This window comes from Bufo bufo, chromosome 1 (assembly GCF_905171765.1).
Source record: "Bufo bufo chromosome 1, aBufBuf1.1, whole genome shotgun sequence".
NCBI classification, from domain to species: Eukaryota; Metazoa; Chordata; class Amphibia; order Anura; family Bufonidae; genus Bufo; species Bufo bufo.
Window position 1 is genome coordinate 826,398,830 of NC_053389.1, and position 102,440 is coordinate 826,501,269.

The 102,440-nt window shown below is 45.0% G+C and overlaps 1 protein-coding gene across 1 annotated transcript; it reads right to left on the reverse strand.

The window, feature by feature from the left end:
• Positions 1–28,108: 28,108 nt before the first annotated feature.
• LOC120989771 (olfactory receptor 11A1-like) lies at positions 28,109–92,388 on the reverse strand. Its single transcript, XM_040418086.1, has 4 exons — positions 92,352–92,388; positions 92,193–92,285; positions 91,424–91,704; positions 28,109–29,029 (listed from the first exon to the last, which is right to left on the reverse strand). The coding sequence occupies exons 1-4, from the start codon at positions 92,386–92,388 to the stop codon at positions 28,109–28,111; spliced, it is 1,332 nt and encodes a 443-aa protein (XP_040274020.1).
• Positions 92,389–102,440: the final 10,052 nt, after the last annotated feature.

Below are 102,440 nucleotides of genomic sequence, written 5' to 3' on the forward strand. Positions count from 1 at the left end.
GTGTGTCATCTACAGATCTTTCATAAAAGTGTGTCATCTACAGATCTTTCATAACAGTGTGTCATCCACAGATCCCCCATAAAAATGTCATCCACAGATCCCCCATAACAGTGTCATCCACAGATCCCCGATAACAGTGTGTCATCCACAGATCCCCCATAACAGTGTGTCATCCACAGATCCCCCATAACATTGTCATCCACAGATATCTCATAACAGTGTCCTCCACAGATCTCCCATAACAGTGTCATCCACAGATCCTCCATAACAGTGTCATCCACAGATACCCCATAACAGTGTCATCCACAGATCCCCCATAACAGTGTCATCCACAGATCCCCCATACCAGTGTCATCCACAGATCCCCCATAACAGTGTGTCATCCACAGATCCCCCATATCAGTGTCATCCACAGATATCCCATAACAGTGTCATCCACAGATCCCCCATAACAGTGTGTCATCCACAGATCTCCCCATAACAGTGTGCATGCGTAGCATTATCTCCATTCACTGCTATGGAATTTGTATCGATTAGCTATTTTAGGAACACATAGTATAATGGAGGATGGCCATGCATACAAACTGTGCTCTCCCTTCACTTCAGGGGCCCGGATGGGACAACCCTTTTTTTTTTCAGGTGGTGGTTTTTATAAAATGCACCAAGGTAAAATAGAGTGCCCTGGCCATTCTTGATGCGGGTTCCAAGTCCAGAATTCCCTTTGAAAATGTGCAGGATTGCGGATTCTGCATTAGCTTTTTTTGAATACAGAAAATACTCTGTGTGAACATACCCAAAGAGACTGCAGGATCAGCAACTTACAGTGGAAAGGCTAAAGAGATATAATGTGGCATTCTACAATCAGCTGCTGTAAAAAAGAAAACCAATCAAAATACGAGCTAGATGGCAACCTCAATGAGGGCCCAAATTCGCAACTCAGAATGAAACACCGGTGCTGTATTAACCAACAACTTCTAAATTGGACACCCAAGCACCAGTAACCAAGAATAACCATGAGGATAAATCAAAACATATCTTTATTTTATTGTTAAGACCACAGTATAAAATACATATAAAGATTGGCAAAGACAAACACATACACAAGAGTATGCCAAATCAGAAGGGCCAAAAGTAGTACATACAGTACATAAGGGAATGATATGTGCATGCAGGAAGGTAGTACAAAAAAATCAAACCATATGGCTCACCGTCATCCACAGAAGAACGCTAGCAAAGTAACATGAATAAGCACAGACCCCATTGATGGCACCTCCAAAATCCCCGACACGTGTTTTGCGTCAGATTCCTCAGCTTGACTGTTAATGGTGCAGGGTACTGAGAAGGTCACAGTTAAGGGGTCGTAATGATGTCAAGATCACAGTTAAGGGGTGGGGAGCTGTGAAGATCAGAGTTAAGGAGGCGGGGTGCTGTGGAGGTCACTGTTAAGGGGGGCCGGGTACTCTGGAGGTCACTGTTAAGGAGATGGGAAAATGAGGAGGTCACAGCTAGGGGGGCAGGATGTTGTGAAAGTCACTGTTAAGGGAGTGGGTGCGCTGAGGAAGTCAAAGCTAAGGGGGCGGGGAGCTGTGAAAGTCAATGCTCAGGGGGCTAAGTACTGTGGAGGTCCATGTTAAGGGGAATAAAGGTCACTGTTAACGGTGCAGGGTGCTGTGGAGGTCATTGTTAAGGAGGCAGAGTACTGTGGAGGTCACTGTCAAGTGGGCGGGGAGCTGTGAAATTCATAGTTAAGTGGGTGGGGTGCTGTGGAGGTCATTGATAAGGGGGCAGGCACTTTGAAGGTCAGTGTTAAGGGGGTGGGACACTGTGGAGATCACTGTTAAGGGGGCAGGGCACTGTGGATGTCACAGTTAAGGGGGTGTGGTGCTGTGGAGATCACTGTTAATAGGGCATAGTGCTGTGGAGGTCACTTTTAATGGGTAGGGCACTGTGGAGGTCACTGTTAAGGGGGTGGGGTGCTGTGGAGGTCACTGTGAAAGGGGTGGGGTGGTTTAGAGGTAACTGCTAAGGGGCAGGAAGCTATGAAGGTCACAGTTTTGGGGGCGTGTGCTGTGGAGGTCACTTTTAAGGGGATGTGTGCTGTGGAGGGGATTGTTAAGGGGTGGTGCACTGTGGAGGTCACTGTTAAGGGGGCAGGGTGCTATGGAGGTCACTGTTAAGAGAGTGCGGTACTGTAGAGGTTGATGTTAAAGAGACAGGGTGCTGTGGAGTTAACTATTAAAGGGGAGGGGTGCTGTGGAGCATACTGTTATGGAAGGAGGGACACTGTGGAGATCACAGATAAATAGGCGGGGTGACGTGGAGGTCACTGTTATGGGCGACAGTTAATAAAATAAACAGTGTGTAGCTGTCAAGGTATATAGGGCCACCAGCAAGGGCTTGGATTGGCCTCCTGGGCACCCATGGGACAAATTCAATAAACACACAAGCAGAACAGCTCTTCATACTTGGGCAGTGTAATTTTGATACAGTCCCTTTAAGTACTTACTTGTACTTGGTCTGTACAACATTTATTTAGGTGGTTTGAGTAGCCAGGACCTCAGATTTCATTTTGCCCTCACCTGCTTACCTTCTACCCCTGGTGCCAACTCTTTCCAAGGTAGGTGATGCATATGTAATTCATCAGATCAGACAACCTTCTTCCATTTCTTCAGGGCTCATTTATGATGCTCATGTTCCAATTCTGTGCTCTTTTGGCAGTGGACAGGGCTTAGTATTGGCACTCGGTCTACAGCTATGTAAACTTAAGGAACTACTTACATGCCCCCACTGCTCACCTTATATGTTTTCCAATCCTTATTTTTAATAAAACTGTCCTCAGATCCATTCTACAGAAACCACACTTTGAAAAAGCTACTGGCTTGACCAAAATGCATAAAGTGGAGCCACTCAAGCATCTCCTTGCATTCTCCTGGTCATGGAATCACCATCACAAGCCTGGCCCTCCAGTTCTGACATCCAGTTAGATCATGTCCATATCATTATTATTATTATTTTTATTATTATTTATTAACAAAGCGCCATTCATTCCATAGCGCTGTACACATGAGAAGAAGTATACATACATAATACAGACAATTGCACTAATCATAAACAAGACGAGTTACAAACTGGTACAGAAGGAGAGAGAGCCCTGCCCGTTAGGGCTTAAAATCTACAAGGTATGGGAGAAGGACACAGTAGGTGCGGGTGAAGCTGGTCATGGCGGTATAGAGGCAGCAGGGTCACTGGTTGTAGGCTTGTCTGAAGAGGTTTCTTTTGAAGGATTCCACTGTAGGTGAGAGTCTGATATGTTGGGGTAGCGAGTTCCAGAGTGTGGGGGATGCACGGGAGAAATCTTGGAGGCGATTGTGGGAAGAGGTGATAAGAGGAGAGAAGATAGCGTGTGGAGATGTATCAGGAAAGTAGCTCAGAGATGTAGGGAGGGGACAGGTTATAGACGGCCTTGTATGTATTTGTTAGCACTTTGAAGTGAATTTGCTGGGGAATGGGGAGCCAGTGAAGGGATTGGCAGAGGCAGAGGAGTAACGGGTGAGAGGTGTATTAGTCGGGCAGCAGAGTTGAGGATAGATTGGAGGGGTGTGAGAGTGCTAGATGGAAGACCACAGAGGAGAGTGTTGCAGTAGTCTAGGTGGGAGATAATGAGGGCATGTACAAGCCTTTTCGCAGATTCAAAGTTAAGGAAAGCGCAGATGCGGGAGATGTTTTTGAGTTGGAGGTGGCAGGTGGTGGAAAGGGCTTGGATGTACGGTCGGAAGGAGAGGGCAGAATCCAAGGTCACTCCAAGGCAGCAGACTTGGTTGACCGGGGAGAGTGTGCAGCCATTTATCGTGATAGATAGGTCTGTTGGGGGGGTTGAGCAAGATGGGGGAAACGATTATGAATTCTGTTTTATCCATTTTAAGTTTTAGAAAGCGAGAGGAGAAGAAGGAGGATATAGAAGATAGACATTGTGGGATTCTGGATAATAAGGTGGTGATGTCTGGACCAGAGAGGTAGATTTGTGTTTCGTCAGCATAAGAGTGATACTGAAAGCCATAGGACTCTATGAGATGTCCCAGGCCAAATCATCAGTGCCACTGAAATATTGCATTAGTGGTAGATCTTAATTTCCCTTGCTTGTCCTAACATGCACAGTGAGATGAGGTGTATACACCTTGGTTTCAGAAACTCCCTGTGCATGCACCAGAACAAGCAGGAAGTCTCTCCAAATAGTTGACAGAGAAGCATTCCAGACAACAGAACAGATTCCACATCTTCATTTGGGTTTCGAGCAGGGTGCCTGTCAGGACAAACAAGGGGAATTAAGAGCTACAGCGCATGTTCACATTTTTTGAGATGCCAGATGAGGACCATTTTATTAAAAAAAGAATTTAGAACGTATTAAGAGAGCAGTAGGGCTGTGTTATTAGTTACACAGGTTCTTTTCAAAAAGTTATTACTAGAAGATTATTTTGTTGCCCTTATTAAGAGCAGTAAGAATGTTTTAAACTGGCTAAGGCTACTTTCACACTAGCGTTTTTGTTTTCCGGCATTGAGTTCCGTCACAGGGGCTCAATACCGAAAAAAAAAAACTGATCAGTTTTATCCTAATGCATTCTGAATGCATTCTGAATGGAGAGCATTCCGTTCAGTATGCATCAGGATGCATCAGTTCAGTCCCTCTTAAGTTTTTTGGCCGGAGAAAATACCGCAGCATGCTGCAGTTTTCTCTCCGGCCAAAAATCCTGAACACTTGCCGGAATGCCGGAAATGCATTAATGCCGAATCCGGCCCCAAGTGTTTCAGCAAAACGGATGCGTTCTTCCGATCCTCGCATGCACAGACCTTTAAATCTGTTAAAAAATAAATACTGGATCGGTTTTTCCAGATGACACCGGAGAGACAGATCCAGTATTTCAATGTACTGTATTTGTCAGACAGATCTGGATCCGTCTGACAAATGCCATCCGTTTGCGTCCGGATTTCAAACAAACTTTTTGTCCTTTCTCTGTGTGGTCCTCGTTTTCTTGAGTCCTTAGTCCTACCCACTGACATAAAGGACAAAATAAGGGAAATGAAGACTATTGCTCACATTATAGATGCAAGTGATAATTAGAGATGTCCCGAACTATTCGCCGGCGAACAGTTCCCGGCGAACATAGCTTGCTCGCGTTCGCCGCGGCGGGCGAACATATGCAATGTTCGGTCCGCCCCCTATACATCATCATTAAGCAAACTTTGACCCTGTACCTCACAGTCAGCAGACACATTCCAGCCAATCAGCAGCAGACCATCCCTCCCAGACCCTCCCACCTCCTGGACAGCATCCATCTTAGATTCATTCTGAAGCTGCAGTGTCACAAATTTGACTAAGTTGTAATCGCAATGTGATTAATACAGGTTATATTAATCGCATTGCGAATACAACTTAGAGCTGGGTTCCTAATGGTTGTATTGCTAGAATATAACGAAGATTGAGAATATAGTGCTTTATTCGTTATATTCGTCAATTCTAGCAATACAACCATTAGGAACTCAGATCTAAGTTGAAAGAAGCATATGTGAAAAAAAGTGACTTGTTAAAAATACCTTTAATAAATAATCAAGTGGGTATAGGTATAAATATACCAACTGTCAAAAAGCTACGTTGGCCGAGATAACTCAGTAAGGGAGTAGCGGTCCCTTGGACAAAAAAACAAACATAATGACACCGTAAGCACAAAAGGTATAAAAATAGGTAAACAGAGAATAAAGGATAAATAATTACTTATAGCCCGGAGATGCGGAGCTAAAAATAAGCACTAGCTACCCCTAGAGTCCTTAGAGGTCTGCTGTGCCCAGGGCGACCCCCTGAAGGTGGAGGTTCCCTGTCCCCGTACCTAGTGCTAAACGGTCCCTGGAAATCCCTAGTTACAAAAGTTCCAGGAAAAAATATCTTTTGAATAAAATGACGAATAAATGGTGCTCTATATAGATGTGTGTCACCGTTATTCTCAGGTGAACATAATCCGTTGGTCACTAATTTGTTCCCAACAAAAAGGTGGTCACCAGTAGACCCTGACGCGTTTCACCTAATGCAGATTAGGCTCATCAGGGGGTACAATGAAGTATGGTACTTAGCTTTGCAACCGAATGTTTAAGACCAAGATACTTTATTCCGCTGCTGGTCCCCAAGAGGAGGAAAAATGACCCTCTTTCCGCTCAAAGGTGCCTAGAAACGAGTAAATAAAAGTGTAACTAATAAGATAGCCTAACAATGGTACGTCACTAAAGCAGATCACACGGCCATGCACGTGATGCCCACACAGGACTCACAGCTGGCCATCAGCCAGAAGAAGGCCACATAGTTACATATATTATAACATTACAAAGGTAAATAAAACAGGGGAAAGACTATGTAAAATTCCCAGTATTCCTGATCCAGGCCCATAGAGCAGAGGGATAGGGCCCAGTGAAACTTACAGGCGGTAGAGATGAGGATTCATCCAGGCAGAGGTCGAGCTTTAAGGGTCCAAAGCTGACCCCTGCTGCGGTGGAGTCAATTATTTAAAGACTCGCGCCGGTACAACAGCGCTTCCGGACGCTCAGACACGAGTTCCGGTCTTTGAAACGCATACTGGAACGCAGGTGATTGCGCGTCACTTCCGGGATCGTGGAACGCAAGGTGGAACGCATGACGAAACCGGAAGTGACATCGCATCAGTCGCCAGAGCCTGGTGGAACGCATCAGTGGAGCGCAAATGCTCCACCGAGGTCCACAAGTGCTGCTGGAGCCCTATTAGGAGACCCCTCAGGTGGGGACCACTCAAGAAACAGCAGCTATTAGGGGGGAACAAAATAAAGTCTCCCTATCCTTGGACAAAGGTCAAAAAAAGGGGCTAAGGGACCTTATGGAAGTTTTTATTGCACAAAATGATATAAATAAATATAGGCCTAAATTTAATAATACTCCGTGTGGTCTCCTAATCATTGGAACTGAGACCGCACAGAATTTAATAAGGATGAGGGGATCAGATAATAGGATCACCTATATAGTAAGATGCTTTACGCATCGATTAGGACAGTCAAGAGGGCAATATACCTAATTAATAAATACGAACTAGACACCGACTGAAAATACATATTAAGGACAGGGAATAACTAGATGAAACATGTAAAATTTTATCTTTCGTTAAGGCCCCGAGGGGATTGGGACTGGAACCGGTAGATCCACGAAGCCTCTTTCTTCAGAATCTTTTTGTCCCAGTCCCCTTTTCTTTCCGGTAGTGGGAGTACCTCTAGTACGGAAAAACGAGCACAAGCCACATCCCCCCTGTGGACGTTGTTGAAATGATGGGCCACTGGGGTATCTTTTTGTTTCCTAATGTCGTTTAAGTGCTCACAGATCCTTCTCCTGAACTCTCTTTTGGTTTTACCAATGTAGTCAAGAGGACAACTACACTGACAGATGTACACGACTCCTTTGGTTCTGCAGTTAACAAAGTCCCAGACGGTAAAGGGACGTTGTGTCACGGAGCAGATAATTGTTTTTGAGGTATTGATGGAGCTACAGGCTTTACACGATCCACACCTGAAGACGCCCAAGGGCTTTCGATCCAGCCAGGTGCCTTCTTTTTTGGGGCCCTCATAATGACTCTGGACCAGGCGGTCCCGCAGGCTTCTCCCTTTACGGTAGGTCACCTGGGGGTATGCCCTGATTGCCTGCGTTAAATCTGGGTCCATTGTGAGTACTGGCCAATGTTTTTTCAAGATGGATATTATTTCTTTATTGCTGGAATCAAAGGTGGAAATCAGACGAATCTGACCCTCACCCAGGGTTTCTTTTTGTCTAGGTAGTAGTAGATCCTCCCTTTTTATTGATTCCGCATGATGAAAAGATTCTTTTAGTAGTGGCAAAGGGTAGCCTCTCTGCAGTAATGTGTTTTTCAGCTTATTTGATTCAAAGTAAAAATTACTTCCTGAGGAGCAGTTTCTGCGAACCCGCAAATATTGGCCCCTGGGAATACCCCTCTTGACAGCCAAGGGGTGATGACTCTCCCAGTGCAAGATGCTGTTGGTTGCCGTTGGTTTACGGAATACTGAGGTGATCAAAGTCCCCTCAGACTTCGTCACTACTACATCAAGGAAAGTAATCTGTTCCATCTGCGTCTCAAAGGTAAAGCTTAAACCGATATCATTTTGGTTGAGGGTATTTATAAATTTATGAAACGCAGGTATGCTGCCCTCCCAGATCAGAAATACATCGTCGATGAAGCGAGTCCAAAACGTAATGTTCTCGCCCCACCAACGATGCTGATCTGGGAAGACATAATGGTCCTCCTACCAACCCAGGAGGAGGTTGGCATAGGTGGGGGCACATGAGTTCCCCATTGCCGTCCCACTGAGTTGGTGGTAAAAGGAACCATTGAACAGAAAAAAATTACGTGTCAAGGTGTAATCAAGGAGCCTCAGAATGAAATCATTATGCTGATTAAACTGAGTGCCCCTGGTAGACACAAACGAAGAAACAGCCTCTAATCCTCGATCATGTGGAATGGATGTATAGAGAGACTCTACGTCTATGCTTGCCAAAATACTATTAGGGTTGATGGATAACGTCTCGATTTTTCGAAGGAAATCCATCGAATCCCTAGTATAGGACGGTAAAGTTGTTACGAAATCGCGGAGTACTTTATCAAGGTAGATACCAGTATGATGAGTTAGGGAATCGATACCTGAGACGATAGGTCGTCCCCTCAGGGGCTGTAACCCCTTATGTATCTTTGGCAAGCAATAGAACGTAGCAGTCTGGGGAGCCTTGGGAAGCAGAAAGTCAAATTCAGTTTTATTCACAAGGCCTTGTTGTAGACCCTGGGCCAGAATTCTGGTAAGATCAGCCAGAAAGACTTCTGTCGGATCAGACAACATTTTTTTATAGCTTTTTTTGTCATTCAAAAGTGTAAGACACATTTTTTGATACTTTACATGATCCAATAGTACCAGGTTGCCACCTTTGTCCGACTGTTTTATGATTACATTTTTGTTCTCTTCCAAATTACGTAGTCCCTTAAATTCAAGCCCAGATAAATTGGAATGAGACGGAACAGTCATTTTTAGCTGCTCAATCTCAGAGGTCACTAACCGCAGGAAGATGTCAATGTGCTCGGTACTGACTAAAGGTGGCAACCTAGTGCTCCGAGACCGTAACTCCGTGAAGGGGCCTTTACCCGGTATTCTTATGCCCTCCTCACAGAGTTCCATTAAATTTTGGAAATCAGTAAAGTCTTCTGGATTGATCCCAAGGTCCATACAAATGATAAACCCTTTTGTAAGAGGGTCATCTCAGTGGGAGTCAGATTATGGTCAGATAAATTTATTACCTGAAGCTTGTCACTTAGTTGTTCCTGTTGCGGTCCCTTAGTTGATAGGAGGCCGCACCTTTGGCTAAAAATGAAGACGAAGAGGAGGAAGGAGAGGAAGGTGTTGGCAGTGAATTTGACATAGATAAAGCGATAGGGTTGACTACATTTTGTTGTGAGGTTTGTTGGGGCATGGTATCTGTTCGAGGGCGACTCTGAGGCCCTGAGTTCGGCGGAGGGCCTGAATGGCCATCCCCCCACTCCCCCCTATAGCCTCTCTGTTTCTTTTGACCCCGCCATCTCTGACCACCTCTACGCCCCCTCGAGTAGCGACCCCCCCTAATCGTCCCTCTGAAATTTGGAACGAAACCTCCCTCAGAGTCAGAATAATCAGGTTCAGAGGAAGATACCTCTGAATCAGAAGGTAAGTTATTACTTTTGACAAAGGTATAGGCCCTGTTTTCCCTGAATTCTCCTAGATCTTTCACAAATTGTCGATGTTTCCTCTCCTTGATGAGGTTCTGGAATCTATCCACCGCTGTTTGGAGTGACGATTCTCTTTTATCAAAATCTGGGTCGGATTTGATTTTTAGGGCAGAGTCTATAAGTGTTTTCAGTTTCTCTGAGGTACTTTTAAAGGTTACTTTTTCCTCATCAAGGAGAAGTGACATTAGTCTTAGGGAACTACAGGTAATTTCTTGGTCCCACTTAACTAGGAGTTCAGGGGAAGTAATCCGCTCTGCTGGTCTCAGAGGGATACGTAAACCTCTGGGGACTATTTTGTGTTCAAGATAATTTTCAAAAGATTTTACCTCCCACCAGGACTTAATGTTGTCTTTATAGCCCTGGTAGAGGTCCTTAAAGACTGTTTTACAGTTAATTGAGGAAATTAATCCCGGGACTTCCCTGTCCGAAAAAATGTCTTTAACTTCCTGGATTAGGTCGTCGGTGAATAGAGTGCCCGTTAGAAAACTGGCCATAGTTTAAATCAACAAATTTACAGCATTAGAGATTTTATAATAAGATAAATTGTCACAAAATTTTTGTAGAAAGAAGCATATGTGAAAAAAAGTGACTTGTTAAAAATACCTTTAATAAATAATCAAGTGGGTATAGGTATAAATATACCAACTGTGAAAAAGCTACGTTGGCCGAGATAACTCAGTAGCAAACATCATGACACCGTAAGCACAAAAGGTATAAAAATAGGTAAACAGAGAATAAAGGATAAATAATTACTTATAGCCCGGAGATGCGGAGCTAAAAATAAGCACTAGCTACCCCTAGAGTCCCTAGAGGTCTGCTGTGCCCAGGGCAACCCCCTAAAGGTGGAGGTTCCCTGTCCCCGTACCTAGTGCTAAACGGTCACTGGAAATCCCTAGTTACAAAAGTTCCAGGAAAAAATATCTTTTGAATAAAATGACGAATAAATAGACCGACGCGTTTCACCTAATGCTAATTAGGCTCATCAGGGGGTACAATGAAGTATGGTACTTAGCTTTGCAACCGGATGTTTAAGACCAAGATACTTTATTCCGCTGCTGGTCCCCAAGAGGAGGAAAAATGACCCTCTTTCCGCTCAAAGGTGCCTAGAAACGAGTAAATAAAAGTGTAACTAATAAGATAGCCTAACAATGGTACGTCACTAAAGCAGATCACACGGCCATGCACGTGATGCCCACACAGGACTCACAGCTGGCCATCAGCCAGAAGAAGGCCACATAGTTACATATATTATAACATTACAAAGGTAAATAAAACAGGGGAAAGACTATGTAAAATTCCCAGTATTCCTGATCCAGGCCCATAGAGCAGAGGGATAGGGCCCAGTGAAACTTACAGGCGGTAGAGATGAGGATTCATCCAGGCAGAGGTCGAGCTTTAAGGGTCCAAAGCTGACCCCTGCTGCGGTGGAGTCAATTATTTAAAGACTCGCGCCGGTACAACAGCGCTTCCGGACACTCAGACACGAGTTCCAGTCTTTGGAACGCATACTGTAATCGCAATGTGATTAATACAGGTTATATTAATCGCATTGCGAATTCAACTTACCACACTCTGCGTCAACTACGTAATTTTCCATGGGAGGTTTGCCATGGATCCCCCTCCGGCATGCCACGGTCCAGGTGTTAGTCCCCTTGAAACAACTTTTCCATCACTATTGTGGCCAGAAAGCGTCCCTGTGGGTTTTAAAATTCGCCTGTCTATTGAAGTCTATGGCTGTTCGCCCGGTTCGCCAGTTCGCGAACATTCGCAGAAGTTTGCGTTCGCCGTTTGCGAACGGAAAATTTTATGTTCGCGACATCTCTAGTGATAATGAATTTATGTCTCTAGTGATTTGATGTTTTGTCAAATAATAACATAATAACACAAAGGCAACATGGCAAAATCCAATTATCAAAATGTGTGAAAAGGTAGGGACTGCAATGGCATTACAAAAGAACCAATACTCACCTGTTGGAACCCCCGACTCTCCCAGAGCTTATTCTCCTCTGCCTCCCTCTGGTTTTTGGTTACCTTTAGAGTTGAGCGGACACCTGAATGCTCGGGTTCGAACTTCAGAATAAAATTTCGACCTGAACTTGACCCCGAACCCCATTTAAATCAATGGGGGGGGGGACCTGAACTTTTGAGCACTAAAATGGCTGTAAAAATGTTATGGAAAGGGCTAGAGGGCTGTAAATGGCATCAAAATGTGGTTAAGAGCACGGCAAGTGCTCTGCAAACAAATGTGGATAGGGAAATGACTTTAAATAATATAAAATACATAAAAATAAAAAAAAATCTTGATCTAGGAGGACGAGGTCCATATGGAGTAGGAGGTTAAGGAGGCGGTGGATGTGGCGGTGTAGGTGGAAGCGGCGGTGGAGGAGGAGGAGGTAGCCTACACTGCTTTTTGGTTTTAAATTTATTTTTATTTTTTTCAATTAGGGTACACCCCAAAACATTGGGAAATATAACCTGTAATAACCCCCTCCAGTCGTGCTAAACACACATTCAGACAATACACTGGCTGCAGGCCAGCACCTCTAAGGGGTAAAGGGCAAGCTCAGGCCATGTGCCCAATTTGGAGACCCAGAAGTTGCAGGGGCTGACCCCTGTCAGTCAGTTCGTGTAGGCGTGTGCATACTTACTGCCCCACAATGTTGCACGCCCCCGTGATGTTCACAATCCAATTTGATATCTGCTCTATCAACTTTCGATGTTCTTTTCTGAGCCTACCATGGTGATCACGGGTGGCGGGGAATCAGGGTTCCAGGCCAGAGAGGGAGCCTGAAAAAAGGATACCACATGCAAGGGAGGTCAATGGATGAAATTTAATTGTGATCGAGTGGAAATGTGGGAGAAGCTATTAAAACTGAAGAATTTTGAGGAAATTTGAGGGCTCACGGCAATTACCCACTCCCGACTCGCGGAGGTAGTGATGATAAATAACAATACAGGACTCTTAAGATGCCCTGTTATTGGAATGATTAATAAAAAATTATAGGGAATGTCACTGTGGTATTTTTGATTTGGAACGTTAGCCAGGAGAGGCCCTGCTGCCGCTTTGTTGACTCTAGATAACTTCCACCTGATCGCACGTCCCTGTGACGACCACCATCCATTTGGATATCTTCTCTATCAACTTTCGATGTTCTTTTCTGAGCCTACCATGTTGATCACGGTTATCGGCGAATCAGGGTTCCACGCCAGAGAGGGAGCATGAGAAAGAGAGACGACATCCAAGGGAGGTCTAATTGTTTAAAATTAAAAATGATAGAGCGGAAATATGGGACAAAGTATTAAAGCGTAAAAGTTGGACAACTTTTTAAAGTTTAAGCATTGAATGAAAGGATGTGGCGCGCATCAATTAATAAAGAATTTCTAAAATTTTATTCCCTGTCAACTATGCAGAGCAGGGGTTTCTATCCGGCAAAATTTGTAAAATGTCACCTGACAATGTAACAGACGATTTTTTAAAATTGATGTTCCTGTCACCTATGTAGAGGTGCCCCAGTGACATCCACCATCCATTTCGATATCTTCTCTATCAACTTTCGATGTTCTTTTCTGAGCCTACCATGTTGATCACGGTTATCGGCGAATCAGGGTTCCACGCCGGAGAGGGAGTGTGAGAAAGAGAGCCCACATCCAAGGGAGGTTAATTGTTTCAAATTAAATATGATAGAGTGGAAATGTGGGAAAAACGATTGAAGCGCAAATGTGGGACAAATTATTAAAGCGCAAATGTGGGACAAATTATTGAAGCGCAAATGTGGGACACCTTGTTAAAGTTTAAGCATTGAATGAAAGGAGGTGGTGTGCATCAATTAAAGAAGAATTTCTTAAATTGTATTCCCTGTCACCTATGCAGAGCAGGGGTTTCTATCTGGCAAAATTTGTAAAATGTCACCTGAGAATGGAACAGACGATTTTTTGAAATGTATGTTCCTGTCACGTATGCAGAGGTGCCCCTGTGACATCCACCATCCATTTGGATATCTTCTCTATCAACTTTCGATGTTCTTTTCTGAGCCTACCATGTTGAAAATGGTTATCGGTGAATCAGGGTTCCACGCCGGAGAGGGAGCATGAGAAAGAGAGACCTCATCCAAGGGAGGTCAATGGCTGCAATGGTATGAAGATGAAATGAGGGAGAAGCTATTGAGGCGCAAATGTGGGACAAATTACTGAAGCGCAAATGTGGGAAAAGTTATTGAAGCGCAAATGTGGGACAACTTGTTAAAGTTTAAAGGGAGTCTGTCACCACATTTGGGCATATTAGACTCATCAAATTGCGTTATATGTGCCACCCAGAACTTAAAAACAGTACCTTTGTAGTATCTAATGGAGTTTTCTTTCAGCCAAAAATGAACTTTTAAGATTCTGTAAATGCGCCCTCTCAAGTGCCCAGGGCGGCGTCTCAATCGTCCGAGCCCCAGGCAGCACCTCCTCAACGGCTCATAACCCCGCCCTCCGTGTGCCTCTGCCCGCCCGTTTACTCTCCTCCTCTCTCCTTTTCCACTGCGGCTGCGCGGTCTAATTCGTACCGCAGTGGAAAAGGAGAGAGGAGGAGAGTAAACGGGCGGGCAGAGGCACACGGAGGGCGGGGTTATAAAATAAAATACGTACAAATAAAAATAAAAAATTGATTTATCAGGTGGAGTTCCATATGGAGTAGGAGTTTGAGGAGGCGGTAGATGTAGCGGTGTAGGTGGAAGCAGCGGTGGAGGAGGACGAGGTAGCCAACACTGTTTTTTGGTTTTAATTATATATTTTTTTTAATTAGGGTACACTCCAAAATACAACATTGAGCAATTGCTCTGCAGTATAACAATGGCTGGTTAGTGCCGGTATACATGTCTATTCTGCACAAGGTACAGACAAGTCCTGAGGGATCCATGCCTGGTTCATTTTAATGAACGTGAGCTTGTCCACATTGGCTGTGGACAGGCGGCTGCGCTTGTCTGTGATGACGCCCCCTGTTCAGACAATACACTAGCTGCAGGGCAGGCCAGGACCTCCAAGGCGTAAAGGGCAAGCTCAGGCCATGTGCCCAATTTGGAAACCCAGAAGTTGAAGGGGGCAGACCCGTCATTCAGTGCGTGTAGTCGTGTGCACACATACTGCTCCACCATGTTGGTGAAATGCTGCCTCCTGCTAAAATGTTCCATATCAGCTGGCGGTGCTGGTTGTTGTGGCGTGCTGACAAAGCTTTTCCACATTTTGGCCATGCTAACCCTGCCTTCTGAGGTGCTGGCGGTGCCCCAGCTGCGTTGGCGACCTCTTCCTCCTCCTCTGCCTTCGCCTTGTGCTTCCACTGTGCCCCCGCTGTCAGGTGGGAATGCCACCAGCAGCGCGTTTACCAGCGTGCGCTTGTACTCGCGCATCTTACGATAACGCTCAAGTGAGGGAATTAAGGATGGTACGTTGTCCTTGTAACGGGGATCCAGCAGCGTGGCCACCCAGTAATCAGCACAAGTTAGAATGTGGGCAATTCGGTGGTCGTTGCGGAGACACTGCAGCATGTAATCGCTCATGTGTGCCAGGCTGCCCAGAGGCAACGAAAAGCTGTCCTCTGTGGGAGGTGTAAAGCCTGTGTCCTCTGTATCCCCCCAGCCACGCACCAGTGATGGCCATGAGCTGGTCTGGGGGCCACCCTGCTGTGAACATGGTTTCTCCTCCTCCATCTCATCCTTCTCATCCTCCACATCGTCATCCTCCAGAACTATGCCCTGGCTGAACAATTGTGGATCAGAGCCACTTGGGAATGACTGGCCGGAAACCCTATGAAATGATCCCTCTTCCTCCTCCTCCTCCTCCTCCTGTGCCACATCCTCTTCCATCATCGCCAGGAGCGTTTTTTCAAAGAGGCATAGAAGTGGGATAGTAACGTTGAGAACGGCGTTATCGGCACTGGCCATGTTGGTGGAGTACTCGAAACAGTGCAACAAGGAACACAGGACTCGCATGGCGGCCCAGTCATTGGTGGTGAAGTGGTGCTGTTCCGCCGAGCGACTTACCCGTGCGTGCTGCAGCAGAAACTCCACTATCTCGTGGTGCTGCTCGCACAGTCTGGCCAGCATGTGCAAGGTGGAGTTCCACCTTGTAGGCACGTCGCATATGAGGCGGTGAGCGGAAAGTCCAAAGTTACGTTGCAGCGCTGACAGACGAGCAGCAGCAGGGTGAGAACACCGAAAGCGCGCACAGACGGCCCGCACTTTATGCAGCAGCTCTGACATGTCGGGGTAATTTTTTAAGGAATCTCTGCACTACCAAATTCAGCACATGCGCCAGGCAAGGGATGTGTGTCAAACCGGCTAGTCCCAGAGCTGCTACGAGATTTAGCCCATTATCGCACACCACCAGGCCGGGCTTGAGGCTGACTGGCACAAACCACTCATCGGTCTGTTGTTCATAGCCCGTCCACAGCTCCTGCGCGGTGTGGGGTTTGTCCTCCAAACAGATATGTTTTAAAACTGCCTGCTGTCATTTACCCCTGACTGTGTTGAAATTGGTGTTGAAGGTGTTACGCTGACTGGATGAGGAGCCGGTAGAGGATGAGGAAGCAGAGTAGGAGGAGGAAGCAACAGGAGGCAAACTGAAGCGCCCTGCAATCCACGGTGGTGGAAGGACATGTGCCAAACTGCTATCCGCCTCAGACCCAGCCGCCACTGCAGTTACCCAGTGTGCTGTTATGGAGATATAACGGCCCTGACCGTGCTTACTGGTCCACGTATCTGTAGTCAGGTGCACCTTGCCACAGACGGCGTTGCGCAGTGCACACCTGATTTTGTCCCCCACTTGGTTGTGCAGAGAAGGGATGGCTCACCTTAAAAAGTAGTGGCGGCTGGGCACGACGTACTGTGGGACAGCCACCGCCATAAGGCCTTTAAAACTATCCGTCTCCACCAGACTGAATGACAGCATTTCAAAGGCCAGTAATTTAGAAATGCTGGCATTCAGGGCCAGGGATCGCGGGTGGGTAGGGGGGTACTTCTTCTTCCTCTCCAGCGTTTGGGATCTGGAGAGCTGAACGCTTCCGTGGGACATTGTGGAGATGCTTGGTGACCCAGGTGTTGGTGTTGCTGGCAGATCCTCTGTTTGTGGGGTGCCAGATGGCACTGTCACTCCAGAGGTGGATGAAGAGGCCGCGACTGCAGCAGAAGAGGAAGCAGGAGGAGCCAGAGACCTTTCTTGGTTTTGAGGTGTCTACTCCACTGCAGCTCGTGCTTTGCACTTAAATGCCTGGTCATGCAGGTTGTGCTCAGGTTGAGAACGTTTATGCCTCGCTTCAGGCTCTGATTGCACAGCGTGCAAACCACTCGTGTTTTGTCGTCAGCACATTGTCTGAAGAACTGCCACGCCAGGGAACTTGGAGCTGGCTTTGGTGTGCTCAGTCCCTTGCTGTGGTGGGCAGTAGGAGGCGTACTGTCTAGAGGACAGCCGCTCCGCTTTTGCACCCTGCTCCCTCTTCTGCTGTGCTGGTGGCTCTGTGCAACCACCGCCTCTTCCTCCGAACTACATAGGTCACTCGCATGACCTTGATTACATGTGGGGTCGAGGACCTCATCGTCCTCCACATCATCTTCCACCCTGTCTTCTAATCAAGATGTTGTAGATTGCCAAAAATGTGTTTTTTTGGTAACAGAATATGAAAGCTGTATATATTAAACTTGAATTTACCACTTGCAGATCTGGAAAATACAGTTTTTTGAAAAAAAAAAGTGTGTTTTTCAAACCACAGAAAATGATGGGTGTATTTCTAGCAAATTGCGGGTCCGCAACACACCAGCCAGTCACCCCCATAGAAATGCCTATTCTTGTCCGCAAGCTGCGGACAAGAATAGGACATGCTCTATCTTTTTGCGGAGCTGCGGACACAAAATCGGGGCCGCGCTCCGCAATTGCGGCTGCAGACAGCACACTGTGTGCTGTCCGCATTCATTCCGTCCCCATAGAGAATGAATGGGTCCGCACCCATTCCGCAAAATTGCGGAAAGGATGCGGACCCATTTTGTGGACGTGTGAATGGAGCCTAATCCAGATGTTGTAGTTTGCAAAAAAAATTGTGATTTGCAATGTCCCAAAAGCTCAGATGCAGTGCTGGTGCACTGAGCTTGCATAAAATGGCTGCCGCCACCCACCTAACTAATTTTTGGTCAATGAGCTCAGGGCAGGGTAAAACGATAGTGCCCTGCACCCACACAACTATTTCTCTGTAGATCGCTTAGTTAGATTCTCTCCTATTCTCTCCCTGAAATCACAAGTCCAGCTGCATCCTCTCCCTACGCTTGTATCAGCAGAGTGACGTGCAGCGTTACGTGACTCCAGCTTATATAGAGCCTGGGTCACATGCTGCTCTGGCCAATCACAGCCATGCCATTAGTAGGCATGGCTGTGATGGCTTCTAAGGTCAGACAGTTAACCGCTTGTTGATTGGCTGCTGTGCAGCCTTTCAAAAAGAGCCAAGAAAGCGCCAAACACCGAACCCGAACTTTTATGGAAAAGTTCGGCTTCGGGTCCGGGGTCTAAAAATCCAAAAGTTTGGTACGAACCCGAACTTTACAGTTCGGGTTCTCTCAACCCTACATATGAGAAGTTGTCACGGAAAAGAGATCTACATATAGTCGGTGTACTGACAACAGATGTACCTACAGTATAAGTTGGTAAGGTTAATATAAATAAAAAGAGTAACTAAAAAGTATGGTTTTTAAGGTAAGGCTTGCAAGGAATATATAGGTGATTCGAGGTGACTCTCTAGGGGTTATTTTTAATTAGAAAAGTGCCTATGCCGTGCCCAGGGATTCCAGATCGAATTAAACAGGAAGTGTGTTCTGGTCTCCCAGCTAATTCCTCTCAACCTGCGGCCCTCCAGCTGTTGTAAAACTACAACTCCCACAATGCCCTGTTGTAGGATGATAGCTGCAGGCTGTTCAGGCATGCTGGTAGTCGTAGTTTTGCAACAGCTGGAGGGCCGCAGGTTGAGCATGCCTGCTCTAGGCGGTATAGGGAGTCAACCTTCTCCGTTCATTGTGTAAGTGACGGTGGTGAACATGATTTCCACAGTGTGGGGATTAAAATTCTAGCAACGGCAAGAAGTTGTCTAGCAAACCTAAGCGTATTTTTGGGAATCTTGTCATGAAATAAGTGTAATAGGCAGACTTCTGGAAGTAGAGGAAGGTTTAGACCGGTGATTCGGTTAACTTGGGTCATACAGATGGACCAGTATGGTTTTATAAGTGGGCAGGTCCAGAGCAAGTGGAAGTATGTTCCCAAATGTTGACCACATCTCCAGCAGCAGAGATCATAGCTAGGATTTATTTATTTAACAACACTGGTATAAGGTGCCACCTGGTTAGTATCTTGCAACCACTTTCCTGCATTCTCACACACTTGGAGGACTGTTTAAGCAAGAAAGATCCTCTGAAGTTCTTCAGACGTGAATTTCCGAGCAAGGTCGGATTCCCATGCCTTTATGAAGGTGTGTGTATGTGTGTAGTATCATCTTATCATCTGATGGGGATAGTAGTAGTTTACTGAGGGTTGATATCACCTTTCTAGGGGTTTTCTGTTGAGCGAGTGATTTGAACGTTGTCATTGACCTGTTAAGGTTTTTTATGTGTAAAAGCTGTTTAAAGAAAAGCTTGAATTTATTAAATAGTAACAATGATAAAGATGGGCAGAGCAGTGGTCCAGATAGCGTCTCATAAGAAGGGAGTGTGCCGAGAGATAGTACGGAGTCAACAGTGGTGTTGTTGAGTTTAATCTCATTTGGTATAGTGCTATTATGGGTGGCATCTGAGCTATAGAAAATATCTCTGACTTGCAATACTAGGGATGGAAAGGGAGAACATTTCAGGCGAACTTCTCTCAAATTTCCAATCTGCCAGGTTTCTGATGTAAATATATTGCAAGTTTTGGAAGAAAGTGGGCTATTTTGTTTAGAGAAGACAATCTGTCTCAGCAGAAACTTCAAAATGTCTTCTTCTATGGGTACCCGTAGTTTATGAGGGGGTCATTGGATCGAGTCAACTATTTTCTTAAGGTGAATAGCTTGTGTATATACTTGTGGGGCAGGAAGATCATCGCCTCCGAATTGTTGTGGGAGTTGAAGCTTTGAGTATTTAATTTGTGGTTTCTGGGAGTTCCAAATATATTTGGAGAAGATTCTGTTTACCGTTATGTAGAAGGAGTTAGGGAAATGTATAGGTAGCACTTGCAATAAGTATGTGATTTTTGGCCATGAGACATTTTGCTACGTTTTTGCAACCAAACCATGATATATATAGGGGTTAGCCAGGATGATAGTATTTTAGAAATCTCACGCAGTAAAGGTGGGAAGATATTTTAGCATAATTGGTTAGGGTCAGAGGAGATTTGTATACCTAGGAATTTAATGTTGCGCTGTGACCAAGTTCAAAAGGGGATGTAGCGCTGTATCGCTATCAGAGTCCTCTCCAGTGTTAACTTGACCTATAGTCTTTGTGCGATGCACAACAATAGCCATGGGTCCCTTAAAGCAAATGTTTTTCGTGATGCCAGTTGCAGTGAAGCAACAAGGGCACAGGGCCCCTTTTAGTGATGTAGTAGATCATACCCAGGTGTATGAATGCCAGAGTGGTGTAGGGTGGCATAAATGTCCCTTAATGTTGGTTCACGTGTCACCGTGCTCCTATCTGGATACGCTGGAACCGAGGCGTTGTCATCCGAAGCAGAGCAAATAGGGGGAAAAATCGAGGGATTTGAAGAAATACATTGATTCCAGACCTTGTGATGAAGTTCAATAACATCTTAACTTGAATTAACAGTTTCAGGCTTTGTCTTGGTTCCCAGCAGGCGTTAGCATTAACTCTGGCAGGCAAACAAACTCAACTCTGCTACATCTGTTGCTCTCTGGCTATGCTGTGCTGACAAGCTTACTGTATAGCTTTGCTTCTTTCTTTAGGCTGCACCTTCTCTATGTAGTCCGTCTCTAGATTAATACCAGGGAATCTATACCTCCTGGCTTCAGAGGCTTCAGGCTTTGGCCTCTGTGTCCAGCTGAGCTGAAGGTGCTCTAGCTGGCTTAGGCATGACACGTCCAGCAGGGACATGGACCTGCTTCCTTCCCCAAGCAGGGGGTACTCTCCACTGACCTCTAACTAACTAAACTCCTCCTTAGAGGGAAAGAAGAGAATGGATAGAAGGTTCCATCCTCTGCAAATGTAGCTCTACCATGCTTGCTGCCACCTTCTGGTGAACCAGGTACATCACATGAATAATAATAGTTGCATAGAAATAGCAATGCACATTGTAGTGGGCTGAAATAAATGCATAAGATGACACTAAGTTAGCCCATAGAAGACCGTAGCGGGATGGGGAGTGGTAATGGCACTCCAGGACATTACATTTGGATGGTGTGATCGTTTTTTGAGTAGCAGAATTGGAGTTTTTCCTTTTCATATATTTATCCATTTCTCCACGTGGAGCATTGAGTTTTTGAGAATTGCTGGTGTCTTTAGAGGCAGCGTGCCCGATTTTCACCATGGTGACTGAAGTGGATCAGCAGATGGGTCTCAGTAAAGCCGTGTTAGCAGATTTTACATCTGCAGCATTAGTTATATAATCAGATGATGTGAGTAGTAGTGATTGGTATTAGAACAATCACCTATAAAAATTGGGGCAAAGGTTGATCTTAAAGTATCACCAGCTTATGAAAAATAAAAGTAGATAGACCATGGTGGCAGTCCAGAAAATTTTGAGCAATACTCTCAGGAAGTCAGGAGGGAAGTGGGACAGAGCAGGTTATGTGGTCTGGTACCTCCAGTAAAGATTGTGCAGCTGTCTCCTAAGAAGTTCTGAGTGCAGGATCCAGCCAGTAGTTCGGAGAGCAAGTTTTGCAGGGCCTGCAGGACAGCTAGTTTCCGTGGACCTGAAACTTCCGGTCGGATCCGCCTTGACTTCAGGCTGCGGCTGTGGCCCAGTGTGGGGTAGATGTCCGTCTCACCACGCCGGATCGGTCAGTAAGGTGTTTTGGTGCCATATCAGGGCCTCTTGCCGACAATGCAGAGATGGTCTTACGAGTCACAGGTAGAAGGTTGGCAGGCCGGAAGGCGGCACAGGCCACGTAAGCCTCTGACCAGAGAAGATCAAATCTTCAGACAATTGTAGGATCTGAAGGGTCAGAAATGGTGCTGCAGGATGTCCGGATCAGTACTAGGTATTCCAGCTGGTTCTGGACCCGGTTAATCCGCTGATCGCCAAGGATTACACAAATAGAGCTTAGGAGTTATGTTTTTAAACATTAGTATTCTCCTCAGTCTAGCATGATACTGTGAAGTGAACTGCAGCCATATCACATCTGAATGGGGGTTCCTTATCCCCATATGAATGAAGTGCCAGGTCACCATGTATGCTGCTGCTCCGTTCATTCAGTGGAGGAATGCTGTAAAGAGCTGAGTATTGCACTCAGTTATCTCATGCAGTCCATAGAAAATGAATGGAACAGCAGCAGATATGCCTTAATGCATACATTCATATGGAGGCACAGGACCCTTGTTCTGATGATTGATTGTGGTGCAATAAAGCACTTTTGGGTAGTGGAAGTCTACAACCCTTAAAATAAAAATGTTGATATGTCACCACCCACAGAATAATCAATTTACTGTATATTTTGGCATAAATTGAAATCATGGTGGATCCTAAGGCCATCCCATGTCTTTGTACGTAGAACTTTCTTTGGAGTTGGACCACAAACAAAACTAATAGTGTTGAGCGAACCCGAACTGCAAAGTTTGGGTCCGTACCGAACTTTGCAGCAAAAGTTTGGGTTCAAGTTCAGTGTTCGGGCATTTAAAAAAGCTTTTGAAAGGCTGCCGGGCAGCCAATCAAAAAGCTTTTAATCTGTGGGGACTTAGAAGCCATCACAGCCATGTATAGTAATGGCATGGCTGTGATTGGCCGGTGCATTATGTGACCTAGCCCCTATATAAGCTGGATCACGTGTAGCACCGCCCATCAGGTCTGAGTAGTGCAAAGAACGGGAAGCAGGCAGCTGAAGTGAAGGAGAGGGTTTGGAATCTCATCTGGCTATTTATTCTGTGGGTGACCTATAGTGACTGTGGGTGCTATACACCAGCTTTGCACCCCTGACACGGAAATATAATAATTAATCTGGCTTTTTGGTGTGAAGTACACCTGCACTGCATACATAGATAGTTAATCTTTCTGTTTGTTCAGTGGGTGACCTCAAAGAATGAGGAGAGCGTCAAATAAGGGACGTGGCCCCGGTCGTGGTGCTCCTGTTGCAGGGAGAGGACGTGGTTGATCTGTGCCAGCTACAAGCCCAAATGAAACACCTTCCTTAAGTGCACGTAGGCAACAGGACGTTGAGCGTCATTTTGTAGGCCCAAATACTAGTGTACGAATGGTGAGGCCAGAACAAGTAGAGGCGGAAGTAGATCGGGTGGCTGACAGTGCCTCCAATTCCTTCACATTGTCTCCCACCTGGTCCTCTGCTGAAAGCGCAGAGTTGGCACCTGCAGCCCATGGGCATCTGTCTTTCACCTAACCCCCGTGCAAATCAGGCAAGCAGTCTGATGACTGCTGGCAGGGTTTCCGTGGGCCATCCACCTAGCCCTCCCAGAAGTGGAAGAGATTGAGAGCACTGATGCCCAACCACTTATGTTTCAGGATGTGGACATGGGAGGACCACCGCAGCACGTCTATGATGAGGATGACAAAAAAAACACAGGTGCCAACTGCTGCGGGTTTCTGAAAGGAGGGCAGGGGTGAAGAGTGGGTGGAAGATGATGTGGAGGATGATCAGGTCCTAGAACCCATATGGAATCAAGATCATGCTAGTGACGTGTGTAGTTCAGAGGAAAAGGTGATGGGTCACATATCGCCAGCCGCCCAGCAGAAGAAGGAGCAGGGTGCAAAAGCAGAGTAGCCTTTCCCTAGCCAGTATGCCTGCTACTTCCCACCACACCCAGGGACTGAGCACACCAAAGCCAGCTCCAAGGAATTCCCTGGCATGGCAGTTCTTCAGACAATGTGCTGACAACAAGACGCATATGGTTTGCTTGCTGTGCAATCGGAGCCTGAAGTGAGGCATACATGTTCTAAATCTGAGAACCACCTACATGACCAGGCATCTAAATTCAAAGCACGAGCTGCAGTGGAGTAGACACCTCCAAAACCATGAAAGATCTCAGGCTCCTCCTGCTTCCTCTTCTGCTGCAGTCTCGGCCTCTTCCTCCCCCTCTAGAGTAACAGTTGCACATGCCACCCCGCAAACAGAGGATGTGGTAGCAATACCCCCACCTCCACCACCGTCACCATCACTAAGCATCCCCACACTGTCCCATGTAAGCGTTCAGCTCTCCATTCCCCAAAGATTGGAGAGAAAGAGGAAGTACCCCCCTACCCACCCGCGATCCCTGGCCCTGAATATCGGCATTTCAAAATTCCTGGCCTTTGAAATGCTGTCATTTCGTCTGGTGGAGACAGAGAGTTTTAGAAGCCTTATGGCGGTGGCTGTCTCACAGTACGTCGTGCCCAGCCGCCACTACTTTTCCAGGCGTGCCATCCCTTCCCTGCACAACCAAGTGGGGGACAAAATCAGGTGTGCACTGCGCAACACCATCTGAGGCAAGGTCCACCTAACTACGGATACGTGGACCAGTAAGCACGGTCAGGGCCGTTATCTCTCCCTAACAGCACACTGGGTAAATGCAGTGGCCATCCCTGCCTTGCACAACCAAGTGGCGGACAAAATCAGGTGTGCACTGCGCAATGCCATCTGTGGCAAGGTCCACATACCCACCCATACGTGGACCAGTAAGCAGGAGCAGGGACATTATATCTCCCGAACTGCACACTGGGTAAATGCAGTAGCGGCTGGGCCTGAGGCAGATAGCAGTTTGGCACATATCCTTCCACCACCGAGGATTGCAGGATGTTTCTCGTTGCCTCCTCCTCCCACTCCACTTCCTCCTCTACTGCCTCCTCATCCAGTCACCTGCACCACCAACTTTAGTACAGCCAGGGGGAAATGACAGCAGGCTGTTTCGAAACTCATCTGTTTGGGGGAAAATCCCCACACCGCGCAGGAGCTGTGGATGGGCATGGAACAACAGACCGATGAGTGGTTGGTGCCAATGAACCTCAAGCCCGGTCTGGTGGTGTGCGATAGTGGGCATAATCTCGTAGCAGCTCTGGGCCTAGCTGGTCTTGAATGCTGCATGTGCTGAATTTGGTGATGCAGAGGTTCCTGAAAAATGACCCCGATATGTCAGAGCTGCTGCAGAAAGTGCAGGCCATCTGTACGCGCTTTCGGCATTCTCACCCTGCTGCTGATCGCCTGTCAGCACTGCAGTGTAACTTCGGCCTTCCCGCTCACCACCTTATATGCAATGTACCCACAAGGTGGAACTCCACCTTGCACATGCTGGAGAGACTGTGCGAGTAGCAGCAAGGAATAGTGGAGTTTCAGCTGCAGCACGCACAGGTGAGTTGCTCTGTGGAACAGCACCACTTCACCCACAAATGGGCCTCCATACGGGACGTGTGTGCCATGTTGCGCTGTTTCGAGTACTCTACCAACTCTACTATTCCACTTCTATGTCTCCTTGAAAAAACGCTTCGGGCGATGATGGAAGAGGATGTTGCATAGGAGGAAGAGGAGGAGGTAGAGGGATCATTTCCACGGTTATTAGGCCAGTCATTCACAAGTGGCTCGGAGGGTGGGTTCCTGCACCAACAGAGGCCAGGTACTCAACTGTCCAGCCAGGACACAATTCTGGAGGATGAGGAGGAGGAAATGTGTTCACAGCAGGATGGCACCCAAAGCAGCTCACGGCACTGGAGGATGGTTGGGGGGATACAGAGGACACAGACGATACACCTCCCACAGAGGACAGTTTGTCGTTGCCTCTGGGCAGCCTGGCACACATGAGTGACTACATGTTTTAGTGCCTGCGCAACGTCTGCCGAGTTACCCATATTCTAACCAGTGCTGATTACTGGGTGGCCACCCTGCTGGATCCCTGCTACAAGGACAACGTGCCGTCTTTAATTCTGTCACTGAAAGGTGATTGGAAGATGCGCGAGTACTAGCGCACGCTGGTAGACGCACTGCTGATGGCATTCCTACCTGACAGCGGAGGCACAGTGGAAGCACAAGGCAGAGGAGGAGGAAGAAGTCGTCAATGCAGCTGGGGCACCGCCAGAACCTCAGAAGGCAGGGTTAGCATGGCCAAAATGTGGAAAAGCTTTGTCAGCACGCCACAACAACCAGCACCACCAGCTGATATGGAAGGTCTTAGCAGGAGGCAGCATTTCAGCAACATGGTGGAGCAGTATGTGTGCACACACCTACACATACTGGGTCTGCCCCCTTCAACTTCTGGGTATTCAAATTGGGCACATGGCCTGAGCTTGCCCTTTACCCCTTGGGGGTGCTAGACTGCCCTGAGGCCGATGTATTGTCCAAACATGTGCTTAGCACGGCAGGGAGGGGGGTGATCACAGACAAGCGCAGCCGCCTGTCCACAGCCAATGTGGACAAGCTCACATTCATTAAAATGAACCAGGCATGGATCCCACAGGACAAGTATACCGGCCGCACCCAAACATTGTCATACTCCAGCGCACTTTCTCTTTGCGTTCTCTTTTCCATTTCCCAATGTTTGGGGCCTTCCCAAATTTATAAAAAATGAATAAATAAAGGGGAAAAAAAACTGTGTTAGCTACCTCCTCCTCCTACACTGCCGCTTCCACCAACACCGCCACGTCCACCGCCTCCTCAACCCCCTACTCCACTTTGACCTCCTCCTCCTAGTTCCAGATTATTATTTTGTAATTTTTTTTATATTCTATGTTTTTTTAAGTCATTTCCCTATCCACAATTGTTTGCAGGGCAATTGTCCTGCTTATTCCCCTATTATACATCCTTTTGCAGCCCTCTAGCCCTTACTATGATTATTTTACAGCCATTTTAGTGCACCAAAATTCGGGTCCCCATTGATTTCAATGGGGTTCGTGTTTGGGTTCGAGTTCGGATCAAGTTCGGGTGCTGAACCCGAACTTTGACCCGAAGTTCGTCCAAACCCGGAAAACCCGAACATCCACGGGTCCGCTCATCCCTAAACACTAACATTGCATGTTCAGGGATATCTAGTGTAGTTTCAGCCAAAAATTACAGATCACTGGTAATTTTAACATAAGAAGTCAAACTTAGCACAAGACAGTAGACAGTGCGATCTCAAGACTTTGCACCACACTAGTGGAATCATGTTGGAGGTATAAATGCTACAAACTAAGATACACATGCAATATGGAAAACCTGAGGTAAAGGGTCTATTCACACATCCGTGTGTGTTTTGGGGATCCACGAATCCGCAAAACACGGACACCGACAATGTGCATTCCGCATTTTGCGGACAGCATATCGCCGGCACTATAATTGAATATGCCTAATATGGTCCACAATTGTCCACATAGGGTTGTGCTGACTGAATCCCCCACATTTTTTCTTTGTAGTTTATATTGGAGGCCTGGCGATCTCCATGAAGTCATGCACACCTGACCAGTTAGTCTGCCCTGCAGGCTGGTTTTAAAGTCAGTATAAAACTGAGTTTACTTCTACAGGGCCTACCAGTAGCCATTTGGCTCCAGGAGAAGTATATAGTGGGCTCAGCATGCATGTTTGTACTTGCATCCCTGGATCCGATGAAAGCTGTAATGGCACCGGACGGGGTTAAAAGCAGAGTGTGCCTGGCGTTCATGCTGTACCTGCGCTCCCTGGACTTTGTGTGGCTGTCATGGCCCATAAACAGGTAGGAACTAGTGTTAGGGACCACTCATAGAGGCGACCTTGACGTGGTGAGTGGCTTATTACGCTTTGGCCAAAATGTACACCAATGCCTCATTCAACATCCAGCATGGAGGCAGGGCGGAGTGCTGGTTGCAGAGTGCTATTGCATTTGTGTTTTTTTCTTTGAATATGTATTTCGCCATGGCGATGTGCACCTGCATATAGGGTTGTGCTGACTGAATCCCCCACATTTTTTCTTTGAAGAATAGGACATGTTCTATTTTTTTCTGGAATGAAATTGAAATGAATGGGTCCGCAATTCCGTTCCACAAAATGCGGAACGGAATTGCGGACGTGTGAATGGACCCTTAAGTTTGTACATTATTGATATTTAATTTTGACTTTGAGAAAAATTCAACCAGTTTCCGACATCCTGATGCTCCAAAATCTCTAAAAGACATGTGATGAGGGAATTCTCATGTTTAAGTTAAACAATACACTTAAGTTTCCGAAAAGCTTTTTTAAAGTCATTGTTCCTCAGGGTGTATATAATAGGATTAAGCAGTGGGGTCACCACAGTATAAATCAGAGACAAGACCTTACTCAAGATCAGTGATTGTCCTCTGGTTGGAAACATATAGACGATGATTATTGCCCCATAAAATAAGGAAACCACTGTGAGGTGGGAACTACAGGTGGAGAAGGCCTTTTGTCTTCCGGTATTGGATGGGATTTTCAGAATGGTGATGGCAATGTAAACATAGGACACCACAATTATAATAAAAGGTCCAATTGCAACTAAAAATCCCTTAATAAGGATCCATTTATGAAGCATGGAAGTATCTGAGCAGGAAAGCTGCATTAGGGGCTCAAAGTCACAGTAGAAATGGTCAATGACACTTGGTCTACAGAAATTCAGGTTATTAATGGAGATTACTTCAACCATTGTTAACATGGCACATGTTCCCCAAATCACATTTACTGTTGTGACACAAAACTTATGGTTCATGACAGATTGATAATGAAGGGGGTTACAGATGGCCAGATAACGATCATAAGACATCAAGGACAAAAAAAGACATTCCGAGGTGTCCGATATGACAAAGAAATAAAACTGGATGAAGCAGCCAATGAAAGACACTGTGAATTGTCCATACAGTACAGTATGAAGAAGGGTGGGCACAATATTGGTAGTGAGCAGAAGGTCACACAATGATAGCTGTGTAATGAAGAAGTACATGGGAGACTGAAGGGTTTTACTCACCAAATACAAGATTATTATAAGCAGGTTTCCTGAAATAATTCCATGATATATGATAATCAATAGGCAGAAGAAGAGAAATGTGAAGTTGGGAAGATCTGGAAATCCCAGAAGGGTGATGAAGGTGACGTTATTTCTCAATATCCCCTAAAAAATGTTTGACCATTATAAAATTTAAAGCTCCATTCATTCAAACCAACTGCATCCTAACAATCTAAGGCTTCTTTTACACTAGCGCTAAAAGAACAGCCTGCCGTAGTGCATCGTATCTGCCATAGACAGATACAACCTTTCCCCATCGGAGCCCATTGACTATAATGGGACCCAGCTAGGATCTGGCCTGTTTCCGACATTAATGCAGCATTTTTTGTCCAACTGAATCCCAGAACTAATGCTGTAAACAAGCCGAATCCCCATCGTGTCCCATTATAGTCAAAGATAGTATTCTGTTGTGAAACTAGCCTTGGTAAAAGATCTTATTATCAAGAAGCCTTCCTTGTATTAGTGGCTAAAGCACATTCCTTCCATACATGGACATCTCCGGTCCAATATGCTGTTTTTGGAAGTAAAAGTTTCTTTGGTAAACCATTGTATTCATCTTGTACAGATGTAAATTAAGAGGAAAAAACATATTATGAGGTTCACATGCCATTTATTGTACTAGGATTGTCTAACTCGAATTCATCTATTTCCTTCCATGTAGACTAGAGAAAAAAGAATCTTTAGAATTTACAGTAAATTCAACTCAAATTTTTTCAAAAATTTGGATTCATTAGAATCACGAATTCTTGAGATTTGATTCAATATATTTTTTTGAGAAAGAGAGAGCAAGAGAATTTCAAGGCCTTTAAAGCACTTGATTCTGCTTGAATTGATTTGTAACCAAATCTAATTTCTTTGCAAATTCAGACAAATTGGACCCAAACAAATTTTGGAAAATTTGCTCATCTCTTTGTAGACTCTAGGTGGTTATCAATGTTCACTTTTGATAGTGGAGACCAAAACTGTAATCCAGTGAATAACAAAGAAACAATATTACAGCATATGTAGAACATGCCTTATCTCTCATTAGCACTTTAGAAATGGATTTGCTTTGGCAGCTGCTGAAATAATTAACAATCACGCAGAAATTTTAGCATTTAACAAATATATTTGCAAACGCCATTAAAGAAAAGTTACAAAATCAAATGTTGCCCTTTGACTAAGCCAGTGACCACCCATTTGCAGGCATAGAGCTCTGGTCCCAGTGTGTACCATCTCTGTACTAGGCCATAGGAACCATATAAAACATTTCTTAACAAATGGAAAGTAGAGAAGAGAGAATGGATTCTACAAACAAATTTGTTAGGAAATTCCAAAAGTTTTTTTTTAAATTGAATTCCCACAGTATAACAACCTAAGCCTGCCCCAAAAAAGGGATCATTTTTCGACAGCTTTTGTGAAAAGCCATTGCTTCATCACGTTCCAGTAACATCAGGCACTCTAGATACGCAAAATAGAAGTGTTAATCGTTTATTTCTTATTAATTTACAAAATGCATAGTGAATGAAGAAAAGAGAAATCTAAGTCCAATTAATATTCGCTGTGACCGCCCTTTGCCTCCAGCATTAGTTATTCTCTTTATACTTGCACACAGTTTTTGAAGGAACTCTGCACAGAGGTTGTTCCAGAGACCTTGGAGAACTAAGCACAGATCTTCTGTGGATGTAGGCTTGCTCAAATCCTTTTATCTATTCATGTAATCCCAGACAGACTGGATGATGATGAGACCAGGACTCTATGGGGGCAATATCATCACTTCCATTGGCTGCATGTTGAGAGTCATTGTCCTGCTGAAGAAAACCTTTGGATTCGATCAGATGCCTCCCTGATGGTATTGCATCTGCCATCTGTCTTTATTTGTGAGCATTGAGGACACCAGTAGTCCTGACCAAATTCCCAATTCCATTTCCAAGATGTTTGGAACAATCTCCCTACTGAGTTCCTTCAAATATTTTGTTCAAGTGTACTTAAAAGACCTGATGCTGAAGACAAAGGGCGGTCTTACCAAATATTGATTGATCGATTGATTCTCATGTTCATTCACTTTATTAATTGATCATTTTTGGACACCTAGTTAAAGAAATACCATAGCTGCTTCCAATACTACTGTGTGTGCAGAAACATCGGCAGACATCTCAACTCAAAACGTTTTGAATGTTTTTAGAGCATAATAATTCTGAAAGTGCAGTGTGTTATTAATCAGACTGCTGGTTACCACCAGCTACTATCTGTTCACCCATAGCCATAAACGTCTTGGTGTTAAAGGGGTTTTATAGTTGTTCAAAGTTATCAAATCGGTGAGGGTCCTACTGCTGGGACTCCCACCGGTCACGAGAACGGTGGATCTATATCCCCTGCAGCCCTTCTGAAATGATCAAAGCAACCAGTCGCACATGTACATGGCCGCTCCATTCATATCTATGGAAGTTTCAGAGCAAGTGAGCCAGTTTTCCTTTACATCAGTTTTGATAAATCTCCCCCTATGAGTTAAAAAGTAGACTTAGTGTGGTTTTGTCACCTGGAAGGTTCGTGTCCTTTATATTTCATCATTCCCTTGTTAAATGAATGGACAATGTCCCTGATAATGGCAGAAACCTCCCTCTACAATTCCCTTCTTTATAGCAACAGAGGCTGGACATTTCAATGAGACAGAAAATCCTGCTGCATCTCCTGGGCTCCGTAGTTCGTTGGTGCAGTCACCTAAATTATCGGTTGTGGGTGGAAGACTGTGGAGTCTAAATCATTTCTGCTGCTCGCAATGATTCTGCCTATGGTCTAGAGATGGCTCCTCCTCATACTTTGTAGGAGATGGCTACATGTAAATGCAGAGGTCTCCTCCACTGACAAGCAGGCGCTTAATTCCCAACTATTGTCTCTTCCTTCGAGCAGTGTAAGAGCCACATTATTGTCCTTACTGCTAGATAATGATGACCTCCCTCACTGTCTAATTTCGCTGTCTAGGTAGAGCGTGTTGCAAATATTGCCATGCTTGTTGTGACATGACAAAGAGACAACTGATGAGTCTCTGCACCATAAAATACTCAGAAGGTGCATCATCTGAAATGTAAAACAGTAAGTTTGAATAAGTGGAAAAAACTTATAGGACCTAAATAGTGTAACACCCAGCAACATGTACAGCATGGTATCTGGCAGATCCTTCAGTACTGGCTGCTGTGCCGGATACAGAAGCCTTGCACAGTCTTATGCACAGTGGTACAAAGCCCATGTCATGGACCAAGGACAATCCATGCTGCTATTCAGAAGCAGAATCTGAACTACAATTTATTGAGTCAATTTATGTGCTCCTGCTTTATATAACTGGAGGTCACTATAGTATCTCTTGTCAAGTGAAATCATTGAGAAACCTTTTATTAGAAATCTATTACCTTTGACCCTGACATGGACTTATTGTAACGTTTATGCCCTCAATGAGACACTACAAACTGTGTGTGTGATGAAACTCGTAGGACAAATGCAGGGCTTGTAGATGTCAGACTGGTCTATGAGATGTCTTCTCTCGTGTTGTTGGCCTCTATCATCTATCCTATGAAGAAAGCAGTGGAGGATGCTAAAGATCTTCATGTGCTCTAGCTCAGTGTGTCACAAGTGTCTACCAGCGACAAGTGAATCGAGGCATCTCACATAGCTTCCAGCTCATTCATTTTAACAATTGTTCCAATCAAACCACATGGTAAATGCAGACAGTAAAGCCCCATAGTCTTAACAGTGAAGCCCCATAGTCTCATAGTGATCAGTGATACAATCAGCTGTGACTTTCTGCACTAGTCAATGGATGATGATAACATTTACCAGTAATGGCATCTGCCTCATCCAACTTGGCTTTATACATAGGAGCTCACCTCAGCAATACCTCCAGTGTGTGCAACGTCCATATGTGTTGATAATATAATATGATATACTATGTCGATATTTCTGCTATAATGCAAAGCCTATCACACATAGAGTCCATCCAGTCTGATCATAGAAGGATCATTACATGGCAATTTTATATGTTTTTGGTAGAAAGCTCAATATCCAGAGGGCTCTGCACAAGGCTCCCCTGTGTGCACCCAGAATACATGCAAGAACTCTAATTATCCGATGGGGACAAAATCTATTAGGAATATTTATTTTGCTATTGCTGGTCATAATTGCCTTAATGTAAGAAATAAAATGATGTAAAAAAAGTATATCTCTATAAATCCAGGAAATATAAAGTTACCAAATACCATGTACAAAGATCTGATCTGATCATTCATAATACATTATGTTCTGTCCATATTCTGCTGCATCATGAAAGCCAGAGACGGTATTATGGAGAAACTCAGTGGACAGTACTGGTAGGCAGGGGTGTAACAAGGACCTATGGGGCCCCATAGCAAAACCTAGGATGAGGCCCCATGCCACCATGTCCACCTCAAGTAGCATGAATACGAGAAGCTTTTGATTGTGTGGGTTTTCCTAAAGCACAGGAATAATGCACACGGTGATGTCACAACTATGGATAACTTACACGGGAAGGATACAGCACAGGCATGTGAATCACATTCACAATGATGTCACAGTATAGCAATAAGGCCCACAGTGATATCACAATAGTATGATAATGCACATCATGATGTGCAGGAATGAATCAGTGATGTCACAACACAGAAATAATGCAATCTTCCATTATCCATATACTTCACACTCTGCACATTTCTCTGAGTGGAGGTGGGCCCCCTTAGTTATTTGGGGCCCCTCAGCAGCTGCTATGCCTGCTACACTGGTAGTTACACCCATGCTGATAGGCTGCAACTGATCTACTAACCAGTACTGGATACCCAAAGCCTTCTCTTACTCCGAACCCCCATTTTCTTCCATTACATTTATACACTGACTATCACTGTGGTCTGATTGTATTACGTTACATATACAGAGATGAAAGGACAGAAAAGTCTGGTTTAAAATTTCAGCTTTCTCTAATCTGAAGCTGTAGTTCCCCAGAGGGGGCGCTACCATTCTTGCACCTACCAACTGTCTCTAATGTCTAGAAAATAATGTAATCTGTGTATTTAATTCCAGATCATCCTTATATACTGTGCCTTAATAATATCGTTGCACAACAGTCATTACATATAATGTGCCAGGTTGTGCAGCAGGTGGCAGTGTATCTGGCAGAGAGTACCTTTAGATAGAATGGAACTTACCATTCCAGTCTACCCCTTTTGGGCAGATGTGGGCTAGTCCTGCTTCCTACCAAGGGAGGGGTTGTATGAAGATATATCTGCTTCTTCTCCTGCTCAGACTCCTTCCTCTTCCTTATTGTCCTCCACTCCATCATAAGACATCCATAACGGAATGTGTGGCCATGTGGCCTATTATTGACCAGCAATAAGCTTGTCTATAAGCTGAATTATTTTCTGGCCAAGTTGCTGGTGTACCACTTAACTGTGGTAATGATGGTGCTGCACTTCACCAAAATTTCATTCTGCTCTATGATATTCATACTTCTGCCCAGCCGTTTATTTTTTTTTTTTTCAAAACAATTGTTTAAAATTACAGTTCTCACTGTGTAGCAAGGTAAAGGACCAGCTGTTATGGGCAGGGACAGTACATGCCTTTTGTGGCCCTTTGGGTCAATGTTTTTTGCCACAGCAGCAAGGTAGCACTCCAGCAAGAAAGCCAGGTCCTATTGATACCTCCACATTTGTTTCCCACCCCAGGTGCTTATCCACCTTCTCCTCCATGGACATCCTCCTGTCCCTAACAGCAGCAGGGCAAGTTGCAAGGAACAACTCAAATGGAGGATAAGGATAAGAAGGATGAGAAGCTGCAACTGGAAGAGGAGTCTGAGGTGGGAAAACAGGAGGATGATGACTTCGACTAATTGTCTAAAAGGGGGGTGGGGCCAGAAAGAAGTGACTCATTGGCCATGCTGGCCAGAATGGCGAGCTGTATGCTTTCTTGCTTATGCACTGACAGGCGTATCATTCACAGCAGTCTGGTGATTACTGGATAGACATGCTTTTAGTCCCTCGCTATTAAAGCAAAATGTGAAAATGTTTTCCTCCTGTTGAAAGGGAGGCCACATTAATTTATAACCAGCAAATGCCTACCAAAAGCGAGTCTGAATGGGAGACCCCTCTATGCCCCCTCGGGGTCAACCACCTCCCTTCTTTTCAGATGCAACAAGCAGCAGAAACCAGATCAATCTCCTAAACATGATGGAACAGTTTTTTCAGATGCCACTTCAGCCTGAGGCAAATCAGCAGGCCAAGACTTCCCGTCTTTGTGCCCAGGTTCAGTTCTACCTAAACACTGTCCTGTCTGCAGTACATACCCTGTCCCTGCACCCATGAACTTCTCATCAGGCAGACTGGAACAGTGGACCAAACTGTCCCATTATGCTCTCTGGCTTCTTTATTTCCCAGACTCCAGGTTTTCCGAGCCAAAGGAGGCATGGTGACACCCAAACTGACCAAGTTATCCTCTGCCAGTGTCCAAAACATCACTTTTGTCAAAATGAACCAGACATGGATCTGGGAGGATTTTCACACTCCTCCGCCTGAGGCCTATGAATTGATCTGGCCCTGCTGACAGTGCCCCATCTTGCCACTGTTGCTGTCTGCCTACCTGCCTACTATCATGTTGCCTGCCTATCATCATGTTCCATACTGCTGCCTTCATGCCACTGCCACCGTCATGCCACTGCTGCTGTAGTCCCCTACTGTTACCACTATTAATGCTACACATCTGCCACTATTAATACTACTGCTACTACTACTACTACTACTATTCCTATTACTACTACTACTACTACTACCCATAAACAGTCTTTTATGGTCCACGCTATGCTACTTCTGCTGCTACTAATGTTGTGGCCAAATGCCACTATAACCTAACTTTTCCATTCTGTACTGCTGCTGCTCTCAAATAAAACGAGCTACTTTTTCTTCTGACAAGTAACACTTGTACATGGGCAGGCATTTTACCTACATGAAGGCATAATAAAGCCACTTTTTACCCCCCATAACCCATATGTTTAAACACCGTTAAGGGACAATTTTTGGAAGCTGTGGAATAAGAAAAAGCATAATGCATGCAACGGTGGGCTGTGTTTTTAAACACGCTCTTAGTCAATGCCGCCAAACATGCCTTTCCCCATAGCTATATATGTTTGTGTTAACCATAGAAAGCAGCTTTTCATGTTTTGTTCATATTTTGCTAAATGTTAGGCCTAAAGCACATGACAGTTGTTTTTCTCGACCTCCGTTACATTTTTTTTTTTTGGCAGATAGGATGGGGACCCATTCATTTCAATGGGTCAGCAAAAAAATGCTGATAGTTCATTCGTTTGTGTTCCGCGTCCGTTGTCCGTGTTTCCCTTCAGCAAAAAAAATAGTGCATGTCCTACTTTTGTCACATTTGCGGACAAGGATAGGCATTTATTACAAGGGATCTGTGGAAAAAAACAGATCCTCCAAAAAAAAACAGATGCCGCATCCGGTTTTTTGGGCGGACGCACAATTTGCGGACGCAAAAAACAACTGTCGTGTGCATGTAGCCTTATGGGTTTTCTTTCTTTTTCCCTTTTCAATCCTGTTTATGTGTTGTAGGGATGACATTTGTCAAATACATATTCTTTCCGGTCGGTCAACTAAAGTACAACTAAAACATCGTCAAGGTAATATTACATGATTATTAGGTTAAAAAAAAAACTGTTAAAATGAATGAAAAGTATATTTGTTTACTATTTTTTCAGTTAATAAAATTAAAAAAGTCTTAAAACAAAAAATAACAAAAAACATAAAAATTATGTAAGAAAAATGAATTAGTACCCAAAAGAAGGTCTTAGGTTAGAATTGGATGGCATTTTCTCTGTGTGAATATAATGCTGATATTTGTAAATGACGACAATGTTACAGTCAAAGTAGAAGTTTATTGGGGAAAACTGTGCAATTTAAAGGAGGTTCTACAGTAGTATCCTGCTTGTCTGCCTCTATCCTGGATACTAGATAAGATACGGCCTCGAACCTGGATACAGGATGAGATACGGCATCTGGCAGGGATTCCCGGGCTTTTTTCACTTTGTAACATGTGCAGCAGCCATTATAGGCAAAATGCAATTAGTTGCCACGAAGAGCGAGGAAATTTGACTTTGGTACGAAATGAATTTTTTCTTAAATTCAGATCGGGTTCAACTTCGCCAACTTCAATTTGCTCATCTTTACTCTCAAATTGTCCAGGAAGATGGACATTTTTTATTTTTTTTTACGCAAGGCCATTTCTCTAACTTGCCCAAAACATAATTAAACATCAAATCCCAGCCAGTCCCCTAAATGTCCCCACATAGTAATTATTTCTGCCACTGCACAGTATTTATGCCAACATTGTGCCCCTTCACAGGTTATGTCCAGATATGTGTCCCCTCACAGTAGTTATGACAGATATGTGTCCCCTCACAGTAGTATGCCCAGCTGTGCATCCTTTACAGGATTATGCCCAGCATTCTGCCCCCTTCACAGGTTATGTCCAGCTGTGTCCCCCCCACATAATTATGTTCAGCTGTGCCCCCTCACAGTAATATGCCCAGCTGTGCCTCCTTTACAGGATTATGCCCAGCATTGTGCCCCCTTCACAGGATATGTCCAGCTGTGCCCCCCCACACAATTATGCCCTTCTTTGCCCCCTCACAGACCTGCAGTGAGGAGCGCCGACATGGGGGAGGAATGATGAAGAAGGGAGCCGACCGCTCTTTGCTTCATCTTTAGAGGCAACTGTCTCTTCTTCCTCTGCAATCCGGGACTGTCCCGCCGGATCCAGGACGGCTGGGAGGTATGTGTCAGTGTCACTCAGACATCATTTATTATAGCTGTCATTGTGCTCAAGAGCTTAGGCAGGGGGAAGGGAAAAGAGAAAAAAGCAAAAATAATCATAAAAAATAATGAAAAGATACATATTTTCCTAAACATTCTGAGTCCCAGGAGGCTAGAGGGTGTTATATACCAATTTCCACTTGATGTGGGAAGTTCGCACATCTTTTCAATAGACAGTGTGCACTCGTACAAGTGCTGCGGTCTCTTCAAACATCTGATGGGCGAGGATGCTGATCTGATATTGTTGACCTATACTGAGAATACATTATCAATATGTGAAACTAGAAAACTCTGGTAATATATTTACTAATTACCTTGTAGAGGGATTTCAGAGGATAACGCACTGCGTCAGGCAGTTAACAAAAATACTGTATGTTGCTACAGATGTATTTCTGGAGTGTAAAAATCCTGGAATTTATTGTGATCAATTTGGAGTCAGTTCTTCTCCAAATTGGCCCATTTAAGTAACATCAAAGGTAACAACTGAGGTAGAAGCTGAGAATCTGGTCAGCAGCAGGACCTTGTGTGCCTCACTGCCCACTTCAGGACCTTGTGTGCCTCACTGCCCACTTCAGGACCTTGTGTGCCTCACTGCCCACTTCAGGACCTTGTGTGCCTCACTGCCCACTTCAGGACCTTGTGTGCCTCACTGCCCATTTCAGGACCTTGTGCACGATTCTCCTCTGCCTACAGAGCATTCTGTCCTCACCTCAGCTCACCAACAGTGCTTTGGTGAAAGACAGATCAAGCAAATTTACCATACACACCAGACACAGAGAAATCCCTTTAACAAGAAAGATCTTTCTTTGGAATTAGCAGTAGGACATGAGATTATTAATGGGACATATTTTGCGAAGTTACAGTGAGCAAAGGCTCTGTACTTTGTCCTTTTACATTCCAATAAATTATTTGGTGTGGATAAGGCTCTATATTACGTTTTATTTTTCAGAATGTTTTGCCATTTATTTGAAGGGAATCAGACGGTCAGAAAAGTCAAAAGCTATTAGTCAACTAATGGTTTCTTTAATGGCTTTCATAATGTCCTTATTTCTCATACTGTATATTATGGGGTTTATGGAAGGAGTCACCACGGTGTATATCAGAGATAGGACTTTACTGATGGTTGATGATTGTCCACTTGTTGGGACAACATAGACACTGAACAGAGTGCAATAAAATATGGAGACCACAATGAGGTGGGAGCTACAGGTGGAGAAGGCTTTTCGTCTACTGATATTGGATGGAATCTTATATATTGTGACAATAATATTACTATATGAAACTATTATTATTATGAGCAGGATACAAAGTACAGGAGGTCCCAGTGCAGAAACTTCTAAATCTGCGAACTGAGTACCCGAACAGGCAATTTCTAGCAATGGAACAATATCACAGAAAAAATGGTCAATAACATTTTTTCTACAAAACTTTAGCATTAATAATGTTACAGTGTCCATAGCTGCTATGAAAAAAACAGCCAACCAACAGGATATAAGTAGTTTTATGCAATATTCACTTGTCATGATAGAGGAGTAACGGAGGGGATTACAGATGGCCACATATCTGTCATAAGACATCACTGTAAGGAGTAGACATTCAAATGCTTCCAAACTACAGAAAAAATAAAATTGAATGATACAGTCAGTAAAACCAATGATCCCCCCATTGTTCAGTAGAATGTGGAGCATAAAGGGGACAATAACTGTTGTCAATAACATGTCATTGATAGACAGTTGTGAGATGAAGAAGTACATTGGAGTGTGGAGGTTCTTGCTGGTGGACACCAGAGTGATGATCAGGAAGTTTCCACATAGTGTGCCACAGTTAACCCAGAGTAGTAGGCAAAAAAGCAAAATTCTTAAATCTTGGCTGGCTTGAAATCCCAAGAGGAAAAATTCTGTGATGGCAGTAACATTGTTCTCCTACAAGAAGATCAAAAAGTATTGAAAACTGAGCTGATACCAAATTAAATTCTTATACATTAAAGTTGTTGTCCGGTCTCAAAAACCTCTTCACAGCTGACTTCTGATTTCGCACTGTGGCCTCCATCTCTGTGTGGTAAGAATCGACAATATGTCATACTTCCCCCAACCCTTTTCCTGTATTGCATCAGAGGTCACATTTGGGGGGGGGGGGGGGGGGGGATCTGAGACAACAATGTGCAATCAGAAGCCATAGCATTTTCTGCCTCGGAAAGGGGAAAACAAAATCTCAATCATGAGCTCAGTTACTAAACAGACACACTGGGGGAGAAGGAATGGGTGGTGGAGTAGCAGAAGGCTGATGATGATGATGATGACACCGATCATCATGAACAGTCATTTTAGTGGAAGGCAGAGCTGGAAAGAACTAGGTCCTTGGGCACATTGGCCCGATTAGCAAGCTGTTTGCTTGCTTGCTTACGTAATGACCGCTGTGTCCTTACCATCAAGCAATCTGATAAATACCAAATAGCATGCTTTTAGACTCTCGCCATAAAAGCAAAATAGGGGGATGTTTGCATGTTGCCAAAACGGAGGCTAAATACATTTTTATAATACATTTATTACCAGGAAACACTGTGTACATAGCTTGCCTCCACTTTTGGTAAGCAGATTCCTGCCACCTGCCATCTCCGCTTATTGAATTGGTATATCAACATTACTGATTAATAATTATGCATAATTATTTTCTCATCACATTGAAGCGATAATTTCTACTAGGGTTGTGTGTGTATATATATATATACACTGTACAGACCAAAAGTTTTGACACACCTTCTCATTCAAAGAGTTTTCTTTATTTTCATGACTATGAAGGCATCAAAACTATGAATTAACACATGTGGAATTATATACATAACAAACAAGTGTGAAACAACTGAAAATATGTCATATTCTAGGTTCTTCAAAGTAGCCACCTTTTGCTTTGATTACTGCTTTGCACACTCTTGGCATTCTCTTGATGAGCTTCAAGAGGTAGTCCCCTGAAATGGTCTTCCAACAGTCTTGAAGGAGTTCCCAGATATGCTTAGCACTTGTTGGCCCTTTTGCCTTCACTCTGCGGTCCAGCTCACCCCAAACCATCTCGATTGGGTTCAGGTCCGGTGACTGTGGAGGCCAGGTCACCTGGCGCAGCACCCCATCACTCTCCTTCATGGTCAAATAGTTTTTCTTTACTTAGCTGCTTTTTTCTTGCCATAATACAAATTCTAACAGTCTATTCAGTAGGACTATCAGCTGTGTATCCACCTGACTTCTCCTCAACGCAACTGATGGTCCCAACCCCATTTATAAGGCAAGAAATCCCACTTATTAAACCTGACAGGGCACACCTGTGAAGTGAAAACTATTTCAGGGGACTACCTCTTGAAGCTCATCAAGAGAATGCCAAGAGTGTGCAAAGCAGTAATCAAAGCAAAAGGTGGCTACTTTGAAGAACCTAGAATATGACATATTTTCAGTTGTTTCACACTTGTTTGTTATGTATATAATTCCACATGTGTTAATTCATAGTTTTGATGCCTTCATAGTCATGAAAATAAAGAAAACTCCAAACTTTTGGTGTGTACTGTATATATATCTATTTTATCAATAATTTTATATTTGTTTGATGGTGATTTAATAAATGAATGGAGGTAGATGCAAAACTAGTAAGAGGCATGCCTACCATATTTTGTTTGATCTTTAACCCTTAGCATACTGGGACTGGGTGACCCAGTAGGTAGTGAACCCCCTGTGTCCATCATTATATAGTGTGAGCCTCACAATATTAATTAATCTATATATAAAAATGATTAATCATTATAAATCTTAAATCTCCATTTATTCAAACCAACTGCATCCTAACAATCTAAGGCTTTTTTTACACTAGCACTAAAGAAACAACCTTTCCCGGTCGAAGTCCATTGACTCTAATGGGACTCGGCTAGGATCCGGCCTGTTTCCAACATTAATGCAGCATTTTTTTGTCCACTCGAATCCCAGAACTAATGCTGTAAACAAGCCGGATCCCCATCGTGTCCCATTATAGTCAAAGATAGTATTCTGTTATGAAACTAGCCTTGGTAAAAGATTTTATTATCAAGAAGCCTTCCTTGTATTAGTGGCAGAAGCACATTCCTTCCATACACGGACATCTCCTGTCCAATATGCTGTTCTTGGAAGTAAAAGTTTATTTGGAAAATCTTTGTATACATCTTGTACAGATGTACATACTGTAGATTAAGAGGAAAAAACATATTCTAAGGTTCATATGCCATTTATTGTAGCAGGAATGTCTCAATCATATTAATCTATTTCCTTCCATATAGACTAGAGAAAAAAGAATCTTTAGAATTTAGAATAATTTCAACTCAAATTTTTGCAAAAAAATTGGATTCATTAGAATCACAATTTCTTGAGATTTGATTCAGTAGAATTTTTTGAGCAAGAGACTTTAAAGGCATTTAAAGCCCTTGATTCTGGTTGAATTGATTTGTAACCAAATCTAATTTCTTTGCAAATTCAGACAAATTGGAACCAAACATCTCTTTGTAGACTCTAGGTGGTTATCAATGTTCACTTTTGATAGCAGAGAGCAAAACTGTAATCCAGTGAATGACAAAGAAACAATAGTACAGCATATGTAGCCCATGCCTTATCTCTCATTAGCACTTTAGAAATGTATTTGCTTTGGCAGCTGCTGCTTGGCATTGGGTGATAACGCTAAACTTACTGTTCAAGAGCATTCCATTGCATATATCTCTTGGTACTGTACTGTATGTTTCCTGTATTTTATTTCATATATGTGTATAGGCATCTAGACTTACATGGCCTGTGGCAATATTCGTAACTATTGTAGGGGAGTATCTGGAGTGATAGTGGACGAAAGATACGTGCCACCGGGGGTCGTGGCCGCGGTGGAGTAAGAGCAGGGTTTTTTGTGCTTTGTCAGCAGTGAGTGCTGTTCACACAGCGGTCCGGGCAGGCTCTTACTGGGAACAGGCAAAGAGCAGGGTGGGTGTCTGTTCCAGGTTGGTTTCTCTGGCCCTAGTCGGCTAGTGAAGGGCTGAGCTCTGTAGTCCGTTCCGTCTAACAAAGACTGCACAACTGATGCAGGTGCAGAGAAGGACCAAAAGAAGGGATCCTGTGGCTGGAGCCAATCCCTTGCCCAGGCCGACACATGACCTGTCTACCTTGCATGAACTTGGATGAACCTGCCCCACAACAAGGTGTAGTACCGATCACTGGTGGGAGAGACTGTGTGAACAGGCACCGAGACACCTGCAGCGTTTGGGGCTCCGTTGTGGGAGGTGGGGTTTCTGAACATTGCTATTGTGTAAACTGCACAGTTTTTGATATGACGCACTGGAGTGAATAAAAGAGCACGGTTCGGACACAAAGCCTGTCTCCTCAGCCTATGTACTGCCACCGCTACTGCCCGCCTAGCAGAGCAAAACCCCCACACTATCAAAATTGTTTTTCATTGGAGCTTTACATAATCCCATGTCAATTTGTAACTTTTTTTTTCTGAAATAATTTACAATCACACAGAAATTTTTACATTTTACAATTATATTTGCAAATGTCATTAAAGAAAAGATACAAAATCTAATTTTGCACTTTGACTTGATTTGCAGGTATAGAGCTCTGGTCCTAGTGTGTAACATCTCTATACTAGGTATGGGGATTCACTCTGGTAGTTGGGATAAGTGGGTGCAGCACAGAGGCAAAGTACAAGTTTGTAATTCAAATGTCCGTGTTTATTCATGCATAAGGTCAAACAAAAATCACTCTTTGCAGGGTTGGTGTTTGTTCACACCGAGTATAAAGTTTGTGCATAGCAAAAAAAATCATCACCTTGTCGGCAGTTCTGCCTCCAGCAGTCCAAATGCAGGCTTTAGGTGGTCTGCTCTACCAACACACAGGTCTCAGCTTTTCAGCCCAGCACAAGGCTTATTTCCCACACTAGCACTTTCCAGAGCTCCTCTGTCAGAGAGAGGTAATCATTCCCAGCTGACACTGCCAGCTGGGTTTTTATAGGCCAGTCAAGACCCAGCCTGGAACATGGAAAGTAGTCACCCACGTCATCACTTTGACTACTCCCAGTAAGAGCTGTCCCGAATCAGCTATACAGCCATACTAAAATAGCAAAGTGTCAATCAGCATTAGCTGCGGCTGACACCTGAAAATACCGGCTCTTACTTCACCAAGGCCAGGTAACCTCAGTGACACATACCTTCCGTCAATGACGGACCCTTGCACCTTTCTACATAGGCCATAGGAACCATATAAAACGTTTCTTAACAAATGGAAATTAGAGATGATAGAATTGATTCAACAGTAATAAAATTTGTTAGGAAATTCCCCCAAAAATTTTTAATTGAATTCCCACGGTATAAAAACCTAAACCTGCTCCAAAAAAAGGGATAATTTTTCGACAGCTTTTGTGAAAAGCCTTTGCTTCATCACGTTCCAGTAACATCAGGCACACTGTCACATGTAGTTGTGGCCATGAAAGTGGTGGAGCATAAATCTATTTATCTATTGTGGGGACTCGCTCTAGTAGACAGGATTAGCGGACGCAATATAGAGGCAACAACAAGTTCTTTGGATCAAACAGTTCAGTGTTTTATTCACACTTTAGGCAAGTGACCAAACAAGCAGTTATAATCAAACAAAAAGTCATCTTGCGGTGTTGGTGGTAATTCACACCATGCAGCAATTCTGCCTCAAAGAGTCCTTGCTAATAGCAGCACCAACCTGTTTTCACGCCAAACAGGTAACAAGCCTTCATTCAGACACAAGGCTCCCAGATCCCTACACAGAGACATGGCTTCTGAGCCCAGCTGCCTATATAAGGACAACCAGAAGCACATGCTGGGAGGAAAATACCTGTTTTCCCAGACCAAACCTCTCACTGTGTCGCATACCCCCCCTATTTCAACCCTGAGGGGGTGAACACACGCCAGACAGTGTACATGGGACAGAGCATCCGTGTTTCCCTGTAACCAGCCTGCCCTGTGTTCCACCGAAAACGTAATGTTTTGTAGGGAGAGAAACCATCAGGTGAACCGGGCATTTCTGTACTTGGCCTGGCTCATCCATTTGAGAGGGGAATGGTCAGTGACCAGGCGGTATTTTCTCCCCAATAAATAATAGCGGAGAGATTCTAGTGCCCACTTGATAGCCAGGCACTCTCTCTCCACTATAATATACAGGGTCTCTGCTGGGGTGAGCTTACGGCTGATGAAGACAACGGGATGCTCCTCCCCGTTGACTTCCTGAAACAGTACAGCACTGAGGCCTACTTTGGAGGCATCCGTCTGTACTATAAACTCCCTTTTGAAGTCGGGCGTCACCAAAACCAGGGACCCGCACAGGGCTGACTTCAAGGCGGAAAGAGCCTCTTCCGCCCGATCGTCCCAGCGAACCATCATTGACTTGAGTCCCTTGTAGAGTCCTGTCAAGTAGCAAAGTGGGGAACAAACCTCATGTAATAGCCCAGCATTCCCAGGAATGACTTTATTTGCCGCATCTAATTTGCTCACTTGGGGTTTTATGACTCAGCGCCCAATGACATACCCCAGGTACTTAGTCTCTTCTAATCCTTTAACACATTTCTTTGGGTTAGCGGTTAGGCCAGCTTTCCGAAGGGACTCGACTACAGCCTGCACTTTGGGTATGTGACTTTCCCAGTCGGTACTGTGGATGACAATATCGTTCAGGTAAGCCAAAGAGTACAGCCGATGTGGACAAAGTACAATGTCCATTAGTCGTTGAAAAGACCAAAGGGTAAGACCTTATATTGATACAGCCCCTCAGGCAGTTTTCTCTTTGGCAGCCACCGTTAAGGGCACCTGACAGTACCCTTTTGTGAGGTCCAAAACAGAAAAATACCGGGCTTGTCCTAACCTCTCAATGAGCTCATCCACCCGGGGCATGCGATACGCATTGAATTTGGAAACCTCGATAAGTTTTCGAAAGTCGTTACAAAACCGCAACGTCCCATCCAGCTTGGGTATCAATACTATAGGACTGGCCCACTCACTTTTTGACTCCTCAATGACGTCTAGCTGCAACATTAGCTGTACCTCCTCCAATATGGCTTTTCACCGAGCCTCAAGCACCCGGTATGGTTTTAATCGGACTGAGGCTCAGTGACAATGTCATGCTGGATGAAAGTGCGTCCGAGAACACATCCATGTTCCAACTAACGAACTCCCTGGCATCCTGAGTCTGTTTAGAGGAGATGCTGTAAGCAATTTTTACTGTGGCAGCTGCCTCTTTTCCATCAGACAGAGGGGCTGGTACCTCTTCTCCTAGAAAACCCGGTCGCGGGCTGTCTTCTGTGCAGGTTTCCCTATCTTTCCACTGTTTGAGTAAATTCCCATGGTAAACCTGCTTCAGCTTTCACCACCCTGGCTGGTGTACCTTGTAGTTTACATCTTCAATTTTCTCGAGTACCTTGTAGGGCCCCTGCCACCTAACCAGGAACTTACTTTCCACGGTACCAGAACCAAAACCACATCATCCGGGTTAAAGATCCAGACCTGAGCCTGCCGAGTAGTCTAGAATGACTAAGATGTGTTGATGCCCTCTGGCAGACTTCGGTACTGGGCCTATGAGGTCCATAGCTATTCGGTCAAATGGTACTTTGATAATCGGGAGAGGTACTAGGGGACTACGTAAATGTGGCTGGGGGCTAGTTATCTGGCAGGTCGGGCAAGACTTACAAAACTCTTCCACTTCTTTGAATATGCTGGGCCAGTATATCCGCTATAGAATACGATCCTGAGTTTTCTGCATCCCCAGGTGACCCCCGAGAACGCGTTGGTGGGCTAGATCTAACACAAGCTTGCGATAAGCCTTGCGGACCACCCACTGTTCAATAGGCTCACCCCGTAGTTGGTTTACCCGATACAACATATCTTGATGAACCACAAAACGGGGAAACACTGAATCTGCCCCAGGTTTTTGTGGTTCACATCTACTATTAACATATTTTCCCAGGCGCGGGATAGGGTTGGGTCCCGACGTTGGGCGGTAACAAAATTATCCCCGGAGACATTAAGGTCTGCCAATTCAGGACCCGGCGGCAAGTCCTCCACGTCTCTCCCACCATCACACTTAGCAGGGTTGTCTCCCCCACTTCCACCGAAGTGGTGATCACCCCTACCACTGGCCCTTTGGTATCAGGTTTCCAGGGTTCTGCTCTCCCCCTGAATCAGGCCACTCTGCTAGGGTTACCCCTGCCTCATGGGTATCAGTCACTCTCATAGCAGGCCACAGTGCCGGGAAGCCTGGGAAGTCTCTCCCTATTATGAGTTTATAATGTAGATTTGTGGCGACAGCCACCTTGTGGGTCCATCTACCGGCCACCGTGGTTAGAGACACCAGTGCAGTGGGGTAGTCTTTTAAGTCTCCGTGGATACACATCACCCCGACTTTCCGTCCAGTATACTCAGTGGACCGCACCAGGGTAGCCCTTACTAGGGTCACCAGACTCCCTGAGTCCAGCTGAGCCTCCGCAGGAGTGTCTCCCACTTCCACCTGGCACAAGTGATCTAGAGACTCTGGGGTACCTGTTGCACACAGCCTCCTGGCATATAGCGACTGACGGTAGCCATAGTTAGTATCCATGAGCTCAACCGGATGGGGACAGTCAGCCCTTACATGGCCAGGCTCTTGACACCGCCAGAAGACTATTGGAGCCAGGTCCACCGTGGTTACATCCCGAATGGGTTTAATCGGCTCAAATCTCCGGGCCTGGGGTGGAGATTTCCGGGGTTTGCCGACCCCGCTCCCGACAGAACGCTCCTTTAGATTCCTGGTGGCTTCATAGCGTTCCACCAGGTCGACCATCTCAAGGACATTTCCAGGAGACACCTCCCTACTGAGTTCCTTTAAATATTTTGTGAAAGTGCACTTAGAAGACCTGATGCTGAAGACAAAGGGCGGTCTCACCAATTATCGATTGATTCTCATGTTCATTCACTTTTTTAATTGATACATTTTGGACACCTAGTTAAAGAAATACCATAGTTGCTTCCAATACTACTGTGTGTGCATAAGCATTAGCAGACATCTCACCTCAAAACAGATAATTTTTTTTAATGTTTTTAGAGCATAAAAATTATGCAGTGTGTTATTAATCAGACTGCTGGTTACCACCAGCTACCATCTGTTCACCCATAGCCATAAATGTCTTGGTGTTAAAGGGGTATTATAGTTGTTCAAAGTTATCAGATTTGTGAGGGTCCTACTGCTGGGACCCCCACCGGTCACGAGAACGGTGGCTCTGTATCCCCTGCAGCCGCCCTAAAATGAAAGGAGCAACCAGTCGCTCATGTGCGTGGCGGCTCCATTCATTTCTATGGGAGTTCTGGAGTAACTAAGCCAGTTTTCCTTTACACCATTTTTGATAAATCTTCCCCTATACGTTTAAAAGTAATGGTGTTTTGCCAACTGGAAGGTTCTTGCCCTTTATCTTTCATCATTTTCTTGTTAAATTAATGTACAATGGCCCTGATAATGGCAGTAACCTCCTTCTATAATTCCCTTCTTTATAACAACAGAGGCTGGACATTTCAATGAGACAGAAAATCCTGCTGCGTCTCGTGGGCTCCGTAGTTCGTTGGAGCAGTCACCTAAATTATCGGTTGTGGGTGGAAGACTTCTGCTGCTCACAATGATTCTGCTTAGGGTCGAGTGATGGCTCCTCCTCATACTTTGGAGGAGATGGCTACATGTAAATGCAGAGGTCTCCTCCACTGACAAGCAGGCACTTAATTCCCAACTATCGTCTCTTCCTTCGAGCAGTGTAAGAGCCACATTATTGTCCTTACTGTTAGATAATGATGACCTCCATCACTGTCTAATTTCTCTGTCGAGGTAGAGCGTGTTGCAAATATTGCCATGCTTGTGGTGACATGACAAAGAGACAACTGATGAGTCTCTGCACCATAAGAAATACACAGAAGGTGCATCATCTGAGATGTAAAACAGTAAGTTTGAATAAGTGGAAAAAACTTATAAGACCTAAATAGTGTAACACCCAGCAACATGTACAGCATGGTATCTGGCAGATCCTTCAGTACTGGCTGCTGTGCTGGATACAGAAGCCTTGCACAGTCTTATGCACAGTGGTACAAAGCCCATGTCATGGACCAAGGACAATCCATGCTGCTATTCAGAATCAAAAGCAGAATCTGAACTACAATTTATTGAGTCAATTTATGTGCTCCTGCTTTATATAACTGGAGGTCACTATAGTATCTCTTGTCAAGTGAAATCATTTAGAAACCTTTTATTAGAAATCTATTACCTGTAACCAGGACCGTCTTTAATATTGATTGGACCCTGGGCAAAAATGTACTTGGGCCCCCTGGATCCCGCCTTCCCACACCCTAGCATGCAATCACGCCCTCCACCACAACACACACACACAAAATCCACACACCTGGTAGAGTACAATGAATGACTGTAAATACTTCTAGTTCTGAAGACTCCAGCGGCTCAGTATCAGTGCTCTGGACAGCTGGGCTCAGGGCTGGAAGTGGGCAACGCTCTGCAGGAAGGAAGGAGACCGGGGCTCGGCTCACCCTGGGGTTACAGTGTACCACAGCACCCCACAGTATGCAATATAGCACCCTATAGTATACAGCACCCCACAGGATCCAGTATAGCACCCTATAGTATACAGCACCCCACAGTATGCAGTATAGCACCAAATAGTATACAGCACCCCACAGTATGCAGTAAAGCACCCTATAGTATACAGCACCCCACTGTATGCAGTATAGCACTTTATAGTATACAGCACCCCACAGTATAGCACCCTATAGTATACAGCACCCCACAGTATGCAGTATAGCACCCTATAGTATACAGCACCCCACAGTATGCAGTATAGCACCCTATAGTATACAGCACCCCACAGTATGCAGTATAGCACCCTATAGTATACAGCACCACATAGTATGCAGTATAGCACCCTATAGTATACAGCACCCCACAGGATGCAGTATAGCACCTCACACTATACAGTATACAGCACCCCACAGTATACAGCAGAGCAGTATAGCAATCCACAGTATACAGCACCCCACACTCTATAGCACCCCACAGTATGCAGCACCCCACAGTATACAGCACCCCAAAATATACAGCCCCCCACAGTATACAGCATCCCACAGTATACAGCATCCCATAGTATACAGTAGAGCAGTATAGCACCCCACAGTATACAGTAGAGCAGTATAGCACCCCACAGTATTCAGCACCCCACAGTGTACAGTACCCCACATTAGGCCTGCACGATATATATCACCAAAGCAATCGTATCGCGATAATCGCCAATTTAGATATGGCGATTTGGCCGACCCAAAAATGCTGCAATTAATTTTCGCTTTATAAGACACACTGTGCGTCTCATAAAGCAATGGATGACTTTTTACGTGGCTGATACTGATGTATCGCCGGCTGCTATGCTGCACAGCGCTGCCGGCGATACATCAGTTACAGTGCGGGGAGGTGCTGGAGGCAAGACGCGGCGGGCCCAGCGCACATAACTGTCTTTGTATGCAAAGTCTTTCTTTACTGCTGAAACAATCTCTCTCCTATTGATAAACTCCTATTGATAAAATCAGCAGCCTTCAGTCAGTCGCGCTCCTGCTTCATTAATGAAGTGGAAGGAGCGTGACTGAGCCGGCCCGCTCGCTGCTGTGCATTCATAGTGAGTACAGAGGCTGGTGATTTTATCAATAGGAGTTTCAATAGGGGAGCGCTTGTTTCAGCAGTAAAGAAAGACTTTGCATACAAAGACAGTTATGTGCGCGGTTTAGGACACATGAGGGGACATTAATAAAGTAATGCTGTGACACATAGGGCCATAAGGGGGACCAGCATAATATGCTATATGTGTGTCATTCACACATATAGCATCTTATGCTGGCCCCACTCATGGCCCTATGTGTCATAGCACACATCCCCCATAACAGCGCATAATCCACAGATCCCCCCCATAACAGTGCGTCATCTATCGGTCCCCTATAACAGTGCCATCCAAAGAATCCCTCATAACAGTGCCAAACACAGATTCCCATAACAGTGCCAACCACAGATCCCCATAACCGTGCAAACCACAGATGCCCATAACCGTGCCAACCACAGATCCCCATAACAGTGCCATCCAAAGAATCCCTCATAACAGTGCCAACCACAGATCCCCATAACAGTGTCATCCACAGATCCCCCATAACAGTGCCATCCACAGATCCCCCATAACAGTGCTATCCACAGATCCCCCATAACAGTGCCATCCACAGATCCTCTACATAACAGTGTCATCCACAGATCCCCCCCATAGCAGTGTCATCCACAGATCCCCCATAACAGTGCCATCCACAGATCCCCCCATAACAGTGCCATCCACAGATCCCCTCCATAACAGTGCCATCCACAGATCACCCCATAACAGTGCAAATAGACCTCTAGCACAATTTCCTTTAAAATATTGCATCACATATCGTTATCTCAACTTTTAGGGCCCTAATCGCAATAGCACATAATTTCCATATTGTGCAGCCCTACCCCACAATATTCAGCACCCCACACTATACAGTAGCTTACAGTATATTAGCATTACAACCCCTGTCACCTTTTCCTGATGTAATCTTCACAAAAAAAGCTCCACAATACTGGCAAACTTCTCCTGCAGCAACACTCCTGGTAGAAAGGACCTTTGATTACCTCATAGCCATGTGACTAGTAATATTGCTAGGTTACTGGTCACATGGTGATGATGTCATCTAAGGTCCTTTCTCCTAAGAGAATCACATCTCTTACAGTTCGCTGCCTGGAGTGCCATGGCATGGCAGCACCCCCGTGTAGCTGACAGCCTGACACCTGGGCACAGTGGCTAGCAGGGCTCAAGAGGCAGCTGCCCCTTTTGCCCCGTGTTAAAGACGGCCCTGCCTGTAACCCTGACATGGTCCTATTGTAACGTTTCTGCCCTCATTGCGACCCTACAAACCGTGTGTGTGATGAAACTGGTAGGACAAATGCAGGGCTTGTAGATGTCAGACTGGTCTATGAGATGTCTTCTCTCGTGTTGTTGGCCTCTATCATCTATCCTATGAAGAAAGCAGTGGAGGATGCTAAAGATCTTCATGTGCTCTAGTTCACTGTGTCACAAGTGTCTACCAGCAACAAGTGAATCGAGGCATCTCACATAGCTTCCAGCTCATTCATTTTAACAACTGTTCCAATAAAACCACATGGTAAATGCAGACAGTAAAGCCCCATAGTCTTAACAGTGAAGCCCCATAGTCTCATAGTGATCAGTGATACAATCAGCCGTGACTTTCTGCACTAGTCATTGGATGATGATAACATTTACCAGTAATGGCATCTGCCTCATCCAACTTGGCTTTATACATAGGAGCTCACCTCAGCGTTACCTCCAGTGTGGGCAGCGTCCATATGTGTTGATAATATAATATGATATACTATGTCGATAGTAGTGGAAACGTCTTAGAGATATTTGTGCTATAATGCAAAGCCTATCACACAGCCCATCATAGAGTCCATCCAGTCTGATCATAGAAGGATCATTACATGGTCATTTTATATGTTTTTGGTAAAAAGCTCAATATCCAGAGGGCTCTGCACAAGGCTCCCTTGTGTGCACCAAGAATACATGCAAGAACTCTAATTATCCGATGGGGACCAAATCTATCAGGAATATTTATTTTGTTATTGCTGGTCATAATTGCTTCAATGTAAGAAGCTTGTTTGATCGTGTTCTTTGTACAGATCTGTGCGTAAAAGCGCGCTGGTTTGCATATCATTCATTCATTCTCTATCTATCATGTCTGGTTTTCTTCTCTTTCCATATTTTACAAAATGTATATTTCATTTTGCAATTAGGTATTCATGTGCACTGTCACATCCACTGTTCTTTTCCTCCCCCCCCCCCTTCCTAGGCACATCACTTTCTTATTGCTTCTATTTGTTGCAATTCTATTCATTTATTTTTTAATAGTTACCACATGAACTGTAGCTACCTTTACATTATTGGTAGACGTTCTTATCATTCATTCATCACTTATTTTTCACTTCTCATTTTTATGTTTTTCTGGTTCTGCGTCACCATGCAGACACCTATTTCTTCTGGGTATATTTTTTACACACCCTCTTATTGCATATTTTGCACTTCATAGATCCCCGTAAACATGGTATACTTCATGCACCATTCTAATGCACATTTGCACTTTACCCATTATTGTCCCCCATTACATAGCTTCCCAAGTACTTGTATGTTATGTTCATACATATAATAATTGCTCAGATACTATTGTGACTATATATGTACGTTCACACAATATCACGGTTATTGCTACTTTTTGTATTCATTATTATTTACTGTGAAACTTGTATCAACTTTGTACTTTGTATTTCTATTTGTTTTGGCATATTACTCCTGCCCCATATATGTATTACGCAAAAACTGGATTGTCCAGCCCTGTTATGGTTTCAATGGAGATGTGTTTTATGCTCTATTTATGTATGATGCACTTTTAGGGAGAGAGACAGGTCTTATGATAAGTTGTATGTTGTCATGGTGGTGCCCTGTTTCTCCTCCCCTTCTGTGGTGTGTGCGCTCGTTGCCTAGCACCGCCTCCGGCGCCTCGTGCCTGTGCGTCCCCACGCCGTCATCGTCCGGTCATGCAACTTCGTCATGTGATGTGGGCGTTTCGGCGGGACGCCGGCCACGAGGAAGCTGGACGCGGTTTGACTGGAGCCTCGCGCGCCACCGTACACTCACAGCTAAGGACGAGTAAGTATAATCAACTTCCTATTGTTCGTGAGAGTCTGTAAATACATGATTCACAGTGATGGGTTACCCCCAGACGAAGGCACGCCAAAACGCGCGTTGCGGTAGCGCCATCCTGGGTGACATAGCACACGGTCTTTTTTTTTTTCAGGTGAGTCTCTGTTCTTCTTTTACCTATACGGCATTTGACCCAGGCAATACACCATACCGGGTCCTACTGGGGTTTTTTACTCTTCACATTGCACTTGCAATACAAACCCTGTCTTTTGCCGTACAGGTCAATTTTTGACTGTTTACTCACCTATGTATTAAGGTTATCACACTGTTCTTTGGTCATTGGTTGATCATTGTACCACGTATTTTTTATCAATCCATACCTACTTGCTTTACAATTGACCCGTGTGCTACCCCAGGGTGGCGCTCTTTTTCTGCTCCCATTCACTTTTTAATGGCATATCATTTACTTGCATCTTTATCTATATATACATTTTTTTATATGTTACAATAAAGTATATTTTTTACTTTTGGTATAATGAGCTTCTTTTTCTTGTTTTTTCCCTGCTCTACCTAGTAGACAGGTAAATAAATTTCACTAATTTGTCTGCTACATTGTCGGGTGAAATTCACCAATTTTTGGCTGTGATATACCCCTGCTCTACCTAGTAGACAGGGAAATACATTTCACTAATTTGTTTGTTACATATTCGGGTGAAATTCACAAAATTTTGGCTGTGATATACCCCTGCTCTACCTAGTGGACAGGAAATACATTTCACTAATTTGTCTGTTACATTTCTGTGCGAAATTCACACATTTTTGGCTGTGATATACCCCTTCTCTAACTAGTAGACAGGGAAAAAAATACATTTTAATAATTTGTCTGCTACATTGTCGGGTGAAATTTACCAATTGTTGGCTGTGATATACCCCTGCTCTTCCTAGTAGACAGGGAAATACATTTCACTAATTTGTCTGTTACATTGTCGGGTGAAAATCCCAAATTTTGGGCTGTGATATACCCCTGCTCTACCTTGTGTGCAATGAAATACATATCTACCTATATTTTCCCTTATGGTGTCAGAATACGCTGTTTTAACTATTTAAATCTAGACTACTGATGTCCCTTGGACCAAATTACACCTTTTCATTCTGCACCTCATCCTAAAACTTAGCCTTTAATCAGTTTCATATCTAATAATTAACTAAGGATGCTTTTAAAATTGCCAGTCCGTCTCTGCAATTGTGGGTAGTGGTTATCTTTCCCTGTTGATATCTCCCAACACGGAATATACATTGTTGCCTTCCTAGCTGCGCGCTGCCAGTATTGCTGGAGGTACAATGTAGCTAATGTCTCCTACTTATATTTTGCTAGAGACTGTGCTGTATTAAAACATGAGATCCACGCTGTATATTCCGTGTTAGGAGATACCAACAGGGAAAGATAACCACTACCCACAATTGCAGAGACGGACTGGCAATTTTAAAAGCATCCTTAGTTAATTATTAGATATGAAACTGATAAAAGGCTAAGTTTTAGGATAAGGAGGTGCAGAATGAAAAGGTGTAATTTGGTCCAAGGGGCATCAGTAGTTTAGATTTAAACAAGGAAATACATTTCACTAATTCGTCTGTTACATTGTTGGGTGACAAATGCTCATCTTTTGCGCTAGAAAGTACATTTGCGGGGGCGGAGCTAGCGCCTGAACTGACTGGTCACATGCAGCAGTAGCTCTGTCGAATACATCGCCCATACAGCTTGGTTTTTCAGCTTGTTTGATCCAGAATGGTGAAGATAGGAGGCTCTAAAGGTGGCGATTCCTCCAGCCATCACAGATCCTCGAACAACGAAGGGGAGATGGACAAGTTTATTAAAAAAGCGGCCTCTGCCTACGCCGCAAGGGAAACCAAGATGGCGCCGACCTCGCCGCGCACCTCAGGACACAAATAGACGGACACTTCTGACACCGCTCACGGAGGTGAGGACGATGCAGACACCCTGCCTATCTCCCGTACGTACCTCAGAGAAACCCTTACTTCTCTGGCAGCGGCTTTGGAGCCCCTGAGCTCCGACCTCATGGCAATAAAACAGGACGTCCGACCTATAGGGCGCAGGGTAGAATCGCTGGAGGAGTCACAATCTGCTATGATCCAGCACCAAATTGCTGTAAAGCATAACCTCCACACGGTTCAAGCCAACATTAACTCTCTATACAATGCCATAGAGGACCAGGAAAATAGAGGAAGGTGCAATAACCTGCGTTTCAGGGGTATTCCGGAATCAGTTGCCCCAGGGGACATACCCAATACCATCGTCCAGATATGCCTCTCCCTCCTGGGTCCAGACTCAGCTCATGAAGTGCTCCTGGAAAGAGCCCATAGGGCCCTGAAGCCTAAACCAGTATCCACAGCCCCTCCCAGGGACATAATCTGCAAGTTCCTTCACTTTCCAGTTAAAGAGGCTGTTATTTCCAAGATTAGGGAGGCAAAATCGGTCAAATAGGATGGCCAGGACATTTTTATATTCCAAGACCTTGCCCAATCAACCCTGAAGAAGAGACAGACTTTAAAGCCTTTAACACAGGCATGCTCAACATGCGGCCCTCCAGCTGTTGCAAAACTACAACTCCCAGCATGCCCGAACAGCCTACAGCTATAAGCCTACAGCAGGGCATTGTGGGAGTTGTAGTTTTACAACAGCTTAAGGGCCACAGGTTGATCATGCCTGCTTTAACAGATTGGCTCAAATCAAAGAGTGTCCCATACAGATGGTCCTTGCCCTTTGGACTCTCGTTTATGCATGAGGGACATAGAATGAACATCTCCTCATTCCAGGACTTAGACCAAGCATTCGAGCATCTGGGGATTGAACCCCTGGACATACAGAACTGGGACCCTGTCCAGGACTTTACTGAATTACCGAACATCCCACCTCTTGAGCTCTGGGAAAAGCAGCAAACCCCTAAACCCCAAAGGGGCAGAAGAGGAAACTCCAAATCCGCTTCACACTTCATCCGCTCCACACTCCGGCGGCGTTGGTTTCGGTTTGCAGCATCTCCGGGATCTCGTCCCAGTTCTCGTGAGAGTTCATTTGTATCTTACTTTCGTGAGTAGAGAGATTATGTACTTCTTTAACAGTATACTTTAGTATACTCACAATGGGAAAATGAGATGAAGACTCACAATGGGAGAATGAGATGAACTTATTCAGCTAGCTGCATAAGGATCCTCCTCTTAGGGTCACACCGCCGTTAATTCAATTGCGGCCTCCTTGCATACCTCTTGCTATCAATCTTCCTCCCTTTAGATTTCTTTAATACTCCTTTTCTGATCCTTTCCTGAATCCCAATTTCTAATAAGGACGATACAACATGTCACTTAGTAACCTCCTCCTCTTTCTCCCCCCTTCTTACCTCTTGGTCTCTCTCTTCTTCAACTACCTCACTTCTAAAATACATCACAGTAATGTTTTGTATAACTCCTACCTTCTCAAACAAACTCCCCTGGGAGTTATGCTCCTTACCACTTAATAACCTGCATACATTCTTGCATATATTGTTATGGTTTACTGTTCCTCTTCATTTTGTTTTGGTTCTTAAACATGGGCGATCTGGTAACAGGCTACTACACCACTCTCCCAGATGGTTGCTGGGGGCCCCCTCCTCTCGGGGTGGCACTCTCCCTCTCCTCGCACTAGCTGTTTATATCTATGAGGTCAGAATATCCTTTGCTCCCCCTATCCTCACCTCCACACTCCAACATGAATGACTTTAGATTAGTATCTTATAATGTTAAAGGAATGAGATCACCTTCAAAGAGATGCCACATTTTTTCACACTTGAATAGGGAGAGATGCTCTATAGTTTTCCTCCAGGAAACTCATTTTAAGCATGGTAACTATCCGAACCTATCCTTCTCCAAATTCCCTAACTGGTATCATTGTGGAGCCGGGGGTGCCGCCTCGAGAGGCGTTAGTATTGGTTTCCATAAAGGGTTAGCTTTCCAGTACAAGTCCCATACCCAAGACCCCGAGGGTAGATATCTCATACTAAAGGGTTAAAAAGTTGAACCGGCACTCAGAACAATTAGAGATCACGTGGAATAATAAAAATGGATTTATTAATGTCATAAAATATATGTCTCTACATAAAACATGTATACATTAAATAAAAAATTGCAACAGAGATTATAAAAATATACAAATATAAAAAAGAGAGTATGGAATATACCCAGGACCTTGATTTTGCAATAGTATGAGATCGTTGCGTCAAAAGTTCACTGTATCAAAAAGCTGCATCCATTTCCTACTTGTAAGGATGATTTTCGTGGATTACAGATGATATGGTAGAGTGAAATCTCAACTTAAATATCATATACACCGGTGTATTTTAAGGTTGCAATACTTATTACACTAACAGATGATATGAATTTAATACGGTCAAGTTGAAATTGTGTAGAATAAGTCCTTCACATAACTCTGAAGTATCAGGATAATAGCAGATAATTGCTGCAAAAAAGTGTCACACATGTGGTATCGCCGTACTCAGGAGAAGTAGGGCTATGTGTTTTTGGGTGTCTTTTTACACATGCCCATGCTGGGTGAGAAAAATATCTCTGTCAAATGACAACTTTGTATAAAAAAATGGGAAAATTTGTCTTTTAGAGAGATATTGTAATGACCGACGACACGCACAGGGAGGAAAACAGGGAAAGCCTTGCCCAAGGGAGAGGGAAAGGTGGTGACCCCTAACTCACCTTGCGGCTGGCACCTGACTGCCCTGACGTCCCTAGACGGGTTCCTCACCCGTGCGGCGATCGCGTGCCTAAACCCTGGCTTTCCCTAATATGAGCCCTGGATAGTGAACAGGCCGGTGGGATCGCTAGTCCACACCACTATCACTAAGAGGGAAACACCAGGGAGAGGACAGACAAAACATACAAACACATACACCCAGGTGGGCGACCACAATAAACCAAAAAGGTCCAACAGGGATCCGGAGGGTAGCGTACTGGACCAACCACCAGCGAACGCAGCAACACAGCTCCAGAAGGTCAGAATAGATGTCCAGGCAGGAAGCTCTATCTCTGGCAACCAGAGAAGTGTGAGAGAGAAATATAAGGAGGTCTGGGAGTGCTGGACAAGGAACAGCTGAGGAGAAGGAGCTACGGATCCCTGAGTGAGCCAAAAGGGTTTGCTAAGCAAACCCAGAAAGCTACCATAAGGAAAACAGCCCTATCTTAAATAGAGCGTGCAGCCAACCGCTGCGACTTCCTGACCCCGGGTATAACGGAGTCAGGCGTGGTCCTCGACACCCTCGTGACAGATATTTCTCTAACCCAGCATGGGTATATGTAAAAAGACACCCCAAAACACATTGCCCAACTTTTCCTGAGTACAGCGATACCACATGTGTGACACTTTTTTGCAGCCTAGGTGGGCAAAGGGGCCCACATTCCAAAGAGCACCTTTAGGATTTCACAGGGCATTTTTAACACATTTGGATTTCAAACTACTTCTCACGCATTAGGGCCCCTAAAATGCCAGGGCAGTATAACTACCCCACAAGTGACCCCATTTTGGAAAGAAGACACCCCAAGGTATTTCGTAATGGGCATAGTGAGTTCATGGAAGTTTTTATTTTTTGTCACAAGTTAGTGGAATATGAGACTTTGTAAGAAAAAAAAAAAATCATCATTTTCCGCTAACTTGTGCCAAAAAAAAAATAATTCTAGGAACTCGCCATGCCCCTCACGGAATACCTTTGGGTGTCTTCTTTCCAAAATAGGGTCACTTGTGGGGTAGTTATACTGCCCTGGCATTTTAGGGGCCCTAATGCGTGAGAAGTAGTTTGAAATCAAAATGTGTAAAAAATGCCATGTGAAATCCTAAAGGTGCTCTTTAGAATTTGGGCCCCTTTGCCCACCTAGGCTGCAAAAAAAGTGTCACACATGTGGTATCGCCGTACTCTGGAGAAGTTGGGCAATGTGTTTTAGGGTGTCTTTTTACATATACCCATGCTGGGTGAGAAAAATATCTGTGTCAAATGCCAACTTTGTATAAAAAAATGGGAAAAGTTGTCTTTTAGAGAGATATTTCTCTCACCCAGCATGGGTATATGTCAAAAGACACCCCAAAACACATTTCCCAACTTCTCCTGAGTATGGCGATACCACATGTGTGACACTTTTTTTGCAGCCTAGGTGGGCAAAGGGGCCCAAATTCTAAAGTGCACCTTTAGGATTTCACAGGACATTTTTTACACATTTGAATTTCAAACTACTTCTCACGCATTAGGGCCCCTAAAATGCCAGGGCAGTATAACTACCCCACAAGTGACCCCATTTTGGAAAGAAGACACCCCAAGGTATTCCGTGAGGGGCATGGCAAGTTCCTAGAATTTTTTTTTTTTTGTCACAAGTTAGCGGAATATGATGATTTTTTATTTATTTTCTTCTTACAAAGTCTCATATTCCACTTTTGACAAAAAATAAAAACTTCCATGAACTCACTATGCCCATCACGAAATGGTCTTCTTTCCAAAATGGGGTCACTTGTGGGGTAGTTATACTGCCCTGGCATTTTAGGGGCCCTAATTCGTGAGAAGTAGTTTGAAATCCAAATGTGTTAAAAATGCCCTGTGAAATCCTAAAGGTGCTCTTTAGAATATGGGCCCCTTTGCCCACCTAGGCTGCAAAAAAGTGTCACACATATGGTATCTCCGTACTCAGAAGAAGTAGGGCAATGTGTTTTGGGGTGTCTTTTCACATATACCCATGCTGGGTGACAGAAATATCTCTAAATATCAACTTTTCCCATTTTTTTATACAAAGTTGTCATTTGACAGAGATATTTATCTCACCCAGCATGGGTATATGTAAAAAGACACCCCAAAACACATTGTCCAACTTCTCTTGAGTACGGCGATACCACATGTGTGACACTTTTTTGCAGCCTAGATGCGCAAAGGGGCCCAAATTCCTTTTAGGAGGGCATTTTTAGACATTTGGATTCCAGACTTCTTCTCAAGCTTTAGGGCCCCTAAAATTCCAGGGCAGTATAAATACCCCACATGTGACCCAATTTTGGAAAGAAGACACCGTATTCCGTGAGGGGCATGGCGAGTTCATAGAAGATTTTTTTTTTTGGCACAAGTTAGAGGAAATTGATTTTTTTTTATTTATTTTTTCTTACAAAGTCTCCCTTTCCGCTAACTTGGGACAAACATTTCAATCTTTCATGGACTCAATATGCCCCTCAGCGAATACCTTGGGGTGTCTTCTTTCCAAAATGGGGTCATTTGTGGGGTGTTTGTACTGCCCTGGCATTTGAGGGTCTCCACAATCATTACATCTATGGCCAGCATTTGGAGTTTCTGCTATTCTCCTTATATTGAGCATACCGGTGATGAGATTTTTTTTTTTCCGTTCAGCCTCTGGGCTGAAAGAAAAAATGAACGGCATAGATTTCTTCATTCGCATCGATCAATGTGGATGAAAAAATCTCTGCCCAAAAAAAAAACCTGGCAAACCTGATTTCTCCATTTACATCAATCGATGTGGATGAAAAAATCATTGCCGGGATTTTTATTTTTATTTTTTTTATATACAAAGTGTTTGCCAAAATATAAGAACACCGCCCCTCAGCTCATATGCCTCGGCAAACGTATCTTTTTTACTGCAGAGGAGAGATCTCGTCTTGCAGCGCCGCATACACCGACTTTTGTGTAATCTGACAGCAGCGCAATGCTTCTGTCTGAATGCACATCAGTGCTGCAGGTCGTTTATCGGTTGGTCCACCTAGAAGGTAAAAAAAAAAAAAAAGAAAAAACCAGGCCGCAACGCAATAAATTTATTAACATTAACTTTATATAACATTTGAACGGAACATTAACTTTTATAAACTTTATTTAACTTTTTGAACAGAACATTACCTTTTTTGCTTACCGGTGATTTTTTTTATTTTTTTTTTATTTTTTACCTTTATAGGACAAACCTCTCCTTCCCCATGGGACAATGTGCAAAGCGCAAATCGCCCAGAGATGTGTCGAAATACATTATGCACTTTGTCCCAGGTGAAAGGAGAGGTTTGCAGCAGCTGTGAGTGAAAGGGCCCTAATAGCTCTGTGTGCCTGTCCTGTGAGATGCAATCCCTATGCTAAGTGTACCTGTGTGTGGTACTTCCGGCAGGGTGGTTAGGGCAGTCAGGACAGAAATAGCGGGTGTCACGCCTTATTCCACTCCTGCTACAGACACAACATCTTTTTCGTGGTGACGCTTGGGTTGAGGTACCAGCAACGACACTGGGGAAATGTCGCTCGTGTAGACAGCTCACTACACTGGTGGATGGGGCCACGCAACCTCCTGGATACAGGAGGTTCTCGATGATCTCTTCCTGAAATTTGAGGAAGGATCGTGTTCTTCCAGCCTTACTGTAGAGAACAAAACTATTATATACAGCCAATTGAATTAAATATACAGACACCTTCTTATACCAGCGTCTGGTGCGGCGGGACACTAAATAAGGAGCCAACATCTGGTCATTGAAGTCCACCCCTCCCATGAGCAAATTATAGTCGTGGACAGAGAGGGGCTTTTCAATGATACTGGTTGCTCGTTCTATTTGTATTGTCGTGTCTGCGTGAATGGAGGAGAGCATGTAAACGTCACGCTTGTCTCTCCATTTCACCGCAAGCAGTTCTTCGTTACACAAGGCAGCCCTCTCCCCCCTTGCAAGACGGGTGGTAACGAGCCATTGGGGGAAGCCCCGGCGACTATGTCGCGCGGTGCCACAGCAGCCAATCTGTTCTAGGAACAAATGCCTGAAGAGGGGCACACTTGTGTAAAAATTGTCCACATAAAGATGGTACCCCTTGCCAAATAAGGGTGACACCAAGTCCCAGACTGTCTTCCCACTGCTCCCCAGGTAGTCAGGGCAACCGACCGGCTCCAGGGTCTGATCTTTACCCTCATAGATCCGAAATTTGTGGGTATAGCCTGTGGCCCTTTCACAGAGCTTATACAATTTGACCCCATACCGGGCACGCTTGCTTGGGATGTATTGTTTGAAGCCAAGGCGCCTGGTAAAATGTATAAGAGACTCGTCTATGCAGATGTTTTTCTCAGGGGTATACAAATCTGCAAATTTAGTGTTAAGGTGGTCTATGAGGGGCCGAATTTTGTGGAGCCGGTCAAAAGCTGGGTGGCCTCTGGGACGAGAGGTGCTGTTGTCGCTAAAGTGCAGGAAACGCAGGATGGCCTCAAATCGTGCCATGGACATGGCAGCAGAGAACATGGGCAAGGCATGTGATGAATTGGGTTCGTGGACCAATATGACCGCAATTCATGCTTTTTGGTTAGGCCCATTTTGAGGAGAAGGCCCAGAAAAATTGAGTGGCATACAGATTTGGTGCGGCTGAGGTTGGGGGCTGCCAATCAGGGTTTGCCAGCACCTCAGGGACTCTAGGGGCTCTACGGGCCTGTCTGTGCGGTGGCTGCGACGGGGGAACTACTGCACGTGCCACCGTACCAGCTTCAACTGCCCTTCTGGTGCTCGCCACCTCACCATGTTGTACGCCAGTGCTGGTACTAGGTCCAGGATGGGCTGCGCTGCTGGTGTATGCCTCACCACGTGATCCGGCAGCGACAGCCCCACTCTGATGCCCTTGAAGCAGATCCTGCGCAACCTGTGGTCTAGCAACACGGGGCCGGGTACGCCTGGTGATATCAGGGACCTCAACCTCCTCGTCCGAACTTTGGGTCAGACTGCCACTGCTTTCTACAGGTTCATATTCTGACCCGCTGGATACTGCGGCGGGGCGGGCGTGGGTGAACACACGTGTGGCCGACCGATCAGGCCTGATCGGGAAAACATTGCGTTTTGGGTGGAGGGCGAACTAATGTGACACTAATACTATTATAGATCTGACTGTGATCAGTTCTGATCACTTACAGATACTACAGTATAAAAGTACAAATGCTGATTAGTGATACGCTAATCAGCGAATTAGTGACTGCGGTGCGGTGGGCTGGGCACTAACCGACGCTAACTGCCTAACAAAGGGGCCTAAACTATCCTAAACCTAACCGTCAATACTAGTGAAAAAAAAAAGTGACAGTTTACACTGATCACTTTTTTTCCTTTCACTAGGTGATTGACAGGGGCGATCAAGGGGTTAATTGGGGTGATGGGGGGTGATCTGGGGCTAAGTGTTGTGTCTTGTGTACTTACTGTGATGTGTGCTCCTCTGCTGGGACCAACCGACGAAAAGGACCAGCAGAGGAGCACAGAAACCATTTAACACATTATATTTATAAATATAATGTGTTAGATGGCTTCTGATTCGTTTTTTTGAAAATCATCAGCCTGCCAGCGACGATCATTGGCTGGCAGGCTGATGACGAACTTGTCCTCTAACTTTTGCCGGCCCGCGATGTGCATGCGCGGGCTGGCTGTGAGGGTCATCTCGCGTCTCGCGAGATGACGCGTAGATGCGTGATTGTGCCTGATTCAGCCGCCTCCGGAACGCGATCCTGCGTTAGGCGGTAAAAAAATTAAAAAAAATAAAAATAAAATTAATGTTTTTTCTATGAAAAATTATCCAGCCGATCGCTTTTGGTCTGATCATAATAAAGTAACGGCCTTATCATCTGGGATGTGGCAACATTGCCAACACACTTATAGAGGTGATGATCGCTTCATTGTGATACGCAAGCCCCTTTACCACATCAAGGTAACGATCACGAAGGGGAATTGACACTTGTATGTGCCTTTTTTTTTTGTTTTGTTTTTGCAGCCACAGTGCAGCACCAGAGGCCAGAAAAATTAGACATTTACACACTGTTGTAGCAGCGGCCAGAAAAATTTATGTTTTCCAGGCAGAAAGGTGACTAAAACATTGCGGCTTGAACCCTAGTTGGTGGCGGAGAATTCACGAAAGTCATCCGGTATGCAGACATTAAATACAGCAACGTGGGGACCATTTTGAGGCCAAGGCATGTCATCAGGCCTTTTGTTAGTCAAACGTATCCCCCACTGTCAGTCCCTTCGGGATCCATGCCTCATTCATCTTAATGAAGGTGAGGTAATCAACACTTTTTTGACCGAGGCGACTTCTCTTGTCAGTGACAATGCCTCCTGCTGCACTGACGGTCCTTTCTAACAGGATACTTGAAGCGGAGCAGGCCAGAAGTTCTATCGCAAACAGGGATAGCTCAGGCCACAGGTCAAGCCTGCACACCCAGTAGTCAAGGGGCTCGTCGCTCCTCAGAGTGTCGATATCTGCAGTTAAGGCGAGGTAGTCAGTTGAGTCGTTCTCTAAGGCTGGATCCCGAAGTGCTGTGGCGATGTGTAGGACTAAAAAAGCTCTGCATGTCCTCCATCAACAACACATCTGTAAAGCGTCCTGTCCTTGCCGCCGTGGTCGTGGTAGGAGGAGGATTACTTTCACCTCTTCCCCAGTTAGATTCCCGTTGTGCTGTGACATCACCCTTATACGCTGTGTAAAGCATATTTTTTAGTTTGGTTTGAACTGCTGCATCCTTTCCGACTTTTGGTAATTTGGTAACATTTCTGCCACTTTCTGCTTATACCGGGGGTCTAGTAGCGTGGCCACCCAGTACAGGTCGTTCTCTTTCATCCTTTTTATACGAGGGTCCTTCAACAGACATGACAGCATGAAAGACCCCATTTGCACAAGGTTGGATGCCGAGCTACTCATTTCCCGTTCCTCGTCCTCACTGATGTCATTGACGGTCTGTTCTTCCCCCCAGCCACGTACAACACCACGGGTCCCAGATAGGTGACAACAACGAGCACCCTGGGATGCCTGCTGTGGTTGGTCTTCCTCCTCCTCAAAGCCACATTCCTCCTCTGACTCCTCTTCCAGCGTTGCCGCAGTTCCGGCAAGGGATGATGACAAGGCTGTTTCTGGTGGTGATGGTGACCACAACTCTTCCTCTTCCTCTTCACGCTCATCTACAGCCTGATCCAGCACTCTTCGCAGGGCATGCTCCAGGAAGAAAACAAATGGGATGAGGTCGCTGATGGTGCCTTCGGTGCGACTGACTAGGTTTGTCACCTCCTCAAAAGGACGCATGAGCCTACAGGCATTGCGCATGAGCGTCCAGTAATGTGGCAAAAAAATTCCCAGCTCTGCAGAGGCTGTCCTAGCACCCCGGTAATACAAATACTCGTTGACGGCTTTTTCTTGTTGGAGCAGGCGGTCGAACATTTGGAGTGTTGAATTCCAATGTGTCGGGCTGTCGCAAATAAAGTGCCTCACTGGCATGTTGTTTCGCCGCTGGATATCGGAAAAGTATGCCATGGCCGTGAAGGAACGCCTTAAATGGCCGCACACCTTCCTGGCCTGCTTGAGGACGTCCTGTAAGCCTGGGTACTTAGACACAAAGCGTTGTACGATGAGATGCACGGCACATGTGACAACTTGCTCAAGTTCAATGCCGCCAACAAATAGCTTCCATTGTCACACACCACTTTGCCGATCTCCAGTTGGTGCGTGGTCAGCCACTGATCCACCTGTGCGTTCAGGAGTGCTGGTCCGGTGATGCTCTCTGCTTTCAGGCAAGTCAACCCCAAGACAGCGTGACACTGTCGTATCCGGGATGTGTAATACCCCTTGGGGAGCTGGGGGGACTCAGTTGATGTGCAGCCAGACGCCGCAGCAGAAGAGGACTCAGCCGAGGAGGTTATCGAAGAGGAGGAAGTAGGAGGAGTAGAGGAGGTGGCAGTAGGCCTGCCTGCAAGTTGTGGCGGTGTCACCAACTCCATGCTTGTCAGCCGTCAGCAGGTTGACCCAAAGCGCAGTGTACGTGATATACCTGCCCTGACCGTGCTTTGCAGACCAGGTACCAGTGGTCAGATGGACCCTTGCCCCAACAATGTATGCCAGAGATGCCATGACTTCCTTTTCAATAACAGAGTAGAGGTTTGGGATTGCCTTTTTTGAAAAAAAATTTTGTCCGGGTACCTTCCAGTGTGGTGTCCCAATAGCGACAAATTTTTTTGAAGGCCTCAGACTCCACCAGCTGGTATGGTAAAGACTGGCGGGCTAAGAGTTCCGTCAAGCCAGCTGTCAGACGCCGGGCAAGGGGGTGACTCTGTGACATTGGCTTCTTACGCTCCAACATTTCCTTGACAGACACCTGACTGTGGGCAGATGAGATGGAACTGCTGAAGGTGAGGCAAAGTGGCGGGTGGTTGAGAGGGGGCAAGGTGGACAGCAGTGGTTGACGTGGCTAAAGATGCTGGACCAGGAGGAGGATGGTAGCTTTGAGTTTGTGTGCTGCTTGTACTCATGTGTTGATCCCATTGGCGTTTGTGATGTGAGATCATGTCCCTTTCACAAAGCAGTTGTACCGAGGTGGGTGTTGGACTTCCCACGACTCAGTTTCTTTTGGCACAGTTTGCAAATGGCATTGCTGTTATCAGAGGCAGACACACAAAAAAAATGCCACACTGCTGAGCTTTGCAATGACGGCATTCTGGTGGTGGCAACAGCATGCGTTGATTGGTGTGCTGTCTGGCTGACCCAGGGTGCCGATACATGCTGTCTGACTGTGCCACTAGCTCCTTGCGACGACCTCCCCCTGCTTCCAACTCGTCTCCTCCTTCTCTCTTTCTCCCCTTCTGAACTTTCCCCTTCTTCTTCTTCTCTTCGAGCAGGCACCCACGTGGCATCCACGGACACATCGTCATCATCAACCACTTCACTTGTATCTGACAACTCAGCAAAGGAAGCAGCAGCGGGTACAACATCATCATCATCATCACACCGTACGTCCATGTGTGTAATCCTGCCTGACTGAGACATATCCCTGTTATCTACATCCTCTGGCAATAATGGTTGCGCATCACTAATTTCATCCAACTGATGTGTAAATAACTCCACTGACGGATCAAGTGAAGCGGCTGTGGTGGTAGTGGTGGTGGTGGCGGCGGGCGGGAGAGTGGTAACTAGAGAGCAGGTGACCGAAGCTGAGTTGGAGGAGGATGGTGCGTCAAGGTTCTTAGCGGAAGCTGTAGAAGATTGGGTGTCCTGTGTAAGCCAGTCAACTATGTCCTCAGAATTTTTCGGGCTCAGGGTACGTGGCCTCGGAACACTGGGCATTATTCCAGGGCCAGTGGAAATCACAGCACCACGACCACGACGGCCCCTGCGGGGTGGCCTGCCTCTGCCTGTCATTTTTTTTTAGTTAAGTGGTACTATGCGTGCAAGGTACTGTGCCACCCAATATAAGTGGTGGGCAGTGGGCACAGTACAGTCTGTGTGGGCCTGACACACACTGGCTTGCAACTGCGATTATATTTATTACAGAGAAATAATAAATTGACTTTAGTTTTATCTGCAAGGTATTGTGACACCCTGTAACGGTATGAGTGGTGGCCTGGCCAGTGGCCACAGTACAGTCTGTGAGCCTGCAGCCTCTCGCTGTCTGGCAACTGCGAATATATCACAGAGAAAAAATAAATTGACTTTTGTTTTATCTGCAAGGTATTGTGACACCCTGTATGAATGGTGTGCACACAGTACAGTCTGTGAGCCTGCAGCCTCTCACTATCTGGCAACTGCGATTATATAAAAAAATAAAAATAAATTGACTTTTTTTTTATCTGCAAGGTACTGTGACACCCTATATGAATGCTGTGCACACAGTACAGTCTGTGACTGAGCCTGCAGCATCTCACACACGGGCAGGCAACTGCAATATATATATATAATCACCAAAAAAATGAAACTAACTTACATATGTATGAAGATCCCAAAAACTTTATTGTAAGTATATATAAACATATAAACAATACATACATATATAATAAAACAGGCAGCACAAGGCGGGACACACAGATGAGTAGCAGGACCCAAGGAGAGGCCAGGAGATCAGTGCACGAAATAACAGGGAAAAAGGAATGCTCCAATGTGGACAAGCTCACGTTCATTAAAATGGTCCAGGCATGGATCCCACAGGACTTGTCCGTACCTTGTGCAGAATAGACATGCATACCGGTTTCATCCAGCCATTGTTGTACTCCAGCGCACTTTCTCTTTGTTTTATTTTTTATATTTCCCAATGTTTTGGGGTCTACCCAACTTTAAGCAAAAAAAATAAATAAAATAAAATAAAATAAAATAAAAACCAGTGTTGGCTACCTCCTCCACCACCGCTTCCACCTACACCGCCACATCCACCACCTCCTCAACCTCCTACTCCATATGGACCTCATCCTCCTTGATTATTATTTTTTTATTTTTACGTATTTTATGTTATTTTAGGTGATTTCCTATCCACATTTGTTTGCATAGCACTTGCCATGCTCTTAACCACATTTTGCTGCCTTTTGCAGCCCTCTAGTCCTTTCCATGACTTTTTTAAAGCCATTTTAGTGCTCCAAAGTTCAGGTCCCCATTGACTGGGTTTCGGGGTCAAGTTCAGGTCCCGAACGCAAACTTTTTTGAGAAGTTCGGCCAAACCCGTCGAACACGAACATCCAGTTGTCCGCTCAACTCTAGTGCTGTAGAAATCTGTGGAATCAGCTGATGACAGTGTAAAATGAGTGCGCTCTTTCCGCTATACAGTAGTACAATCTTGGGCCACCGCACGGTTCTTTATACCTGATTCTAACAAGTTAGGCATATTTGGTTTGTGGGTGAACCTAAAATGTACTTTAACCTTTATAGGTGAACTTAATGTAACCTTCTCTAACCTTCTGAATGCACATTTCCAACTGTTCCATGTTTCAGTACTTTTTGCACAACTTGCTGCTCTCTAACAAGGAGCTTAACAGAAAAATTCTTAACAGGTGTTTGATCCATGAATGGCACAATAACTTTCTTGGTTCAATAAGAATTGGTATTTAAACAGTCCTTCTAATCATGCTGCTCACATTTTGACATCATGAGACCAAGACGACACCTAAGAATTGATCACCAGTACCTCACCATTGCAAAGCTTCAAGCAGGATGTTCTCAGACAGAAGTGGCCACTGAACTTAGACTGTCACAGTCGCTAACAGAACAGGTTACATGAGAGATGTAGAGAGCCTGGAAGAGTCACAGAAAGACATAGAAGTGGATGTCCTTTGGCCACATCCCATACTGATGACCGCTTTATTGTGAACAATGCCCTGTGGAACCAGATGATGAATGCCACACAACTCCAGGGAAATTTAAGGGAGGTGAGAGGCACCCAAGTGTCATGTCAGAACATTCAAAACCATTTATATTAGCATGGTCTGCGTGCTAGAAGGACCTGCAAGGATATTACACCACCAGACACAGGCATGATCGTCATTCATGGGCCAAGGGGCATCTACACTGGATGAGGGACCAGTGGGCCTCAGTTCTGTTCACTGATGAAAGTTGATTCATGCTGAGCAGAAATTATGGCTTCCAATGATGTTGGAGACATCAAGGAGAAAGCTATGCATCAGCCACAGACCAGCCTTTGGTTGTGGTGGTGTTACAGTGTGGGCAGGTGTGTCCAGTCAATAAAGAACTGCCCTACACTTTGTGCACCAGCTCATTGAGGTTGCATCTAAAGAACGGCTGCTGGAGACTGGGGTACCTCAAATGAAATGGCCTGAACTTTCTCCAGACCTGAATCCCATTGAAAACCTATAGGATTAGCTGATTCGCCATGTAGACTCTCTGTACCCCAGAACCTCAATGACCTGAGAGCCACGCTTAAAGAAGAGTGGAATGCCATGCCTCAGCAGACAGTAAGTCAAATTGTGAACAGCATGAGATGTCGTTGTCAAGCTGTAATTGATGCTCAAGGTCACATGACAAGTTATTGAATTTGGCATTTACCAACAGAAATTTTGGTAAGTAAGCTCTAACTCTGCCAAAAAGATAACTATACACATCCAGTCCTCTTAATGCCCCCACATAGTAAATATTCCCCCTTTGTGCCAGCACACAGTAGTTATGCCCACATTGTGACCCCTTAACAGTAGTAATGCCCACATTGTGAGCCTTTCACAGTAGTAATGCCCACATTGTGTCGCTCACAGTAGTAATGCCCATATTGTTCCCCTCATAGCAGTATTGCCCACATTGTGCCCCCTCACAGTAGTTATGCCCAGATATGCCCCTTCACAATAGTTATGGAGAAATTACTAGATGGGGCAGTGTGGGGGGAAATTACTATATGGGGCAGTGTTTGGGAAATTACTACATGGGGGCAGTGTGGGGGAAATTACTGTATGGAAGCTGTGTGGGGAAAATTACTATTAGGGGACATTTTTTTTGGGGACACTATACAGCCATTATTACCTGGAGCACAATATAGGGTGTTATTATTACTGGGGGCACTCTAGGGGACATTATAATTGCTGTAGAGAGGGACCTTTGGGATAATTTATCAACCTGGTGTAAAGTAGAACTGGTTAAGTAGCCCATAGCAACCAATCAGATTCCACTTTTCATTTTTGACAGCTTCCATGGAAAATGAAAGGTGGAATCTGATTGGTTGCTGTGGGCAACTAAGCCAGTTCTACTTTACACTAGTTTGATAAATGACCCCAATTATGAGAAATCTAACGTGTCTGTGTAACAAACTCTGTAGAGACGAGATGCGGCTGAAAGAATTAGTCATGGTGGTCTGGGTCAAACGGAGGAGAAGAGGAAAGAGAAGGTCTACATGACAGGAGATGTCACTGGATGTAACAGGTATGTGGGGCTGTATTCCCCTATATGTAGAGCGGGCTAAGATTTTAATTTGTAGATGTCACTTGCAGTCCTATGTAACAGCCCAGATAACAGTGCTAACTTTCTGTGTGCAGATAATGTAGTAGATGCTCCCTGCAGTCCTATGTAACACACCACATAACACAATAATTCACTGTGTTATGTGGGGTGTTACATTGGACTGCAGTTTACATCTATGACATCTGTACACAGAGAGTTAGGAGATTGGTGGGGGTCTGACTCCTGGCACCCCCGACAATCAGCTGTTTGCGGAGACCGCGATGTTCCAGTGAGCGCCGCAGCCTCTTTGCTTCTTACCAAGCACAGCGCTGTCCATATGATAGCACTGAGCTTGGTATTTCAGCTCAGTCCCTATTGCATTAGGTTCAGTTATCCCCTATCCACATTCATTTCTATGGGAGGGCTCAGAGGAGGGCAACTAGAGTAATAACTGGAATGGGTGGTCTTCAGGTCCCAGAAAGATTATCAGCATTAGGGTTATTCACGTTACAAAAAAGACGACTGAGGGGAGATCTAATTACTATGTATAAATATATTAGGGGTCAGTACAGAGATCTCTCCCATCATCTATTTATCCCCAGGACTGTGACTGTGACGAGGGGACATCCTCTGCGTCTGGAGGAAAGAAGGTTTGTACACAAACATAGAAGAGGATTCTTTACGGTAAGAGCAGTGAGACTATGGAGCTCTCTGCCTGAGGAGGTGGTGATGGTGAGTACAATAAAGGAATTCAGGAGGGGCCTGGATGTATTTCTGGAGTGTAATAATATTACAGGCTATAGCTACTAGAGAGGGGTCGTTGGTCCAGGGAGTTATCTGCCTGATTGGAGTCGGGAAGGAATTTTTTCCCCTTAAAGTGAGAAAAATTGGCTTCTACCTCACAGTTTTTTTTTTGCCTTCCTTTGAATCAACTTGCAGGATAACAGGCAGAACTGGATGGACAGATGTCTTTTTTCAGCCTTATAAACTATGTTACTATGTTACTGAGTTACTATGTTATGTTTCCGGAATGCCCTTTTAAAGTGAACTGAAAAAGAGAATTGGACCCTTTCTTCATTTCTCTTGATCTTTCAGCCATACATGTCAGGATGATGATATATTGTAACTGCCCTTTATTTGGATAGAAACATGCACATTCAGTCAGAATATGATGATAGGACCAGTTAGGACAAAAAACACATTCTGGTCAGAAGGTGGTGTCTATAGAAGAAAGGACGGAGGAAAGAAGAGAATCCACCTCGAGCACCGCCTGGACAAGGAGACCCAGGGCCAGCTGATAAGTGTCCTTCCCTACTCTCCCACACTGGCATTCAGACCCCTCCATATACCTTAGTCCTTGTCTGTCCTTAGGGTTCTTATCATGATGGTCCTGTGACCTAATACCTCTGATCCTCCTATCACAGTGAATGGAAGGTACTGTCTGCTGGCTTTTTGTGGTGCAGCTCAGCTCCTATTCACAGTGACTGACCGAAACACCTGATCAGTGGGAGTATCGGGGGTCTGATCTTATAGTGATGAATTATCCCGAGAATAGACCATCAATATCTCATCCCAGAAAACCTCTTTAGTGGTGGAGGCTACAATAAATACCTGAAATTTGTAACCCTTGTGTGGCGTCTATAAATGTGAATTTACAGAAGAGAAAATCCCTGTGTCATGTCCAGCAGTCTCCAGTTTTACATCTAATTCCATCTATCACACGTATCTCTGAGAGACGTTCCATAATCTGGGCATATTATGTATATCAAGTGACACAGAAGACTCCGGGTGGAGTAAGGAGCTTAGTGGTGTCGTATCACACACATCCAGCTGTCCTATCAATAATACAATGAGCAAGAACGACATGAAATATCTCCATTCCTACAAATCTCTGTGCTCAGAATCACCTTGTGCAGATTTATGATATAATATTCTATGTCTGATGATCTTCCTGTTACATACAGGTAACTGAAGCCTGGAGACATCTGTCCTCTACAGGTCCGGGCTGCTCCCCGAGCGATTAGACATCAGCCTGAAGAGTAATTCTAGAAGTGAGGATAACCTGATCTCTACAGCTCATTACCTGCGAGATATGTACAGATGGCGGATTATAGACTCATAGAGGGAGATGCAAGCGCGTTTTCTCCTGCTTGGGGAACATCCATATAAAATTTGAAGAAAATGGAAAATAATGAGATGCTCGTCTACATTTAGCATTTAAATATATTCCCCGATCTACAGTAGGTCATGTCAATCTATGTGACCTGTAATCAAGAGTGAAATACAAGTCGTGAATGATCGCAGCAACCAGTGAGCTATGATTAACAGAAGGTGGATATTTTTCCCTGTTTTGCTTAATTGCAACTTGGAGTAAAAATGGATTTAAATTTTTATTGTACGAAGAGTATCATCCAAACTGTTACAGTGGAATGAAAAAAGGAACTTTTATGTAAAAAATATCTAAATAAGTGAGAACTGAAAAGTTGTGAGTGCATAATTATATTCACCCCCTGTGCTATAAAACCCCTAAGTAAGGTCTGGTCCAACCAATAATCTTCAAGGTCTGGTCCAACCAATAATCTTCAGTGTCACATAATGTGCGGATGTATACACTTGTGTGGATAAATAATATACAGTATTTTTTCGGACTACAAGACACACTTTTTACCCCCAAAAAGGGATGCTAATGACCTCTTTCATTATGGAAGCGGTCATCTCATCAGCATGCGGGATGCACGGGAGGAGAGGGCAGCACTGTGCTGGCTCTACTCACCCTTCCTGGTCTTCTTCTGGGTCTCTCTGTTCACTGTGTCCTGACTGCATACAGCGTTAGGACGTAATTAGAGATGAGCGAATCGAAGCTGATGAAGTTGAATTTGATACGGTAACGAATGGTAATGATGGTAACGAATCACATTTTTTTCCTAAAATGGCTGCTGCATGTGTGAGGACATGGGGCAAGGAACTCTGGGAAGTCGGGAGCACCCAATGTAAAATAACATACTGACACTTTTTAGTAGGATAGGGTATTTTAAGGACCATGAAAGGTCAGCACTTGTGTTAAAGTGTCAATTTTGACAGATCTTGAGATGACAATAGTATTTGGAAAATACAAATAAGGCATACTTAGAAAATCATGATGTAAGGGGTTTTACTTGTTAACCATATATGTTTGTTAGAATGGTAAATTTAGGATACAATGTAACACTATGGAGAGTCAACCTATAAAAAGGCTTTGTCTCATGACATCACGAGAGCATTCTTTGACAAGACACCTGTTGCTCTCTACACACACAGATTCACACAAACACGTTACTATAAGGGAATTACTTTTTCACTCATTTTAAATTGTTTTATTTGCTTGCTTGTTACTTTTTGAGATTCATCTGCTGTGCTCTACTTTTCTCTTCCTAAACTTTGTAACTAGGGATGAGCGAACCCGAACTGTATAGTTCGGGTTCGTACCGAATTTTGGGGTGTCCGTGACACGGACCCGAACCCGAACATTTTCGTAAAAGTCTGGGTTCGGGTTCGGTGTTCGGCGCTTTCTTGGCGCTTTTTGAAAGGCTGCAAAGCAGCCAATCAACAAGCGTCATACTACTTGCCCCAAGAGGCCATCACAGCCTTGCCTACTATTGGCATGGCTGTGATTGGCCAGTGCAGCATGTGACCCAGCCTCTATTTAAGCTGGAGTCACGTAGCGCCGCACGTCACTCTGCTATGATCAGTATAGGGAGAGGTTGCAGCTGCGACGTTAGGGCGAGATTAGGCAGATTAACTCCTCCAAAAGACTTCATTCTGTGATCGATCTGCAGCTGTGGATCATTGAAGTGCTATTATTGACTTGCTCACTTTTTTGAGGCTCCCCAGAGCGTTTTTAGATCACTTTTTTTCTGGGGTGATCGGCGGCCATTTTGTGACTTGTGGTGCGCCAGCACGAGCTATCACCAAGTGTATTTAACCATCGATAGTGTGGTTATTTTGTGCTATATCCTACATCAGCTGCAGGCTGAGCCTGAGTCACCGAAGTGCATTTAACCATCAACAGTCTGGTTATTTTTTGGCCATATACTACATCAGCTGCAGGCTGAGCCTGTGTCACCGAAGTGCATTTAACCATCAACAGTCTGGTTATTTTTTGGCCATATACTACATCAGCTGCAGGCTGAGCCTGTGTCACCGAAGTGCATTTAACCATCAACAGTCTGGTTATTTTTTGGCCATATACTACATCAGCTGCAGGCTGAGCGTGTGTCACCCAAGTGCATTTAACCATCAACAGTCTGGTTATTTTTTGGCCATATACTACATCAGCTGCAGGCTGAGCCTGTGTCACCGAAGTGCATTTAACCATCAACAGTCTGGTTATTTTTTGGCCATATACTACATCAGCTGCAGGCTAAGCCTGTGTCACCGAAGTGCATTTAACCATCAACAGTCTGGTTATTTTTTGGCCATATATTACATCAGGGGCAAGTTGAGCCTGTCACCCAGCGCCTAAAAAATAGACCTGACATTTCTATTCAACCAAATCTGCACAGTTTTAGCTGGTCAAGTTATTTGTAGTGACCGTCAAAGCAGACTTTTTGTTCTGGGTTGAAAAAGCATTCCCAAATTTGCCATTCTGAAAATAACTAGTTTGTGGTATTTCAGGCCTACTTGAAATCTATCCCAAAAAGAAAATCTTACATTGAAGTTATTGATAGTATCATTCAGAAAAACCTAAGACACACGCTAGCGTGCTGATAGAAGTGTCATTCTGTGATTAAACCTATAACTGTCACACAGCGCAAAAAAAAAACAGGTCTCACATCTCTATTCAACCAAATCTGCACAGTTTTAGCTGGTCAAGTTATTTGTAGTGACCGTCAAAGCAGACTTTTTGCTCTGGGTTGAAAAAGCATTCCCAAATTTGCCATTCTGAAAGTAACTAGTTTGTGGTATTTCAGGCCTACTTGAAATCTATCCCAAAAAGAAAATCTTACATTGAAGTTATTGATAGTATCATTCAGAAAAACCTAAGACACACGCTAGCGTGCTGATAGAAGTGTCATTCTGTGATTAAACCTATAACTGTCACACAGCGCAAAAAAAAAACAGGTCTCACATCTCTATTCAACTAAATCTGCACAGTTTTAGCTGGTCAAGTTATTTGTAGTGACCGTAAAAGCAGACTTTTTGTTCTGGGTTGAAAAAGCATTCAGAAATTTGCCATTCTCAAAATTGTGGTGAACGGGAACAATGAGGAAAACATCTAATAAGGGACGCGGACGCGGACGTGGACATGGTCGTGGTGGTGTTAGTGGACCCTCTGGTGCTGGGAGAGGACGTGGCGTTCTGCCACAGCCACACGTCCTAGTGAACCAACTACCTCAGGTCCCAGTAGCCAGCAGAATTTACAGCGATATTTGGTGGGGCCTAATGCCGTTCTAAGGATGGTAAGGCCTGAGCAGGTACAGGCATTAGTCAATTGGGTGGCCGACAGTGGATCCAGCACGTTCACATTATCTCCCACCCAGTCTTCTGCAGAAAGCGCACAGATGGCGCATGAAAACCAAGCCCATCGGTCTGTCACATCACCCCCATGCATATCAGGGAAACTGTCTGAGCCTCAAGTTATGCAGCAGTCTCTTATGCTGTTTGAAGACTCTGCTGCCAGGGTTTCCCAAGGGCATCCACCTAGCCCTTCCCCAGGGGTGGAAGAGATAGAATGCACTAACGCACAACCACTTATTTTTCCTGATGATGAGGACATGGGAATACCACCTCAGCACGTCTCTGATGATGACGAAACACAGGTGCCAACTGCTGCGTCTTTCTTCAGTGTGCAGACTGAACAGGAGGTCAGGGATCAAGACTGGGTGGAAGACGATGCAGGGGACGATGAGGTCCTAGACCCCACATGGAATGAAGGTCGTGCCACTGACTTTCACAGTTCGGAGGAAGAGGCAGTGGTGAGACCGAGCCAACAGCGTAGCAAAAGAGGGAGCAGTGGGAAAAATCAGAACACCCGCCGCCAAGAGACTCCGCCTGCTACTGACCGCCGCCATCTGGGACCGAGCACCCCAAAGGCAGCTTCAAGGAGTTCCCTGGCATGGCACTTCTTCAAACAATGTGCTGACGACAAGACCCGAGTGGTTTGCACGCTGTGCCATCAGAGCCTGAAGCGAGGCATTAACGTTCTGAACCTTAGCACAACCTGCATGACCAGGCACCTGCATGCAAAGCATGAACTGCAGTGGAGTAAACACCTTAAAAACAAGGAAGTCACTCAGGCTCCCCCTGCTACATCTTCTGCTGCTGCCGCCTCGGCCTCTTCTGCTGCTGCTGCCGCCGCCTCGGCCTCTTCCTCCGCCTCTGGAGGAACGTTGGCACCTGCCGCCCAGCAAACATGGGATGTACCACCAACACCACCACCTGCGTCACCAAGCATCTCAACCATGTCACACGGCAGCGTTCAGCTCTCCATCTCACAAACATTTGAGAGAAAGCGTAAATTCCCACCTAGCCACCCTCGATCCCTGGCCCTGAATGCCAGCATTTCTAAACTACTGGCCTATGAAATGCTGTCATTTAGGCTGGTGGACACACACAGCTTCAAACAGCTCATGTCACTTGCTGTCCCACAGTATGTTGTTCCCAGCCGCCACTACTTCTCTAAGAGAGCCGTGCCTTCCTTGCACAAACAAGTGTCCGATAAAATCAAGTGTGCACTGCGCAACGCCATCTGTGGCAAAGTCCACCTAACCACAGATACGTGGACCAGTAAGCACGGCCAGGGACGCTATATCTCCCTAACTGCACACTGGCTAAATGTAGTGGCGGCCGGGCCCCAGGCGGAGAGCTGTTTGGCGCACGTCCTTCCGCCGCCAAGGATCGCAGGGCAACATTCTTTGCCTCCTGTCTCCTCCTCCTCCTACTCAGCTTCCTCCTCCTCTTCTTCCACCTGCTCATCCAGTCAGCCACACACCTTCACCACCAACTTCAGCACAGCACGGGGTAAACGTCAGTAGGCCATTCTGAAACTCATATGTTTGGACAGGCCCCACACCGCACAGGAGTTGTGGCGGGGTATAGAACAACAGACCGACGAGTGGTTGCTGCCGGTGAGCCTCAAGCCCGGCCTGGTGGTGTGCGATAATGGGCAAAATCTCGTTGCAGCTCTGGGACTAGCCGGTTTGACGCACATCCCTTGCCTGGCACATGTGCTGAATTTGGTGGTGCAGAAGTTCATTCGTAACTACCCCGACATGTCAGAGCTGCTGCATAAAGTGCGGGCCGTCTGTTCGCGCTTCCGGCGTTCACACCCTGCCGCTGCTCGCCTGTCTGCGCTACAGCGTAACTTCGGCCTTCCCGCTCACCGCCTCATATGCGACGTGCCCACCAGGTGGAACTCCACCTTGCATATGCTGGACAGACTGTGCGAGCAGCAGCAGGCCATAGTGGAGTTTCAGCTGCAGCACGCACGGGTCAGTCGCACTGCGGATCAGACCCACTTCACCACCGATGACTGGGCCTCCATGCGAGACCTGTGTGCCCTGTTGCGCTGTTTCAAGTACTCCACCAACATGGCCAGTGGCGATGACGCCGTTATCAGCGTTACAATACCACTTCTATGTCTCCTTGAGAAAACACTTAGGGCGATGATGGAAGAGGAGGTGGCCCAGGAGGAAGAGGAGGAAGAGGGGTCATTTTTAGCACTTTCAGGCCAGTCTCTTCAAAGTGACTCAGAGGGAGGTTTTTTGCAACACCAGAGGCCAGGTACAAATGTGGCCAGACAGGGCCCACTACTGGAGGACGAGGAGGACGAGGATGAGGAGGAGGTGGAGGAGGATGAGGATGAAGCATGTTCACAGCGGGGTGGGACCCAAAGCAGCTCGGGCCCATCACTGGTGCGTGGCTGGGGGGAAACACAGGACGATGACGATACGCCTCCCACAGAGGACAGCTTGTCCTTACCTCTGGGCAGCCTGGCACACATGAGCGACTACATGCTGCAGTGCCTGCGCAACGACAGCAGAGTTGCCCACATTTTAACTTGTGCAGACTACTGGGTTGCCACCCTGCTGGATCCCCGGTACAAAGACAATGTGCCCACCTTACTTCCTACACTGGAGCGTGATAGGAAGATGCGCGAGTACAAGCGCACGTTGGTAGACGCGCTACTGAGAGCATTCCCAAATGTCACAGGGGAAGCAGTGGAAGCCCAAGGCGAAGGCAGAGGAGGAGCAAGAGGTCGCCAACGCAGCTGTGTCACGGCCAGCTCCTCTGAGGGCAGGGTTAGCATGGCAGAGATGTGGAAAAGTTTTGTCACCACGCCACAGCTAACTGCACCACCTCCTGATACGGAACGTGTTAGCAGGAGGCAACATTTCACTAACATGGTGGAACAGTACCTGTGCACACCCCTCCACGTACTGACTGATGGTTCGGCCCCATTCAACTTCTGGGTCTCCAAATTGTCCACGTGGCCAGAGCTAGCCTTTTATGCCTTGGAGGTGCTGGCCTGCCCGGCGGCCAGCGTTTTGTCTGAACGTGTATTCAGCACGGCAGGGGGCGTCATTACAGACAAACGCAGCCGCCTGTCTACAGCCAATGTGGACAAGCTGACGTTCATAAAAATGAACCAGGCATGGATCCCACAGGACCTGTCCATCCCTTGTGCAGATTAGATATTAACTACCTCCCCTTAACAATATATTATTCTACTCCAGGGCACTTCCTCATTCAATACTATTTTTAATTTCATTTTACCATTATATTGTGGGGCAACCCAAAGTTGAATGAACCTCTCCTCTGTCTGGGTGTCGGGGCCTAAATGTGTGACAGTGGCCTGTTCCAGTGGTGGGTGACGTAAAGCCTGATTCTCTGCTATGACATGAAGACAGATTCTGCGCTGACATAAGGCCAGATTCTCTGTTACGGGACCTCTCTCCTCTGCCTGGGTGCCTGGGCCTAAATGTGTGACAGAGGCATGTTCCAGTGGTGGCTGACGTGAAGCCTGATTCTCTGCTATGACATGAAGACAGATTCTGCGCTGACATAAGGCCAGATTCTCTGTTACGGGACCGCTCTCCTCTGTCTGGGTGCCGGGGCCTAAATGTGTGACAGTGGCCTGTTCCAGTGATGGGTGACGTGAAGCCTGATTCTCTGCTATGACATGAAGACTGATTCTGCCCTGACATAAGGCCAGATTCTCTGTTACGGGACCTCTCTCCTCTGTCTGGGTGCCTGGGCCTAAATATGTGACAGTGGCCTGTTCCAGTGGTGGGTGACGTGAAGCCTGATTCTCTGCTATGACATGAATACAGATTCTGCGCTGACATAAGGCCAGATTCTCTGTTACGGGACCGCTCTCCTCTGTCTGGGTGCCGGGGCCTAAATGTGTGACAGTGACCTGTTCCAGTGGTGGGTGACGTGAAGCCTGATTCTCTGCTATGACATGAATACAGATTCTGCGCTGACATAAGGCCAGATTCTCTGTTACGGGACCTCTCTCCTCTGCCTGGGTGCCTGGGCCTTAATGTGTGACAGTGGCCTGTTCCAGTGGTGGGTGACGTGAAGCCTGATTCTCTGCTATGACATGAAGACAGATTCTGCGCTGACATAAGGCCAGATTCTCTGTTACGGGACCTCTCTCCTCTGCCTGGGTGCCTGGGCCTAAATGTGTGACAGTGGCCTGTTCCAGTGGTGGGTGACGTGAAGCCTGATTCTCTGCTATGACATGAAGACAGATTCTGCGCTGACATAAGGCCAGATTCTCTGTTACGGGACCTCTCTCCTCTGCCTGGACCTAAATGTGTGACAGTGGCCTGTTCCAGTGGTGGGTGACGTGATGCCTGATTCTCTGCTATGACATGAAGACAGATTCTGTGCTGACATAAGGCCAGATTCTCTGTTACGGGACCTCTCTCCTCTGCCTGGGTGCCTGGGCCTAAATGTGTGACAGTGGCCTGTTCCAGTGGTGGGTGACGTGATGCCTGATTCTCTGCTATGACATGAAGACAGATTATGTGCTGACATAAGGCCAGATTCTCTGTTACGGGACCTCTCTCCTCTGCCTGGGTGCCGGGGCCTAAATGTGTGACAGTGGCCTGTTCCAGTGGTGGGTGACGTGAAGCCTGATTCTCTGCTATGACATTAAGACAGATTCTGTGCTGACATAAGGCCAGATTCTCTGTTACGGGACCTCTCTCCTCTGCCTGGGTGCCTGGGCCTAAATGTGTGACAGTGGCCTGTTCCAGTGGTGGGTGACGTGATGCCTGATTCTCTGCTATGACATGAAGACAGACTCTGTGCTGACATAAGGCCAGATTCTCTGTTACAGGACCTCTCTCCTCTGTCTGGGTGCCGGGGCCTAAATGTGTGACAGTGGCCTGTTCCAGTGGTGGGTGACGTGAAGCTTGATTCTCTGCTATGACATGAAGACTGATTCTGTGCTGACATAAGGCCAGATTCTCTGTTACGGGACCGCTCTCCTCTGTCTGGGTGCCGGGGCCTAAATGTGTGACAGTGGCCTGTTCCAGTGGTGGGTGACGTGAAGCCTGATTCTCTGCTATGACATGAAGACTGATTCTGCGCTGACATGAAGCCAGATTCTCTGCTATGGCATGAAGAGACTGATTCTCTGCTGACATGAAGCCAGATTCTTTACTATGGCATGAAGAGACTGATTCTCTGCTGACGTGAAGCCAGATTCTCTGCTATGGGACCTCTGTCCAATTGATATTGGTTCATTTTTATTTTTTTTATTTTAATTTTAATTCATTTCCCTATCCACATTTGTTTGCAGGGGATTTACCTACATGTTGCTGCCTTTTGCAGCCCTCTAGCTCTTTCCTGGGCTGTTTTACAGCCTTTTTAGTGCCCAAAAGTTCGGGTCCCTATTGACTTCAATGGGGTTCGGGTTCGGGACGAAGTTCGGGTCGGGTTCGGATCCTGAACCCGAACATTTCCGGGAAGTTCGGCCGAACTTCTCGAACCCGAACATCCAGGTGTTCGCTCAACTCTATTTGTAACCTTTTCTTTTTATGCAAATTAAATCCTTTTAAACTTTTATCTTTTATAAAGAACTCTCCATATTTTGTGGGCTCCTTCTGAAGCATTTCTTGCAAAATAGAGAAATGCTGGACGATATTTAATACCCATACTGACATGCAAGTAGCGAATCAGCAGCCAGTCAGCACTGTGATGTCACAGCCCTATAAATAGCGTTAGCCATCTTAGAATCTGCCATTCACCAGCGTACTTAGTGCAGGGAGAAACGTCAGGAGGCGCTAGGGACAGTGATAGGAAACACTTGATTGTGGTGAAAAGAAACTATTTACAAGTGCAGGGCAAGATTATTCAAGGTGTAAGGAAATGATAGGGACGAATCATTCCACAGCATTTATGTAGAAAAGGGTTCAGTAGGGGAGGTTACAGTCTGGGTAACAGGAACAATCCTATTACACCTTGCTGCACTAACTGGGGATCCAAATTGCCATTATACAGCTCTGTAATTCCAGCAAAACGTTCTTATTAGGGTGCAAGTGCTGTGTGATACAGCCATTATTAGGGTTTATTGCAAGGAAATATTTCTATGTCTTATTTGCCCTTGTGCGGTGCAGTTATATGTTCTAAACCATTTTTTTGCTTGTATTAGTGGGAAAAAAGGGCTTCTCCTGCCAATCCTGGCCCTCCCTCTGTTGCTAACTTCTCCTCTGCCACACACAGAAACCCCAAAAATCTGATTAAGGTTCACTGCACATCCTCTCCAGTCTCTTTTAGCTGAGCACTCCGGAACGCATGGTCGGTTCGTAACAAATTACCCACAATCCACGATTACTTCCTCTCACAGTCTCTAAACTTGCTAGCCCTTACAGAAACCTGTCTTGAACCCTCTGACACAGCTTCCCCTGCTGTCCTATCCTATGGTGGACTTCACTTGGTCAATGGTTCCAAAACAGAACTCCTCTTCCTTAATGCAAACCGAAACAAAAACTCTAGCATGACATGCACGCCACCCACCATCCTCGGACAAATCATTACTCCCAGCACCAAAGTCAAAAACCTCGGAGTCATCTTTGACTCAGACATGACAATGGATGCACAAATAGGATCAGTAGTCAGTGGATCCCATCATCTTCTTTGCCTGCTGCGCAGACTCATTCCCTTCATCCCTGAAGGAGACGCAGCAGCAGTAGTTGGAATAACCATCAATTCCCGACTGGACTACGCAAACTCCCTCTATCTAGGACTTCCCAAATACCAAATTTCACGTTTACAAGTTGTCCAGAGCACAGCCGCCAGACGGATAACTGGAAAAAAAAAACTGGGAATCTATTACTTCATGCTTGAAGACCCTCCATTGGCTACCCGTGAAGGATCGGATCAAATTCAAGACCCTCTGCCTCACCCATAAATGTACACAAGGGAAAGCACCCCAATACCTCTGCGAAAAAATAAAGCACTACACCCCAGGTCGCCCCCTCCGGTCAGCTAACCAGAACCTCCTCCATATCCCCAAGACCCGCTACAAATCAAAAGGCGAACGAAGGTTCGCAGTCCAAGGACCCCGGCTATGGAACACTCTACCTGCGGAGATCCGCTCAGAAGAAAACCATCTAGCCTTCAGGAAGAAGCTCAAGACCCACCTCTTCTGAAAGAACAGGCGGTCAAGGGCTGCAAAAGCGCCTTGAGGTGATTTAGTTCTCAATTGTAGCGCTATATAAGTTATTCATTCATTCATTCACTTCTCCCATACCCCCAGACCTGATGACAGGCACGGTGGAGGATTAGGCATACTACTTTCTCCACAGTGCACATTTCAGGTCATTCCCCCTGTACCCTCTCTCGCATTCCCCTTTTTTGAGGTTCACACCATTAGACTCTTCCATCCATTCCCCCTGAGAGTTGCAGTTGTCTATCATCCCCCAGGCTCCCCCCACCAATATCTGGATCACTTTGCAGCTTGGCTTGCTCACTTCCTATCTTCTGAATCACCAACTCTTATTATGGGTGATTTTAATATCCCCATTGATGATCCCATCTCCCCATCAGCCGCTCACTTTCTTTCTTTAACCTCCTCTCTTGGCCTCTCACAACTAACTTCCTCTGCCACGCATGAACAGGGCAATATACTTGATCTAGTCTTTTTCCGTCACTGCTCAGTCTCAAACTTTAGTAACTTATCCTTCCCACTTTCTGACCACAATCTTCTTTCTTTCATTTACCATAAAGACCTCTCACTTTTCTTATGGCAATCCTACTTTTCACACTTACAGAATCCTACACACCATTAACTGCCAGCAACTTATTAACACCCTACAACTAGCTCTTACCCCAATCACTTCTCTCCCCTGTCCAGACTTGGCTGCCAATCAATACAACCAGACCCTCAAAACCACCCTAGATGAAGTTGCTCCAATATCAATCCGACCCTCTCGACATAGAACATGGCAACCCTGGCAAACACCTGAAACAAGTTTTCTCCAGCGCTGCTCCAGATGTGCAGAACGCTTATGGAGAAAATCACAAATATCCGCAGACTGCTGACGACACCCAACTATACACTTTATCCCCTGACATCACCCCTTCTTTACTCCGAAACACCAGTAATTGTCTGGCAGCTGTATCTAACATCATGTCCTCTCTGTATCTAAAACTGAACCTCTCAAAAAATGAACTTCTTGTCTTTCCCCCATCTACGAACTCACCTAAACTTGATATTTTAATTTCGGTCTGCAGCACTCCTGTGCAACATGCCCGCTGTCTTGGGGCCACATTTGACTCTGATCTTTCCTTTGTTCCCCATATTCAATCACTTACATGCTCTTGTTGTTTGCACCTCAAGGATATCGCCAGAATCTGCCCTTTTCTTACGGTGGAAACGGCAAAAACTCTTGTTGCCTTGATTCATTCTCGTCTTGACTACTGCAACGCATTACTAATCGGTCTCCCTCTCACTAAACTCTTCCCCCTTCAGTCTGTCCAAAATGCTGCAGCCAGGCTAATCTATCCTTCCAACTGCTACACTGATGCTACTAGTCTGTGCCAGTCACTTCACTGGTTGCCCATCCACCACAGAATACAGTTCAAACTTCTCACCCTCACCCACAAAGCTCTCCACAGTGCTGCACCTCCATGCATCTCCTCCCTCATCTCCATTTACCACCCTACTCGTGCTCTCCACAGTGCTGCACCTCCATATATCTCCTCCCTTATCTCCATCTACCACCCTACTTGTGCTCTCTGTTCTGTTAGCGACCTAAGATTAATAACCTGCATAATTCGTACCTCTCACTCCCGTCTTCAAGACTTTTCTCGAGCTGCACCTACTCTCTGGAATACTCTGCCCCAGAATACTAGGTCAATCCACAACTTCTCCACCTTCAAACGTGCCTTAAAAACACATCTTTTCAGCCCTTTTTGTTGTGGCAAAAGTAAAAAATATTTTCCGCTCAGCGGTGCAGTTATCTGTTCTAAAGCCCCGTTTGCTGTGTATTAGTGCCAAAATCAAAATATATTCTCCATTCAGCTTTGCACTTATCTGTTGTAAAGCGTTTTGAGTAAAAGTGGAAAAGATATTTGGTCTAATTGCCGTTCCGCGGTGCAGTGAGATATTCTGAAGCCCAGTTTGCCGTGTATTAGTGGGGAAATAAAAATACATTTGCCGTTCATCGTTGCACTCATCTGTTGGAAAGCATTTTGTGTAAATGTAGAAAAAAATGAGAGCCTAATTGCCGTTCTGTGGTGCAGTGATATATTCTACAGCCCAGTTTGCCGTGAATTTGTGGAAGAAAGAAAATATTATATTCGCCTCTGCAATATAATTATATTAACCTCCACAATATAATATATAACCTCCGCAATCTCTTTTCATCGTGCCACTCTGTGGCCTCCTCATGCTGCTGCCACCTCTACACTCTGTCATTGTGCCACCCTGTGGCTTCCTCCTGATGCTGCTGCCACCTGCACACTTTGTCATTGTGCCACTTTGTGGTCTCTTGATGATGCTGCCGCCACCTCCAGACTCTGTTATTGTGCCCCTCTGTGGCCTCCTCATGCTTCTGCCACCTCCACAATCTCTCATCCTCATGCCACTCTGTCGCTTCCTCATGCTGCTGCCACCTCCACAATCTCTCGTCGTCATGCCACTCTGTGGCCTCCTCATGCTGCTGCCACCTCCGGAATCTCTCATCGTCATGCCACTCTGTGGCCTCCTCATGCTGCTGCCACCTCCACTCTCTGTCATTGTGCCACCCTGTGGCTTCCTCCTGATGCTGCTGCCGCCACCTCCACACTCTGTCATTGTGCCACTCTGTGGCCTCCTGATGATGCTGCTGCCACCTCCAGACTCTGTTATTGTGCACCTCTGTGGCCTCCTCATGCTGCTGCCACCTCCGCAATCTCTTGTCGTCGTGCCACTCTTTGGCTTCCTCATGCTGCTGCAACCTTCACAATCTCTCGTCATCGTGCCACACTGTGGCCTCCTCATTCTGCTGCCACCTCCGCAATCTCTCGTTGTCGTTCCACTATATGGCCTCCTCATGCTGCTGCCACCTCCACACTCTGTTATTGTGCCACCCTGGGGTCTCCTGATAATGCTGCTGCCACCTCCAGACTCTTTCATTGTGCCACTCTGTGGCCTCCTCATGCTGCTGCCACCTCTGCAATCTATTGTCGTCTTGCCACTCTGTGGCCTCCTCATGCTGCTGCCACCTCCACAATGTCTCGTCGTCATACCACTCTGTGGCCTCCTCATGCTGCTGCCACCTCCGCAATCTCTCTACGTTGTGCTACTCTGTGGCCCCCTCATGCTGCTGCCACTTCCACAATCCCTCGACGTCGTGCCACTCTATGACCTCCTCATGCTGCCGCCACCTCCGCAATCTCTCATCATCGTGCCATTCTGTGGTCTCCTCATTCTGCCACCACCTCCAAACTCTGTCATTTTGCCACTCTGTGGCCTCCTCATGCTGCTGCCACCTCCACACTCTGTCATTGTGCTACTCTGTGGCCTCCTCATGCTGCTGACACCGCCACGCTCTGTCATTGTGCCACTTTATGGCCTCCTCATTCTGCTGCCACCTCCAGACTCTGTCATTGTGCCACTCTGTGGTCTCCTCATGCTGCTTCCACCTCACAACTATGTCATAGGGCCACTCTGTGGACTTCTCATGCTGTTCCCACCCTCCCCACTTCATGACTTGGCCACTATTTAGCTTTTTTGGCTTGGCTGACATCATCTTTTATTTGACCCTTTTTCTGATCTGTCAGAAGGAAGGAAAAATGAGACGCACAACGGATTTTCTCTGTGTATCAGCTGTAAGGCGCAGCTAATGTCACTGTCAGAAGCGGACACCATCTACGGAAAAAGTACACTGGATGTCACTGATATTTTTGGGATGCGCACACGTTGCACTGCAGATGTGGCGCTGGTAATGTCACTGTCCGCAGCAGACACCATCTATGGAAAAAGTACACTGGATATTACAGATATATTTTGGGTGCGCACACTTTACACTGGAGATGTGGCGCAGCGAATCTGACTGTCCGCAGCGGACACCGTCTATTTGAAAAGTATACTGGATGTCACTGATATTTTAGGGTTGCCCAGGAGATGTGTGTCCGCAGCAGACACCGTCTACGGAAAAAGTACACTGGATGTCACAGATATTTTTGGGATGTGCACACTTTACACTGGAGATGTGGCACAGCGAATCTGACTGTCCGCAGCGGACACCGTCTATTTGAAAAGTATACTGGATGTCACTGATATTTTAGGGTTGCCCAGGAGATGTGTGCTGCCACACACAATAGTCCTTAGAAGGACTTTTGGGTCTGTGAAAAGTTTTTCTAATAAAAATATTCCTATATCACTCCCTACACTGTCTGTCCCTTCCTCAGCACAACTCTCCCTAAGACTGAGCCAAACACACGTCATCGGGTGCTATATAGAACCCGATGACGCATCCGGACAGCCAATCACTGTAATGCCAGTAACCAACATTGCTCAAGCATTGAGCTTGAGCACATGCGGTATACGGCCGAGCATGCTCAATCAACACTAGACAGGAGTACTCCCCTGTGTAACTTTTATGTCAGCCATTGGCATCTCATGCTTGACAGCTGCCGTTTGCTCAGGCCCTTTGAGGAGGCCACGTTATTTGTCAGTCACCAGAACTACAGGATGAACGATGTCATTCCACTGCTTAATGTCCTGGAACAGATGCTGGTAAATCTCGATAGTCAGGGGACTGGAGGCGTGGCGCCTAGAAAGATGCAGAGTTTGATACGTTTGTTTGTCAATATCTCTGTTTAGAGTCAGTGAACAGGAACATCAAGGGCCGTCTTTAATGAGGGGAAAAAGGGGAAGCTGCCTTTTTAGCCCCACTGGAAAGTGGCATAGCGTGGGGGAGGCCGTTGTCCAGGCGCAAAATTCCAGGGGGTGTTAGCAGGGCCCCACAGCCAATTAGGCAAAGTGAGGCGATGGCCCCAGGCGTCGTGGCCCTGGTGACAAGTGGGGGGCGGCGGCAGGGCACAGGGAGATGAGAGCTTCCATTTTGGAAGCACTCATTTCCATAGTCATCTGTATCGCCGTCCTCAGGACAGCGATATAGATAGATGTGCTGCAGCGGGGCAGGAGAGGGAGAGGTGTCTCCCTTCCCTGTTCCTCTGATAGGCTGCAGGCACTAGGCCTGCAGCCTATCAGAGGCCGGTGCAGGCAGCACAATGACGTAATCGCGCCGCCTGAGCCGTACAGCGCGGGACACAGGCCGGAAGAGGCCTGCATCGCATAGCTGCCAGCCTGATTGAGGTAAGTATAAGTGTTTATTTTTTTTATATGGTACTACTTAATGGCACATGATTGGGTGGCATCTATGAATGCACTTGTTACTGGCACATGATTTGGGGGCATCTATGGGGGCACTTGTTATTGGCACATGATAGGGGGGCATCTATGGGGGCTCCTGTTACTGACACATGATTGGGGGGCATCTATGGGGGCATTTGTTACTGGCACATGATTGGAAGGCATCTATGGGGGCACTTGTTACTGGCACATGATTGAGGGCATCTATGGGGGCACTTGTTACTGGCACATAATTGGGGCGCATCTATCTGGGTACTTGTTAATGGCACATTATTGAAGAGCATCTATGGGGCACTTGTTACTGGCACATGATTGGGGGCATCTATAGGGGCACTTGTTATTAGCACATGATTGGGGTGCATCTATGGGGGTACTTGTTACTGGCACATGATTGGGGGGCATCTATGGGGCTACTTGTTACTGGCACATGATTGGGGGCATCTATGGGGGCACTTGTTATTAGCACATGATTGGTGTGCATCTATGGGGGTACTTGTTACTGGCACATGATTGGGGGGCATCTATGGGGCTACTTGTTACTGGCACATGATTGGTGGGCATCTATGGGGTTACTTGTTACTGGCACATGATTAGGGGCATCTATGGGGGTACTTGTTACTGGCACATGATTGGTGGGCATCTATGGGGTTACTTGTCACTGGAACATGATTGGGGGGCATCTATGGGGGCACTTGTTATTGGCACATGATTGGGGGGCTTCTATGTGGGTACTAGTTACTGGCACATGATTGGGGGGCATCTATAGACAAATCATCAGGACCAGATGGCATACATCCCCATATCCTAAGATAATTAAGTAATGTCATAGCCAGACCCTTATTTCTGATATTTCCAGACTCTATTTTGACAGGGAGTGTTCCACCGGATTGGCGTATAGCAAATGTGGTGCCAATATTCAAAAAGGGTCCAAAAACAGACCCCGGAAACTATAGGCCGGTAAGTTTAACATCTGTTGTGGGTAAACTGTTTGAAAGTTTTCTAAGAGATGCTATCTTGGAGTACCTCAATGAAAATAAAGAAATAACTCCATATCAACATGGCTTCATGAGGGATCGGTCATGTCAAACTAATTTAATCCGTTTCTATGAAGGAGGTAAGTTCTAGACTTGACAGCGGCGAATCAATGGATGTCATATATCTGGACTTCTCCAAAGCATTTGACACTGTACCACATAAAAGGTTAGTATATAAAATGAGAATGTTCGGACTGGGAGAAAACATCTGTAAGTGGGTAAGTAACTGGCTCAATGATAGAAAACAGAGGGTGGTTATTAACGGTACACACTCAGATTGGGTCACTGTCACTAGTGGAGTACCTCAGGGGTCAGTATTGGGCCCTATTCTCTTCAATATATTTATTAATGATCTTGTAGAAGACTTGCATAGTAAAGTATCAATTTTCGCAGATGACACTAAACTGTGTAAAGTAATTAACACTGAAGAGGACAGTATACGGTATATATACTACAGAGGACAGTATACTGTATATACACTACAGAGGACAGTATACTGTATATATACTACAGAGGACAGTATACTACTACAGAGGGATCTGGATAGATTGGAGGCTTGGGCATAGAAGTGGCAGATGAGGTTTAACACTGACAAATGTAAGGTTATGCACATGGGAAGGAATAATGCAAGTCACCCGTACATACTAAATGATAAAACACTCGGTAACACTGACATGGAAAAGGATCTGGGAATTTTAGTGAACAACAAACTAAGCTGTAAAAACCAGTGTCAGGCAACTGCTGCCAAGGCCAATAAGATATTGGGTTGCATCAGAAGGGGCATAGATGACCGTGATAAGAACATAGTCCTACCACTGTACAAATCCCTAGTCAGACTACACATGGAGGACTGTGTACAGTTCTGGGCTCCTGTGAACAAGGCACACATAGCAGAACTGGAGAGGGTCCAGAGGAGGGCAACTAAAGTAATAAGTGGAATTGGGGGGACTACACTTTACTAAAAGAGTTCAAGAGGGGCCTTGATCTATTTCTGGAGCGTAATAATATTACAGGCTATAGCTACTAGAGAGGGGTCGTTGATCCAGGGAGTTATTCTGATGCCTGATTGAAGTTGGGAAGGAATTTTTTCCCTTAAAGTGAGGAAAATTGGCTTCTACTTCACAGTTTTTTTTTGCCTTCTTCTGGGTCAACTTGGCCGAACTGGATGGACAAATGTCTTTTTTCAGCCTTATAAACTATATGTAAACACATTGGAAGAGACTCCAGACTAGGAGTTTTTACATCTATACGGCAGGGTCTTTATTCTCCATATCTCTGATGAGAGGCCCATTGTGCATCTGTAAGGCTTGATAAAACTTCTCCTTGTCGCTGTGACCCCAGATTGTCATATACACATAGAGCTGCCTCATCGCCTCCTGGCGAGGTCTTAAACCACGCAAGGTGTCATACTGCTCCTGATCCAGCAGTCTCTGGCTCAGCAGATTATCGAGGACTGGACTGATGTTTGATGTCCTCTGTATCAGGGCTTCTCTGTGTCTATCCACAAAGTGTTCTGGTAGAGGGCAGGCACCTGCAACTACAGAAAATATTTCATATGCTTATTTTATGTAAGTTTGATTTATATGTACAACATTCTATCAATCCCCTTCTTAAATGATCATTCCTAGTATAGACATAAGTGACTGGGTATTCAGCCTCTTTTCTGCTTTGTAAGTAGAAGATGGTCCCCTCATCCAGATGAAGGATAAGTGAAGTGATGGCTACACTAAAAAATAATAATAATACACTATAGTTTCACCTAGTACATTATCAATGATATTACATGCTAGATATGTTGGTCATACCAATTCAAATATTGAAGGAGGATGTAACGTGAGCAGATCAGTCTCCTCTAACAGGAGGTATCATAAGGTATCTTATGTTGGATATACTGATTATTTGGTACTAATTATAGGTTGCATGCTGTACTTACACAAGGGTCATGGGTATTGGTCACAATGTGTTATTATAAAATATACCACATTTACAGGTTTATGATAAAAATATAAATCCTCTTACGTGAACTGGAGAGGAAACTGACATTGGTTGCAGGTAGACAGGATTGTTGCCTCTTAACTGTGACACTTGATTCACCAAAAGCACCATCAGGGGCTGCAAGGACCAGAAAAAGTATTTGTTAAATGTACAACGTTCCTGCAGTAGTCCACAATGACTTACTCTCAGAATAACTTTTTTTGTTTGTTCTGTTCGACATGTTGTTCTTTTATGTTTTTCTCTCATTCCTCCTACTATGAGGACTACATACAGTATCTCACAAAAGTAAGTACACCTCTCATATTTTTGTAAATACTTTATTATATTGTTTCATGGGACAACGCTGAAGATCTGACACAATGTAAAGCAGTCAGTGTACAGCTTTAATAACAGTGTAAATTTGGTGTGCCCTCAAAATAACTCAACACACAGCCATTAATGTCTAAACCGCTGGCAACAAAAGTGAGTACACCCCTAAGTGAAAATGGCCAAATTGTGCCCAATTAGCCATTTTCCCTCCCCGGTGTCATTTGACTCGTTAGTGTTACAAGGTCTCAGGTATGAATGGGGAGCAAGTGTGTTAAATTTGATGTAGTCTCTCATACTGGTCACTGGAAGCTCAACATGGCTCCTCATGGCAAAGAACTCTTGGAGGAGCTGAACAAAGAATTGTTGCTCTACATAGAGATGGTCTAGGCTATAAGAAGATTGCCAACAGCCTGAAACTGAGCTGCAGCATGGTGGCCAAGACCATACAGAGGTTTAACAAGACAGATTCCAGTCAGAAGAGGCCACGCCAAGGTCAACCAAAGAAGTTGAGTGTGAGTGCTCAGTGTCATATCCAGGGGTTCTCTTTTCAAAATAGACATATAAGTGCTGCCAGCATTGCTGCAGAGGTTAAAGGGGGGGAGGGTCAGCCTGTCAGTGTTTAGACCATACGCTGCACACTGCATTACATTGATCTGCATGGCTGTCATCCCAGAAGGAAGTCTATTCTAAAGATGATACACAAGAAAGCCCACAAACTGTTTGCTGAAGACAAGCAGACTAAGGACTTGAATTACTGGAACCATATCCCGTGGTCTGATGAGAACAAGATAAACTTATATGGTTCAGATGGTGTCAAGCGTGTGTGGCGGCAACCAGGTGAGGAGCACAAAGACAAGTGTTCCTTGCATACAGTCAAGCGTGGTGGTGAAAGTGTCCTAGTTTGGGGCTGCACGAGTGCTGCCGGCTGTGGGGAGCTACAGTTCATTGAGGGAACCATGAATGCCAACATGTACTGTGACAAACTGAAGCAGAGCATGATCTCCTACCTTCAGAAAGTAGGCAACAGGGCAGTATTCCAACATGATAACGATCCCAAACACACCTCCAAGACGACCACTGCCTTGCTAAAGAAACTGAGGGTAAATGTAATGGACTGGCTAAGCATGTCTCCAGACCTAAACCCTATTGAGCATCTGTGGGGTATCCTCAAACCGAAGTTAGAGGGGCGAAAGGTCTCTAACATCCCCCAGCTTCATGATGTCATCATGGAGGAGTGGAAGACGATTCCAGTGGCAACCAATGAAGTTCTAGTGAACTTCATGCCCAAGAGTCAAGGCAGTGCTGGAAAATAATGGTGGCCACACAAAATATTGACACTTTGAGCACAATTTGGCTATTTTCACTTAGGGGTGTACTCACTCTTGTTGCCAGTGGTTTAGACATTAATGGCTGTGTGTTAAGTTATTTTGAGGTCACACCAAATTGACACTGTTATACAAGCTGTACACTGACTGCTTTACATTGTATCAAAGGGTCAGATCTTCAGTGTTGTCCCATGAAACAATATAATAAAGTATTTCCAAAAATGTGAGAGGTGTACTCACTTTTGTGAGATACTGTATGTATGTTATATTATTCTTGCCCCCATGTTGTTGGTAGTAGAGATGAGCGTGTTTTTCAAAAAATTGATTCGGCCGGTTCCCCAAATTTTCCGAAAACATTTGATTTGATCCGAATGTATTTGTGGCAAATCGCGTTAGAGAATGGCTATTTCCTGGCTGCAGAGATCCTTTATAGTGGTACAGAACACTGTGCCTTGCAGCAACATAGGGAGTCTGATGTGGTAGTGAAATAATACAGGATGACATGCAGATAACAGGCGTCGCTCTTAGAATCACTGCACACTTCACTTATTAGGGCAGTCACTGGGCCAAAACTGATCAAATAACTCAAGTATGAACTCAGCCGTACAGGTCGATGTTAGCGTCAAGAAGAAGAGCCCTCCTTTTACACCATTGTCAGCTGATTCCACATAGATGTCCACAGAACCTGTTCTATTAAATGCTTATACAAGTAGAGCCCCCGACAGAGTGGATAGGGTGTCAGCAGTAAGTTTGTGATGACGTCACTGATGATTTTGCCCTTCCTCTGATCCGTCAAAACAATAAACCTCAAAAAACGGATCCTGCCTGTGAAGCATCCGCCTTCACTCGGTCAGAATTTGGTCAGTAATCCATCAGTATTGCTAAAGCCAAAAAAAAAAAACAGGAGTGGATCCAGTCAGTCTGTTTGTGTCTGGTTTTGGACATTTTCGTGCTCCTCTGTGCCTATTTCCGTTTTCAATATACATTTACTGTATTATGGGTGAACCAGAGTTTTCGGGGGAATCAGCAGGGACAATGTGCCTTAAAATATGCTGGACTGTAGCACCAGGCTGAATAAGGCTGCTACTATCTTTGATACATTGGCCACAGTTCAGACACAGTGCGATTCCCCTGATTTTACGATTATAGTTGCAGGAACTAGAATCTCTACTATCAAAGGAAATGAGGATTTGGTTGGATGCTAAAACCCTGAGATAATACTTAGAGACGTTGATGATCCCTAGAGGGCTGCGGTTAACCACTTCCCATCTGGGCCCTTTGCCCCCTTCCTGACCAGGCCAAATTTAGCAAAACGGACATATCTCACTTTATGTGGTAATAACTTTGGAACGCCTTTATTTATCCAAGTCATTCAGAGATTGTTTTCTCGTGACACATTGTACTTCATGATAGTCATAAATTTGAGTCAAAATATTTCACCTTTATTTATGAAAAAATCCCAAATTTACCCAAAAATTTAAAAAAAATCGCAATTTTCTAAATTTCAATTTCTCTGCTTTTAAAACAGAAAGTGATACATCATAAAATATTTATTATTTAACATTCCCCATATGTCTACTTTATGTTGGCATCATTTTGGAAATGTCATTTTATTTTTTTAGGACGTTAGAAGGCTTAGAAGTTTAGAAGCAATTCTTCAAATTTATAAGAAAATTGCCAAAACCCACTTTATAAGGACCAGTTCAGGTCTGAAGTCACTTTGTGGGGCCTACATAGTGGATACCCCCATAAATGACCCCATTGTAGAAACTACACCCCTCAAGGTATTCAAAACCGATTTTACAAACTTTGTTAACCCTTTAGGCGTTCCACAAGAATTAAAGGAAAATGGAGATCAAATTTTTAAATTTCACTTTTTTGGCAGATTTTCCATTTTAATCAATTTTTTTCTCGAACACATCGATGGTTAACAGCCAAACAAAACTCAATATTTATTACCCAGATTCTGCGGTTTACAGAAACACCCCACATGTGGTCGTAAACTGCTGTATGGGCACACGGCAGGGCGCAGAAGGAAAGGAACTCCACATGGTTTTTAGATGCCATGTCCCATTTGAAGCCCCCTGATGCACCCTTACAGTAGAAACTCCCAAGAAGTGACCCCATTTTGGAAACTAGGGGATAAGGTGCCAGTTTTATTAGTACTATTTTTGGGTACATATGATTTTTTGATCATTCAATATAACACTTTATGGGGCAAGGTGACCAAAAAATTGGTTGTTTTAGCACAGTTTCTATTTATTTATTTTTACAGCGTTCACCTTAGGGGTTCAGTCAAGTGACATTTTTATAGAGCAGATTGTTACGGACGTGGCGATACCTAATATGTATACTTTTTCTCATTTATTAAAGTTTTACACAATAATAGCATTTTTGAAACCAAAAAATTATGTTTTAATGTGTCCATGTTCTGAGAGCTATAGTTTTTTTATTTTTTGAGAGATTTTCTTATGTAGGGGCTCATTTTTTGCGGGATGAGGTGACGGTTTTATTGGTACCATTTTGTGGGACATACGCGTTTTTGATCACTTGGTGTTGCACCTTTTGTGATGCAAGGTGACAAAAATTGCTTGTTTTGACACAGTTTTTTTTATTTATTTTTTACGGTGTTCATCCGAGGGGTTAGGTCATGTGATATTTTTATAGAGCTGGTTTTTACGGACGCGGCAATACTAAATATGTCTATTTTACTTTATTTTTTCTATTTTAATTTTTTTTTTTTTATTCCTAACTTGGGAACTTTTTTTTTTTTACATGTGAAACTTTATTTTATTTTATTTTTTCAACCCTTTATTTTTTTTATTTTTTTTTACTTTTCGTCCCCCATAAGGTCATACAAGACCTCTGGGGGACATTTGCTTCACTTTTTCTTTTTTTTTTCACAGTTGATTTCTCCTGTAACTGGGGCTGACATAGTAGCCCCAGTTACAGGACAAATACACCCCTAAAGAGGCTGTACAGCAGCAATCCAGCGCTGTACAGCCTCACAGCAGGGCTGATCGAGGTCTCTGAGAGACCTCACACAGCTCCTGCACTCTCCGGTCCCGGCGGTCACATGACCGCCGGGCCGGAACAGGAAGCACACGGCGCTTCCTGCTCTGCAGACACAGCGCTCGGTGAGCGCTGTGTCTGCAGCGATCGTGAAGGCAGGGACACCTGGGCACTGTCCCTGCCTTGTCTTAGGGTTGCCCTGCTGTCACTGACAGCGGGCAACCCGATCAGCAGCTGCACGATTAGCGTGCAGCTGCTATTTCTGACAGGACGTTTTAAAACGTGCTGTCAGAAATAGACGTCCACCCATAGGACGTTTATATCCTATGGGCGGACGTGAGGCGGTTAAAAAAGATTCCAACTTTTATATACTCACAAGAGTTTTTACAAAAGTGGAACATGGCCCTGTCAGAGTGCTCATTGAAACTTATTGGTCTCATTGTCGAACAAGAAGATATCCTGTTAGAGGACACGCGTTCCAAAATTAGGACAATACAGGATTAATTATTGCCATATAATGATAAAGAGGATTTTGTTTTGTTTGACAATATTTTGAAAGAAAAAAATGGCTACTTTAGAAGAGAAAATTGTCAATACTAAGGAGACCAAGTTCAAGAGGGATCTCCATAATTATTCCACTGACACTGTGTACACATGGAGAGAGAGATCACATAATCAACCAAAATCAATTTTAAAAAATAAATCAAGGAGAAGACAGTCTAAACACAGAGTCAGTTTCACTAGTACAGAGCTATCTCTAGATTCCTCCATGTCCACAGGTGAGGGGGATATCAAGGTGAATCAAACTCTGCGTCACAGGAGGTTTTCAAAAAATAAAAGTAAATAAAAAAATAAAAATGCCAACAAAAATAAAGCTTCTAAAGTGAACCAAAACCCCAATGCCGAGGATTTACATGATAATGACAATTCTGAGTCGGATATGAGTGATGAACAACCAGTGAACCCTCCAAAAAACAAATTAGGAGGGCAGGTCGGAAGCATCGATCAAAATGCCAGATATCCAAGGAGGAAAATAAAGAAACGCAAATAAATGATGAAGTTTGGAACTTATCCAGTTATATACTAACTGGCCCTCAACTATACCTTCTGAGGAAAGGGTTAACATGATTTTGATTTATTTTAGACTTTGCTGGACATTAATAGGCTGCCCCGTAACCTGACTGTAAAGAGACATCTCAGCACACTGGAGGGCGCTAGTAATATTATTACAACGGATAATAGCCATACGAAGAATGACAGTGTTATAAATTTCACATCATTAAATCTTGACGAGCAGCGCAGTAATCGCATCCTGTCTAGTGATGAGCGGCAGGGGCTATATTCGAATTTGCGATATTTCACGACTATTTTGTAGAATATTCGTAATATATTCCCGAATTTCGAGAATTTGAGATTTTATTTTATTGAATGCGAAAAATCGGCAATGTAAAAATCACGTAATGCGAATTCATAACACGAAATACAGGCGTGGGTCACTTTGCCTACATTTTTCAATCTGCTAGAAGTTTCCTGAGTTTCTCCTGTTTTTGAGGGCACTACGGTGCTCGATCAACACTAGTAGCTTTCTTCACCCGCATAGTGAAGAAACTACTCACCAGCATCAACAGGTAGACCTGGAGCAGTACCTGAACGAGCAGGTGGTAGCATACTTGGACAGCACCCTTCCAAACCACATTGAAGATCCTTTGGACTATTGGGCAGCCAAACTATATTTGTGGACGCAACTAGCAGAGTTTGCCCTGGAAAAGCTGTCCTTCCCAGCCAGTAGTGTGGCATCAGAGCAGGTGTTTAGTGCGGCGGGGACCATAGTTACCCCAAGGAGAACTCATCTATCCACCCAAAATGTTGAGAGACTGACCTTTGTCAAGATGAATCAGGCGTGGATTAGCCAGTATTTCCAACCACCAATTCCTGATGCATCAGACTAGATCATCCATGGTGCCACACCAACACTTTGATAAAAGAGACCGGGTTCTTCTGGCTACCTGCCTCAGCTACTACGCTGATACTGCCACCCGCCTGATGCCACACATCTGAAGCCAAGTGCTCCTTCTTTCACCCACCTTCATCACCGCCCCACTCTGTCACCAGTTCACTTTGTGGTCTCCTGATGCAGCTGCTGCTGCCATCTCCACACTATGTCAACACACCACTCTATGGTATCCTCCTGCTACTGCTGCTGCCTTATCCACACTATGTCACCTTGCCACTCTGTGGTCTCCTCCTGATGCTGCTGCTGTCGCCACCTCCAGACTCTGTCATTGTGCCACAGTGTGGCCTCCTCCTGATGCTGCCAACTCCAGACTTGGTCATTGTGCCACTCGATGACCTCCTCATACTGCTGCAAACTCCAGACTTGGTCAATGTGCCACTCGGTGGCCTCCTCAAACTGCTGCCACCTCCACAATCTCTTGTCGTTGTGCTACTATGTGGCCTCTTCATGCTGCTACCACCTCCAACATCTCTCGTCGTCGTGCAACTCTGTGGCCTCCTCATGCTGCTGCCACCTCCACAATCTCTCGTCGTAGTGCTACTCTGTGGCCTCCTCATGCTGCTGACACCTCCACAATCTCTTATCGTTGTGCTATTCTGGCCTCCTCACTGACACCTCCACACTTTATTGTTGTGCCACTCTGTGGCTTCCTCATGATGCTGCCACCTCCACAATCTCTCGTCGTCGTGCTACTCTGTGGCATCCTCATGCTGCTGCCACTTACACAATCTTTCGTCGTCGTGCCAGTCTGTGGCCTCCTGATGCTGCCGCCACCTTCAGATCCTGTCATTGGGCCACTCTGTGGTATCCTCATGCTGTTCCCACTCTCCCCACTTCATGACTGGGCCACTTTTTTGCCTTTCGGCCTGGATGACATCATCATTTGTTTGAGCCTTCTTCTGATCTGTCAGAAGGAAGTAAAAATAAGACGCACAACGGATCCTGTCCATGTAGCAGCTGTAAGGCCTGTATGGTCCCATCAGAATTGGCTTATGATTTGGTAGCCAAAAGCAGGAGTGGGTACAAAACATAGAAGACATGCAAAAATTTCATTCACGAGTCATCTCTGTTTTAGATTAGCAATACTGATGGATTATTGAGCAAATGCTGACCGAGTGAAGGCGATGCTCCTCAGACAGGATCCGTTTTTTGTGGGTTATTGTTCTGACGGATCAAAGGAAGGGCAAAATAATCAGTGATGTCAACACACACTTACTGCTGACACCCTCTTCACTCTGTTGGGGGGCTCTACTTGTATAAGCGTTTAATAGAACAGGTTCTGTAGACATCTATGTGGAATCTGCTGATGAGGGGGTAAAAGGAGTGCACTTATTGATGCTAACATTGACCTGTAAGGCTGAGTTCATACTTGAGTTATTTGATCAGTTTTGGCCCCGTGACTGCCCAAATAAGTGAAGTATGCAGTGATTCTAAGAGCGACGCCTGTCATCCACATGTCATACGGACTGACATTATTATTTCACTACCAAAACAGACTCCCTATGCGTGTTACTGCAAGGCAGTGTTCTACACCACTCTCTGCAGCCTGGAAATAGCCTTTTTTTACGTAATTCGCCGGAAATATATTGGGATCAAAGCAAATTTTTCCCAAAAAATTCTGCGAACCGGCAAATCGAATTTTTTTAAAAATTCACTCATCTCTAATTACCAGGATCAACCCTATTAAACCAGACATACTGGCTGGTAGGCCCCATCATGCTGATTGAAACTATATCTTTCTTTTGTCTGTATGCTAAACAGCTGCAGAGATATCTATGTTTTTATTCATATGCAAATGAACAATTTGAGCACTCAGAGGCGGGGCATAATATTCCGAGCACTGCTCTGTAACACCCCTATGCTCTGCACATGTCCCCCCCTCCCTGTGTCCTACCTTATACATATCTACTATATATATATATATATATGTAATATACACACTATGTTCTATAGCTTCACCACACTCAGATCTGATCAGTAAGTTAATCTACATATTACTGCTTTATTCACAAGCACAATGTATGATTATACAGACAGCAGTCATATGTGTCAGCTTATAAGTATAGAAAAAACATTCACCTTTATGTGGTAAGTCTATAGCTTAGTGGTATAGTGGTTTACCCTGCATTTTTTCTTTTTTCTTTAAAACCACATTAAAAGGCTATACTATAATATATAATATATAATCATATAATAATAATTATAATAATAACAAGGACTTACTATGTTTTTTTTTATGCCATTTTAGGGAACATTGATTTGTTACCACGAAGCACGAGGACATTCAGCTTCTTGGCGAAACAAATTTTCCCTGAAATTCGGATCGAAGTCCACTTTGGATACTTTGATTTGCTCAACCCTCTGTTCCATTTGAGGTATGTAGGCCGATCAATAGGTTTCAAATATAGTGATGTATGTATTAAGCTATTTTAAAGTTTTATAGTGGTATCCAAAAAGCAAATTTTTGTATAGTTGAGGCTCAAGTGTATGGTGGGATGACATTTATTGAATTACTTATGGAATTTTATCAGTTCATGTTCAGAGTCAGTCCAGATTATTAGGATATCATCAATAAAATGGAAGTAACATTGGGCAAAATAACAATAAGTCACTTTCCAGTTTTGCCATGAAGACTCGAGATTTGCATATTCCGGTGCCTTTTTGCTGCTCATTGTGGTTCCAGTACATGATAAATTTAACTCCTTGCCAAAGAGAAATAGTTATGGGTGAGGATGAATTTGGTGAGTTGCAGTACAGACCATCCCATCAGCCTCCAGGTATACTTGGCAAGCAGTTAATCCATCATCGTGTGGAATATTTAAATACAAAGATTCCACATCCTAGGTGGCCAAGATGGTGCCTTTAGCGAGGGGAACCATGGTTGACAGCTTGTTCAATAAGTCGATGCTGTCCTGAAGATAATTTGTTGTGTAATTAAACTTAAATTGTGCTTTTTTCAGACTAAACAAACCCAAGTTTGATAACCTACAATCCACCCCTCCCCTTAATTATTTTGGTTGCCGCCCTCTGCACCCGCTCTAGTTCAGCTGTTATCTACTTATGCAAGGGGCCCTAAAATTTGCATACAGTAGTCCATGTATGATATGATACAAATAATGTCAATCAGATGCTCAGTTGCTATGTTCAAGTAAGCTTCTTTTCCTTTACTCCCCGTATGTTATTGTTTTTTTAGATGCATCTCATCATTGTATTTGCTTCATCAGCAGCAGCTGGTCACAAAGGTTTACTGTCTACAATATCTCCAGTCTATTTCAGTGGCACTTTTACTCAATGTTTTACTATTTAATAAATTATTGCAGAATTTATTTCCACAGCTAAAGTGTAAAACTTTATATTTATCCCAAAAAATTTTGCTGTTTTTTTTTGCATCGATTTTAAGCAAAAAATGCAATTTTCTAATGTTTTATAAAAGTCTATGGAAAATGTTAAACACAGGGCAAATAGACATTATTTGTAGTGGTGTTTTTTCACTCATAAGGGGCGCTTTTTGCTCAATGGGATTTTTTTTCTTTTCAAATTGCACCATACACAGGGTTTGGCTTTCTTCCCTCAGTGTTTGGCATTTTTTGATGCTTCAAACTAAATGTATAT

Excerpts from the sequence above, each read along its gene's own strand:
- LOC120989771 (XM_040418086.1), bottom strand. The coding sequence starts at position 92,388 with ATGTCGAACAGAACAAACAAAAAAAGTTATTCTGAGA. Across the intron at positions 92,286-92,351 it reads CAAAAAAAGTTATTCTGAGA|CCCCTGATGGTGCTTTTGGT; the intron begins GTAAGTCATTGT and ends TGGTCCTTGCAG. Across the intron at positions 91,705-92,192 it reads CAGTTTCCTCTCCAGTTCAC|GTGCCTGCCCTCTACCAGAA; the intron begins GTAAGAGGATTT and ends CTGTAGTTGCAG.